The 134019-nt window shown below is 43.3% G+C and overlaps 3 protein-coding genes across 4 annotated transcripts in view; 1 reads left to right on the plus strand and 2 right to left on the minus strand.

The window, feature by feature from the left end:
- LOC311230136 (meiotic recombination protein DMC1/LIM15 homolog) overlaps positions 1-12528 on the minus strand; it is a gene marked incomplete at both ends in the record, with an annotated part of 13789 nt that extends 1261 nt beyond the window's left edge. Inside the window, 10 exons of the mRNA XM_084316312.1 lie at positions 2461-2575; positions 7862-7935; positions 8485-8576; positions 9772-9844; positions 10306-10347; positions 10436-10488; positions 10673-10755; positions 11893-12039; positions 12308-12352; positions 12469-12528. Coding sequence (XP_084172438.1) covers positions 2461-2575; positions 7862-7935; positions 8485-8576; positions 9772-9844; positions 10306-10347; positions 10436-10488; positions 10673-10755; positions 11893-12039; positions 12308-12352; positions 12469-12528 — 784 coding nt within the window. The remainder of the gene's footprint in view (positions 1-2460; positions 2576-7861; positions 7936-8484; positions 8577-9771; positions 9845-10305; positions 10348-10435; positions 10489-10672; positions 10756-11892; positions 12040-12307; positions 12353-12468) is intronic.
- A 9738-nt stretch (positions 12529-22266) lies between these two features.
- exosc6 (exosome component 6) lies at positions 22267-34069 on the minus strand. Its single transcript, XM_084316692.1, has 3 exons — positions 33944-34069; positions 23487-23683; positions 22267-23219 (listed from the first exon to the last, which is right to left on the minus strand). The coding sequence occupies exons 1-3, from the start codon at positions 34028-34030 to the stop codon at positions 22658-22660; spliced, it is 846 nt and encodes a 281-aa protein (XP_084172818.1). The 5' UTR covers positions 34031-34069; the 3' UTR covers positions 22267-22657.
- Positions 34070-35055: 986 nt separating this feature from the next.
- LOC311230114 (alanine--tRNA ligase, cytoplasmic-like) lies at positions 35056-121466 on the plus strand. 2 transcript variants are annotated; one of them, XM_084316281.1, is made up of 20 exons: positions 35056-35133; positions 46838-46995; positions 47681-47869; positions 50646-50791; positions 57216-57407; positions 57997-58141; positions 59097-59242; positions 60192-60300; positions 60616-60766; positions 62728-62852; positions 63343-63487; positions 82628-82806; positions 83326-83439; positions 86150-86356; positions 88248-88432; positions 98478-98586; positions 100971-101084; positions 101837-102043; positions 103072-103185; positions 120319-121466. In XM_084316281.1, exons 2-20 carry the CDS (start codon positions 46852-46854, stop codon positions 120496-120498), a joined length of 2901 nt encoding a protein of 966 aa, XP_084172407.1. In that variant the 5' UTR covers positions 35056-35133; positions 46838-46851; the 3' UTR covers positions 120499-121466. The 2 variants fall into 2 exon arrangements, with proteins under 2 accessions (XP_084172407.1, XP_084172408.1); XM_084316282.1 differs by having other exon boundaries at positions 35057-35133; positions 46842-46995.
- Positions 121467-134019: the final 12553 nt, after the last annotated feature.

Raw genomic sequence — 134019 nt, forward strand, 5'->3', positions numbered from 1 at the left:
ATAGTCCTTAAAAGTAGTGAGGGCAGTCAATTTGTCCAAGTCTTTTGCATCTCGTTTCAACTGCTGGAAGCAGCAAATTGGAAGGAGGATTGACCAACTAGCGAGATATGGTGAGCAGCTCTGGTGTTATAGGGAGTAGATGACAATTCTAACAGGTGTATCAAATAAGGAGGGGTCAGACCAAGGAGGGTTTTGTAAATGAGTGTAAGCCAATTAATTTATCGCCGAGTGTAATGATGGCCAATTTACAGATGTGTAATACAGACTGTATTTCACCTTGACATTAGGGCGCGGCATAATCTACCTTCATCAGAAAGCTCTACAGGTGTTATTGGGATGCATGTTGTTGGTCATATGGCTCTCGCCAGGAGAGGAAAGACAAAGACTTCCACCGTTCCCCCAACAGCTTCTTCAGAACATCTACATTTACATTTAGTAATTTAGCTAAACGCTTTCATCCAAAGCGACTTACAAATTGTAAACAAGTCAGCAGGAGGGGTCAGCCTCTCTGGCAGCCAAGGGTCAGTGGCATTGTTGGTCAAATAGTGTCAAACTTGAGTGTTACACTCTGAGTGCATACTAGTATATTAGCATGATAGGTAGTAGTATAAGTATAGTAGCATAGCAGTAAGATACAGTAAGAAGGTTAAGTCTTTTTTAAATTTAATTTAAGATATTGATTGAAGAAGTGTGTTTTTATAGTAAAACGGCTGAAAATTGGGCGGGTTTCATCTGTCCTGAATGTGGTGGGGAGTTCGTTCCACCACTGTGGAGCGAGGACAGAGAATAGCCGGCTTCTCTTTGATGACCCCCGCGGAGCTCGGATAGGAGTGGATCTCAGGCGGCCAGAAGATGCAGAGCGTAGGGGTCCTGAGGGTGTGTAGTTACTAGAGACCATTGACTGGAGGTAGGAGGGAGCCGTTCCCCTCGCTGCACAGTATGCCAGGTCAAGGGCCTTGGCCCTTGATGCTCTCCAGGTAAATGGTAAATTAACTGCATTTACAGTATATAGCGCTTTTATCCAAAGAATTTTACATTTTGTTCCTCACATTCACTCACTCACACATTCACACACAGACGAGAGGCAACCATGCATACTCATCGGGAGCAGCTAGGGGTTAAGTGTCTTGCTCAAGGATACTTCGACATGCTGCTCTGGAGGAGTGGGAAATGGGAATCGAACCAGGAACCTTGCGATTACCAGACGACTGCTCTACCTCCTCTACCTCCTGAGCCACAGTCGCCCCCAGGTGTGGGATAGTCTGTAGGCTCCTCGTCCCGGTTCACCGCCCACAGGGCCTGTCTCCCCCGAAGAACGGTGGACATCACTGTCTTTCCACTTCCTGACAGCGTGTGTCACAATAACACCTGCGGTGCCTCCGATGGTGTGGTAGAGTTCACCGCTGAAATGTCACTGTAACCTTTTCCAAACCTTTGAAATATGATACCTTTTATGGCATCAATACAATTTCTTCAATACTATTGAGTATCGAAAAATGCTGTGGTACCGAAATTTGGTATCGAATGAGACTGTGAGCCAATAAGCATTTTGTTCCAAGATATAACGTTTTTTTCTCTTCAACCACAATACAAAATCATCCAAAATGTAACGCGATGCACGTAACTCTGCACAGTTGGGTATCGAGGGGGGGGGTTCCGCTTTTGGTATCTGTATCGAATCCCAGGCATCGGTATTGGCACCGGTATCGAACATTTTTAAATGATACCCAGCCCTAATTAAAGGGGATCTACTGTATTGTGAAAATGGCATTTTCCTGTGTTCTGCATTGTGAAATGTTAACTATGTGCAATGCATTGTGCCTTTTCTGCAGTTCCGCTGTGACAGGAACCCTCCCTCTTGAAATGAGCCATTTGCAGCCAGTAAATATATCTTGATAAAATGTGTACAAGATGGCGGCTCACGCATAAATCTTCTTTTCTACCTAAAGTTTAACCTAAAATATGTTTCCGACAAAAAATGTTGCGACAACATTGCAATGCTATTGCTGGATCTTGAGACATATTTGATCTGCAACGTCTGGTCTGAAAGTTGGATCTGAATTTCGGTACAGGCTCACGCACCGCTGCTAGATGTGCAATAACTATCGTATTTGTACGATGAAAGCAGCTCACTCGTTGCAGGCACAGAAACAGCCCATTGAGAACAGGACTGGAACATAGGGGTATAGAGGCTGCTAGAATGCAGAATCTGTGTGATATTTTCATGAAAGAAATACATGTTTAACCCTTTCACTGCCGCACGACAAAGGGTTAACCCTTTCACTACCACACTACAGAAGGTTAACCCTTTACTATCACACTACCGTCTGTAGTGTGATAGTAAAGGGTTAACCTTCTGTAGTGTGGTAGTGAAAGGGTTAAGGGACCTCAAAGACTTATATTAACTTGTTAAAAATTACAAAAAAATATGTGCTCTTTAAACCAAGTTGTGGCTCAGACCTTCGGAGATCTTCTGTAGCCTGGAGAGCATCTGGGCCAGTTTCTGCTGCCGCTCTGCCAGCTCGCCTCGGCCAGAGAAGTCCACACGAAACAGAGCCATGATGGAGTCAATGATCTGACGGGGGAGAACAGAGGTGGTGAACAGCAACGTCTGGGCTGGATCCCTTTTTTATATGTAGAAAATATGACCTTAATGCCAAGAGAGATCATTAGTGAATATAAGGAAGTGGACCCAGAGCAGTTTTAGTATTTTTTTGCCATATATGTATACAGTATAAAAAAAATTGTTGTACTCATCTAGCAGGCTGTATTCTTATATTTTGTAATATAACAAATGTTATAACATTGAACTTGCAGCGCAACATTTGTAGTAGTTAGTTAGTAGTATTAGTTTTATTCAGTCATCACACACAATACAATATTCACAATCATTCAAGACTGTCTTTGATGTTGGCAGTGACTGAAAAGGTACAGGCTGAAGCATAATGCTTATACATGCCTATCCTATATTATTATGTGTGCTTTTGTGTTCAACGTCAAACAATTGTGCAACTTTATACACCATTTATTTTAATAAATAACTTATTTGGAACTTACCCTTGTGTTTGCTATTGTATTGAAATTATGTTTTTAAGTTGCAGGAAATTACAGCAAATGGCTTTCTTTTCTTTATTGCAAATTCTTTGGACCACCCCCTTGCGCCTCGGCACCATCTTGTTTGAAAGCCCTGTGACTACAACCATTTCAAGCATCTTTATCATTTATTTTTCCAAACTACGTCTAAATGAGACTGAGACTGGTCCACGTGCTGATATTCAGTCTCTATCACACTTTTACATGGAAGAGAAGAAGAAAAATATAGGAATGTAAATTTTAATCGTATTTTGACTGAGTGATTCTAATAATTGTGGGAGATTTTGCATTTCAAAATGACTGTGATAAGCGTCAACTACATGTCCCTTAGTCAATTAACTTGGCGTACCCTGGGAAGCAACCGTTGTGATTGGAGGATCAAGAAAAGAGAGCAGGTTTGAGATGGGTCAATTTAGCTGTTTTTGGATACTCTAAATTGAGTCCTATAGAGCCAAATACTACATGGCTTTTTTTTTTTTTTCCTCCATTTTCCTCCGATTTTCTCCCATCCCAATGTTAGTCGTATGCCAATTCCCAATCCCTTCCTGGTCGCTGCGCACTTACCCCCCACAGTCAGATCATCTGGGAGAGTGGAGGCTACCACGTGCTTCCTCCGACACACGTCCAGCCAATCACCGCTTCTTTTCACCTGGCAGCGCGGATTCTCATTGAGAGGGCGTAGCGTGTGGGAGGATCACACTATCCCCCTCAGGTCCTATCCGCGCTTAGCAGGCGCCCCAACCGAACTGTAGGAGTCGCTGTTTACAACGACCCGGACCCACCCCGCCAGCTTCTCCCACCCTCTAATACAGCCAATTGTATTAGTGTGAGCGGCCAGCCAAGCTGGTGACAGCCCCGGAGCTGTGAGCTGGATGGGTTGGTGACGAACGCAATCTCCGCTCGGCCACCTAACCGCCCACATGGCTTTTCTTTTAATGAAATAATATAGATATTATCGTAGCATGCCTGTATAAATTACACCACTGCTTCGACAACTCTCTTCCTACTACCATATACACTGAACAAAAATATAAACGCAACACTTTTGTTTTTGCTCCGATTTTTCACGAGTTGAAATCACTTCTCCTTTGCCAAGATAATCCATCCACCTGACAGGTGGCATATCAAGATGCTGATTAGACAGCGTGATTATTGCACAGGTGTGCCTTAGGCTGGTCACAATAAGGGCGCGTTCACACCTACCCTGTTTGGTCCACTTTAAGTGGACCATGGTCCCTTTAGATCGATAGTCCGTTTGGTTTGTACAGGTATGAACGCAAACCGAACTATAATGAGGACCAAACAACCGAACCATGGTCCTCTTGAAAAGTTAGGACTCGGTTAGTTTCAAAGTGGACCATGGTTCGTTTGCTGTTGGTGTGAACGCGATCGAACTTTATATAGTATCTAATCTAGAGCAAATGAGTGACATAAGTGTTGCGTAAGTGTTGCGTTTATTTATTTTTTACTATATATATATAATTTATGTTATGACCAATGTTCCCTCTAATTATTTTTTGGTCTGAGCAAACACTCAAACCTCCTGAGCAGACATCAGCAACTACTGAGCAACATACGTCACCTGCCGATTAACCGGTTAGTTGATATGCGGCGGTTTGTAAAAAATCTGAGAATCTTAATTTCCCTTAATGTCTAACATAAAAATATATACATTTAGCTGATACACAGAGAAATAATACAAAAAGGCATATTATATTCCTTAATCAAATATTTATTTGACCATTGATTGACGATACAGAGCATAGTCCTTACTTTGGCGGCGGCGGTGTGAGTTGTGTCACTAACTTTTGTCTTTTTAGGAGGCTGACTAGTCATTATTTTATTAAGTGAATTATAATGCGACTCCAAGGGTGACCATATTGTGATTTTTTTTTAAAGAGGACACTCTGCCTTACGCCTCAAGATACTTAATCAAAGTTTACTCAAAGATGCCTTATCATATTTAAAGTATACCTCCTCTGTATGGATATAAAATTATTGTTTATATTATTTTATATAACAAAATAATATCTCTCTATAACCAAAGTTACTCAACATGTATTATGTTTTACTGTATTATGCCTAAAGTAATCTATCTGACAAATCGCAAGAAAATAACTAAATCAACCTATGACAAAATAATATATATTTTCAAGTCTTACTGGACTAAATAAATAACAAGAAAAATATGATGTAATGTTTTAAATAATACCTCTTCTGTATTAGAAAATCCAGCTTTAAAAAATATATCTTTATCTTTTCAATGTAATGTAAATTATAAAACAGTAACCTCACAAAGATACTAATTTAAAAGTGCACTATGCAGTTTCAGATTTGTTGCAATTAGTGTACTAAACTCATTTATTACACACATAATCCTTAGAATGATTGTATCATAAGCATCTTATCAAACCAAAACATAATTTTGAGGCATCAAAATAGTTTTAAATGATTTTCTTTCTCTCTCTGTATAGCTGCATTCTTCAATCAATTTGGTCAACTTTGCCATCAAACTCTCGCCTCGCACTGCTTTGTTTGTAATGTTTTGCTGTGTCCATGTGAGCTTTGAGATCGCCAGCACCTTTATTAGACACATAAACATATGGTCAAGCTTTGCACGCGTTGCACTCCGCTTCCAATTAGTCTCGACCGGGATGATAAATTGGAAGTTTTCTCTGCAGTTCATCTGTAATGTACATTTTCGCGTTTGCATTGTGAGGAGCCAGCAATGCTGGTCGGATCTGTCCACTTCCTCATCTGTTGTGTGTGTCTGTGTGAGCGTGCAGTAGCGCTGCCCACAAAGCACTGAAAGCGGGGCTTCTCTTGGTAACGTCACACGCAACAGGGTTAGGGATGGTTAGGGATGTCCCGATCACATTTTTTTGCTCCCGATCCAATCCCGATCATGTGATTTTGAGTATCTACCGATACCGATCTTTCCCAATCCGATCAAAAAAAAATATATATATATATATATATATATTTTATTTTTATTTTTTTATCCCAATTTCTCACATTACATTCACCCTGAATGTTGACGTTATCCAGGTGAAAAGTTAACTTCATTCAAGCGAGGCATTGCAATCCTTGACATAAATCATTTGATGTATAATTAAATCAAAGGAAATTAACACTTTGAGTGCCAGCGACGAGATTTCTCGTTAGTTCATGCCAACAGTTGAGTGTCAGCCGACGAGAGATCTCGTTTTGAATCGTTTTTTTTTATTGGCGATTTCCATTAATATTTCATCAATCTAGCCTCCCGTTAGCACTGCAAACTCTCTCTGAGCTCCATTGGGAAAATACCGCCCCCTATCGTCTCTCCCTGTGGTACTGCACCCCTTTGGATTGGATTGAATGAAACGCATGGGGGGAAAAGAATCCTGCTTCCACATTTTACTTCTCAGGCATGTAACTCGAGCCGATCGGATTCATTGTGGACCATCAGAACAGCGTGGAATCTGTGTTTCGACCACCCAGCGTTGGATCAATAAACGCAATTGATATTTGGAATGGCGATCAGGAATTGGAATAATCTTTTTGGAGAACATCTGATCTGAGGTAAGGAATCTATTTTTACCAGTCTTGGGATAATCAGAGCTTTTTTCACAGAGATATCAACGTGGGCCCTATGTGTGTATGTGCGTGCGTGTGTGTGTGTGTGCTGATCAGGAAATGGATAATCGATTTTTCAGCCCGCTTCTATAGCGTGCATAAGTACACATATACTATCGATAATCTAGTGTTTATTTGAAAACGATTCATAAATAGGCAGAAAAATTTCAACGTTTTTTGTGTATTCCAGTATATTCCAGATCACAGAATCTTCTGAAATGTTCTGGAACTTTCATAAAACGAGCGTTTTTCAAAATGGTATAAAACGGAAATGAACCGATTAAAAAAGAATCTGTTTCGACAATGTTGACTGCAAACAAGTCATTGATAAGCGACGGCGATATTATACACATAGCCATAATTTAAGATATAGTTTATGCGTTCGCAAATATGAGAGCTCTATCATTGAAGTGGGTGGTGGCACGCAACGGGGTTCCGGGGCACCGGACCCATGTCACGGAAAGTGTTAATGAGCCACAGAAATAGTGTTGGTCCATGGTTCGTTTCTACGTCGTTTCTCTCTTGGACGTTGGTTCAATTAAGATGAGCTGACTATCGATTCTATGGTCAACAAGTACGTCACTCAGCGATTAATCGACCCGTCATTTAATCATTCCCATCCCTAGCCAATTGACCTATCTCAAAAACCTGCCCTCTTTTCTTGATCCTCCAATCACAACTGTTGCAGTTTGAGAACTATAACTAGACGGTGCAAGGCGGAGTCTCCAGCGTAGTTCACCAGCGGCCATCTTGCCCCAGGCAGCACACCCACTCATAACATGAATGTCTATGGTGCATGTACTATTGAAATAACCATAGCTTGCTAAATTTTCAACCGATTTACAAACAGTTTGGTTTATTAACGTGGCTATGATTCAGGATGCTTGGACATGTTGAAATTATTTTCATATGAAAGTCCATTATAAGTATGCAGTATGATAACTACATCTCTGACGTTTATAACAAACCAAACCATTTGAAAATGTTGCAAGCTATGGTTATTTCAATAATACATGCACCATAGACATTCATGTTATGAGTGGGTGTGCTGCCTGTGGCAAGATGGCCACCATGTGGCAACGTCGGTCTCAATTGGCCAGCAGCGCGGGTGAGTCATCTAGCCTTTATATCTATGGAGATAACAGGTCCATACCAGAAGTTTGAAGACCCCTCCTTCTTCATGGAACTTGGCTGCTACAAAGTCCAACAGCTCCATCTGGTGTTCACCTGGGGGAAGAGCAGTAGTAGAGCATGGCTTCACATCCGGAACTACAGGTGTAACTATACACACATTTTTCAGATTTTACACACGTTTCAATATTTGGCTCAGAATTTATTTTTTAATTAATTTTATTTCAAAGTTGTAAATAATGAAAATGCGCTTTAAACATTATGCTAATAGCAGTAACCATACCATAACACCAGTTAAACTGAGGTTTTTGATTCTGTATCGAGATTGAGATTGTTACAACCCAAATTAAAAAGATAATTCTCACTGTGGGACCCAGGCTCATTGAATGATATCACAAACTACTAGTGTTGTCATGTTTTTAGATTCAGAGTTAATTATATTGTTTACACTGTTTATTATTATTATTATTATTTTCCCATCATATTTTTATACTTTTTATACCATACCTGTACCTCCCCTCCCCCCTCCCCCATGCTGCTATGACGCCCGAGTTAACCCTTTCCCGCCTCTGTACCCTTCAACTGAGCCAAGACTCAGACCACCTCTCTTCACACTGGTCTAAATGAGCGGCTGTGTATTGGTACTGGTATAGGCCCGAGCATACAGCACGTTGTGCAGGACGGCGCCGTGGTCCACATTAAACCTGTCCGCGATGTCTTTCAGCCTGTCTGGGCGACTGGCGAGGACAGGGGCCAGTTAACCCTTTCACTGCCACACGACAGCCGGTTAACCCTTTCACTGTGACAATACAGAAGGTTAATCCTTTACTATCACACAACCGACGGCGATGCTCCATCATTAGCATCATTAGCTCCGCATTAGCGGAGCTAATGATGCTAATGATGGAGCATCGCCGTCGGTTGTGTGATAGTAAAGGACTAACCGTCTGTCGTGTGGCAGTGAAAGGGTTAAGGACAACATGGGATGCAAAAAAAAAGGCTTTACACATTTCACATACATTGGAATTCTGGATAGTATCAAACTCTCTTAAATGCCTTGCTTATGCTTAAGGTTGCTTACCTGTTAAGCCCTAGCCCTATTTTCCGAAAATCTGCCTAGAAATACATACCTAAGTAAATGGAAGATTGCTCCACTTCTACAAGGTCCATTTGCATGTTCTTGGTATCTAGGGACATCTATGGATATCATGGAATGTATTCCCAGTGTCAGAAATATTTTGTCTGTTACTAGGCTTGAGTAAATTGTGATGAAACAAAGGAGAATATAAATTATGATTTTTTCTTTGCATTTTTGCCAGTGAATAACACCATGTTAAAATTGTGCAACCTCCGACCTCGCTCACTGAGCTCATTCAGCACCTTCTTGAGATCATGTGTACATAGAATCTAAGCAAATTAATAAAGGGAAGATGATTAAACAGAAGGATTTGTAGATACAGTAATAATTATAATCCATTTGAATTATACATAATACATTTATTTATGAACTATAAATGACATTATTATGACATATCATACATCTATGGATAGGGGAAAAGCTCCTCTTTCCAATGGCAGTGTTAAATCTGGATTTTACTGTAAAAGAGAGATAGAATTTGCATTCTTCCAATAAATTCTTATTTTCGGAACATTTTAAAAACATCGGTAAACAAACGTAGTGCTGAAAATATACACTTTGACTGCTGTTTTGATAGGGTTAGGGTCTTTACTCTTGGCTACATTTGAAAAAGAAAACCAACATTAATTAATACGGTCGATTTATGATAAAACAGCAGGGTCCCCCAATTGTATACTCTAAGTCACTGTAAATGAGGGAAACCTTGGTGTTATATGAATGATTTTTCAGAGCAAATACTGTGCAAAGTTGTAGGTATGCGTCCACGGTGGAGCAGTGTGACTTGAGGAGGATACAAAGTGTGCTCCGTGTCGATGAAGATGACCTTCCCTCCCGTGTAGCCGTCCTCGCCTGGGAGCTGAGCTGTGACTGGACGACAGACACACGGAGACTCGGTGTGAACACGGACAAAGAAACTATAAAAGGAAGGGTCATCACGTCAGAATACCAGCGTTCTACGCTCTGCTTGGTGCCAGTTCAAAATAGACCAGCTATCTGAGGAAATATACATCAAGCAATATATGAAACATTATGCCACAAATTGACAATGATTCTGACATTCGTTTAACCTGATAATTGAGGAGATGGCGATCCCGTTCAACGCAATGTCGACCGAACTGAGCGTTTCCACACTTGTGCGTTCACGTGCTACACAGTGACGTGATGACCCTTCCTTCTTTTATAGTTTCCGTGACATAGACGGGAAGCCACGTTCGTGATTGGAGGATCAAGAAAAGGTTTGAGCTAGGCCAGGGTTTGAGCTAGGACTAGGTCAATTCATTTTCCACAGGGTGTGTGTGTGTGGAGGTGGGCTTTCCTAAATCACTTACCACAAAGGGTGTGAGAGAGCTGGGTCTTCCCTGTCCGAAACTCTGTAGAATAACATATTGTGCTTGAAACCACAGGAGGATATCAGGGTCAGAGGAACGGAGTATACACTGTAGCAGGAAGACTACTTACCTCCAAACGCCTCTGTGATAGCCATACTCTCCATACCTCCACCCATAAGTTTACTGTAGAGAGGAAGAATTTCGGGATTATGAAGACTTTGTTATGATTATATTTTATATGTTCAGTAGTGGTAGATACTGATCAAGTTAGGTTAAGACTTGTTTAAAAAAGATTACGGTGATCCAAGAATCCCCTACACCTAATTTGTGTATGAGTATTTGTGCATGTTGGGGGATAAATCTTAACTCGAACTCTTGGCTCCCGGTGGTGATGTGGAACACTTGTTTCCTCTTCGTGCTGCACTCAAAGGCTGTTTGGAAACCACTGGTCTACAATGGGACAAGCAAATGTGCATAAGACATTATCCAAGATATTAAACTGTCATTTCCTTGTTCTCTATGTCAATTTTCACCTCAAAGTCTCATCTAAAGCCAGATACGGTATAGTGCTCAGAACTGGTGATGTGGTTTAGACCGTTGGTTTTTAAAGTGGGATCCGGTCGATTTCACTAATATTCCATTCCACATGTAAATGGTATAATGGACTGCATTTATACATCTCTTTTATCCAAAGCGCTTTACAACTCGTGCCTCACATTCACCCGTTCACTCACACATTCACACACCGACGGCGGAGGTAACCAAGCAAGGACCGGTGCCGACCTGCTCATCAGGAGCAGTTAGGGGTTAAGTGTCTTGCTCAAGGACACTTCGACACGCTGCTGGGAGGAGCCGCAATTTTACCAGGAACCTTCCAATTACCTCCTGAGTCACTATGGCCCCATGTACATAGATTCAAATTACAGTACAATGTAAAGAAGTTCGGCATCCAACCAGAGTGCAAATGTACAGTAATATACAAGTGCAATAGTAATATTACAATATACAGGTGATTAAACTGGGTATAAAATATATAAATGAGTGTAGTGCTAATCAGATGTATGTACAGAGTTGTAATATGATATGTACAGTGATACATGTATAAAGACAGTACGGTAGTAGTCATACTGGCCAGCAGTGTAGCTACTATAAATGTAGGTAAGGGATATGTACAGATATAGATATAGTATCTACAGATATGTAAAAGGATTATGTGCAGGTAAGTACAGACAGGTGTGAATAAATATATATACGGTATATACAGCATTGTACACACTATCATACAGAGCTATGGGTTATATGCATTGCAGATGTATAAGTAAGTATATAGAAGCATTATATGCAGGTATACTCAGACAAATATGTATATACCGGTATATATATGCTGTATATACACTGTTGTACAAGCTATCATACAGAGTATATAGTATGTACCCCATGCCGGCCTGGGATTAAATTCCACCAGAGCATTCTCTCCTGTGTCGCCCCTATTCTGTCTCCCTCTCTGCATTCCAACTGTCTCAATAATAAAAGTTAATAAAAAAAACACAACAGAATGACTTTAAGTTCCCAACGCTCTCCTCTCACCAGCATTTTCCCAGCAGCCTCCTTGATCTTTTCCACCTTGGCCTCTGACAGGCCTTTGATGTTACACAGAGCTCTCCGAGTGGTCATCTGGATCCCCTTCACTGTGCAGATGCCCACCAACTTCATCTTTTTGATGTCTGCCATGTTCTATGGATGTGGCGGGGAGAGAGAGAAGTGGACAATTCAAGCGTCAAGTCAAGTGTTCCTTGATTAATCCCTTTGGGGAAATTCATAGTGTCATAGCAGCTTGGGGGGGGGGGGTACAGGTAGGACAGGTAGTAATAATAATAGTACATAGAACGTAATAATGATAATGATAATAGTGATAACATTAGTAGTGATTAGTGAATGAGAGACCTGCACCATGTTTGTATGCAAAGATATGACATTGACTTAATTCAGCTCTACCACTCACAATTCCATGTTTCTGTAGGAGGTCAATGTCTTGGAAGAAGGACTCCTGTTGAGAAGTAAAAATAGGCTTTATCTGAGAGATAGAGAGCATTGATTGAAGTAAAATCGGCACATGGCAACACAATGTAGATTATTCTCAGGCTTGCTTTGTAATCAGTTCACCTCATCATCCTGCATCACAGAGTCATCTTCCACAACTTGGTCTTCTGCAGCAGCTTTCATGTTGATTGGAGGTCTCTATCTAGGCTAGTTACTTCCTTTACTGTAACTGAGTTGACAACTTTTGTTAGCTTGACTTGACGTTTTAACCTTCAAACTGTGAAAGTATTTCCTAAAAGTTAGCTTAATAGAAGTAACATTAGCTAGCTGACGACAACATGAGTTAGCTAATTTACCGCTCTCTAAACTTCCAATAGCTGTCGAAATATAAGTATAGGAAATGATAATGCGAGGTCACCAATCAAAACTGACTAGTCAAAAAAAACAATATATATTTTCCGTTGTCCTATGCAAATAAGATAAATAATGTTGGTTAAAGTTGGTAAAGTGAGCTCGGAAGCTTGCTCTCCCCCTTCATACGGCGGGAATCTTTGACAACTCTCTCTCGTGCGGGTCTTCAAACACACGCCTATGCAGAGCTGTGTCTACTGTACGTCTTTACGTCTTTACGTCACAGCCTGCACGTCACAGCCTGCTCTGCGTCTTCACTCAGCTCAGTAGCAGGCTTGTTCAAGATGGATTTCGGTTTGCCTCGACTAGTAGACGAGAGTAGCCGAGTGAAGCCGGGGGGCGTGTACCGGTTCCGCAACAGTAAGTGACTTCCGGGTAGGCCTGATTGGCCCCGACAGGCACGTGACGCGGCAAACTCAGGACGCGCAACGAGGCTGCTGAGAGCTGTCGCGCGGAAATAGGCTGTCTATTGCCATTCTCTAACACAAACTCTAACCTTAACCAGCTCCTTAACAGCGCCTAAACTTAACCGTTCTAACCTTAACCAACTCCGAAACAATGCCTAACCTTAACCTTAACCTTAACCATGCCTAACCTTAACCATAGAAAGAATATTGCCATTCTCTAACACAAACTCTAACCTTAACCAGCTCCTTAACAGCGCCTAAACTTAACCGTTCTAACCTTAACCAACTCCGAAACAATGCCTAACCTTAACCTTAACCATGCCTAACCTTAACCGGCGAAAGAATACACGTTAAAAAAAAATCACGTTAAAAAAAATAAATTCGATGGGATTCGAACTCGTCAACAACGGACCGCAGGATCGCAGGACCGCTGCTCTGCGAGGTGAGCTAAAGCGCTGAATGATAGTCATAGCGGATTTGGACGGTTACATCATTCCGCAAGCTCTGCCGCGCGGCAGAGAAAGTTGCGCGTCACGTGCCTGTCGGGGCCAATCAGGCCTACCCCGGAAGTCACTTACTGTTGCGGAACAGCTACACGCAGCCGGCGTAGGAGTTAAGAGGGCGGACACTGCCGATTTCACGAGAGCCTCTCGCCTAGTCTCGCGCGGCAGATACGCGTTCACGTCACCACACACACATTACACACCTGTCCAGCTCATTATAATGCGATGGCCGTGTGCAAAATTAGATCAGATTCAAATGTACAGCACACCATATACTGCTACAGTGGAATATACTATTCATATACCATAATGTATACCATCTTGTTGCGCGCTCCTGGCCGCACGCACACACAACACACTGCTGTGTGTGTGTGTGTGTCTGACAGCTTGAAGTTTATCATGATGATATGATGATAAGTTGATAACGCATAACATAATAAAGTTTTCAATCAATCAAACGTCTCATAACTCCCTGGCTGTCACATGGCTGGTGACTGACAACTTTTCTGAGCCAATAGGCGCTTTGCGCGACCGTAGCAAGTCGCTTCCCAGCCGGGAGCAGCCGGCTGAACAGGTACTGTGGAGCCTCGCTCTGAATGCTGCGCGCGGCTCGCTCCCGCGGGAGTTCCGCGCCTCGCCTCGTCAGATTTTCAGAGCAAATCGGACAACATTCTAACCGTCATGCAACGCGCTTGGCGAGGCCGTAGTAAAACCTGCGCAGATCTGCGTCCGCCTATCCCATCTCGAACAAGTCTAACGTTAGATAGAGTCCGCCTATTTTCAATAGGGTCCAGCTGCAGCGCCGGAGAATCCTCTCACTGGCATCCTGTGGCTGCCACAGGACGCGCGCTGATTAGCGGAAAGTACGGAAGTATCTCGAAGTACGTCTGCGCTGATTGGCGGCGAGGGACGTCACTCTACATTGGGCCTAGCCCCTCCCCCTTGACCAAGCTCGGTTGAGACGTGCAGATGTAGAGACTGAGAGGGTCTTGAATGAATGAATGAATGAATGAATGAATGAATGAATGAATGAAAACTTTATTTAACAGATTGCAGAATGGGTACAATACAGTACGGCTCAATACATACAATTGTTAAGGGGATGCAGACCTGAGAAAGACGTTTGTCTTGTTTCCATCAGGGTCCCCCATTTTCATTTCATATAGACATTTATGACATACACAACATACATGACATTTATGGCATAGGGACATATAGGTATTTAGTACTGATACATTTGTGACATAAACGGTATTCAAATATACAGTACTGTTACCCCTAGATCCTGACAGAGTATATACATATGATGGGGAGGGGACTGTACATTAGGAGGGGGTGGGTGGGTGGGAGAGAAATATACATACGGCGGGGAGGGAATATATACATGCGGTGGGGAGGAGACTGTCTATTAGGAGGTGGTGGGGGTTTTGGGCATTTACGGTGGCCAGTTTCAAATTGCAGCCTCCCGTAGGTGCTCTTTAAGAGCGGTTTTGAAAGTGGGTAGTGATTCACAATCCTTTACAGCTTTGGGTAGGGCATTCCACATTGTTGTGGCATAATTGCGAAACGTGTTTAGTCCCTTGTTTGAGCCGAATCTGGGTTTAACATGATTTGTTGAGCTTCCTCTGGTGTAGTGGTTGTGGTATTCACTGACCTTTGGGAAGTATTTTGACATGTACATGGGCACCCCGGTCGTATAGTGTATCTTGTAGACCAGGCCCATTGCAAGTTGCTGTACTCTGTCGTCTACTCTAAGCCATCCTAGGTTGTCAAAGTGGGCAGGGGTGAGGTGGGTTCTGGGGTTCAGGTCGTGGCCATAGATATCTATATAGATCTATGGTCGTGGCCTGGAATTGATTGATTGAAAACTTTATTAACAGATTGCAGAATGGGTACAATACGGTTGGAGAGAGGGTCGCGGCCTGGAATTGATTGAAAACTTTATTAACAGATTGCAGAATGGGTAACATATGGTTGGAGAGAGGGTCGCAGCCTGGAATTGATTGAAAAATGTATTAACAGATTGCAGAATGGGTACAATACAGTAAAATACTTTCATCATCTCTTTTAGGCCTTTTGTAGTCTATAAGAGTGACTCTATTATGAGTTGGAATTTAGAAAGTGTTGTGGGCCTGCAGCAGTGGTCTAATGGTTAGCCATGTTAAATTACACTATATACGGTATATATATTTTTTTATACTTGTATCACTGTACATAATACTGTAAATACATCAGATTAGCATATTTACTCAGTAGCTTTGTTATATATATTCCATTTAATAATTTGTTACACTATCTAGAGACAGTGGCTCGGTAGGTAGAGCAGTTGTCTGGTTATCCGAAGGTTCCTGGTTCGATTCCCGCTCCTCCCGGGCAGCGTGTCGAAGTGTCCTTGAGCGAGACACTTAACCCCTAATTGCGCTCGATGAGCAGGTTGGCACCTAGCATTGGTTGCCTCTGCCATCGGTGTGTGTGAATGGGTAAAATGTGAGAAACAAATAGTAAAGCGCTTTGGATAAAAGCGCTACAGGTATATAAATACAGCCATTTACCATTAATTATATATTGTTAGGGATGTCCACTCTCCCCCTCTCTTTTTGCCCTTTTTATTGAACCTCTCGCAGCAGCAATCAGACAAGATGATGATATCAAAGGAATCATTACACACAATACTCACCATAAGCTCAGCCTCTATGCAGACGATGTGTTGTTATACCTACAGGAACCAACCAATTCACTACAAGCAACTATACCAAACTCATAGACTCCTTCTCTAAAATATCTGACTACGCTATAAATTGGTCGAAGTCAATCATCTTGCCATTGTGGGGGGGTGATAGGAGTCCTGCAGCTCAGAGCCCATCCTTCCCCTTCCCCTCAGGGAATATCAGATTCCCTGAGATCAGGAAAGAAGATATTACCTACCTGGGTTCAATCCTAGAGGCAAATCTTTCCTGTGACAAAATGGCATCCAATGTAATAAAAAAAGTCAACCAACGAACTCGATTCTTGTACCGGATCTCCTCACTGGTAAACAAGAATACCCTGAAGACTCTGGCAGGAGCACTCATTCAAGGGTACTACGACTATGCTTGCACCTCATGGTACCAAAGCACCTCAAAGGCGCTAAAAACAAAATTACAAACATCTCAAAACAAACTGGTCAGACTACTGCTTGACCTTACTCCTAGAACCCACCTCACCCCTGCCCACTTTGACAACCTAGGATGGCTTAGAGTAGACGACAGAGTACAGCAACTTGCAATGGGCCTGGTCTACAAGATACACTACACGACCAAGGTACCCATGTACATGTCAAAATACTTCCCAAAGGTCAGTGAATACCACGATCACAACACCAGAGGGAGCTCCACAAATCATGTTAAATCCAGATTCGGCTCAAACAAGGGACTAAACACGTTTTGCAATTATGCCACATCAATGTGGAATGCACTACCCAAAGCTGTAAAGGAATGTGAATCACTACCCACTTTCAAAAACACCCTCAAAAAACACATACGGGAGACTGCAATTCGAAACTGGCCCCTGTAATGTCCTAACACAACCCCCTCCAATGTACAGTAAAAATGACCAAGTATGGTCTTGTCAATATTCCAATGTACAGTGTTGCTTGTACAGTTGTACAGTGTCCCCCACCCACCCCTCCCCCCCACTCCTACCCAACCTCCCCCCACCCACCCAACCACCTCCAATGTACAGTCCCCCCCCCCTACCCAACCTCCTCCAATGTACAGTTTCTACGTCAAATGTATATACTTCTTTTCTGGACTCTTTTCGTATCACAAACAGTACTGTATTTGCAAATCTGGTATGTCATAAATGTATAGATGTAGCAGTACTGTCTATCTGTATGTCATATATGTTACGATGAATTGAAAATGGGGGAAAGTCTTTCTCTGGTCTGCATCCCCTTAACAATTGTATGTATTGAGCTGTACTGTACTGTACCCATTCTGCAATATGTTAATAAATAGGTAGAATAGCAACTGTCAAAATGTCAATTCTCCCAAAAATAAATGATCTATTCACTATGATCCCAACCCAGCCTACCACCAACTGGTTCAACTCCCTGGACTCCACCATTATTACTAAGTTTTACTGGAAGAATAAAAAAGCAAGAATTAATTTAACCACCCTTCAAAAAAACAAAAACCAAGGAGGACTTGAAGCACCTAACTTTCTCAACTACTATCTGGCCAACCAATTAATATACATCTACAAATGGATTCACCCTACCCAACAATACAACCCCTGGGAAGACATTGAGAAGGACTTGTGCATGGAAATCTCACGACAAGATCTGCCATTTCTTAGCCATTCCTTAGCACAAGCATAAAACATCACTGTTGTTTTAGGAATACAGTAATTTCCACAACTCTGACAGCCTGGTGGAAAGCCAACAAAATCACTGGTAACACACTAACCCCCTGTAAATACACCCCAATCTGGCACAACCCTGACTTTCAACTCGGCAAATCACCCATATACTTCCCAGCTTGGAAACAAAAAGGCATTACTCATCTTCACACGGACAACAGCCTAATCACTTATCAAGATTTGACTGAAGGATACGCCATTGGGACAGACCAACACTTCCAATTTCTACAGCTGAAATCAATTTTGAAATCGAGAATTAACACTAGTACACAGAATGATCTTGAACCACCTCCAATTATATTAGCAATGAATAAAATAACATCACAGAAGAAAATATTTTCTAAAATATACAAAATACTGGCAAGCGCAGACACTACATTCCATCTCCCCTTCAACAAATGGGAACAGGACTTGGCTTTCTCTCCCAATGCCGTATCCTGGCCTGGGAACAAATTTGCACCAACACATGACTAACAACACTAACCTTCATTAATCCAATATAAGGTGTTACACAGAGTACATATCACACAGCACAGGATGTTTCAAATGGGATTTGCAAGCACAGATGTATGCTCCCATTGCACCCTCAACACCCCAGACAACTATTTCCATGCCACCTGGCTCTGCCCACCTGTTCAAGACTTCTGGAATTCCGTCAGCAATACACTATCCCGGGTCATGAGCTGCAGCATTCCTCTCTCCCCCTCCCTCGGTCTACTAGGAGATACTACTGCTATCCATTTATTAGTCCAGAACACCAAACCCCTACTCGTTTCCCTAGCTGTCGTCAAGAAAACTATCCTCTTAAACTGGAAGACAAGAAAAAATTTGAATACTGGGGAAATGGTTGGGCCTTCTCTCAAATTACATATCACAGGAAACAATCTCAACCGTGGATCACATCGAAGTCTCACAATTTAATAACATCTGGGAATTGCTTGTGGATAATCTAGGCTCCTAATCACAGGAGATTGACCTGTGAGCCATCCACCCCATAACCCACCCTTATCTCAATCCCCCTCCTCACCCCCTACTTTACTCTCTGCCCCCCCCCTTTCCCTTGTCATGTGTATTCGTTGTTGTCCTTAGTTGTAATTTGTTCGTCAATGTCTAGTCTTGAGTTCCCCCCCCTCCGAGGGCAATGAAATGTCACATTTTTATTTTATTTTACTACACTTTTTATTTAAATTTTGCACTGTAAATAGTTAAAACGTATAATAAATAATAAAGTTGTCCCCCGAAGAGGGAAAAAAGCTAAAAATAATAATTAAAGAAAATAAAACTATATATTGTTACCTACATATTACTGTTACCTTGCACTCTGGTTAGATGCCAACTTCTTTTCGTTGTATTGTACTTGTGCTGTACGATGACAATGCATTTGAATCTAATCTAAGAAAGGTTAAATGCTAGGTGAATCTACCCTGGAGTAAATAAAGGTTAATGCTAGGTGAATCTACCCTGGAGTAAATAAAGGTTAATGCTAGGTGAATCTACCCTGGAGTAAATAAAGGTTAATGTTAGGTGAACCTACCCTGGGTAATTAAAGATTAAATGCGAGGTGAACCTACTGGATAAGGTACAGTAGGCCTAGATCAGATTTTTAAATAGAAAAGCAGATATGGATCCGGGGTTGTGTCTGAATCATCATACTAAGATTAACACGTGGGTACCAAGTCATTCTTGCCTAAAGGAAATTAGCTTATTTGCCATCTACCCTGGAGTTAGACAAGAAGATACATACCTTTTTCTTATCTCAACATTTTGGGAACCCTGGAGTTAGACAAGAAGATACACAGTAAATTTCGCAGAGTAAATTTTACTCAAACTGAGTAAAATTTTACTCAGTTTGAGTAAAATCTACCCTGCGAAATGTACTGTGTACATACCTTTTTCTTCTCTGTGCATGGAGTAGGAGTAGGAAGACGTTGGGAACTAGGCTAATGGAGGAACCTACTTCCAGTGACTGGCGCTAAGCTAGGCTAACGGTGCGTGTCTTCCTACTCCTACTGCATGCAGAGAAGAAAAAGGGTATGCATCTTCATGTCTAACTCCAGGGTAGATGGCAAATAAGCAAATTTCCCAAAATGTTGGAGTTGTCCTTTAATAGAAAAAGTCATACATTACTTTTTATAATCTTTTACCATTACTGAAAAAAATGTGGTAGTTATTTTTTGCCTATTCACCACAGCCATAGGTTTGCAATGTATCTGAAAAAGTAGCCCCCCCACACAAACCCATTAAAGTCACAATTGATTAAAATACCATGCTAACCTCTTGTATTAATCTGGTGACACATTTTCAGACACAGTGGAAGCCATGGGCGTGCCGCCGTATCGGCCAAAAAGATAACTAGCTAAATGTTTTCCCCTGCATCCAAAACGCATGCGCCATAGCACTCAAAATGTGAAGAAAAAGAATGCATGTAATTTAGTGTGTGTCGTCTCTGGCTTTCATTCTCTGCTGCAGTGAGCATCACAGCTGGGTCAGGGTCTCTGGTGTTTAACGTCCTTGCATACCTGCAGACTAGAATACTAGTACTTCATAGGTGGTTCGTTTCCTATAATGCCCGTCTTCCATAATGTCATGGCGATACTGGTTGTTTTTGGAAGTTGTAAAGCTTCAGCACTCAAATAAATGTGTCTGTATTTAGATGAATTTAACATGCTGTTCATTGTTCCAAGTTAAAACGGGTATCTGTACAACTTTCAATAAAACATTACATGTCAAATATAAAAAAGATAGATTCCATTGTCAGAGGAAGGCTTTAAACTAGGAAACTGAGAAATGATATGAAACAAAGTAACCAGTGTCATCCGTCTCAACTCTTGTGATGCTAGAGGGGATCTCCCGAGTACAGTCTTGGACGGGGCTTTCCGAGTGACCAGATTATATGGTCCTGGATCAGCCCTCCACCCTAAATAACCAGATAGAACTGGTCCTGGATCAGCCCGGTCCTGGATCAGCCCTCCACCCTAAATAACCAGATATAACTGGTCCTGGATCAGCCCCCCACCCTAAATAACCAGATATAACTGGTCCTGAATCAGCCCCCCACCCTAAATAACCAGATATAACGTCCTGAATCAGCCCCCCACCCTAAATAACCAGATATAACTGGTCCTGGATCAGCCCTCCACCCTAAATAACTGGTCCTGGATCAGGCCTCCACCCTAAATAACCAGATAGAACTGGTCCTGGATCAGCCCTCCACCATAAATAACTGGTCCTGGATCAGCCCTCCACCCTAAATAACCAGATATAACTGGTCCTGGATCAGCCCTCCACCCTAAATAACCAGATATAACTGGTCCTGGATCAGCCCTCCACCCTAAACAACCAGATAGAACTGGTCCAGGACCAGATCAGCTGTCCTCCATGAGGAGGAGTCTCATATATCCGGGCCAGGGCTGGATTCAATTCAAGTCCATTTTCTCTTGAACATTCAAATATTTCAAACACTTTTGCTATGACGACTATGAAGAAATAATTGAGAATGAATGCTCCGTCATTTGCATTTTATTGTAATTGACTAAATGCCATGTTCTGATGAAGGTTGCTTAAGAAAGACTGAAGGCTGTGTGAACCTAAGAGAAGATAAGTTATATATCGGCTTGTGGTCATTATTACCGTTACATCCAACATCTTAGCACAGTGTAGCTGGGCGCGTGGTCCCCCCTCTACTGAATGAATGGAAGTTAAAGTGAATTCACGTCAGCCTGGAAGGGCCTCCCTGGGTTAGACACTGCTTCCTGTTTTCAACATGTGATGCGTTTGGCCACAGAGCAGTCGGAGAACCAGGGGAGTCTGGGTAATGCCTGGGCAGTCGGAGAACCAGGGGAGTCTGGGTAATGCCTGGGCAGTCGGAGAACCAGGAGAGTCTGGGTAATGCCTGGGCAGTCGGAGAACCAGGAGAGTCTGGGTAATGCCTGGGTTGATTATCTGAATATCTGCTAAACACCACAAATAGCTAAATCTAGCCCCAGCTAAATTCTAAATTAATGGGAGTCATGGGGGGGGGGGGGGCAAGCATGACATGTTTAACCCTTTCACTGCCACACGACAGCCGGTTAACCCTTTCACTGTGACAATACAGAAGGTTAGCCCTTTACTATCACACAACCGACGGCGATGCTCCATCAATAGCATCATTAGCTCCGCATCCGCGGAGCTAATGATGCTATTGATGGAGCATCGCCGTCGGTTGTGTGATAGTAAAGGGCTAACCTTCTGTCGTGTGGCAGTGAAAGGGTTAAAATGTTCTGTAAAAAATACTAGCTTGATAACAAGAGAAGCGTTGTTGATTTAAGTTGATTTTGGGCGATTTAACCAAGTGATGCAACATGTCACGCGTGCCTCTCTATGCCTTCAGTCTGCATAGGCAGTGCCACTTACATTTAATTGCCGTTTTGTCTTGTGATGCGATTGATTACCAGAGTTAGCAAATCATGCAATTCAGTTCCACCTGGTTCTCAAGACTCCTCTCAGGCCAAAGAACCACCTGCTGAAGGTGACATGTAAAAAACAAACAAACTGGAAATGGTCCTTCGAGTTGTGTAGACTGAATAAGGCGACAACCGTCCCTCCAGCTCCTCAGCTCTCTGGCGCCGGAGGGGCTTTCCTACGTACGGCCTTGGACAGGGCCTGCTGGACCACCGGGTAGAGTTTATAACATCCCTCGATGCAGATCCGAACGCCCGCCGTCAGCGTCTCTTCGCTCATCTCCCCGTCCGACTGCAGCCCGGAGATCTGATTCAAGCTCGGGAGGAATGCGACCGTCAGACCCCCCTGGTTCTCCCTGGCGGAGGAGGAGAGAGTCGAGCCGAGGTCGCTCTCCTCCTCCAGGTACGTGGGGTCGATCAGGTACGACCCGCCGTCCTGCCGGATGGAGCAGCCGAGGACCAGGTCGTACATTTCGATCCCGGCGTCCGCCAGGGCGAGGGAGGCGCAGGTGACAGCCTGGGCCAGGACGGAGCCGTTGTTCTCCAGCACCATCACGTTGACCTCGATCTGGGAGCGAGGGTACTTGTGGAGGCAGACGCTGGGGCGCAGGCTCTCCAGCAGCATCAGGGACAGGTCCTTCTCCTCGCTGCCCTGGATCCATGACCCCCTCTCGGGGCACGAGAACGGGGCAAACCGCATGTCTGTCATCAACCTAGATGGAGATGATTGGCAAGATTAGATTGATACAGACAGATAGATCTCTACCGTCTTCGTGGATAGACTAGTAGTACAGGCTACATCATCATCAGCATCATTACCGTTGTCCATGCTCAATAATGCTGGGGGGGCAAACAGGGGCCGCCCAACACAGATTAAGTCCAATAAATGACAGATAGCTTCGTGCTCTAACTGCATGCATGTATTACAATAAATAAGAGAGGACATTCTCAGCAGGGTATCAGTGTGGGTGGGCCCATACCTTCCGCATTTCATATTGGTCTCATCTTTGCGCTCCATCTCTCGTGGACCGTACACGCAGCACATCAGCTTGGTGTTCCCCGCCTCTATGTAGGCTGACCCCTTGGCTTGGCTGACCAGTCCACACCGGACAAACACAGGTCTGATCTCCACCTGGTCCCGCTGCCTGCCGTCGGCTCTGGGACCGGACGAGGGGAGCTTGAATGAATGAAAACTTTATTTAACAGAATGGGTACAATACAGTACGGCTCAATACACACAATTGTTAAGGGGATGCAGACTAGAGGATGAAATTTTTTCGGGATTCCCGCGGGATGAGAGTCAAATTCACTTTGAATCACGTGATTGGGCAGGACCGGGAGTAAACGTCAATGGGAGCAGAAGGGAGTGGGAACTATGACAACAAAATCAATGGGATTCGGGCGGGAGTGGGATCAGTTTTTTTTAAACTCTCACTCGGGATTGGGATGGGATTATTTCTGTGGGAGTGGGAAGGAGCGGGAGTCAAAATCCACTCACATGTCAGCCTCTAATGCAGACCAGAGAAAGACGTTTGTCTTGTTTACATCAGGGTCCCCCATTTTCAATTCATAGTGATATTTATGACATACACAACATATATGACATATAGGGATGGGTACCGAATTCGGTACTTTTGAGGTACCGAACCGAAACACGTCGGTACTACCGAGTATCGAATCAAGTGAGAAACCGAAAAAAAAAAAAATAAAAAAAAATATATATATATTTTTTTTATGAATGTCTTTTTTTACTTTTTTCTTTTCATGTCAACGTTCACACGCACAATATATGCTTACCTAGGATTTGACTTGATTCAACAACAAAGCAGTCGGAGCAATGACAAGCCGAAAACTGTCAAAATTGTAGTTATTTGAAGTTTGGATTTTTTTTTTTTACAACTGAGGTAGGTAAATAAAATTTCTTGAGACTAAAGTACCGAAAAAAGGTACCGTTGGGTACCGGTATCGATTCACAGGTACCCATCCCTAATGACATACATGACATACAGGTATATAGTACTGATACATTTGTGACATATATGATTATGCAAATATACAGTACTGTTAGTTACCCAAGGCTTGGGCGGTATCACTTTTTTCATACCGTTATACCCTGATTATATAATACCCCGGTGTACGGTATGACTTTCATTTTCATCAGCGGGGGGGGGTGGCAACCTGTGTTACCAAGTAAACAAATCGCGGAGATGGCCAGTTAGCCCGCAGCATCCGAGTGCTACTATCATTAGCTCTCAGAATGGAGCCACTAGCCAGAAGCCCGCAGCATCCTAGTAATACTAACGTTAACTCTCAGAATGGTAGCCAGTAGTGATGTGACGTTTGAAGCGAGGCTTCGGAGCTTGTGTCGGGTAATTCAGTTTTTTTTATGTGGAGCCTGTATCGAGGCGTGCATCAGGTGACGACAGTCTGATCATCATCTCCTGCAGGGGAACAATGTTTTCAATGTCCAAAATTTGCTATGGGATCATCATGTTATGATGTTGTCTGGAACTCTGAGAAGCCACTCTCACAAAGATAGGTAGTGCACACAAAAAAAAAAAAAAATATATATATATATTTTTTTTATGACTAATCGACGCAACAATTTCTCGTCGACGATTTTTTATAATCGACATCGTCGATTATGTCGACTAATCGTTGCAGCCCTAATAGCAAGCATTGTCGTTCATATCTCAGCCCGTGCTGACTCAGTTGTGCCCATTCTGCGGTCTGTTAATAACGTTTTCAATCAGACAGATGTATGGAAAGGCTTTTATTATAACATCCGTTGCAGTAAAATCATTATGCCTCCAGTCGTTTAGTCTTCCTGCGGAGCTAAAAGCTAAACGTCGGCCGCGGCGAGCTACCGCTGCCATTGTTGTTATCATTGAGCTCTCCAATGGCGGAAGTAAAAAATGAATACGCGCTTGCCGATTGGTGCTAAGAACAGCAGGGCGGGTGCAAGCGATGTGACGTAATTGGCAGACGCGACTGTCAATCAAAATGATTCTGTTTGCCGACTGAATGAAAAACTTTATTAACAGATTGCAGCATGGGTACAATACAGTACAGCTCAATACAACAACAGTCAACAGTGGACTGGAGGATGCAGACCAGAGAAAGACTTTCGTCTTGTTTACATCAGGGTCCCCCATTTTCAATTCATCATATTCATTCATTCATCATCTAAATCATATAATATCTCATTGCTAAATATATGCAATATATAATCTAATAATCCAATAATCTAAATCTAATATAAAAATGCTAAATGCATGGGTATTTTATTTTGTCTTTAAAGGGGAACTATCTTATAAATGGCCTTTTTGAGTGTTTAGCATTGTTTCCTAGCTATGTGAACTTATATTAATATGATCTATGTCTCAAAATTCTCATATTGGCGCATTCTTCCAATTCTCCTCTCACAATATTCACCCTCACTGAACTGAGTCGTTTGAAAATGTGCCTATATGTGATGTCATATAGTCACTGCTGCATGTTAATGTTGAGATAGACGACGACGCGCCGCAGTGGTTTAGGAGCCCAGGCTCAAAACAGCTCGAGATCTTGAGGTAGAAAAATGCTGTTTTTGAGGACTTGATTAGAAATACAAAACAATGAATAAAAAAAATATATATATTACAGAGGTGTTCCATAGACTCACAGGAATTGTGTAAAAGTGCCCAAATAGTGAAAGAAATAGTAAAATAGTTCCCCTTTAATGTTAGCTTGCAAACTCAAATACTGTCTTGGTAAGCCTCATAATGAATTGTTTGGGGAAAAAAAGAAAAACATCGTGATGCGTATCGTGTATCGCCGAAAGGTCAGAAAATATCGTGATATCATATTTAGGCCATATCGCCCAGCCCTACTTTACGGTAATGTTGCGACAGTGCTGTGAAAATACTGTAAAGCGTTGTGGTAAGTTAGAGTGTGTGTTGTTGTGGACTGGTGGAACAAGCAAATAAACGGTAAAACGCTACGTCGCAGTCTGTGTGTTTTTGAATACACAATACTAACGTTACTAGTACTAGGGTGCTGCGGGGCTCCTGGCTACTAGTGATGGCGAGATGAAGCTTCATGAAGCATTGAGGCTTTCCATCCAATAGTACCACACATGTGTTGAAGCTTCATGTTTTGCTCTACTGTGCCATCAAGTGGACAATAAATGTAGAACAGGCTGCGTGATTATAATGATTTGGTGTGTGAAGCTTTGGATGTGATGATGATGATGCCATTCAATAAACAAATAATATTGTGTCTGTTTTTCTGACAGCATGATAGCAGGGACAGAGGAGAAGTGCTTGTGTTACTACAACATTCTATTCTTTAATATAGTGTGTTTTTCTATGATTGCAGGGACAAGTGCTTGCTTCATTCATTTTTATTCAGAAAAAGCAACTCAAAATCGACATGCCATCTTGCATTTGGATCATACAGATGTGATCAGATTAGGCACAGCAAGTTAGACATTACAGCAAGTTTATATGTAACGGAGATGATATGGTTTAACTTTCTTCGATGCCCCGAGGGAATTTAGAACCCGGGTCTGCCGCGACACGGGCGACAGGTGACAGCACAGACCGCTACACCAAGGTGAATTCACACTTAACACTTTAAGTGCCGAAAACGTGTTTAGGCGTCTTTCCTAGCCATGCTCAAGTTGCCGAGGACGCCGTAACTCGTCTTTGATATCAATATTTCAAAAATCTGTGATCGGAATCATATTTTCCATCCGCAGCCTTCACACACAGTTCTGAGCTCATCTCAATCCTCTAGCGGTTCAAGAGCGCCATCTGGTGGCCGATCGGCAGAAGCGCCAAACAGGAAGTGATGTGGATGAAGTGCTGATCACTAGGGATGTCCGATATTATCGGCCGACCCATATTTTCGGCCGATATCGGCAGTAAAATGTGATATCGGAAAATATCGGTATCGATTTTTTTTTTTTTTTACATTTATTTAACCTTTATTTACCCAGGCAAGCAAGTAAGAACCAATTCTTATTTTATTTATTGTCAAAAGTATGCATGTTGGTTTAATTCAACAACAAGAGATATGTAATGTTAATTTTTACTTTTTTAATTATCATATTTTGCACAGATAATGCTTACATTTAGAAAGCCTTTTGAATGCATCCAGTGAAATTATTAATTACCTGAAATTATTCCGTTTTTTTGGGGGGAAACCCTGCATATATCGGTATCGGTTGATATCGGTATCGGTATCGAAATTAAGAGTTGGACAATATCGGAATATCGGTATCGGTAAAAAAGCCAATATCGAGCATCCCTACTGATCACCCATATTACTTCCGGCCACTCTCTATAGCTCCCGCGACTCCATCTTGACACAATACATAGCGATCCGTTGCCAATAACTCGATAAACATGATTTGGACGTATATACCATTATACAACCTGGAAATGGACCGGGTATTTTTACATCCCATAATGGATAACTGTCTACCCCACGCTGATCGCCCAACGGCCCGCGGAGACTGGGGTGAGTTTTAGTAGGGATGCACGATATTGATTTTTTGACACCGATACCGATAACTTTATGCTCCTCAAGCCGATAACCGATTTTTTTTTTTTTTTTTAGTATTTATAAGCTCCGACGTCATCGGTACTGCTATCGGTACTCGAGAAATTATGGAGTTTTTTTTTTTTGAGGAATTTAAACGTTGCAAACTAATCTTGTTGGCCGTTTTCTATCTCTCCTCCCTCGGTCTCTCTCTGCCTGCGCGAGCGGGCTGTGCTCTTACACACACACTCACTCACACACACTCACTCACTCACACACACAGGGAGCGAAATTAACTTTTTGACTCACCGGCCAGTGGCGGGTAGATGGGAAGAGTCTACCCGCCAAGCATATTTCTTACCTGCCAAATTTTTTTTGATTAAAAAAATATATATATATTTTATATACAATTTTTTTTTTTAAATAAAATATATATTATATAATCATACTTGTAGTTGTATTATCTGCGAGACATCGCCACCACGCAATAAGTCAAAATGCTTGCTATCTGCAAACAGCTCCACTGTCTGTGTGTATACTTGAGTAGCCTCCAGCTCCAGCAAGGATTCTCCGGCCCTGCAGCTAGACCCTATATTCAGCTAGACCCTACATTCAGCATGCAAGGATTCTCCGGCGATGCAGCTGGACCCTATTTAACGTTACGGTTCTTTTGTCAAATCACATTCAACATGCCCTCAGCTAGAATACGCATTCAATCAATGTTATAAGACATTGATATCAGGAGCTATCTGTAGCTACTGCTAGCCCGGTAGATAACGTTAAGACAATTTAGTTTACTGGGACAGGTGGATCTAACGTGAGCTAGCTAACGAGGGAACGGAGGTATTATGCACTCGAGTAGACTATTGCTGGAGCATTTGTTGATATCAGCAGCTATCAGTAGCTAGCCAGCTAGATACCGTTAGACAATGCCTCGTCATGTATTAAACTAAAAGTGAATAGTTGACTGGGTCATTGTTTAAACAGTAACGTTAGCTCATGGAGGTCCGATATAGACTAGAGCAGACGGAAGTAAACAAGCCAAATGGGAGCTTCCGATTGGTCATTTGCTTTTTTTTCTCATGAAACCAGTCACGTCACTCTACTGTGATTGGACCGTTGACTTGAGTGCAATGTGGGACTTGTAGTTTTTTAACGATCTCGCGGCGGAGAAAAAAAAGACGAGCGGCTATAATCTGTACTCGCACAAGAGTATCGTTATGAACTACACGTCTACACGCCACACGGCGGGCAGCCCTCTAAGTGTCATGCGCCAAAGGTAAAAACAGACCGCCCCTGGCGGGCGGCGGGCTTTAGTTTCTGTCCCTGCACACACACAGGTGCTGCCGAGTACAAACAGCTCTGCTCTCGACAGCACCCGTGTGTGCGTGCGCGTGTGTGTGTGTGAGTGAGTGTGTGTAAGAGCACAGCCGGCTCGCGCAGGCAGAGAGAGACCGAGGGAGGAGAGATAGAAAACGGCCAACAAGATTAGTTTGCGACGTTTAAATTCCTCAAAAAAAGTCTGGGTCTATTTTACTAAACTCGATGCTGACAACGCTTGTTGCCACAAGTGCAACAAGACATTTGCCAGTAATGTATAAGCGCTGGTACTTGTCAATGTGGCTGGCGGGAACAGCTAACGTTATAGCTCAGAGTAGAATAATGGCCGACAATCCGGAGGTAAATAAACGAACGAGAGCTTCTGATTGGTGGTAAGAATAAGAGGTGGGTGCAAGCGGAGGGACGTAATTGGCAGATCGACTGTCTGTCTCCGAATGTAACGTGACTACGTCACAGCCAAGAAAGGGAGCGCTGGATTTGTGTAAAACTCCCTGTTCCTAAACCACACGCTGTCAGTCATACCACAGTACTGGCAAAACGGGAGGAGGCTATAATAAAAACAAGCGCCCTTCATCCAAATCCACCCACAACGGATTTATTTTAACCAAAAAATTTATTATATATTATCGGAGCTATTAATAACGTTATCGGGTTTATCGGGATGACGTCATAATTGCTGATATCGGCCCGATAATTATCGTGCATCCCTAAGTTTTAGCCTGTAATATTTCCGTGTTCGATACTAACTGATCTGATGAGCATATGACCCACATTAGATGAATGGTATAACGCTGCCCACGGAATTATAAACGCCCCCTCGCCCATCCGGTCAACATCAGATGACGTGTAGTAACTTCCAGAAGTACTTCCAGTTGGAATTTTTTATATCACGCTGATTGCTATCAAACTGTATTTCATCATCAATATAATGCATTTGGGGCTATAAATCACGTTCTTTAGACCATATTTTAGTATGAATATGTGAATGAAAAAGTTTAACGTTGCTACACCATGAACAATACATATAGGCCCATTCCTTGAATGGGCCCTAATAATGGCAATCTAGCAATAGAATTTAAAAAGTTATAGCCCTGCAAAGAAGGGGAACTTCTCCATAGACAAATAGAGCTGGCAAGGGATGGTATATCATGAATTTAACCTTAGGCAATCAAAGTGTTAATGATGTGTAAAGTGTCTTTTTAAGTGGAGTGAGTTTAACTCACAGTACCGCTACTCGCCAGTCACTTCACAACGCTTGAGTCCATCGTGACTGACAGTGCCTCGCGCTACCATCCGTTATATATATGTTGGGATTATTAGGATACACATTTATTTGTCTTTCCCAGTACTCAACGGGATTCTCCAACGCAAAGAAACTCGTAATGAATTCCTATGTCGACACATTGTGTTGCGCACCAACCTCGAAGCCATTTCCTGAATCAGTGACACGGACCGAGGCTTCGGACATCATCAGTACGTCACCTAGGGGTGGACGGTATAAACGGTATACGGTATAAACGGTATGAATTTGCTCTACGGTATGGATTTTGACTATACCGTGTAACCGGTAGTGCAGCTCTAAAATAGCAATGACGTCATGTAACCACAGCGCGACTATTTCACTCGCATTTGCCCCTAAAAATAGATGGAATTAGTCATAGATAATAGATATGTGCGAACTGGAAAAAGTTATTTAGGAGGCTTCGCGCAGTGGGCGTGCCAGCCCCTACCGCACGCATGTAAACACGGGTCTAGTAGTCTAGTGGGACGGGACACGGGAGGACGGCGGCGTCTCCCTGAGCTAACGTTAGCTTAGCTACCGTTACAAAATGACCAAGTAAACTATTCACTTTTAGTTTAATACATGATGAGGCATTGTCTAACCGAACGGTATCTAGTCGGCCAGCTACCGATAGCTCCTGACATCAACCAAACGCTCCACAAAGTCTAGTAGAGACGTGTGTGCTACCTGTTAGCTGTTAGCTCACGTTAACACAAGTTAGTTCACCGTTCAAAACGAAATGTCCCATTGAACTAAATAATTCACTGAGGCGTTGTATTAACGTTATATATCCGGCTAGCAGTAGCTACAGATAGCTCCTGATATCAATGTCTTATAACACTGATTCGATGCGTATTCGAGCTGAGGGCTTGCTGAGCACAGTTAAGTAACGTTATACCAATACAATAGGGTCCAGGTGCAGCGCCGGAGAATCCTGGCCGTAGCTCTGCTCGAGGCTACTCGAGTATAGGTCCAGGTGCAGCTCCGGAGAATCCTGGCCGTAGCTGGAGGCTACTAGAGTACACACAGACAGTGGAGCTTGTTGCGTGATGGCGATGTCTCGCAGATAATACAAGTACAAGTCTAATTATATAATATATATATTTTATAAAAAAAAAAATTATATAAAATTAAATGTATCAAAAACGATGATACCGTGATATATACCGTTACAGTCTATGCTTCAAATTATACCGTGATATAAATTTTAGACCATACCGTCCACCCCTACTAGACACACAATACATTACACACGCACTCCTCTCACTCACACACAGCGATCAGAGTAAGACACACACATACACACTCCTCTCACTCACACACAGCGATCAGAGTAAGACACACACACATACACACTCCTCTCACTCACACACAGCGATCAGAGTAAGACACACACACATTCACACTCCTCTCTCTCACACACAGCGATCAGAGTAAGACACACACACATTCACACTCCTCTCACTCACACACAGCGATCAGAGTAAGACACACACACATACACACTCCTCTCACTCACACACAGCGATCAGAGTAAGACACACACACATACACACTCCTCTCACTCACACACAGCGATCAGAGTAAGACACACACACATTCACACTCCTCTCACTCACACACAGCGATCAGAGTAAGACACACACACATACACACTCCTCTCACTCACACACAGCGATCAGAGTAAGACACACACACATTCACACTCCTCTCTCTCACACACAGCGATCAGAGTAAGACACACACATTCACACTCCTCTCACTCACACACAGCGATCAGAGTAAGACACACACACAAATTACACAGTACACACCTCTCACTCACACAGCGATCAGAGTAAGACACACACACAAATTACACAGTACACACACTCCTCTCACTCACAGCGATCAGAGTAAGACACACACAAATTACACAGTACACACACTCCTCTCACTCACACAGCGATCAGAGTAAGACACACACACAAATTACACAGTACACACACTCCTCTCTCACACAGCGATCAGAGTAAGACACACACACATACACACACACGGACTCCTCTCACACACAGCAAACAAAAGTTATTTAAAGTACACTTCCACTTTAATTTGTATTATTTAATTTATTTATCTTGTTATGAGTGATTGCTGTATTGTTCTTCAAATACATTTTCATTTAAAGTGGCTTAAAGATCCAAATTCAAATGTTTCATGAGTCATTATTTTAATTTGCTATGGGATCATCATGTTATGATGTTGTAGTTTGGTCCTGACAAGAGTCTCAAAGTCTGGGGTGATGGTAGACAAGCAACTCTGAGGTCATGCTCAATGTCCAATCTGTTCCTCTGCTCTGTCTTCAGCTGGACCAGAGCTGAGAAGCCACTTTCACAAAGATAGGTAATTATATATTATAAAAAAAAAAAAAAAAAAAAAAAAAAATTACATTGGTTTTCGATTAGTCGACTAATCGAAAAAAATAATCTGCAGATTAGTCGACTACCAAATTAGTCATTAGTTGCAGCCCTACTTGCTATATCTAGGTCGACCTCGGTCGTTGCTATGTAAATACGCTGATGTTATTGAAAGTGTAACTATATAACGTTAATGCCACAAAACGAATGCCTTTGTTATCATAAGTAGTAACTTTTGATGCAGTAGTGTGTGTGTGGGGCGGCGCTGTTCAAAAGTGTCAACGTGTGGACCAGATTGACGCGACACAAGCCTCTTGGGCAAAACATCACGATATCCACGATACGTTTAAAAAGTGTATCGTTAATGAACTGTACCCGATATTTATATAATATAGTCATATCGCCCAGCCCTACCGTAAAGCGTGACCACCACCGTTGTGATACACATACACAACAGTTAGCTCTCAGAACAGCCAGTTAGCCCACAGCACCAGGCAGCAACGGTAAGCGTGTCTCGACTCATTTAATTTCCAGTGAAGCGGGGTTTTCCCTCCTCCTCCTGTGTATAGAGAATCAGCTGCCTCGCTCCACTAGTGACTCGAGGACTGGTCTCGCCCTCTGCTGGCGCGTGTGTGCAGTGCACTACAACCAACCACTGTTAAAACTCCGTTTCACTGTAATATAAACTGAAATGGATCTGTGATTGGATCTGTGATTTTCAATACCGTCGGTATCTCTAAATACCCCGGTATACCTTAATACCGTCATACCGCCCATGCCTAATACCCATAGATCCTAACAGAGTATATACATGTGATGGGGAGGAGACTGTACATTAAGAGGAGGTGGGAGAGAAATATATACGGTGGGGAGAGAATATAAAAATACATACATTGAGCTTGGTCGGTGGTTTGACAAACAGAGACGGACTTTGAGACAGTTCTGGACCCCGTACTCTTTTAGTATCAGTCGGCGGCATCGTAGACGAGATGAAGTTGAAGTCGGTGCAGGTTTTCTCCTCCGCGTGTGTAGAGACTGGTGATTGACATCCGGTTTTAACCAATAGAAATGGCTGTTAAGTGACGTACAAGTGCTACTGGACCAATAGCATTGTCCTCTGGGTTTGCCCCTCCTTTACTTTTTTCCCCGGTGACAAGTTACAGTCCAGTCCGTCAAATGAGTTCGTACTGAAACAGCGCAGAGTGATATTAGTTCCACAGTGGTTGTCTATGGTTGTGGCGCTCATAGATATAATGGTGGCGCTGGCGTTGATACACGTGACCTGACCTGCAGATTATTAAGTATTATACAATGCGAAATGTGCTTCGTGGAGATGTAGCTTCTATCACACAATAAATACCAGGTTTAATGTTTGACACCACCAATGTAACAAACAAACCTAATGCTACAAGTTATGATTGGGCCAAATTGGCCAAACCAAGACACAAACGAACATAAGAGAGAGGAGCTTGAACAGTAATGTGACTGCCTATTATTTGTTCTCATTTGGATATATAAAAAACTGTACTTTTATTTTTATTTTTTTATTTGTTATAATGTCAAATATTGCAAGGAAGGGGCAGGGCTTGATAGGTTGTTTTACTTCCCCCTGTTCCTTCTCTTATTGTATGGAAATAGTCCTTGACTATTTGCCTTTTGTTTTTTTAAACTTGTTTTATGTTCGAGACAAATTATACTAGCTAATAAACCACAGGGACAATTTATTTTACATGATGATAATATGGTTATAAACATAAACATTATAAACAATAATTGTCCAGTAATCAAGAATCATCATCACACTCAATTATGTCATCATCAGACACAATAATAAATGCAGTGGCACCTCTATCTTTTTCGTTGCATCAGCCAAAGCACCACATCCCCAAGTGAGGTGATTGACAGCCGGTTTTAACCAATAGAAATGGCTGTGTTAAGTGGCGTGCGAGTACTACTGGACCAATAGCATTGTCCTCTGGGTTTGCCCCTCCTCCTTGACTGCAGCAGCGTGGGGAGAGACAGCAGTGTGTCGAACCGGCGAGTCGCGACCGAATCACTCTGAAAACAACAACAGCTACTTCTGTGAGTATTATTACAACGAACCAATGTACTGTTAAACCAAATAGTATTTGGTCTGTTTAACTAGTGGAGTAAGAACATATTAGGCAGCTTTACTATAGAACAGACCCACATACATTGCTGCTATAGCGCCACAACCCGTGAGCCATTTTTACAACCAGACACTCCTCAGTCGACTTGTTAGTTAATTAATTACACTTCACTTACGTTTTGTCGATAAAGAGCTACGTTACCCTCCTCATCAATATATAAATATCGTATATTTGCATATCGTATATGTCACAAATGTAAAAGTACTATATACCAGTATGTCATGTATGTCCCTATGCCATAAATGTCATGATGTCATGTATGTTGTGTATGTCATATGTCATTATGAAATTGAAAATGGGGGACCCTGATGTAAACAAGACGAAAGTCTTTCTCTGGTCTGCATCCCCTTAACAATTGTGTGTATTGAGCCGTACTATATTGTACCCATTCTGCAATCTGTTAAATACAGTTTTCATTCATTCATTCATTCATTCATTCATTCATTCATTCATTCATTCATGTGTGTGTATGACATTCATCACAGGACAAGTGTAATATGTGTGTCGGCTTGCTGCAGAGTTACAATGCAGATGTGGCAATAAGTTCAATCAAGACGAATCACAGCAAGGGTGTAGCGATAAGTGGCAATTATAACTTTAATTTCACTCCAAAGCAATATTATTCATATGATCTTTAAGTTGTTATATTTGACAAAATGGGTATAACGGTATGCAGGTTTTCTCCCCAAAGCTAGAAAGAGATGAATCATCTGTCATCACGCCAGCAAAACACATTTGCAGGCTGCTAGTATTATTGATAATAATAACAATATAATAATACAAGTTTTTAGATTCATGGAATGTTTGTTTCAGCTGTCATGTCGACGGACTGGCTTATTTACATTGTAGTGCTGATTCATTGACTTGACTAGCTAATAGTTCTGAACCAGACGAGATTCTAGTGGAATCACATTGGGTTTGTTTGATTGATTGATTGAAAACTTTATTAACAGATTGCAGAATGGGTACAATACAGTACGGCTCAATACACACAATTGTTAAGGGGATGCAGACCAGAGAAAGACTTTCGTCTTGTTTACATCAGGGTCCCCCATTTTCAATTCATAATGAAATTGAATTGTTATGTCGCCATGTCACATTTCTCTGTTGGTGTGGTACCTCGAGTCTAGGACTAGTCATGTTGGCTCTTTTGTTTCAAGATTTAGGAGGGACTTATTCATTCATTCTAGTCCAAAGATCTAATTCAGTTCTGTGTCAAGATTATGGTAATTGGGATGCACAATCTCTACTAAGTAAGTAGTAGCCTAATATTAGGGGTGCACCGATATATCGGTCGGGTATCGGTATCGGCCGATAAGTGCCTTGTTGACTGCTATCGGACTATCGGCCGATAAGCTCAAATGTGCCGATAGCAGTCGCCGATAAATACCCATCAATTTGTGTAGCGTCAAAAGGCAAAAAAAAAAAAGTTCACTTGCGACCTACCTGCACAACGCCCGCTGTCCCCCACACACACACACAAGCTATTGCATTTGCATCAAAGTAACTACTTATGATTAACAAGGCATTCGTTTTGTGGCATTAGCATTATATAGTTAGTGTTACACGGACAATAACATCAGCATATTATTATTACCCATAGCAGCAAGGCATTACTCCGAGTCCGTTCATTAGCTACCGGGAGATGCAAGACTAACGTTACTGGTGAAAATGTGATTTGCGTTGGAATACTCCTTTGTCAACTTGCTGTACTTTGCTTGCAGGTCTGCAGCCATTATTGCTGCATTATGAATAGCCAAGGTAACGTTATGGCTAAACCTTTAACAATAGTTAACGCTAGCTTTCGGTTAGCTGTTCAATGCTATTAATAACACAACTCCCCGTCAACACCCTCTCTCGGGAAGATGGCATTTAAGAAAGTATCTGCTGTTAAAATGAAGTGTTACACGTTCAATAACAAGCATATTATTTACCCGAAGATAGCAGTAAACAAGGCATTACTCCGTTAGTCCGTTCATAGCTCGGTTCCATTCCGTTGCTCATTCCGTACCCAACTACACATTCTGCAATCTGTTAATAAAGTTTTCAACCAGACAAATGTATAGAAAGGCTTTGTTTTATTATAACATTTGTTGCAGTAAAATCATTATGTCTCATTTGGTCATGCGTGGAGCGCCGGTCGGCGGGCCGGGCAGCTAACGTAGCTACGTTAACGTTACATTAAGTGTGTTCTGCTCTCGCAAACAGAACAATGGCGGCATGCCCGGAAGTAGAAAAATTAATAAACGCTTGCCGATTGGTGGTAAGGACAGCAGGAGGTGGGTGCTAGCGGTGTGGCGTAATTGGCCGAATCGACTGTCAATCAAAATGGTTCCATTGCATTGGTTGAAAGCTCTGGTTGAGAGAATAGTATCCCGCTGCAGGCCGCAAGAATGGTTCCATTGCATTGGTTGAAAGCTCTGGTTGAGAAAATAGTATCCCTCTGCAGGCCGCAAGACGATACTGGGAGAGAGATAGTGATACCATAAACATATTTCTTGATGTTTCCTTTTTTTAAGTAAGTAAAGAGGCCTACAAATACAAACATACACATACAAATATACAGTAGTTTCATTAAAAAAAAAAAAAAAAAAAAAAAAAAATTACAAATACTTATATACAAATATCGGTATCGGCCGATAGTGTTAGTTGAACAATCGGTATCGGTATCGGCGGCCAATTTTCATATCGGTGCATCCCTACCTAATATATGTATATCTTTTGATTACCTTACCATATATTGTGATTGCCATATAACTTAAGGTTGGCTCTTACTTTTGGTATCTACATTTTATTTTAATATAGTTTTAAAGTATTTCAGTAGTATATTGTGGGAGTGGGAATACATGTACCTGCTAGGGCTGGACGGTATGGTCTAAAATGTATATCACAGTATAATTTGAACTGAAGCATAGACGGTAACGGTATATATCGCGGTATATACATTTATCTTAAAATGGCTAACGTTAGCCCGTTGCTGCGCTAAAGCAAGTCTCCTCTCAGCCTCCTTAGCCAAATTGAAATGCCCAAACTATATGACAAGGTCCGTGAGCAAGTGGAGAAAAACTCGGTACAATTAAACACTATGCATTGCAACGACCACTGCAAACGTTGAGTGAATCGTCAAGTAACGTTAACGTCATTGCTACTGCTGTTGTTCTGAAGGGCCAGATTAACACTGAGAATCTGCGTTTATTATTTTGTATAACTTGTATATTGTTTATATATATAAGCTATATACCTTTAAGCTTCCGTTTGCATCATAGTATTATTCGCTCGCCTCATTGGGCACCGCCCTTGACATTGGAGGCGCCAGCAGACGCGCCCCTCAGACAAGTTCAAAGACGTGTCCGGGCAAGTTCAGACATGCCCATAGCAGGCGCATTGATTCCGGACAGGTAATTCGGCTGCGCTCTAGAAATCAGTCTGAGTATATATATTGTAGATGGCGCAAGCAGCAGTAACCTAACGAGCAGAGAAACGAGAACACAGTAACGAGTGTGCAGAACGAGTGAACATGTGAGCAGTGGAAGTAATGAGTCGGCAGTAGCAGAACAGGAGAAGCAGCCGAGCGAGATTGTAATACGTTCGGTACCGTTGTACACAGACCTACCCGCGGTGTATCGTTACGGATAGCTAGTAGCTACTTAGATACGACCATAATATTGTAGAGCCATTATTGGCGCAGTATAGTGACTTGTGTAAGCGAAGTAACGCCGAGAAGCGTATAGTTAAGACCATCGACGTTTGGATCTAACTACTCCCTGAAGACCGTCATCGGGCTAGCTTCCAGTACAAACGAAGCTAGCTAGCTACCATCTCTGCCATCGGGCGTTGGATTAAGAGCTATTAACCCTGCCATCGGGCACTTGGATTACAAGGACTGGATCCGTACGAGACCCCCTTTTCTTCAGTGACCACAGGATTATCCGACTATTCTTCAATTCCTCCGGAGCTTACAACTCCACAGGGGAAATCATCGTCTCCAGCTACCCACCATGCTTTGCCCTGTATCGCCTTCTCTCACTCCCTGCAGAGCTCTGGTCTAGTATTCTTAACCTAGGAAATATTCATTCCCCCTGACTTTGATACTCTGACATTCTACTATTAAAAGAGCAACGTAATAATTCAGTTGTATATTGATATGACTATTAAAATACTGTAAACTTGATATCCTTGTCCCCGTGCCGTCAATTGAGTGTCTGCCATATTTATCTAACTGTACTGTCTGGCAAGTAATAATATTTAGTAGTGGTTTAATCTAAACAATCTTTAATACAGTCCGGGTTGTGTAGCCCCTCAGCTACAGCTGTGATTGATTGATTGATTGAAAAGTTTATTAACAGATTGCAGAATGGGTACAGTACAGTACAGCTCAATACATACAATTGTTAAGGGGATGCAGACCAGAGAAAGACTTTCGTCTTGTTTACATCAGGGTCCCCCATTTTCAATTCATCATAGTGTGACTAGCTGCTCTAGTCTACCGGTCACAAGGTATGAAGAAGGTATAATCAAAATCCATACCGTAGCGCAAATTTATACCGTATACCGTTTATACCGTCCACCCCTAGTACCTGCTATGTAAATGTAACTGACTTCATTCAGGAATAGGGATGTGCATAACGATTATTTTGAGAGCCGGCTGTCCGCTGCCATTAACCAGTTAGTCGTGTTTTCTTTTTTTCTTTACATAACGTGGTTCCAAGTGAGGTAGACCTAACCCCCCTTGTCAAATATATTCCTGTAGTGTCCACACCAACAGTGTTTTAGAAAACCTCTGTCCACACAAAAGCGCACATATGAACTGACCTGGTGTCAGGCTGTACATATGAACTGACCTGGTGTCAGGCTGTACATATGAACTGACCTGGTGTCAGGCTGTCCATATGAACTGACCTGGTGTCAGGCTGTACATATGAACTGACCTGGTGTCAGGCTGCACATATGAACTGACCTGGTGTCAGGCTGTACATATGAACTGACCTGGTGTCAGGCTGTACATATGAACTGACCTGGTGTCAGGCTGTACATATGAACTGACCTGGTGTCAGGCTGTACATATGAACTGACCTGGTGTCAGGCTGTACATATGAACTGACCTGGTGTCAGGCTGTACATATGAACTGACCTGGTGTCAGGCTGCACATATGAACTGACCTGGTGTCAGGCTGCACATATGAACTGACCTGGTGTCAGGCTGTACATATGAACTGACCTGGTGTCAGGCTGTACATATGAACTGACCTGGTGTCAGGCTGCACATATGAACTGACCTGGTGTCAGGCTGCACATATGAACTGACCTGGTGTCAGGCTGCACATATGAACTGACCTGCTGTCAGGCTACAGGGAGCTCTCCATGGGCCTGATTGACCTGGTGTCAGGCTGCAGGGAGCTCTCTCCATGGTCCTGATTGACCTGATGGCAGGCTGCAGGGATCTCTCTCCATGGTCCTGATTGACCTGATGGCAGGCTGCAGGGATCTCTCTCCATGGGCCTGATTGACCTGATGTCAGGCTGCAGGGATCTCTCTCCATGGGCCTGATTGACCTGATGTCAGGCTGCAGGGATCTCTCTCCATGGTCCTGATTGACCTGATGTCAGGCTGCAGGGATCTCTCTCCATGGGCCTGATTGACCTGATGTCAGGCTGCAGGGATCTCTCTCCATGGGCCTGATTGCAGAGAAAATACTCAGGGCTAGATCTACAAAGAATGGATTGCACGGAGCAAGTTGCACCCTTACTTAAAATTCCTGATGAATTGAAAATGGGGGACCCTGATGTAAACAAGACAAAAGTCTTTCTCTGGTCTGCATCCCCTTAACAATTGTGTGTATTGAGCCGTACTGTACTGTATTGTACCCATTCTGCAATCTGTTAATAAAGTTTTCATTCAATGAATCAATCTGCACGGTGATTGATTGAATGAACATTTGGAAATGATCTAGACCTTGTTCATTAGCTTATTACTATCTCATGTGTTAATTTTATTTAACATTTTTACACATTCACCCAATAAAAAGGTTACAGGTATTACTACTACTAGCCTACTACTACTACTACTACTACTACTAATACTACTTTGGGTTGCCACGTGATGTGGAATTTCCTATGACATTACCGGTGACACCGGACATTTTACAAAATTATTTTGTAGAGCGATTACTTTGATCTTTAACGTTATGCGGCTAGATTGCTCCGCTGTGTCTGTCTGGCGCCTACATCTGTTTTTTAATAAATTTTTAATGATTACTTAGTATCCATTTGTTGGACAGATAGTTATATAGTTATCGCTAGCCATATCACTGAAGAAGGACATAGTTCCGAAACATGTCTGTTTCCAATTCAGGCTGCCATTAAAAACATTGAACCTGAGAGTGCTGGTCCGGCTACCCTGCTTTTGATATACTCAACTTTATGGGATTACAGCACCCAGTGTCAGACTATATTGGACAGATAGTTCACATTAGGTTCTAATTAAAAAATAATACCTTCCGTCACTTTTCTATCTGTTCTATCATTGACGAACGGATCAATGTAGTCCATTGTCGTGTCACATAACCTGTCACATAACGTGTCGTGTCACATAACGTGTTATGTCACATAACGTGTTGTTGCATAACGTGTCGTGTTGCATAATGTGTCGTGTTGCATAGCGCGTCGTGTCACTAGGGTTGGGTACCGTTCACATTTGAACCAGTACCGGTACCTGGGAATCAATACTGGTACCCGGTGGTACCTTTTTTCAGTACTTTCATTTTAACAAAAAAAAAGGTTTTGTTGTAAAACTAAACTGAAGTCTAAACATCTCAATTTCAACATTGTTATTATCACACCACAGAAACTAAAACCCCTCCCCACCTCCCTCTCCCAATCAGTTCCTAACATGCAAAGCATGTTAGACACATTGGACCTGTTGCTCGTACTGGTCTGTGTCTATTATGAAATTACAATTGTGTGTTATTTTCTAACTGGGTGGGTCTTAGGTACCAAAATGTGGCACCAATTTATCTAACGTGAATCGCTACTTGGTAGTACTGACGTAATTCGGTCACTACCCTTAAAAGTACCGAGTTCGGTACCCAACCCTACGTGTCGCATAACATGTCGTCTCTGAGAGCCTTCTTTATTTCCTTCACGCAAAGTTAAAAATACTATAAGTGAAAGTGAAACCTATAAATAGCTGCTGTCCATACAGACACGTTTAGTTTATAATGTTGTCTGATTTACATGCTTGACAACATGTTTAGTATTTTACAAATTAGCATTTCTAATTTGAATGTGGGCACTGATATCCGGTGGGCAAGTAATGTACTCAGTGGATGCCTGAACACAGAGTAACTGGTATCACAGACTACTATGGCAAACGTACTAGTACTGATATTACTACTACTACTGCCACTACAACTACTACTACTACTATTTACTACTGTTACCACTACTACCACTATTAGTACTACTACTATTGTTACTACTGCTACTGCTTTTACCACAGCTACTACTACTAATATTAGTTCTACTACTACGTCTATGACTTCATTCAGGAATAGTAATCTGAAGTTTCCCGGTTCCATTGGTCTTTGTTTGGCAAACTAGTTTTTTCCACCTCAGACTCCTGGCTAAGACCAAAGCATATCGCTCCCAGAAGGATCTGGATAGGGTATGCCTTCATTTCAACCCGGCTAGATTACTGTAATGCGCTGTATGTTGGCATTGACCAGTCGCTGCTCCGTCGCCTACAATTCGTCCAAATTGCGGCTGCCCGTCTTCCCACTGGTACCAAAAAACGTGACCATATATTATTACACCAGTCCTGGCTTCACTCCACACTGGGTCCCCATCCGTTTCCGCATTGATTTTAAATTACCACTGACTGTTTTTAAAGCACTAAATGGGCTGGCTGGCTCCATTATACCTTGCTGAGCTCCTGCGCCACCACACCCCATCCAGACCCCTAAGGTCTCAGGCTCAAAACCAGGGGAGACAGAGCCTTCGCTGCTGCTGCCCCTCTGCTCTGGAACAGCCTCCCCCACATTAGATCTGCCCAGAGCCTAGAGGCCTTTAAAACGCACCTCTTTTCCCTGGCCTTTGACCAGAGTTAGCCTGCCACCTGTACATTACGTTTGCTGTTACTCAGGACTTTTAATTTTTTTTTACCTTGTCTCTTTTATATTGCACCTTGCTCTTGTTTTCTTAGTGTACTATACCTTTTTCTGTAATTTTTGTGTATTTTACTTGTTACTGCATTGTATGTGTTTTTTTTATCGTGTCCTACCTGTAAAGCACTTTGGTTGGCTTTTAGTCATTGTACATGTGCTATATAAATAAAGCTGACTTGACTTGAACCATTGGAAGGTTCCCTTGTGCCTGCTACATTATTTTCCAGTACAACTCTCCTAGCTCTCTGGTTGCTAGCGAGGTGTTTCCATAGCCAGGCGAGGGTTAGGCTGTTTACCAGTACTTGGACCCCCAGGGAACTCCACCCGCAGCGTTGGGCTTTACTGCCCCATTCAGACTCCGTAGGGCTCCACTGCTGGGACATATTGGAGCATTTTGGAGGGCTTAAGCCAAGTTCAGAGTTCAGACTACATGATTCATAGACCGTCAAGTACTTTACTACGTTTTTCTTTTTTGTACCCCTCCCATGACACCTGGGATTTCACCTGGAACAAGGAGACTTGACTTGACTTGACTTGACTTGAAGAGTGGGCCCATTACTTTACATTCTGAACGTGTTAACCCAGCCTGTAAAACGACAGCCAGACAGCCTGGTTATTCAATGTATATAGTTTTAGACTGTGACATTTGCGAGTGCTTAAAATATATCTTATATTATATAGGGATGGGCATTTTAAAGAAAAATCCAGATCGGTTGATCGCATGGATACTCGATTGATCGTGTATTACTCGAAAAGGGGGAAAAAACATACAAAAAAATATTAGAATATTTTTTTTAATAGTTTTTTACTTATTTTTGTTCATTCACGTATATATGTTTAAGGAAACCAACCAACCGTTATAATCTTACACATACATGTGAAAAGATATGTAAAAAATTAAAAAAAAAATTAAAAAAAATCATAAACATTTATAATTTCGATTTTTTTTTGTTTTTTCGATTTTTCTCGATCGATTACTCACGCCCATCCCTAATATTATATCTATGGGTCTAATAACGCCGTCGGGTCTCAGTGAGCTGCTTCTAGTCAACATTGCCGAGACAGATTGTTTTTTCATCCGTACATTTCCGTTTTATACCGTTTTGAATAGAGTATGGTTTGGGTGTTTTTCAGTAATTCCAGGAAAAGGCGAGAAAAATGCATTTTACTGTAATCCAGTCATCACGTTGTAATTTTTCGGCTGACTATCTAATCCTGAAATCAACGCTAGATTATCACTATTATGTCTCCTCGTCCATACATGAAATGACCGTCGTAGCGGGGCGCTCCCCCGCCCACCCCCACCGCAGCCAACGGTAATAAGCACATACACCTACACACAGATCGCTTTGATCGCGGTAGAAATAAATGTCAGATCAACGATCAAATTCATATATGATGTTCTTACCTTGTATCTGATGTAATGCAAAAGAGATAATCCAAATATCTTATCGCAATTCCAAATAATGCTCATGGAGGTCCGCACCACACTACCGACCGTTTCACAATGACCGCCTGGCTCAGATCGCCTCCTAAAAGACACAAGCCCATTTTCAATGAGATGCAATATCTCCGCCTGGCAGTAGAGGGCGGTGTTGACCGTCTGCCAGCTCAGACAGGGTCTGAAGACTATACCAGAGGCTGCGGCTATGAATTATGAATAGATATAGCGAATAAACGATTATATAACGATCCCAAAAACGAGTAAACTCGTTATTGGCACTATTCGATTGGCGGCCAATAATGAGTAAACTCGTTGTTTGCGACCACTGTGTTAAGGGTTAGGCTCGTAATTGTTAAGGAAGGGTCAGGCTTGTAGTTGTTATAGTTAAGGTTAAGGGTAACATGTTACCACATTGAATGAAAACAGAGGTGTGTGTGTGTGTGCAGAACAGACCCTGGGGGTTTTAGACGGAATGACTAAGCTGGTTTAACCGGTGGGGACGGACCTGCCCTCTGTATTCTGTTCTGTTACCTTCTTATTCAGAGTCATAGACCTATTGAAGGTAGAATCTGCAATGTTGTCAAACGGCGACATCTAGGGAAAAAAGTCCTGTTTGTATTCACTTTGTTTATATGTACTTTGCTTATATGCACTTTGTTTATATGCACGGTCTTTGTTTATATATATTTTTTCCCTTCCTTCCTTCCTTCTTTTGGTCTTTGGTCTTCTTTTGGTAAGGCCTAAAAAAAATAATGGTTTGGTTAAAAAAATATATACAATAAAGATTTTTACAATAAAGTTTCATAAAAATCTTAGTCAAACTTTTAGTATTATGGATATTAAACATGCTGGCAGAGTACATGCATCCATGTTGTTGTGAACATTTTAATTAAATAAAGAAATTCCCTATCCATAGTCGCCGTGGGAAAGAATAAAAAAATAAATAAAAAAATCCCTACCTACCCATGGCCTTAACTGACAACCAACAGGAACCAAACAATATTTTCTTTTATGCCTAATTTATCTTTAATGACACAATACTGCTATTAATTAGATATTGTCTCTTCCATCTCGTTGTTTGTTCCATCCATCAACTCAATCCATCTTTAATATTTTGATCACAGCCCGGCAGCAGGACACAACTAACTAACATTATATGTACTCTGTCTAACTCTCAACCTAAAACACAGGGTGGCGCTGCGCCACTATAGGGAGGTGTAGTCTGACGTCACTTTGGACCGCCCGCAAGGTCCACCCGTATAGGGATTATTTATCATTGGGAAAATGGATTATCGGCTATTGTAACAATTCTGCCGCATGAACATTGGCAAGCTTTCCATTTTTGCACAAAATGAGTTCCCTTCTATTACTGACATTATTGTTTAAGCATTTTTGTTTGAAATAAAATTCAACAAATTATTTTACGATTAATTGCGAATATTTTCATGTTGAGCTATAGATTGTGGATGAATACGCACAGAAAGGTACACCGTGCCAATGTCCATGCTTTATTTGTTTTAAATGAGACGATTTGGAAATGGGCAATGGGGGAAATACATTGTGATTTTGCGAGGTGGACCGGCCGGAAACAGCAATGACATAACCATTACGCCTCCCTCTATACCATTGTTTAGGCAAAGCCCTGTGTCTGTAGCGCTAGTGACATGTTAGCCAGGCAGGCTAATGCTTGTGTGTTTACTGAAGTCCGGTACCAAGAGTTCAGAACCACCTGCTACCCAGCTGTTCATTACCTGTTCATTTACTTATCATGAGGTTGATAATATAACGTGTTCAATTCATGTCGAAGGTTTTCTTTCAGTATTTGAAATTTGGAAAAAAAATCCACTGAAATCACCATAATTGAAATTCAATGTTTTATAGTTTAGTCCATCAGGCACTACCTTGTGACTCAGGTTGATTTCCCACCCTGTGTGTGTGTGTGTGTGTGTGTGTGGTGTGTGTGTGTGTGCGTGTGTGTGTGCGTGTGTATGCGCGTGTGTGTGTGCCCAGGCAGCCCATTCAGAATGGACTCTTCGCTGACGGCATCTCAGGTCCGTGAAAAGTTCATCGACTTCTTCCGTCGCCATGAGCACCAGTATGTCCACTCCTCTGCCACCGTCCCGCTGGACGACCCCACGCTGCTGTTCGCCAATGCTGGCATGAACCAGGTCTGTCCTCCATCACTCTCTGGTTCCTTTCACTCATCCATCCTTACATACCTCCTTCCTTCCTTTCTTCCCTACTTCTGTCCTTCCTTCCCTCCTTCTATCCTTTCTTCCTTCCTCCCCTCCTTCCTTCCTTACTTCTTTCCCTCCTATCCTTCCTTCCCTCCTTATATCCTTTATTCATTCCTTCTATCCTTCCTTCCCTCCTATCCTTTATTCCCTCCTCCCCTCCTTCCCTCCTTTCTTCCCTCCTTCTATCCTTTATTTCCTCCTTCTATCCTTCCCTCCTTCTATACTTTCTTCCTTGCTTCCTTCCATCCTTCCTTCTATCCTTCCTTCCTTCCTTTGGTCTGTTCATCTTTCTTTAATGACACAATGCTGCTATTAATTAGATATGGTCTCTTCCATCTCGTTGGTTGTTCCATCCATCCATCAACTCAATCCATCTTTAATATTTTGATCACAGCCCGGCAGCAGGACACAACTAACTAACATTATATGTATTATGTACTCTGTCTAACTCGCATAACCTCTCCCCTTCCTTTAAACAATAAACATCCACTTGTATCCCTCAGCTCCGTGTTCTGAACCAAGTTGAGACACAAAGGCATTTTTTTCACTAAAGAACAATTCATCCTTTCATCTTTCTCGTCCTACATTCTGTCTCTCTCCCTCCTTCCCTCCACAGTTCAAGCCCATCTTCCTGAACACCATTGACCCGTCTCACCCCATGGCCCGGCTGCGTCGTGCTGCCAACACCCAGAAGTGCATCCGCGCCGGAGGGAAACACAACGACCTGGACGACGTGGGGAAAGACGTTTACCACCACACCTTCTTTGAGATGCTGGGGTCCTGGTCCTTTGGAGACTACTTTAAGGTATGGAGGCTGGGAGGTTGTTTGAGCAGGGAGATAAGGTATAGGGATTGTGAGAGAAGGTACAGAGGCTGGGAGAGAAGGTACAGAGGCTGAGAGAAGGTACAGAGGCTGGGAGAGAAGGTATAGAGGCTGGGAGAGAAGGTACAGATGCTGGGAGAGAAGGTATAGGGGCTGGGAGAGAACATATAGGGGCTGGGAGAGAAGATATAGGGGCTGTGAGAAGGTACAGATGCTGGGAGAGAAGGTACAGAGGCTGGGAGAGAAGGTATAGGGGGTGTGAGAGAAGGTATAGGGGCTGTGAGAGAAGGTATAGGGGCTGTGAGAGAAGGTATAGAGGCTGTGAGAGAAGGTATAGAGGCTGTGAGAGAAGGTATAGGGGCTGGGAGAGAAGGTATAGAGGCTGGGAGAGAAGGTATAGAGGCTGGGAAAGAAGGTATAGGGTCTGGGAGAGAAGGTATAGAGGCTGGGAGAGAAGGTATAGAGGCTGGGAGAGAAGGTATAGAGGCTGGGAGAGAAGATATAGATGCTGGGAGAGAAGGTATAGGGGCTGGGAGAGAAGGTATAGAGGCTGGGAGAGAAGGTATAGAGGCTGGGAGAGAAGGTATAGAGGCTGGGAGAAGATATAGAGGCTGGGAGAGAAGGTATAGATGCTGAGAGAGAAGGTATAGGGGCTGGGAGAGAAGGTATAGAGGCTGGGAGAGAAGGTATAGAGGCTGGGAGAGAAGGTATAGAGGCTGGGAGAGAAGATATAGATGCTGGGAGAGAAGGTATAGGGGCTGGGAGAGAAGGTATAGAGGCTGGGAGAGAAGGTATAGAGGCTGGGAGAGAAGGTATAGAGGCTGGGAGAAGATATAGAGGCTGGGAGAGAAGGTATAGATGCTGAGAGAGAAGGTATAGGGGCTGGGAGAGAAGGTATAGAGGCTGGGAGAGAAGGTATAGGGGCTGGGAGAGAAGGTATAGATGCTGAGAGAGAAGGTATAGAGGCTGGGAGAGAAGATATAGAGGCTGGGAGAGAAGGTATAGAGGCTGGGAGAGAAGGTATAGATGCTGGGAGAGAAGATATAGAGGCTGGGAGAGAAGGTATAGAGGCTGGGAGAGAAGGTATAGAGGCTGGGAGAGAAGGTATATAGGCTGGGAGAGAAGATATAGATGCTGGGAGAGAAGGTATAGAGGCTGGGAGAGAAGGTATAGAGGCTGGGAGAGAAGGTATAGGGGCTGGGAGAGAAGGTATAGATGCTGAGAGAGAAGGTATAGAGGCTGTGAGAGAAGGTATAGAGGCTGGGAGAGAAGGTATAGAGGCTGGGAGAGAAGGTATAGAGGCTGGGAGAGAAGGTATAGATGCTGGGAGAGAAGATATAGATGCTGGGAGAGAAGGTATAGAGGCTGGGAGAGGAGGTATAGGGGCTGGGAGAGAAGATATAGAGGCTGGGAGAGAAGGTATAGAGGCTGGGAGAGAAGGTATAGGGGCTGGGAGAGAAGGTATAGCATTGCGTAGCGCACAGTCTGTGACGTCACGCTCGCTGTGACGATCCCATCTAGAAAGAAACGTATCTGTATTTTTGACTGTATTGAAAATCAAACCGTCAGGATTTTAAAATACCCTGGTATACCGTAATACCGTCATACCGCCCAAGCCTTAAAGGCCAACTTGCAGGTTGTATTTTTGTTCAATAAACAATGTGACTAGGCCAACGCTGACTTTCATGAAGAGGGGGAAAAAATTCTCGAAATTGACCCAGTTTTAGCGTTTTTATCAAACATTTTGTCGACCAAACCACAACTTCACGCACATGCATATTTTAATCCATGGTTCATAGCGTGCGTGTGTCATCTTAATGATGATGTCACATCAGGTGCAGGGCAGCGAGGGGCTCTGAGAGTCACAGGCAGGTAGTGGCAGGAAGCAGAGAGCCTTGCTACTACTAGCCGAGGAGCTAGTAACTGTTTCACCTAACACTATTGCTCCGTGATCATAGCCATTCATCTTTAAAGCTAACCACTATTTGTAAAAGCCACAACCACGTTACCATATTTGTAATAATATAAATCATTGTGTCGTTGTACACAAACCCAGCCACATCGTTTCAAATGGAGTGTAATATCGGCCGCAAGGCGTTAGGTGGCGGTATTGTACTTTTGCGATCTCAGACCCATCCCCAGTGATTTCACACAGCTGCCTGCATTTTTATGAATGGAAATATCTAATAAAAGAAATAACGATCCAATAACGTATATATACGTGGTTGGCGTTCAACGATTGGCGGGCTAACACATATTAAATCATTGTTGGCGGCCATTGAGTTAATGGTCAATTGCAGGGACATAACAACTGTATAAGACATCAATATGTTACACTTTGTTTGGGGTTTGGCTAGTTTCTTTACTTTGATTTAAGACTTGAAAATACCTCTTCAACATTTTGTCCCGGTGTCCCATAAACATGGTTAGTTCGCTCGACTCACCAAGAAAAATGGCATTGTTTGCTAATAATTGTGGGATTTGGTGGCTGATATACGTACTCTACACAGATGGGAACATGCTTTTTAATTGAACAATAGACTATGACTACCAAGTAGAAGGCAAGCAAGGCGCATTGATTCACAAGCCCTCACTTCACATGCAAAAGAAAACGTTTTTTCACACATGGGCTGTCGCACAGGTGCTACCTACCTCAGTAAATTAATTAATCGCACAGACTGCATCTGTCATAGCATGTGCAACATATATGTCACACTGCGTTTCACTCCTCTGTCTCTCCTCCGCTGTCTCTCTGCAGCATCTGGCCTGTGAGATGGCCTTGGAGTTGCTGACCAAGGAGTTTGGGATTCCCATCGAGCGTCTGTACGTCACCTACTTTGGTGGTCACCCTGATGCTGGACTGGAACCTGACCTGGAGTGCAAACAGATCTGGATGGACCTGGGGTTAGTCCACGTTTTCTACATTTAATGGGGTGTCTTTTCTTTTTTACCTGTTTATTAATACAGGGTCGTAAGGGCTCTTTCAGCAACACCCTGCTTCACACAGTTCCTCACGTTCACCCCTGCTGCCCAGTCTAACCATAGGCTTGCAGTAGCTGCGTTTACATGGACCCTAATTATCTGAATAATAGCCCGATCAGTAGGGAAATAGTCATTTCATGATAGACACAGACCAGCGGACCTTCAATGACACGCAATTATTATTATTACTATTATTATTATTATTATTATTATTATTATTATTATTATTATTATTATTATTGTTATTGTTATTGTTATTGTTATTGTTATTGTTATTATTATTATTATTAATTTTTTTCTCCCCTCCCAATGTTAGTCGTTATGCCAATTCCCAATCCCCTTCCTGGTCGTTGCGCACATTCTACCCCCTACCGTCGGTCTGGGAGGGCGGAGACTATCACATGCTTCCTCCGACACATGTGTAGGCAGCCCGCGTGAATATTTTAGGCAACCAACTTGTGTTTAGCGTTTCTCTGATTGGCCACTACGCCCATGTGACCGCGAGAGAGCTGCAGCGCGGAAATAGGCTGTCTATTGCCATTCTCTAAGACAAACTCTAACCATAACCAGCTCCTTAACAGCGCCTAAACTTAACCCTTCTAACCTTAACCAACTCCGAAACAATGCCTAACCTTAACCAACTCCGAAACAATGCCTAACCTTAACCTTAACCATAACCAACTCCGAAAGAATATTGCCATTCTCTAAGACAAACTCTAACCTTAACCAGCTCCTTAACAGTGCCTAAACTTAACCCTTCTAACCTTAACCAACTCCGAAACAATGCCTAACCTTAACCAACTCCGAAACAATGCTTAAAGTTAACATGCCTAAACTTAACCGCCGAAAGAATGCATGTTAAAAAAAAGAAAATTGAAGGGAATCGAACTTGTCACCAACGGACCGCAGAATCCACAGCAAGGCAGCACTACCAGTTGAGCTAGTTCTCGATGTTAAAAAAGGGGGGATTACTGCTACATAATGCTGCCGCGGGGGCGTGGCTAGACGCAAGTTGGGCGTGGCTAGACACAAGTTGGTTGCCTTTAATATTTAGGCAGCCAGCCCACCGCTTCTTTTCATCTGGCAGCACGGACTCTCACTGAGAGAGTGTAACGTGTGGAAGGTAGGGCTGACCCCTATTAGTCGACTAATCGGTCGAAAGGAGCCGTAGTCAACTGCCAACCTCTTTCTTTATTTTTTAATTTTTTTAATACATTTCTTTTTTATTTAAATTTTTTGTATCATTCTTTCCGAAAGAAAAGAGGCCTAGAAGCGTGGCTAACGCTAATGGCACGCATACCAGAGGCTAACTGCCTACGAAAACAGGCACAGAGGCACTGAAAGAGGATTTCACCCATCTAATGAACACACTAGACTAGACAAATATCAAGATGTATCCATCAGTGGACCAATTGCATGCTTTTGCAGAGGACAAGAAGCCTTCAGTCGACTCCTTCAGACATTAAGCACCCCCCACAGCCCAAATGGAATGATAAAAAATAAATATTATACTTTTTTTTTGTCGACTAATAGTCGACTAACGGCAAATTTTGGCCAATCATAGTCGACTATCCAAATCCTTAGTCGGGGACAGCCCTAGTGGAAGGTCACACTACCTCTCTTAGATATTTTCCTTGCTGTGCAGGCGCCCCGACCGAACTGTAGACCCACCCAGACCCACCCACGCCGGCTTCCCACCCGCTAACACTGCCAATTGTGTTAGTATGACGGCCGGCCAAGCCGGGAGCAACGCTGACAGCTGGGTTCGATACCAGTGTCTCTTGCGTTGGTGACGAGCGCCTTGTCCGCTGTGCCACCCAGCCGCTGTAATTATCATTTCTTAATGGACACAGACCAGCGGACCTTAAATGACGCGGAATTGTAATTTCATAATAGACACAGACCAGCGTGGACCTTCAATTTGAATAGCTATGACATCTCTCTCTCTCTCTCTCTCTCTCTCTCTCTCTCTCTCTCTCTCTCTCTCTCTCTCTCTCTCTCTCTCTCTCTCTCTCTCTCTCTCTCTCGTTTTAATGTTACACTATAAAAACTAACTAGATAGTTGATGATATTAAACATTTAACTTCATTAGCTGAAATATTCTAAAATCATTAAGTCTGCTATAAGCCATTGTCCCTTTCTGTGTGTGTGCGCGCGCAAGTCCCATCTCTGGTCTTTGGAAAGACCAGATGAGGTCAGAGGAGTTTGATAGTATTTACTGAGGATGGCCAGATAATGTTGATATTTAAACTTAAAAAATTATAATATATAATAAATGTATACATGGTCATGCAACATAAAAAAAAATTGTTGTAGGAACGGTTTGGGAGAGGGGCATAGGGAGGGGTTTTAGTTTGTGTGGTGTGATAACAATGTTGAAATTGAGAAGTTTAGACTTTAGTTTAGTTTTACAACTGAAATAACATTTGTTATTACGAAAGTACAGGAAAAAAGCTACCATCGGGTACCGGTATCGATTCCCAGGTTCCAGTAATGGTTCAAATGTGAACGGTACCCAACCCTACAGATCAGAAAAAAAGGCCTCATGTAACCACCTCAATTGGAAGAGACTGGCCCGATCGGAGGGACATTTCAATTGGGTTGAGAGGTGTGGTGTAAACATTATATAATAGGAACATATTAGTGCCTGTAATAGGGCTGGGCGATATGGCCAAAAATAAAAATAATAAGATAATTATCGATATTATTATAAGTACAATATTTTTTTTATAATATGTATGTTTATTTTGCAGCAATTCTTTGTCGTCGTCATCTTTAGTGTTACAGCCCCTCACACTCCAGTTCTCAGGCTGCAGCTGGTTTGAAAGCGAAAGTAAACAGGCTTTTCTGCTGGCTGTGGCTCCAGGGGAGTTGAATAGTTCTGGCTCTGCTAGTTTCTTTTCTATCTTTTGGCGCTTTTTTGGTGGACAAACCACCGCACATGTGCACCGTGACTCGCAACTGGGGACTAGCTCTGCTAGCACACATAGCCTACAGTGTACAGATGGTTTCAAACTGTATTTTAAATTAGAAAGCAAACTAGGGAGCTCCAGTAGCTCACCACGTACCTCGGACGCTATTTCGGCGTCGGGGACAACCGTGCGCGTCACGGATCTGGGGTACACGAGTTCGACTCCCGGACTCGCCGTATTTTCTCAGAGTGTCTTTCCCCCGATCTATACCCCATTCAACCTGTTTCTGTCGGTCGTGCTTGACCAGAAAAAGCGATAAACGCTAAAAGAACCAGCTGACTGGTCAAAGTTTAAAAAAAAAAGAAAGCAAACTAAATAAATGGACAAGAGAAAAAAAAAGTATTGTCATTTGGACAAGCAAAGCCATTACTTTAAGTTGCAGGCAAGAAAGACAAGTCTGTCCACTGTCTCTGGTTTTAAAACTGCCCTGTTGCAGGTCACAAAAAAACAAAACTATCGATATCGATATTTATATTATTATCGATCGATATCGATTATTAAAATATATCGCGATAATTATCGTTTTATCGCCCAGCCCTAGCCTGTAAACGCTCAGTCCGATTGTTCTGGTTGAAATATATCTATTCTTTCTGCGCATGTTTGCCCTACAGTACGTGTAAAAGGATCGTTGCATGCCTCGATGGTCAGTCCATGTAGTGAATGTCCAACTTATTCTTATCACGTTCTCCAACTTTTTGACAATTTTTATAGGTAGGTAAAAAAGAAAAGTGAAACACAAAACTGCATCGTTTCAACCCTTTCCCAGTGACTTAGCATGATATGGCTGGTGTGTCAGGATTCCTCAAAGTCTCTTATTTCGGGATGTGATTTTTCCGTTTTTAACCGGATGAAAAAATATTCATATACATTTTTTAAATATTGAGCTTTATGTATGTTTGGATTATTTTTCCACCTGGTCTAAGCGAAACGTGAAAGCAACATTTATCAGACCTGCTATTCTTGCATAACATATTTTCATTGGCTATCGATAATGTTAACAGTTTTGTTGAGTGGTGCGAGATGCTGTAAAGACGTCAACACACTAGGAAACACACTGGATTGCTTTTGTAAAACTGACCAACCAGGGAAGGTTACTTGCAAGCAGTGCAGCAGTCTGCCACTCAACACTACTCAAGGGAGAGCAAGCATTGTCCAGTTAATGTGAAGCTCTGTAGAAACATCAAACTCTCAAGCATGAGGTACAGAAGCCAACCTAGACATAACCAAGAAGCTGAGATGGAGAAATGTCACCACCTTCATTCTCAAAATCGACCTGAGAGCAAAAGAAAAGCAAGAGTCCATTAGTCCAATTGCACCCCTTCACAGTAGGCAAGACTTCCAGAGGAGGCGGTTCCAGGCGTTGCACAATGTGGTTGCAAAGAAGAAAAGATAAGATCCTAACGTTAGTGTTTGAGCCAGGATGACTTGGGAGGGGTCAAGATGACCCCCTTTAAATTTGTTTAGGGGGACACTGAGATATTTGATTAATTTTCTTTGTCCCTTTTCTCTCCCACCTTCCTCTTCCCTGTGAACAGTTCAATCTATATAAATAAAATGTGTTCATTCATTCAAATGGAGTGTTTATAAAAAATAAAATAAAAGATTGTTTCGAAAAAAAATTAAGAGAATCTCAAATACATTATTTTATTTAAGTGTAGGCTATAGTTAATTAAATTTGTTTACAGTTTTTGTATTTTTCTGACATGGGGGCTCAACAATAAATGACAATCAGAAATGTCAAGTTGTATGTTGTTATTCTAACCAGCTTAGTTCTGTTGCATTTTCAATTTATTTATTTAAATTATAAATTCATCAGGGATCGATAAGGGAATCGATAAAGAATCGGATCGATAAGCAGAATCGATAATGGAATCGTATCGATAAAATCTTATCAATTCCCATCACTACACATGAGTGTGGGGGGGGGGGGGGGGGATATCAACAAGCAAGCAATTAAAATTATTAACACTTTAATCGCCGAAAACGCTGAAACACGTCTTTCCCCGCCATGCTCATTCTGCCGAAGACGCTGGACAGCGTCTTTGATATCAATATTTCAAAAATCTGTGATCGAAATCATATTTCTCCCCCGGAGACATGAGATGTACTGTTGAGCCCCTCTCAACTCTCCAACGGTTCAAGAGCGCCATCTGGTGGCCGATCGGCGGATCGCCCAGGGCAGAAACAGGAAGTGGAAGCTGGTGCTCATTTCAATTCGGTCCGATCACTCGCTAATAGTCCCAGGACTCGAGCTGATCACAACGGATAGCAATCCGTTACCAATAACTCGATAAACAACCTGATTTGGACATATATACTACTATACAACCTGGAAATGGATCGGATATTTCTACATCCCATAATAGAAAAAATTCTGTTCCACGCTCATCTCCCAACGGCGCGAGGAAGCTACGTGAGTTTCAGCGTTATTTTTTAACATCTTCGATACTAACTGCTCTAATGATCATATCACCCACACTAGATGAATCATCTAACGTTGGCCACGGAATTATAAACGACCCCCCCCCCCCATCCGGTCATCATCAGATCATACGTAGTAACTCCTAGAAGCACGTCCAGTTGACATTTTTTATCTCGCACAGATTCCTACCAAACTGTATTTCATCATCAATATAATGCATTTGGGGCTATAAATCAAGTTCTGGAGAAAGCTGCAGAAAACGATAAAAACATACTTTAGACCGTATTTTAGTATGAATATGTGAATGAAAAAGTATAACGTTGCTACACCCTGAACAATATATATAGGACGTTGAATGGGCCATAGTAATGTCAATTTAGCAATACAATTTAAAAAGTTATAGCCCTGCAAAGAAGGGGAACTTCTCCATGTTAAATAGGGCTGGCGAGGGATGGTAAATTATGAATTTAACCCCGGCGATCAAAGTGTTAATATGTGTCAAGATTTTGTATGGTGGTTGAAAGATTGCAGGCTCCTTCAAAAATGTGTCTCAAAGTCCCTGTAGTGGGTATATAACAGGGTAATATTGGCGGGTATATTTAATCCTCTCCTATCCTTTCCTCTCCTCATCTCCTATCCTCCTCCCATTCTCTTCTCTTTTTCTCTCCACACCTCTCTTCTTTTCTCTCCTCTCCTATCCTTTCCTCTCCTATCCTCTCCTCCCATTCTCTTTTTCTCTCCACACCTCTCTTCTCTCCTCTCCTCTCCTCTCCTATCCTCTCCTCCCATTCCCTTCTCTTTTTCTCTCCACACCTCTCTTCTCCTCTCCTCTCCTCTCCTCTCCTCTCCTCTCCTCTCCTCTCCTCTCCTCTCCTCTCCTCTCCTCTCCTCTCCTCTCCCCTCCCCTCCCCTCTCCTCTCCTCTCCCCTCCTCTCTCCTCTCCTCTCCTCAGGATGGATGAGGGTCGTATCCTGCCCGGCAGTATGAAGGATAACTTCTGGGAGATGGGGGACACCGGGCCATGTGGTCCCTGCAGCGAGCTGCACTACGACCGCATCGGAGGAAGAGACGCCGCTCACCTGGTCAACATGGACGACCCCAACGTCCTGGAGATCTGGAACCTGGTCTTCATTCAGTTCAACAGGTTAGAAACACCAACAGGGGGCGCTCTAGCAGCACACCATGTGACTCGCTGCGGCCCCAAACGGCCGACCCGGGTTCGACTCCCGGACCCGGCGTCCTTTGCCGAATGTCTTCCCCTGCTCTGTCTCCCATTTCCTCCTCTCCCTCTCTCTCTACCGGACTGCCCGGTAGTACAAACCAATACAAATCTACAAAAACATATATAAAAAATAAATAAATAAAAGAAACACTAACAAACATGCGCACACACACACACACTATAACACACACTATAACACACATACACACACACACACACACACACACACACACACACTATAACACACACACAAACATTACTTGCTATCCATAATGTTGGCTAGGATACTTCAGGTGCAATAAATATCCATAAAGTACACACACACTGATTCAATGTATTTCTTATCTCTGTCTCTGTCCCTCTCTCTCTCTGTCCCTCTCTCTCTCTCTCTCTCTGTCTCTCTGTCTCTGTCCCTCTCTCTGTCTCTCTCTCTCTCTCTCTCTCTCTCTCTCTCTCTCTCTCTCTCTCTCTCTCTCTCTGTCCCTCTCTCTGTCCCTCTCTCTCTCCACAGGGAGTCGGAGACAGAGTTGAAGCCCCTCCCTAAGAAGAGTATAGATACAGGCCTGGGTTTGGAGCGTCTGGTGTCGATCCTTCAGAACAAGATGTCAAACTACGACACTGACCTCTTCATGCCGTACTTCGCCGCCATTCAGAAGGTAAAGACTCTTCATCGCCCCCTCACTGGTAGGGCTGGGAAAAGATATAAAAAGAAAATATATCCAATTGTTTCATTTTTTTTCTTTTTTTTTCTTATCTTTCCCCCCCTCTTTTTTCCTCCGTTTTTCTCCCATCCCAATGTTAGTCGTTATGCCAATTCCCAATCCCCTTCCTGGTCGCTGCGCACCTACCCCCCACAGTCGGTCTGGGAGAGTGGAGGCTATCACGTGCTTCCTCCGACACACGTCCAGCCAATCAACCGCTTCTTTTCACCTGGCAGCGCGGACTCTCACTGAGAGGGTGTAACGTGTGGAAGGATCACACTACCCTCCTTAGATCCTATCCTCGCTGAGCAGGCGCCCCGACCGAACTGTAGGAGTCGCTGTTTACAACGACCCGGACCCACCCACCAGCTTTCCCACCCCTAACACTGCCAATTGTGTTAGTATGAACGACCAGCCAAGCTGGTAGCAATGCCGAGAGCTGGGCTCGAACCCAGCGTCTCCTGCATTGGACAATTGTTTCATTTTAATCAAATCAAATTGATTCTTAAAATCGCAAGATCCATCTTTTAATCTATGCCCTTTTTCAGTGGATGTGTGAAGATTTTTACTAAATGTTATTTCTATCATGCCTTCTCATCCTGCAGATGTCTAGTTGTCCTTGCGCTGAACTGCTACAGAAACTCAGTTGACCAAATTACATCTTTGGACAATAATTATAGGTGTTGTCCTTCCTGAAACCAGCACCATCAAGCCTAATTGAATCAATATCAAATCTAAATCAATCAGCCTTGTGAATCGCAATCAAATCTGGGAAATCAGTGCTGAAACCTAGTAATTTTATATTAAATTTAAATGGTTTCTGGTGCCTATAGATGGTGTTGGAAAGGTGCTTCACAGAACAGAACAAAACAGAACATTGTGTGTGTGTGTGTGTGTGTGTGTGTTGTAGGGTACAGGTGCCAGACCCTACACCGGTATGGTTGGTGCTGAAGATACCGATGGTATTGACATGGCCTACCGCGTCATGGCAGACCACGCACGGACCATCACCATCGCCCTATCAGATGGAGGCAGACCAGACAACACAGGAAGAGGGTGAGGCATCATGTAGACCTGTGGGAATTAATGCATATAAGCTAGTCTGTTTTATCTCTTGTCTGTTCATCCCTCTGTCTGCATATCTCTTTGTCTGTTCATCCCTCTGTCTGTTAATTTATCTGTCTGTTCATCTCTCTGTCTGTTCTTTTATCCCGTTGTCTGTTAATTTATCTGTCTGTTCATCTCTGTCTGTTCTTTTATCCCGTTGTCTGTTAATTTATCTGTCTGTTCATCTCTCTGTCTGTTCTTTTATGTCTGTCCTTCTGTCTGTAGCCCTCTATATTTCTGACTGTTCTTCCCTCTGTTCATCCCTTAGTTTATTCATCCTTCTGGCTTTTCATCCCTCAGTCTGTTCATCCTCTTATCTTTGCCTTTTGTAATCTCTGCATCATTGAAAATAATAATAATAACTTTATTTGTGTAGCACTTTTCATACAGAAGTTGCAGTTCAAAGTGCTTCACAACAGTAAAAAAAATACAGGCATAAGCGAGCATAAAAAAGATGGAGAGGTAGCAAGGTAAATCAGTGTTTCACATTAGGATCTAGCATCCCAATAGGCCTCTGTGTTTACGGTTTAATTCAGTAATAGACAGAGTAAAAAAGTGCGGTTTGATTCAGTAAAAAAATAGGCAAAAAATAATAAAATAGAACGGACAGTAAAAAGTGTGATAAAATAGTTCAATAAAAATATAACAATGTTCCAACATACAACAGAGCATCGCTCTTAACACTTTGAGTTTCTTTACAAAGTACAGTTCTAAATTACCTTATAGAACAACAGCAGCGCATCGCTCACAACTTAACAACAGAGCAGTGCATCACTCTCAACTTTGAGTTTCTTTACAATGTTCAGTTTTGAATTACATCAAAACTCTCTTCCTTCTCTCTCTCTTCCTTCTCTCTCTCTCTCTCTCTCTCTCTCTCTCTCTCTCTCTCTCTCTCTAGTTATGTACTGAGGAGGATTCTCCGTCGTGCAGTGCGTTACTCTCATGAGAAGCTCGGAGCTCAGAAAGGATTCTTTGCGTCTCTGGTTGACGTGGTGGTGGAGTCACTGGTAAGAACTCACTCTGCCCTTTATAGGGAGACTCTTACCTATTCTATTACATGACAGATTACCAACCATACGGTACTGATTCTGAAATATGCTGTAGGATATATTGATTTATCACTCCACTTGATTCCAGTTTAGTTTATCTGGTGGAATTTAAATAAAGGTGGAATGAATGACTGAATGAATGCATCTCTCTCTCCCTCCCTCCCTCCCTCTCTCTCTCCATCCCTCTCTCTCCCTCCCTCTCTCTCCCTCCCTCTCTCTCCCTATCTCTCTCCCTCCCTCCCTCTCTCTCCCTCTCTCTCTCCCTCTCTCTAGGGTGATGCGTTCCCAGAGTTGAAGAAGGATCCAGACATGGTGAAGGACATTATAAACGAGGAGGAGATTCAGTTCCTTAAAACACTCAGCAGGGGGCGCCGCATCCTCGACCGGAAGATACAGAGCCTGGGAGATGGCAAGACCATCCCTGGTACTGATGCACATATACACACACACACAATTTCACGGGCTGACCCAAATCTCAGATCTCAAGTGTTGTGATATTTAGGCTGTAGTGTGGAAGAGGGCTGTTAAAACCACTAGAAGTCATCTTTTTTTATTATACAGAATTAAGTTCCGAATATGTCAGTGATCCTCAACTAGATAATATCTTAGTGATCCTCGACTAGATAATATCTTAGTGATCCTCAACTAGATAATATCTTAGTGGTCCTCAACTAGATAATATCTTAGTGATCCTCAACTAGATAATATTTTAGTGATCCTCGACTAGATAATATCTTAGTGATCCTCAACTAGATAATATCTTAGTGATCCTCAACTAGATAATATCTTAGTGATCCTCAACTAGATAATATCTTAGTGATCCTCAACTAGATAATATCTTAGTGATCCTCAACTAGATAATATCTTAGTGGTCCTCAACTAGATAATATCTTAGTGGTCCTCAACTAGATAATATCTTAGTGGTCAACTAGATAATATCTTAGTGGTCCTCAACTAGATAATATCTTAGTGATCCTCGACTAGATAATATCTTAGTGATCCTCAACTAGATAATATCTTAGTGGTCCTCAACTAGATAATATCTTAGTGGTCCTCAACTAGATAATATCTTAGTGGTCAACTAGATAATATCTTAGTGATCCTCAACTAGATAATATTTTAGTGATCCTCAACTAGATAATATCTTAGTGATCCTCAACTAGATAATATCTTAGTGATCCTCAACTAGATAATATTTTAGTGATCCTCAACTAGATAATATCTTAGTGATCCTCAACTAGATAATATCTTAGTGGTCCTCAACTAGATAATATCTTAGTGATCCTCAACTAGATAATATCTTAGTGATCCTCAACTAGATAATATCTTAGTGATCCTCAACTAGATAATATCTTAGTGATCCTCAACTAGATAATATTTTAGTGATCCTCAACTAGATAATATCTTAGTGATCCTCAACTAGATAATATCTTAGTGATCCTCAACTAGATAATATCTTAGTGGTCCTCAACTAGATAATATCTTAGTGATCCTCAACTAGATAATATCTTAGTGGTCCTCAACTAGATAATATCTTAGTGATCCTCAACTAGATAATATCTTAGTGATCCTCAACTAGATAATATCTTAGTGATCCTCAACTAGATAATATCTTAGTGATCCCCAACTAGATAATATCTTAGTGATCCTCAACTAGATAATATCTTAGTGGTCAACTAGATAATATCTTAGTGATCCTCAACTAGATAATATGTCAGTGATCCTCAACTAGATAATATCTTAGTGATCCTCAACTAGATAATATCTTAGTGGTCCTCAACTAGATAATATCTTAGTGATCCTCAACTAGATAATATCTTAGTGATCCTATCTTAGTGATCCTCAACTAGATAATATCTTAGTGGTCAACTAGATAATATCTTAGTGGTCAACTAGATAATATCTTAGTGGTCCTCAACTAGATAATATCTTAGTGATCATAGGTTTCACTTTCTCCACTTGTATCTCCCCACCTACGTACATTATAGACGGTTATGTTACTTTGTACTATATCACTAAGATAATGGATATCTTCTCAGATAGGTGTGCCTGAGACAACCTTAAAACCTGACCGGTCAATTTGCGGGTCCTTGACATGAACAAGTTTGAGAACCACTGTTCTAAATTATATTAGTCTTCTAATGGAATAGTTTTATAGTTTTCTCCTTTAAAATAAATAAATAAATAAACTCCCCCATTCATCCCTCACTCCCTCTCTCTCTCTATACCTCATTATCTTCTTCCAGCACTTTCTCTGTGTATCCTTCCCTATCTCTCCCTTTCTCACCTCCCCTCCCTCTATCCCCTCTCCACACACTTTTCTAGACACATATCCTTTGTCACAGACAAAATAACCTGTATAAAACTCTCTCTCTCTCTCTCTAGGTGACACAGCATGGTTGCTGTACGACACCTACGGTTTCCCTCTGGACCTGACTGCTCTGATTGCTGAGGAGAGAGGGATGGGAGTAGACCTGGAGGCCTTTGAGGAGGTGAAGAAAGCTGCTCAGGTAAGGATGGAGGGATAGAGGGAAGGAGAGAGGGATGGGACTAGACCTGGATACCTTTTGAGGAGGAGAAGATAGCTGTTGCGGTAAAAAATGGGATCGGAGGAGAGAGTAAAGGCTTCAAATGCCCAACTGTTCACCAACTCCCTGTGCACCGTCATCAAAGGTCTAGCGATACCGTAAAAGGCGGCACTTACAACAAGTAAAAGCCCTCACACAGTCTGGAAGTACAGGGCACAGACACGTATATGTTCCGTGATACCTATGGGGACATATGCTGGGGTCCGCTATTGCACCATTTCAGTCCCTGCGAAGTCTGGTCTGCGTTTGCGACGTCTGGACTATGAAACGGCCTTAATGCTTAGACCCTGGTCCCCGGAGTGGAGTCCCTCAAAATGCCCCAGGTCCGGTAGAAAGTTCATGCCGTCACAAAGGGGCTTTAGTTTAATGGTATGTCCTCACAGTATAGTAATACAAACGTGTGTGTTTACAGTTGAAGTCTCAGGGGAAAGGGTCTGGAGACCAGGACCACATCATGTTGGACATCTACGCCATCGAAGAGCTGAGGGACAACAGCACTCCTGCTACTGACGACTCCCCGAAATATAAATACAACTCTGAACCCAACGGCAACTATGGTATACACACACAATACAACATATAAATACAACGTCGACTATGGTATACACACACAATACAACATATAAATACAACGTCAACTATGGTATACACACACAATACAACATATAAATACAACAGCAACTATGGTATACACACAATATAAATACACCTCAGAACACAATGCCAACTATGGTATATACACACAATACAAAATATAAATACAACTCTGAACCCAACGGCAACTATGGTATACACACACAATACAACATATAAATACAACGGCAACTATGGTATACACACGCCGGCTGGGTGGCACAGTGGACATTGCGCTCGTCACCAACGCAAGAGTAGAGCCATATGAAATCCGTTTTATTATTTTCCAAATTCCATTTTATTTTTTCCCAAATTCCGTTTTTTCCGTTTTAATATTTCAGAATTCTGTATTTTGCTTTTTATGCTCATTTTACCATCAAAAATAGTGTCTAATAAGTGGGAATGAATAAATGTCTACAATTGAATATGATATAACAGTCCATTTAATGTTTTTAAGTGCTGCAACTCAGAAATACAGTTACATTTTACACAATACTTTTCAAATAATATTGTGACAAAATAAAAATACACATTTCAAGTGTAAACAATAGATACAGCTAGCTACTACTGACATTATCACAATGTCAGTAGCCTAGCTATATCTTATTTTATTGTGATGAAATATAGTAATGCATAATTTAGGCACCTTTAGTTTAGTTTATTTCGTTTATAAAGGACAGTGTATAATGACAATCGTTTGCATTAAACAAATGGATTGCACCAGATTTAGCAAGAAGCTATCATTTCCATCTATAGTCCTATGTACTGTAAAACGTTTCATAGCTATTTAAGTTTATTTCGATTATAAAGGGCAGTGTATAATGACTCGTTTGCATTAAACAAATGGATGGGTGCACTAGATTTAGCAAGAAGCGATCATGTCCTAACGTTAAATAGTGTCGCAAGTGTTTTTGTGGCTCCAGTCCACGGAACGTTGACAGCATTAGCAAAACACCTTAGCGCCGGAGGCATAAAAGTCATTAGGATACTGCTCTGCTCTGAATTGAGGGCTTATTGGGGAATTTATTAGCTTCTTGACGATGTAAACACCGAAGCAGCGAGACGCTTGGGAGACTGCCTGTGTTGTGTGTAACCCGCTCTAGCGTCCGCCTCCCCGGTCGCGTGTGCACCAAGCGTTCCACCCAAAAACGGAATTTCAATCCAGATTAGGCCAAATTCTGCAATATTCCACGTTTTGCAGTCGATTCCATTTTTATTGGTCAATTCCGCGATTCCGTCCGCGATTCCGTGAACGCGGATTTCATATGGCTCTACGCAAGAGACACCGGGTTCGACTCCGGCTGTCGGCGTTGCCTCCGGCTTGGGCCGGCCGTCATACTAACTGATTGATTGATTGAAAAGTTTATTAACAGATTGCAGAATGGGTACAGTACAGTACATCTCAATACATACAATTGTTAAGGGGATGCAGACCAGAGAAAGACTTTCGTCTTGTTTACATCAGGGTCCCCCATTTTCAATTCATCATAACATATATGACATACATGACATACAGATAGACAGTACTGCTACATCTATACATTTATGACATATCAGATTTGCAAATACAGTACTGTTTGTGATACAAAAGTGTCCAGAAAAGGAGTGTATATACATTTGGCGTAGAAACTGTACATTGGAGGAGGTTGGTGGGGTGGGGTTGGGTGGGTTGGGTGAGGGCTGTACATTGGAGGTGGGGGGGGGGTTGGGTAGGGGACACACACACATTTTACACTGTACATTGGAATATTGACAAAGCCTTACTTGGTCATTAACTGTACAACTAGGTTAGGACATTTGTAGGGGCCAGTTTCGAATTGCAGTCTCACGTAGGTGTTTTTTGAGAGTGTTTTTGAAGGTGGGTAGTGATTCACATTCCTTTACAGCTTTAGGCAGGGCGTTCCACATTGATGTGGCATAATTGCGAAACGTGTTTAGTCCCTTGTTTGAGCCGAATCTGGGTTTTACATGATTTGTGGAGCTCCCTCTGGTGTTGTGATCGTGGTATTCACTGACCTTTGGGAAGTATTTTGACATGTACATGGGTACCTTGGTCGCGTAGTGTATCTTGTAGACCAGGCCCATTGCAAGTTGCTGTACTCTGTCGTCTACTCTAAGCCATCCTAGGTTGTCAAAGTGGGCAGGGGTGAGGTGGGTTCTAGGAGTCAGGTCAAGTAGTAGTCTGACTAGCTTGTTTTGAGATGTTTGTAATTTGTTTTTTAGTGCCTTTGAGGTGCTTTGGTACCATGAGGTGCAAGCATAGTCGTAGTACCCTTGAATGAGTGCTCCTGCTAGAGTCTTCAGGGTATTCTTGTTTACCAGAGAGGAGATCCGGTACAAGAATCGCGTTCGTTGGTTGACTTTTTTTATTACATTGGATGCCATTTTGTCACAGGAAAGATTAGCCTCTAGGATGGAACCCAGGTAGGTAATTTCATCTTTCCTTGTGATAATATTGTCACCCACTGTAACCGAGAAGCCGTCGGTCTTGCTGAGTTTGTTATTTGAACCGAAGAGAATGGACTCTGTTTTGCCCATGTGTAATGATAGTTTGTTGTCGGCGAGCCATATGCAGATTTTGCCTAGTTCCGAGCTGAGGGCTTTTTCAACCTGTAACTTGTTCTTGTCAGAGACCAGCAGGGCTGAGTCGTCCGCAAACAGGAACAAGTTGCAGTCACAAGCTGACGACATGTCATTTGCATAAATTAGGAATAGTAGCGGTCCTAGTATGCTTCCTTGTGGAACACCACAGCTCACTGTGAGGGGGGGGGATAGGGTACCGTTTACTTCCACCATCTGTTCCCTCCCCTCCAGGTAGGATTGTATCCAGCTCACTGATAAACTATCAAAACCAATTGCTTTTAGCTTGTCAATCAGAATGGTGTGATTGACAGTGTCGAAGGCCTTTTGTAGGTCCAGCATGACCATGCCGCAGTATTTGCCCGCGTCCACCTCTTGTTTGATGTGGTCGTTCAAGTAGAGAAGGCATGTGTCAGTGGAGTGGGATGTTCTGAAGCCAGATTGGAATTCGTAGATTAGATTTTTTTCCGCAAGGTACTTTTCGATCTGTTCGTATACTATTTTTTCCATGACTTTCGAGATGGATGTAAGGATAGAAACAGGGCGGTAGTTACCCGGGTCTAATTTGCTGCCCTTTTTGTGCAGGGGTGTTACTCTCGCAATTTTGAAGTCCTTGGGGACGTGTCCCTGTTTTATGGAGAGGTTTATTATGTGTGTGATGACTGGGGTGATGGCTGCTGCTGAGTCTCTGAGGAATTTGGAGGGGATGTTGTCATGGCCAGTGGCCTTGTTTGGTTGGAGGGCGCTCAGTTTTTTGAGTACCTCATCTGTAGTTACTATTTCCAGTTTGAAGTCGTCTTTGTGGACGCCTAGGTTCATGTAGTATGCTACTATGTGTTCTACCCCATACTGCCCTGAGTGGGAGGGTAGTTTGTTTACCAGTGTTGTGGCTATGTTTGTGAAGAAAGTGTTTAAGTAATTGGCTACATCCAGCTTGTCTGTGATGAGCGTGTTGTCCGTCTTTATGTTTATGTTTGAGAACCTGGTTTTGAGTTTTTTACTGCAGCCTAGTTGGTTATTGAGTAATTTCCAAAGTTCACATGGTTTATTTTTGTTTTCCTCAGTTTTGTCATTGATGATTTTTTTTTAGCAGTTTTGATCATGGAGTTTACGTCATTTCTTAGTCTGTTTCTTTCTAGTTTGAGTTCAGTCACGTGGTCTTGGAGTTCACTGCTCGTGCTTTTGGTAAGCTTTGACTGACTTTTACGAAAAAATTTTTGTCTCTGGCTTTCATAGCGGTCAGTATTTCAGTGTGCATCCATGGCTCAGCGCGATTTTTTACCCTGGTGGTTCTTAGGGGGGCCATTTTGTTTAGTATTGATGAAAATTTGGTTTTGAAGCCAAGCCAAGTTTCTTCAACCAGTGTACCATTGAGTTCATCTGACCAGTCCAGACTCTCCAGTTCAAGGTTAAAGGCCTCGCTAGAGTAGGTTTTGAGGTCTCTAGATGTGACTGTTTTGTGACAGCCAGCCTTTAGTTTTAGCTTTTTGCGGGTACAGAATATCATGTAATGATCACTTAACCCGCATGCTATAACCCCTTTACTGGAGATCTTGGACTTGTCAGAGGTCAGTATGAGGTCAATGGTAGTCTGAGTTGATTCACATATCCTTGTGGGTTGGGTGATTAGTTGGCTGAGGCCGTGCAGATCACAAAACCTATTGAAGGATTTGAAGACGGGTGCATTTTTTTGTTGCATATCCGTGTTCCAATCCCCAATAAGAATTTTTTCCGCATCCTCAGCTCCAGCTAAGCACACATCCAGAGTATCATAAAAGCCAGTTTGATCTGGCGGTCTGTATATTGTGCCGACTAGAACAGATTTTGCCCTTTCAAATAAAATTTCCACCCATACGGTTTCAATTGTCTCATGATGAAGGTCAGTACGGGTAATGAATTTGGTGTCCTTATGTATGTACATACAAACACCACCTCCATACTGGTTTCTGTCATTACGGACTATAGTATAGTTCTCTATTTCTATTTCAGGGTCTGTTACAGATGGATCAAGTTTAGTTTCAGTAAAGCATATTATGTCTACCTTACCGCTCATAAACAGGTTTCTTAATTCGTCCAGCTTATGCTTAATGCTGTTTACATTAAGGTGAAAGATGTGCAGTCCGTTTTTATTAGCTGTGTTATTGATGTCTTCGAGTTCCAGGTAATGGTCTTCTGGTGCTGCTGTGGGGGAGGGAGGGGGGGGGCTTTGTTGTTGTCTCCGTGAGGTCTGTGTGTTGGTGTGTGGGGAGGGGGAGTCCTTTGTCCTGTCTTTTCTGGCGGCAACCTTTTGTTCTCCTGGGCTGGTAAACATAGCCAGCCTGGCTAGGTTGGCTAGTTTATCAGGCGATTTGTCCGTGGGGTTGCCGGTTGGGGGGGCTTTGTTGACGTGGGTGGGAAGGGGGGAGGGGGGGGTCGGGACCCGCGCCGTGCTGGTACAACAAAGGACTCGGTCCAGAGTCCTTTGTTCCTGGATGTTTTCGCCGTTAGCTCCGCTGGCTAGCCGGCTATCGGGCGTCGAGATGTTTAAATCCCGCGTCGGGATGGTCGTCATGGTTTCGACCCTCGGTTCACCTCCTCTCGTCTCTGCCTCACGTGTGCTCGTCTGCTGCGGCGTCATTTGGGAAGAGTTGCCGTCCGCGCAGTGGATGTAGCCACAGGTTGAGTTGTTGATATTGGTTGCGATGGTAACCTCCCTCGCTTCTTGCGCTGCCAGACCAAGTCTTCTCGCCTGAGTTCTGGTCAAGACCGGGCCTGGGTTTAGATGAATGTCTCCCGAGACATGTAATGGTCAGGTAATGGTCTTCTGGTGCTGCTGTGGGGGAGGGAGGGGGGGGGCTTTGTTGTTGTCTCCGTGCGGTCTGTGTGTTGGTGTGTGGGGAGGGGGAGTCCTTTGTCCTGTCTTTTCTTGGGCAACCTTTTGTTCTCCTGGGCTGGTAAACATAGCCAGCCTGGCTAGGTTGGCTAGTTTATCAGGCGATTTGTCCGTGGGGTTGCCGGTTGGGGGGGCTTTGTTGACGTTGGTGGGAAGGGGGGAGGGGGGGGTCGGGACCCGCGCCGTGCTGGTACAACAAAGGACTCGGTCCAGAGTCCTTTGTTCCTGGATGTTTTCGCCGTTAGCTCCGCTGGCTAGCCGGCTATCGGGCGTCGAGATGTTTAAATCCCGCGTCGGGATGGTCGTCATGGTTTCGACCCTCGGTTCACCTCCTCTCGTCTCTGCCTCACGTGTGCTCGTCTGCTGCGGCGTCATTTGGGAAGAGTTGCCGTCCGCGCAGTGGATGTAGCCACAGGTTGAGTTGTTGATATTGGTTGCGATGGTAACCTCCCTCGCTTCTTGCGCTGCCAGACCAAGTCTTCTCGCCTGAGTTCTGGTCAAGACCGGGCCTGGGTTTAGATGAATGTCTCCCGAGAGTAGCAGGATAAGGGACAAAAAGGTCTTTCGGCCATTCTGCCATTCGGGGGTCTGTTCTTTCTTTCAGGATTGGCCGTTAATGTTGCGTGAACGGTCGCTGTCCCCACGGCCAGGTGCTTATGCTCCGTGCCGTTTTGGAAATAAAAGTCGCTGTGTACCTCCTTTTCTATTTTTGCTCTTCTCTCCTCTTCTGTCTGGTTATGCTTCATCGTTGAGTAGAGGTACGAATCCGTTATCCAAAACATAACGAGGAGAAAATGTGCGCAAAATCTCTTTTGTTTGCTGTATTGACGAGGGCTCCGGTAGCTCAGGAATTTGCGACCGCTCATGGCTGTGTCCTGTTATGAGCTCAACTCAATTGGCAGAGTTAGCGGGTGGAAGTCGATGGGTGGTAATCTGGACGTTGTGGACAGCGACTCCTACAGGTTGGTTGGGGGACGCCTGCACAGCAGAGACAGGAAATGGCGGGGGTAGTGTGTGAGCCTCCCACACGTTACACCTCGCCAATGAGAGTCCGCGCTGGCAGGTGAAAAGATGTGACGGGCTGCCTCCTCGTGTACCGGAGGGGACATGTGATGCAAGGCTTCTATCCTCCCTACAACCGGACAGTGGGGGGCATATGCGAGCAACGTTCAAGACAGGGGAGGGGAGAATTGGCACAGTGAAATTGGGATGGGAGAAAAAATAGAAAAAGAGGAGAAAAAGTGGATCAAAAAAAGAAAATATATATGGTATACACACAATATAAACACACCTCAGAACACAATGCCAACTATGGTATACACACAATATAAATACACCTCAGAACACAATGCCAACTATGGTATACACAATATAAATACACCTCAGAACACAATGCCAACTATGGTATACACCAGAGGTGTGGACTCGAGTCACATGACTTGGACTCGAGTCACGAATTTGATGACTTTGGACTTGACTTGACCAAATAAAAAAAGTCTCTGACTTCGACTTTGACTTTAACACCAATGACTCGTGACTTCACTTGGACTTGAGCCTTTTGACTTGAGAAGACTTGATACATTCCCCCATGCCCAACGATAAAAAATTATGTTATTAAATGTGCCGTGAATTCATAAATTTCCAGCGAATACACTTCATTCGTGCAGCCGGCTCCAGTGTCACCTGCAGAGATAGTGGGCGTGTTTTGTTTACACCAGTCTAGACTGTCATGGCGGCGCCCAGTAATCGAGTTTTTACACATGGATATCCTCACTATTTGTCTTTTGGACCGGTGGTCGTCCGTTTATTAAGATCGAATGGACCATGGGTCAACCTCCAGACATCGGATGATTGTGGATTCGGGTATCGAAACGTTTTTCTAAAGTTTTGAGAGTACGGATTTGTGCGTGAATGTGGACCCGGGAACAAGTTGTTTGGGTAAGTCACTTATGTTATGGTTAAGGGTATGTAAGATGAACGTATGAGTGTCCGGATATCTTTTCTTCGAATGCGGGACGTTAATAATAATATAATTGTCCGAGTTATGAATGCCGGGAGTGTATGTTTGGTAAACCTTTCCAGTTAGACTGTGTGTGTGCGTATTTGGCTTTGGTGATTCGGTACAGGGGTTTAACGGCTTAAGCTGAGTTTTGATTATCAGTTAATCGATGCAGATTAAATTTTGTGCGTCTGTATGTGTAGTTGTGTACTACTGTCGTGAGTTTGAGTCACATTGGTCTAATTTAAGCCTCCGTTATACGTTCCGTATGACTCGTTTCATAATTGTGTATCTCTAATGTGCGCGCTGTGCAGTCTGTTTACGTTGGCAACACGGGTCGCTAAGGAATTTAACTTGCTTACGTAGAAACAATGCAAGATAACGAGACCTTTCATTATAACGTCTTGTTATGACTAAGATATCAAGTATTTACTCCCGGAAAATCTTTATGTATGGTGATAACGAGTACCGTAATTCCTCTAATAGTAACCCCGGCTTGTATTTGTTTCAACTGTAGCGGGTACCAGGCTTGTATTAGGAGGAGGCCTGTATAAGAGTGAGGCCTATATTTCAAATTTTCAAACGGATCATAATGAATAAATCAACATTTTGTGTCAGTTTGAACCCAGTAAAATGTACTGGGTTCATTTATTGAAACCAAGTACTGTATGAAATAGTAAACAGTGCAATTACAGGTGGTCACTGGTCATTTCAACGTTTTCAAAGTGAAATCAAGTAACTAGCTCAGTATGCAGCTCAGTATATTAGTAACCCGGCTTGTATTAGGAGGCCGGCTTATAATTGCTTAGCTCAAGAGCGCACCCGGCCATTAATAGAGACCCGGCTTGTATTTGAGACCCGGTTACTATTAGAGGAATTACGGTATATTGTTAACTTAGCTCCTGTACTCTGTCGTCTACTCTAAGCCATCCTAGGTTGTCAAAGTGGGCAGGGGTGAGGTGGGTTCTAGGAGTAAGGTCAAGTAGTAGTCTGACCAGTTTGTTTTGGGATGTTTGTAATCTTGTTTTTAGAGCCTTTGAGGTGCTTTGGTACCATGAGGTGCAAGCATAGTTGTTACAAAGGATCAGATTAAACCGAATATATATATTTATTGATTGATATATATTGCATAATATTTGTATATCGTTTGATATCCCTTGTATATTCCTTGTACATATACACAGAATATCCCTTTAGCCTAGTACAGACCATAATATTTCATTCTCCTATTGGACAGCGGTCCACAGGCGCCAAGGCCATGCCTCCAAAGTCAGGTTCAAAGTCACCGCCGGGGACATGCCTGGACATGAATGGTATTGCGCAAGGATATGAGACAGGAATAAAGCTGGTACTAGTTTATTCATCTAAGCGTATAAATACGGCGCAGGTGAATACAGAAGTATGTTACCCAATAAGTTGAAGCCTCACCCACGATACTACGTGCGGTGAAGTATGGCCTGTTTGGCCCCAAATAGAGCATTGAGACCGCGTGCGAATTAATAACTGAAGTGTCAGAGTTTGGCGCTATACCGTCGAGTGCGACATATTCTATTAAGTCAGTAATAGTCTATTTGTGTATAGTGTATTGTGCGGCTAAAGTTCTACAGTGACCAGCATCACCAACGTTTTCCTCGTATCAGCTAGAGTGCTTATCCAGGCTGGGCTGCTTTCATGGCGCTTTCACCCGAGGAGCCCTAGACGAGGACCGTGTGGACATGTACACTGGATTATCTACCCGACGACTGCATAGCCCTTTTCGGCTGGATTATATTTGCTTTTGGTCCTGTGATTAATGGAGCGGAGAATCGCCGACGCCCACCAGTGTGTGGGATTTACCCTGTGAGGAGCCACGTCGAGTCTGCCCCTCAGAAGCCTGAGGCAGGCTAGCTTTCTTCCCTGTGGAGCTACAGGCTACGGAGAACAGCTGTATTCGTCTGTGGATCAAGATCTTATTGCACCGTCTCCCGTACTCGGAGTCTCCTTATCATCGTTGACCCAGACTCTATTACCGACAGATCCTCTACCCTTGCTGGCTTACAACCGGGGGGACCCTTCCAGTATCTCCCGCTATATTACTAGTGTACCATAGATATAATTCCCTAAGATTCAGGTTGTATAATTACCTCCTGCGTAACCAGAGAATGGACATTCGTTATTGATTTGCCTACGCACATTCCTTTGCCTTATAAGCGCATTCAAAGTGAAATAGAGAAGTATATTATGTACCTTTTGCTGCAATAAATACTTAATTACAACTTTGTGTGGAACCGATTTCATTGTGGGAAGTGTTCATCATTATATATATCATGTACTGTATGGCCAGTAATTAAAGTGCATAAGACGGTAGTGGTTTAATGATACCATACTTATCAATACAGTCAGGGAATTGTACCCCTCAGTTACAATTGGTCCTTCGAGCCGGAGGGTAACTAGCGTAATATTAATATAGTGGTATTAATATTGACATGGCCAATGATGAACACTCCACAAAACGGTTCTCCTAAAATAGATCGCCCGCAGCGTAGACGGCAGACACTTCAGTACTTAGAGGATTACGTTGCCAATATACTACCTAGCTTTCTACAGACGGTAAACGCGGAAAAAGTAGATAGTAAAATTATGTCCGACCCTATCGACATGGCTACCCCGCCAATAGAGGCCCTAGTGGGTTCTAACGTAACTGACCAAGCTCACGGAGGGGACCAGGAGGGACCAGACATGACTTTACCCCCCGCCAAGACCGAAGAAGTAGTCCCCGGAGAGCTCCAGGATAAAGACAGCCCTCCAGGGATGGAACTCGACCCACTACAAGAAGAGGCGAGCACCCCGGAGATGGATCTCCTCGACTCGCCACAGGAGAACGGATCTCCAACGAGTACCACCAGGAGCGGATCACCTCAACCAGCGTCTTCCCCCAGCGAGGCGGACAAGATGCTGGCATAAGCCTTCCTCGCCAGCCTGGCAGCCTCAACAGAGCGCGATCGACTCCAAGCACAGACGCTTAGTGAGCGCGAACATTCTTCCATGGAAAGAGAACGCCTTCAAGCGCAGCAACGGAGCGACGAAGATCGTACACGTCTAGAGATTAGACGCCTTCAGACGGAAGAGAATATGGGAAGAGACCGGGCCGAAGCCCAGCGCGCCGCTGCCGGTGCCCAAAGAGAAGCAGAGCGCGACCTCGCTCTCACCAAGCGCGAAGCCGAGCGCGACCGATTACAAGCGCAGATAATGGAGCAGCTGATCACCAGGGCAACACCCCCTCCCTCCGCACGGGGCTCCAGGGCCTCGTCAAGACAAGGGTCACGGGCACCCTCCCCTACCCGATCAAGCGACCCTGAGCCCGACCACCAGAGAGAGCCTATACCCCCCCTCCGAACCCCTTCCCCGTCCGGTCCAAGTGAGACCCAGCTACAAGGAAGAAACGGTCTACACCGCGGAGAGGCTAAATAGACGACTACAGGATCTAGATGACCTGCCAGAGGAAGAAGAAGAGGGAGAGGAGGAGAGCCAAGCCCAACAGCAGCACAGTACTCCACAGGACCAGGAGGTCCAGTACAGCCCAGGCTTTACCCCCGCGGCTCTGCGCTACAGACCCCCGACTCAATTCACGGGTGAGCTTGACGCACGACCAGCCCCGAGGAACAGCACCTGGATACGCGGGCCATGGTATCCAGCAGGTACCAGCCCACCAAGAGGCGTAAGAGGAGACTCGCCTAGGAGGCCTCTCTTCCAACGCTCACCGATGTGCCAGCCATCCATGGCATCATACATTGGCACACCGACGTTCCCGGACTTCACACACGAGAACAGAGCACAGTACACAGAGCTACGAATGTGCTTAGAGACAATGATGTCCGATGTAGCTGATGAACCGTACAAATATGCTATCCTACTGAAGCACCTCAAGGTGCCCCGAGCGCACAATATAGCGCTGGCCTATGCCACCTCTACTACCCCATACACCGCGGCTCTAGCAGCACTCGACCAAAGATATGGACGCATATGGGACTACGTAATACAAGAGATAAGGCATATTGACCGCCTACCCCCAGCCACAGACAATCGCTCACTAGATGACCTGTCTATCAAGGTACAATCCCTGGTAGGGATGCTGGGGGCGCAAAGAGAAAAGGGTATGCACGAACTGTACGCAAACTCTAATGTCGAGAGGATTTTAGAGAAGCTTCCGCCCGCCCGACAAGAGCGCTTCAGGCGGCAAAGAGACCACCGTGATCCTAACGGTCCCGAGCCATCCCTCCTAGACCTAGCTGACTTCCTGGCGAGAGAAGTCAACAGCCTACGGTTGGATACGTTCATGCGGAGCACACCAAGCTCCAGAGAGGGACCTAGGAGAGCAAACGATGGCCGCAGATTGGTGACCGTCATGCACCAATCAGAATCAGTACCGAGCAGCAAGAACCACAGCACCCCCTCGATGAAAGAGAAGTGGAAGATGGTGTGCCCGTACTGCGAAAATGAACACTGGCTGTCACAATGTGACACGTTCAAGAAGATGACCGCCGACGAGGTGAGTCAATGGATAAAGGCCAACCGACGCTGTTACCGATGTGCGCGCAGTCACATGGCAGCCGATTGCCGCTTAAAGAAGAGGTGTAGTCGGTGTGACGGAGCCCACTTAGACATCCTACACGAAAGTAACAGAAGAAAGCCTGCACCCTCAAGCAGCACAAAGGCAAGTGTTATGTACATTGACCCCGCCAGCAGCGGGGGCGCCCGGGTGCTCTTAAAGGTGGTCCGCGTAACATTGAGTTACCAAGACAAGGTCATGGACACTTACGCCGTCCTTAACGACGGGTCAGAGAAGACCCTTCTCCTCGCGTCCGCTGCGGCCCAGCTGGGGCTGCGGGGGAGCGAAAACCAGATGACGATTCGGACAATAAGAAGAGATCTAAAGACGATAAAGGGCGAGAATGTCTCCTTCACTATCGCAGCAAGCGGGCAGCCAGAGAGACGTATAGGATTACTAACGCTTTCACCAGCCAAGAAATAGGCCTGTCGCAGTACACCTACCCCATCGCCAAGCTGATGGATAAATATGTGCACCTGCGTCAACTACCTATACCGCTCATAGACGGTGCCACCCCGACCCTGCTGATAGGCTCCGACCATGCAGACCTCATCGTCCCGATGGACCGGGTCCACACAGGGCCCAGAGGCTGTCCTGCAGCAGTCGAGACCCGCCTAGGATGGACACTACAAGGCCCCTTCGCTAGGTCCCTTAACCGAACAGCAGCCACTAGCTGCCTCCACTCCAGAGTGACAGAAGAAGACCCCACCCTCCTACAGCATGTCGAGAGGCTATGGACACTAGAGACAATGCCCTTTAAGAACGAAAAGAAAGACATTCGTTCCAAGGAAGACATTTACGCTATAGCCCTCCTCGAGCAGGGGACAAAGAGAGTCAAAGTCAACGGAGTGATGAGATACGCAACTCCACTCCTGAGGCGAGAGGGTATGCCTACCTTCCACGCCCCAAAATAAGCGACGGAGCGGTATCTATTGAACACAGAGCGGCGCCTAGCCAGAGACCCCGCTCAAGAGACTGTGTACCGCGCTGAGATTAACAAGCTAATCACAGCGGGACACATAAAGAAAATTGACATTAAAGAGGCCGATCAGACGACCGGATCATGGTACGTGCCGCACCACAAAGTCCACCACAACGGCAAGGATCGTATTGTGTTCAACTGCAGCTACCAGATCGGATCACAAAATCTGAATAAAGAGCTCTTGCCCGGCCCAACACTAGGCCCCTCTCTACTAGGCGTGTTACTACGTTTCCGCCAAGACAAGGTGGCCATCAGCGGCGACATCAAAGGGATGTTCCTGCAGGTGAGACTAGTGGAGGAGGACAAGCCCCTGCTGCGGTTCCTATGGAGAGAGAGGATCGGGGACGAGCAACCAGCCATCTATCAATGGGAAGTCCTCCCTTTCGGAACCACATGCAGCCCATGCTGTGCTACGTTTGCACTGCAAAAACACGTCGCAGAGGACCCAGCAGCTGATGAAGAGGTCCGACAAAGTGTAGGAAATAGTTTCTACGTGGACAACTGTCTGCAAAGCGTCTCGACGCCAGAAGAAGCCGAGGCCCTTCTACTCAAGCTCCGCGCCTCCCTGATCAAAGGCGGCTTTGATCTCAGGCAGTGGGCCAGCAGCGACCCGCAAGTATTGCGCAGCCTCTCCCCCGAGGACAAGGCAGCAAGCAGCGAGACCTGGATGGCGACCATCCCAGGAGAAGCCCAAGAAATGACATTAGGACTAGTCTAGCGCTTCAAAACAGACTCGCTCCATTATAAACACACACCCCTGACCAAGGAGCAGGGAAGGTCGACTGCACTACCGACCACCAGACGGAGTGTATACAGAACACTCGCCAGACAATATGACCCGTTGGGATGTATTCTACCTTACACCACCAGGGCAAAGATGATTGTAAGAGCGTTATGGGACAAGGACCAGGGCTGGGACGACCCCATACCCGAACACCTTGCATCCACATGGAGAGAGTGGGAGACAGAACTCAGCTCACTCCCAGGTGTCAACATACGCCGCAGCTACTTCCCACCCACAGTGAGGCCGGAGACGTGCCAGATGGACCTGCACGTCTTCAGCGACGCCTCCGAAGTAGCCTACGGTTCGGTGGCCTACTTGCGTGCCCGAGAGGAGAGAGGAGAAATACATACTGCTTTCATCCTGGCTCGCTCAAGAATAGCCCCACGCAAGCAACAATCTATCCCGCGTCTAGAGCTCTGCGCAGCCCTAGCAGGAGCGCAACTCGCTACGTTGATCCAACGTGAACTCACCATCCCGGTGCAAAGAACAATCTTGTGGTCAGACTCCACGACAGTACTCACATGGATCCGGTCTGATTCGTGCAGATACAAGGTCTTCGTGGGAGTCAGAGTCACAGAGATTCAAGATTTGACAGAAGTAGCAAGCTGGAGGTATGTGGACACAAAACACAACCCAGCTGACGTCATCACCCGGGGAATGTCCCTGGATGACCTCACCCGTCACAACCTATACAGTGACGGGCCAGAGTTCCTCAAGCTCCCGGAAGAAGAGTGGCCTACACCCACCCCACGGGCAGCGAGTAAAGAGGAGGCCGAGAACAAGAAATCTATGTTCTGTGGATTGACCACACTCGTCTCCACAGACCCCGACATAGACGATTGCCTCACCCTAGAGAGTGCGCAGCTAAAGACATTCCTGTGGCACCACCCAGAGGTTCAGCTCACTACTGACATTACTGCAGCTGACTACGAAGAAGCAGAACTTCTTCTCCTACAACGAGCCCAGAGAGACTCGTTTCCCGATGAGCTAGACTGTCTACAGGGAGCCAAGCCCGTCCCATCAGACAGCAGATTGCTCCACCTAGCCCCCGAGAGCGACGCCCATGGTCTCATCAAAGTGGGTGGTCGTCTGCGGAGAGCTCCAGACTTACCGGATGACGTCAAGTACCCGATAGTCTTAAACAGCCGACACAAGGTCACAGAGCTGATCATAAAGAAATACGACGAGGATGTGCATCACGCCGGGGCAGAGAGAGTCTTCGCGGAGATCAGACGTCGTTATTGGATACTGCAAGGGAGAGAAGCAGTGCGGCGCTTCCAGCGAACCTGTCTAGACTGTCGTAAATGGCGAGTGCAGCCCAGTATACCCCGGATGGCTGACCTACCTCCCTGTCGCCTCCGACTCGGCGACAAGCCTTTTCACTCCACCGGTATCACTGTTTCGGCCCGCTGTATGTAAAGAAAGGAAGAGGAACCGAGAAGCGGTGGGGTATTGTATTCAAATGCATGACCACCCGAGCGATGCATATAGAACTCCTTCCAACCATGAGCACAGACTCATTCCTTATGGCCTTCCGAAGATTCACATCGCGGAAAGGCAAACCGTCTATATTATTGTCTGATCACGGGACAAACTTCAAAGGCGGAGAAAGAGAGCTGAGAGAGAGCTTCCAAGCTATGGGCCCAGAACTTAAGACCCACCTCGCTCCATCCCAGATTGACTTCCAGTTTAATCCCCCGAATGCACCTCACTTCGGTGGAACTTGGGAACGAGAAGTACGTTCAATAAAGACAGCCCTGTACGCCGTGCTTGGGGCCCAGACCGTGGCGGAAGAAGTCCTAATGACAGTCCTCACGGAGATCGAGGGAGTATTGAACTCAAAGCCCCTCGGTTACGTCTCAAGTGATGTAGCAGATGTCGACCCAGTCACCCCCAACACACTCTTGATGGGGCGGCTGGACCCCGCGCTACCACAGACAATGTACAGGCCTGAAGAAGCGAACGGCCGAAGAATGTGGAGGTACAGTCAAGTATTGGCTGACAAGTTTTGGAACAGCTTCCTACTCCACTATCTACCGTCTCTACAGACCCGCCAGAAATGGGTGAAAGAGAGAGACAATTTGACAGAAGGAACAGTCGTCATGATTATCGACCAGTCACTACCCCGAGCTATGTGGCCGGCTGGCCGCGTAAGCAAAGTGATCACCGGTGCCGACGGAAAGGTCAGAGCAGCCGAAGTGCTCGTCCAAGGGCGGATCTACACCCGACCCGTGGCGAGGCTAATAGAGTTGCCAAGGCTCCCCGAGACTATTGATGACGACCATGACCCCATGACTTTGTGAACTGCCCTACCCCTCACAGCAGACATTGAGTAGTGGACAGTGCGGTTAATCTGTCTCTGCTTAGCTAATTAGGTGGGACTAATTAGGAGGCGGCTGTTACAAAGGATCAGATTAAACCGAATATATATATTTATTGATTGATATATATTGCATAATATTTGTATATCGTTTGATATCCCTTGTATATTCCTTGTACATATACACGGAATATCCCTTTAGCCTAGTACAGACCATAATATTTCATTCTCCTATTGGACAGCGGTCCACAGGCGCCAAGGCCATGCCTCCAAAGTCAGGTTCAAAGTCACCGCCGGGGACATGCCTGGACATGAATGGTATTGCGCAAGGATATGAGACAGGAATAAAGCTGGTACTAGTTTATTCATCTAAGCGTATAAATACGGCGCAGGTGAATACAGAAGTATGTTACCCAATAAGTTGAAGCCTCACCCACGATACTACGTGCGGTGAAGTATGGCCTGTTTGGCCCCAAATAGAGCATTGAGACCGCGTGCGAATTAATAACTGAAGTGTCAGAGTTTGGCGCTATACCGTCGAGTGCGACATATTCTATTAAGTCAGTAATAGTCTATTTGTGTATAGTGTATCGTGCGGCTAAAGTTCTACAGTGACCAGCATCACCAACGTTTTCCTCGTATCAGCTAGAGTGCTTATCCAGGCTGGGCTGCTTTCATGGCGCTTTCACCCGAGGAGCCCTAGACGAGGACCGTGTGGACATGTACACTGGATTATCTACCCGACGACTGCATAGCCCTTTTCGGCTGGATTATATTTGCTTTTGGTCCTGTGATTAATGGAGCGGAGAATCGCCGACGCCCACCAGTGTGTGGGATTTACCCTGTGAGGAGCCACGTCGAGTCTGCCCCTCAGAAGCCTGAGGCAGGCTAGCTTTCTTCCCTGTGGAGCTACAGGCTACGGAGAACAGCTGTATTCGTCTGTGGATCAAGATCTTATTGCACCGTCTCCCGTACTCAGAGTCTCCTTATCATCGTTGACCCAGACTCTATTACCGACAGATCCTCTACCCTTGCTGGCTTACAACCGGGGGGACCCTTCCAGTATCTCCCGCTATATTACTAGTGTACCATAGATATAATTCCCTAAGATTCAGGTTGTATAATTACCTCCTGCGTAACCAGAGAATGGACATTCGTTATTGATTTGCCTACGCACATTCCTTTGCCTTATAAGCGCATTCAAAGTGAAATAGAGAAGTATATTATGTACCTTTTGCTGCAATAAATACTTAATTACAACTTTGTGTGGAACCGATTTCATTGTGGGAAGTGTTCATCATTATATATATCATGTACTGTATGGCCAGTAATTAAAGTGCATAAGACGGTAGTGGTTTAATGATACCATACTTATCAATACAGTCAGGGAATTGTACCCCTCAGTTACAATAGTCGTAGTACCCTTGAATGAGTGCTCCTGCCAGAGTCTTCAGGGTATGTCTTGTTTACCAGAGAGGAGATCCGGTACAAGAATCTAGTTTGTTGGTTGACTTATTTTGTCACAGGAAAGATTTGCCTCTAGGATGGAACCCAGGTAGGTAATTTCATCTTTCCTTGTGACAATATTGTCACCCACTGTAACTGAGAAGCTGTTGGCCTTGCTGAGTTTATTTGATCCGAGAGAGAGAGAGAGAACTCGCACACGAATTAGGCCCTACCTAATTCTAATACCTAATAAACTACCTAATATACGAAATGCAGAGATGCCTTGTCATTTCAGTACAGATTTTTTATACCCCAAAATTGATAAAGGGTTAAGGTAGACTAGTTAGTTGAACCGAGGTCTGCTATTATGGATCATGTGCCATAGACGCATTAGACTGTATATACAGGGCAGGCAGACGTTAAATAAATGATTGGTCCAAGTGGGTAGACAATATCTTGGTTATTGTTATCCTACCTTTAAAATGGATATGGTGATCCTTATTCTTTTGTTTCTCAATATACTCCTGAACTGGTTTTCTCAAGCAGCTCTTGTGCAAATGTATCTAGTTGTAAGACTAACCCTGATTCTGAATATTATTACATTTATAGTAATTAGATTATGTTTTGCCAACAAGTTGATAATGAATTTTTTTGGTGAAGCGCGTATTATGACTTGTTTAGGACTCGAAACTCAAAGGTTAGGACTTGGGACTTGAGTACCAAGACTTGAGACTGACTTGTGACTTGCAAAACAATGACTTTGTCCCACCTCTGGTTATACACACAATACAACATATAAATACAACTCAACGGCACCTGTGGTATACATACGCAATACAAAATATAAATATACCTATGAACACAGCGGCAGATATCATATACACACACAATACAACATATAAATATACACCTCCCTGCCTCTCCTCTCCTGCGTTACTGCACTTGTCACACACTGATGCACCGATTCCAGGAATATCCATGGCTGAAACACAAAACCTCCTATCTGAAAATGTCACTTTTTTGAGAAAACAAAAGAAACTTGCTGTTTTCTTGCAGAATGCAATTATTTTAAGGATACTCAATACAATACACTGCTTTTGGCTTTTGGAAAATATCTTGCAGACAGACTGAATAGGTGCAGACGGGAGGTTTCTCATCATCCAAATTTAAATCAGAAATGTTGCAGATAGGCGGTTTTGCGTTTCAGTCATCGATATATGATTTATAGATATTTTATAGAACAATTGCGTTGTGAATGAATATTAGAAAATGTGACTTTTAATCTAATGTGCATGTGTTCATTTAATTATATCTGTTCCCATCTTGCAAAAAGAAAAGCTTTCGGTATGAACCACGCCCAGATACAGGTACTTTTGTACAGATGCAGGTCATTTTGTTGGTTGAACAGATACAGATAATGACGTCTCTGCACACCCTTAGTAGGGACCATGTGTTCTTCTGTTTATCTAACCCCCCCCCCTCTCTCTCCCCAGTCTTTGAGCGGACCATATCCACTATTCTGGCCCTGCGTAGAGACCGTGCGTTCTGTGAGGAGGTGACTACAGGTCAGGAGTGTGGTGTGGTTCTGGACCAGACGTCTTTCTACGCTGAGCAGGGAGGTCAGAGCTTCGACGAGGGCTACATGCTGCGAGAGGACGACAACATGGAGGATGTAAGGTCCAGGAAGACTGGCTTCTCTTTCTTCTTTTTCTCTCCTTTTCCTTTCTTTTCTTTTCAGAACACAAGCAGAGGTAGAATAACACATATTGTATTATTTTATTCTTGAGTTCTCATCGCCGTTTTGTATACCCACCCTGCTCTCCTCTCTCTCGTTGTCTCTCTCTCTCTCCCCTCTCTACCTCATCTATCTCTTGCTCTCTCACTCCCTCTTTGTCTCTCTCTTTCTCTCTCCGTTCCTGGTTTCTCTCTTTCTTCATTCCTGGTTTGTTTCTCTCTGTTTTTCTCTCTTCATTCCTGGTTTCTCTGTCTCTCTCTCTGTTTTTCTCTCTTCATTCCTGGTTTCTCTCCCTTTGTCTTTACCTCCTTCCCTTGCTCTCTGTCCTCAACTGGTATTCCTTTCTTTCTCCTTCTCTTTCTTTCAGCCCCATCTTCAGCGAGTCTACACTTAAATACAAGTTTTGTGTGTGTGTGTGTGTGTGTGTGTGTGTGTGTGTGTGTGTGTGTCTGTCAGAGGATGGAGTTCACAGTGAAGAACACTCAGGTCAGAGGAGGATATGTTCTCCATATAGGAACAGTCTACGGAACTCTGCGGGTGGGAGACCGTGTTTCCCTTCATGTAGACGAGGTGAGAGACATTAACCCTAACCCTGCCTGTAGACCAGGTGACACACATTAACCCTAACCCTGCCTGTAGACCAGGTGAGACACATTAACCCTAACCCTGCTGTAGACCAGGTGACACATTAACCCTAACCCTGCTGTAGACCAGGTGACACACATTAACCCTAACCCTGCCTGTAGACCAGGTGACACACATTAACCCTAACCCTGCCTGTAGACCAGGTGAGAGACATTAACCCTAACCCTGCTGTAGACCAGGTGACACACATTAACCCTAACCCTGCCTGTAGACCAGGTGACACACATTAACCCTAACCCTGCCTGTAGACCAGGTGACACACGTTAACCCTAACCCTGCCTGTAGACCAGGTGAGAGACATTAACCCTAACCCTGCCTGTAGACCAGGTGACACATTAACCCTAACCCTGCTGTAGACCAGGTGACACACATTAACCCTAACCCTGCCTGTAGACCAGGTGACACACATTAACCCTAACCCTGCCTGTAGACCAGGTGACACACATTAACCCTAACCCTGCCTGTAGACCAGGTGACACACATTAACCCTAACCCTGCCTGTAGACCAGGTGAGACACAATTTTTTTAGTTTTGCCAATTCGAATTTTTTTTAAACAGGCTACCGTCATATACAAGACCCTGCATGGTCTGTGGCCTGCCCCCTCTGAGGGAATTCATAGAAAGGAACCCCGATAGAGGAATCAGCACTAGAGCAACCACTAGAGGGGATTGCGAAGTGCCCGGCCGGCAAACCGCCTTCGGTAAAAACACCCTCTCAGTACTAAGGGCTGTTTAATCTGGAATGATCTACCACTGACCATAGGAGATTGTACATCATTTCCATCTTTTAAATTCAATCTAAAAAAAATGGTTACTCGACAACCAAACCTGTGACCATGTATAGTCAAATTATATATTGTAGTGCACCATTTTATACCTTGTACTTTTCTGTATGTGTGTTTTTATGCCTTGTCTCGTAGCATGTTATGCTTCACTGCCTGCATGTTTAGTTTTTATGCTTTGTGTGGGGACTGCGGATGAAAACTAGCATCCTTGCTAAATCCGGTGTATTTACACTGCATTTATTTGTAGTGTCCAGTAATATGCTCTGTCTGTCCCGTCTAAATAAACAAATAAATTAAAATAAATATATAGACACACACACACACACATACACACACACACACACACACACACACACACACACACACTACATTCAACTCTCCGTCCCAACATTCTATGACACATACTCTATGTTCAACTTTCTGCCACAACACCCTCATTATAGTGCTCACCAGAGATGTGCTTAGCATTTTTCATAACTGATTCAATTTTTTTTAAAGACCTAAAAAGGGACTCATTTACAAATGAAACTAAAGAACAAATGGATTAAGAAACTAAAGGACTAATGGACTAATGGAATAATAGACTAATAAACGAATAGACTAATAGTCGAATGGACTAATATAGTAATAGACTAAGGTCGCTTTCACACAGGGGCTGTTTGGTCCGGACTATCGGACCAGAATTCGATAGTCCGGTTTTTCGGGTTTGTGTGAATGCGCGTCGAACTCGGTCCGCGGACCAAACACACAAACTCTGGTCCGCCTGAAAACGTAGGTCTCGGTTCGCTTCATCGAACCAAACGCGGACCAAATATAGGAAGTGCTTATTATTACCACTGCGCACGGCATTCACTGCAAAACAAGCACACTGCATCTATCTATCTATCTATCTATCTATCTATCTATCTATCTATCTATCTATCTATCTATCTATCTATCTATCTATCTATCTATCTATCTATCTATCTATCTATCTATCTATCTATCTATCTATCTATATATCTAACTGTGCATCTTGGATAGAAGGAAGAAAAAACGCTGCTTATTATATTATTACCGAGGCGCTCGGCATTCACTGCAAAACAAGCACACTGTACACATATGGGCAGAAGACCAAATAAAACAGCTACTTGTGGGCACTCATAAAAACAACGCGGTGTACAAGTTGTTTAGCGAGAGGATGGTGGTAATGGGCTTCAATAGAACAATGGATCAATGTCACGTCAAAATAAACAACTCCGCCTCCGCTGATCTGGAGGGCTCGCAGTCCACACACAGACACACGCGCGCGCGCGCACACACACGGGCTCGCAGCCACACACACATTTCCGTCCAATAGACGAGCGCCCTTTTCGACCACGTGACATTGTTCAGAAAGTTCGGTGCGCCTGACAAATTGCTATGTGAACGCTGACGAACCAAATGAAGAATGCAACAATGTTGCAACTTCACCACCAGAACCGCACCGAGTCCACCAAAACTATATGTGAAAGCGACCTAATATACTAAATTACGAATAGACTAATGAACTAAAGGACTAATAGCCTAATGATGACATAATAGACTAATGAACTAAAGGACTAATAGCCTAATGACATAATGGACTAATAAACGAAAGGACTAATAGAATAATGAACGAATGGAATAATGGACTAATAAACTAAATTACTAATATAGTAATAAACTCAAGGACTATACTAATAAACTCAATTACTAATAAACTAAAGGACTAATAGACTAATGGACCAATAAACCAAAGGACTAATGGACTACTTTATTTACACGAATGAAATAAAATGCTGTCTAGCACATCTCTCCATGTTTCAGTCCTAATGCACCGTCTCCTCCAGGCCCGCCGTACGCCCATCATGAGCAACCACACAGCCACCCACATCCTGAACTTTGCCCTGCGGGGAGTCCTGGGCGAGGCGGATCAGAGGGGGTCCCTTGTGGCCCCTGATCGCCTGCGCTTCGACTTCACCGCCAAGGGAGCCCTGAGCACGGGGGAGGTCCGCCGCACAGAGGAGATCGCCTGCGCCATGATCCGAGACGCCAAGGTGAGGCGACGCCAGGAATACACTGAGGAATCGGGGCCCATAGTTCTAACTAGGGATGTCCCGATCACATTTTTTTGCTCCCGATCCGATCCCGATCATGTGATTTTGAGTATCTACCGATACCGATCTTTCCCGATCCGAAAAAATAAAAAAGTATTAATAAAAAAAATATATATATACCGTATATATATATATATATATATATATATATATATATTTTTTTTTTTCTTTTTTTCTCCCATCCCAATTTCTCACATTACATTCACCCTGAATGTTGACGTTATCCAGGTGAAAAGTTTACTTCATTCAAGTGATGAGATCATGAGAGCAATGGCGCTATCGTCTGTAGAAATCAGGTGACTGCAAGTTCTGCAACTAGTGGATGTCCCTCATCCTTGACATAAATCATTTGATGTATTTTTCAAGTCAAGAGTTTTATTTGTCACGGCATACAAGTATACAATGAAATGCGGATGTATAATTAAATCAAACGAAATGCGTTTGTTTTGGCAAAATTCTTCTGCTCTGTGTGACAATAAATAAATGAATGATGATATGCAATTTAAAACCAAAACTAAGGCCTCAGTATGAGTTTAAGACGTGAACATGGTCATGTTTGTTGAATAAAAAAAATAAATAAAAAAAATTTTAATAAAAAAAAATCCTGATTTTTTATTTTATTTTTTCGATCCCGATCTTCTGAAAATCACGTGATCGGATCGGGACATCCCTAGTTCTAACCATATGACCATATACACCTCACTAATTGATTTTATTTTATTGAAGTGTATTTCAAATATGCAACAACAACAAACAAACAAGTACATAATAGCCTTAAGCCATTCAAATAATAAATGTATACAACTAACAAAAAACAAACGTCAAACAAATATATATATATATATATTTTTTTTATCCACTTTTTCTCCTGTTTTTTTCTGTTTTTCTCCCATCCCAATTTAGTCGTCATGCCAATTCCCCCCTCCCCTTCCTGGTCGTTGCTCGCATGTGCCCCCCACTGGTCGGTCTAGGGAGGGTCGATAGATACTATCACATGTCCCCTCCGATACATGCAGAGTCAGCCAGCCACTTCTTTTCACCTGCCAGCGCGGACTCTCATTGGCGAAGTGTAACGTGTGGGAGGCTCACACTACCCTCACCATCTCCCTTCCTCGCTGTGCAGGCGCCCTGACCGACCTGTAGGAGTCGCTGTTTACAACGACCAGATTACCACCCACCGGCTTCCCTCCCGCTGACTCTGCCAATTGAGCCAGTATGACGGCCGGCCAAGCCGGAGGCAACGCTGACAGCCGGATTCGATACCAGTGTCTCTCGCGTTGGTGACGAGCGCTTAGTCCGCTGCGCCACCCAGCCGCTTAAATAAATTTCTTTTTGTGGTAATTTACATATTTGATAAGGAGTGGGAAGAAGCATACACTTATTTAATCCCACCCCTTTTTACTCATCATCAGATCATACTATATTAACTTTACTAATTCATACTTTACTAACTGCTCGTTTTGTTGTCACAGTTTTATAATGAACCAACGGAAAAATTTAATACAATTTTTTATTTTTATTTTTATTTAAAAAAATATTTAATATAAAGTTTGCCAATAGGGATGTATCAGTAGTATAATTGACAGTGGTAGTAGTCGTAATAGTAATCCAGTATATATATTTTTTTTTTCTAAAAAATAAACCAGTTCAACACAGGTAACCACTTTTGCTTCATTTCTTTGATGGCTCAAATGTTTGCTCTAGTAGTCTAGTCGATTTTGTGTTTTGAGCACAAAGTTCATCATAGATCTATCCTCTTTATTTTGCTCTCAAAGTTCACCAGATTGATGCATTTAACTTTAAAATGTACAAAAAATACCTCCTCCTCCAGCCTGTGTACGCCATGGATACTCCGCTTGCTGAAGCCAAGGCCATCCAGGGTCTGAGGGCCGTGTTCGACGAGACCTACCCTGACCCGGTCCGAGTGGTGTCCATCGGTATCCCCGTCCAGGATCTACTGGCTGACCCAAACAGCGCCGCCGGGTCGCTCACCTCCATCGAGTTCTGCGGTGGAACGTGAGTCTTCCGACTGATGTTGGTTCTGTAGTCATTCAGCAGCGATGGGTCACTACAGTGGGATAATAGCGTAGATCCAGGGGTTGACACTTAAGGTCTCAAAAGCACCTGTCCAATAAATCTGAATCGAATCTAATCTTCTAACATTATTAACATTATATGTTTCATCCCTCTGCCTCAAGAGGGCACCGACACATTATTTTTCGGCGCCTTCTCTCTCTTTCTGGATTCACCCACGTCATGTGATATGGGTCGATAGAGTCTGGACATACTCAAGATATATATACATTTACATTTTGTCATTTAGCTGACGCTTTTATCCAAAGCGACTTACAGGTTTTGTACGACAAGTCAGTAGGAAGGGTACAACTCTTATCAGCTGAGTAACAATGTTCAAGTGTTGAGTGCTACAGTGTAGGTTAGTATATTAGGACATAAGGACAAGTGCATGAGTGTAACATTATTTAAAAAAATATATATATAAAATTATAATAATACTTAATATTTCATTTCAGATATTGATTGAAGAAGTGTGTCTTATATATATACTAGAGCTGGGCCGTTAACGCCGTTAACGGGCTGCGTTAACGCCGGACTATTATCGCGCGATAATACAATTGACGCCATTAGTCTATTTCTCAAAGTTGGGTCTGGGAGCCACACATTAGTGTGATGTATTGTCCTTAAATACTTGCCGTAGTTCCCAGCGTGACGTTGTGGTACCCGGAAGTGATTGCACAGTATGTACCTGAGCTGTAGTCGGAATAATGTGTCAAACTAAAGTAGTGGTCTGGTAATCATTGTTATACAGGTGAGGTTAAGAAGTCCTCAGGATATAACGCAATTAGGCGATGAGGACGTCTGAATCTGCGCAATGCAAGAAAGAAGAAGTCCGTCGGGACGTTTGTTTACCTTATTAACGTTAGCTTAGCGAGTTAGCATGTTAGCTCAAGTTGCCCGGCACTTGGAAACATCTACAAGAAGAATCCACTTGACACACTAAAGGAAGGATCGACTGGACTATCGTGAGTGTTTACAACAGAAATGGCTTGGGTTATTAGAAATATTGGACCGTTTGATGACAGTGTGGAGCAATGGAACTGTTACACTGAGCTTGAGCTACACTGAATTTGTTGAGAAACCTGCTTCTGCAGCAGTCTGTGTGTGAGCAACCGGTCAGCAGCATTGTGAATTTAGAGATTCACTAAAAGACAGATTGAGAGACAGGCTTGTGTGTGGATTAAGAAATGAAGGTGCACAGAAGAAACTACTGACAGAGTGATTTGACACTGGAGAGAGCTGTCAATATCAGTGTAACAATGGAAATGGCATCGAAGGAAGCCCAGCAGTTACACGCAACGACCAGTAGAGGGCACAAGGTCAGTGACGGGCAAAGTGGCCAGGGTCCGTGTTCTCGTTGTGGAAAAACAGGACATCTTGCACCAACATGTTGGTGTAAAGAAATGGATTGTTGTAATTGTGGAAAAAAATTAGAAGGGCACAGAAAATTTAGATAAGTCTGGTTTTAAAAGAAACACTGGAAATTACAAAAAGAAGAGACATGTTCATGCTGTTGAACAAGGAGATAGAACAGCTAGTGACTCCTCAGATGAAGAGGAGAGGATAAATCTCCTCTGGTCATTATTTGGGTAGAACACACATATTTTGAACTTATTTTTTTTTATTATTTTTTTTTGGGTCATTTTAATCTAGATTAACTCCAGGATTGCAGATAGATTAATCTAGATTAAAAAAGAAAATCTATGCCCACCTCTAATATATACACACACTAACAAGCTAATGATGGCTAACAAATCTTGGCGATCAACAGATGCTTATGTGATCACTTAGGCGTCTATGATCAAAACAACCATGGCGATTGCAAAACATTAATCTTAAACTATACGATCAGAAGGCGGCTGGGTGGCGCAGCGGAGATTGCGCTTGTCACCAATGCAAGAGACTCCGGTCTCGACTCCCCAAGTCAGCGTTGCCTCCGGCTTGGGCCAGTCGTCATACTATCTCAATTGGCAGAGGTAGCGGGTGGAAAGTCGATGGGTGGGGATTGGACGTTGTGGACAGCGACTCCTACAGGTCGGTTGGGTGATGCCTGTACAGCAGAAACAGGAAGTATCGGGGGCAGCGTGAGCCTCCCACGCGTTACTCCTCGCCACTGAGAGTCCGCACTGTCTGGTGAAAAGATGCGACAGGCTGCCTCCTCGTGTACCGGAGGGGACACGTGATGCAAGGCTTCTATCCTCACTACAGCCGACCAGTGGGGGGCATAGTGTAGCAACGTTCAAGACAGGGGAGGGGAGAATTGGCAATATGAAAATTGGGATCTACAGCAAGAATTCTGGGTCTCAATGAATCCAAAATGACAATGTGGTTAGAAGTGGTGGAGAGAATAAAAGCTAGCATATAATGGTAGTGTCTGGTTAGGAGCGAGGGAAAATGGATGGATTATCCAATGGGGGGTCCGTGAGGGGGGGTACGAGCTGGAGCATATGTGTGTAAGGTATTAGATAGCAGGTATTAGGGGTATATCCTGTATAACAGCGGTTCTCAACAGGGGTTCCCCGGCACACAGGGGTTCCGCGGAGAGCTGCCAGGGGTTCCGCGAGATGCCTGGCAATGTTCTTTAAAAATATAGAATGACAACAGTCTTATTTTGAAAATCCTATAGCGGGTCTCATTTCTGCCCACGCGCAGCTCCAGCTAAATAACTAGGCTCCGAAAGCTAGCAACATTTAGGTCATTATGATACTCTTATTTTGAAACTCCGTGGTGTCGTGACTCATATCCGCTCTACAGCACACAGCCAATAAGGATGCATCTCAACACAGCAGGCTGAGCAGTGAGCTGCGTCTCTCAGCTCAGCAGTAGTAGCGTACTCTGGATCTGGAACGCGGACATTGAAACACAGCAAGGATAGTGTTTTTGCGACCCAAAACAAATCCCTGCTGTTTTATTCCGCAACGGGTCAAATGCATATAACATGCTTTGCAATCCTTGCCATTCCTTTGTGGCCACGTTGTGTTTAAGACCGGAATTAATGTCCCTTTAGCATAAGCTAACAACAAGCCCTGTTCAGAGCGACAGAGAACAGCAGGGTGGGGACTTGGAAGGAGGACTGGGAAGGAGGGGGGGGGGCATTCTCCCTCTATGTGTGTGCGTTTGAAAATATATGATGAAGTCAGACTACTATATTATATTGATAGTAAATGTACTGAGGGTGGACAGACAGATTATGTTGATATTTAAACATAAAAAATACCATACATAATAAATGTATCCATGATCATCATGCAACATAAAACAATTGCAGGAACGGTTTGGGAGAGGAAGGTGTTTTAGGTTGCGTGTTCCAAAAAATGTACTTAAAGTTTAAAGCTCAATATATCAAAACGTGGCACTTTATAGTGAACAGGCACTTTATAGTGAATCCAAATTATTTTTTGGATTACAGAAAATTATCCCTAAAGTGCTATCTGATGCAGCTGCACTGTTTTCCATGAAAATACCATATTTGGATAAGTTTGACCATTTCTAAAAATCTGAAAATCATTAAGTCACTCTGGATAAAAAAAGACTTTACAGACAACATTGAGACAAAGCTTCCTGACACATCTCCATCCAAACTCTTGGAAGAACTCATTGAAATCTCATCTGATACCACCTGGAGAGCTAGTTTCAGAGTGTGGTGCTGAGTACCAAGTATCTCATGATGCTGCAGTTAAGGTGTTGATACCATTCAGCCCCACATATCTGTGTGAAGCTGGCTTTTCATCCATGACAGCTCTGAAAACAAAATATAGGGCCAAGTTGAGCCTTGATGATGACATGCGTGTTGCCTTGTCAAAGATCTCCCCACGTATTGACCGTATTATTAGCCAGCAGCAGCGGACCTCGCATTGAGCTAGAAATGTCCACTGAGTGAACGAGTGCTTATTTTCTGTATTTATTTATATTTTTTGAGAAATGGTAACTTGGTGATCCTTTTCTGTATTTAAAAAAAATACATGATTTTCTGTTTTTGAGAAATTGTCAAACGTATCCAAATATGCTATTTTTATGGAGAACAGTGCAGCTGCAACAGATAGCACTTTAGTGATCCTCTTCTGTATTAAAAAAAAAATACATGATTTTCAGTTTTTTCTTAAATAAACATTATTTTGAAAGCAAGCACTTTTGTCATCAGATTCAGACAACTTTATTGATCCCGCGTGGGGCAATTCATATTTGCAGATTCACCAACAAGCAACAAAGATAAACAAACAACAAAACATCTCAACGACAGCACGGCAAATAAAGAATCATTGTATCATCATTGTAGCAAAAAAGACAGGACCGAAAAAGTCTTTATCGTATGTAGGGGTGCCCTGGAATATTTTATTGAACACAGGGGTGCCTTGGCAGCAGAAAGGTTGAGAACCCCTGCTGTATAAGACATTTAACTAATTGGTGACTTCATTGGATGTGCACTGTTAATTAATGCTTGTATATAGAGCAGGCAACTGCACCTCCTCATCCATCACCCTCAACATAGGGGCCCCCCAGGGCTGTGTTCTGAGTCCCCTCCTCTACTCCCTGTACACACACGACTGTGTGGCTCAGCGGAGTAGCAATACAATCATCAAATTTGCTGACGACACAGTGGTGGTGGGCCTGATCTCTGCCAACGACGAGAGGGCCTACCTGGAAGAGGTCAAGGTCCTGGCGGGATGGTGCCAGGAAAACAGCCTCTCCCTGAACGTCAGCAAAACAAAGGAGATGATTGTGGACTTCAGGAGGTCGGGGGTCAAGGACTACAGCCCCCTCAGCATCGACGGGGCACCGGTTGAGAGAGTCAACAGCTTTAAGTACCTCGGAGCCTACATATCCGAGGACTTGACATGGACCACACACATTGACAGTGTTGTGAAGAAGGCACGACAACGCCTCTACTTCCTCAGGCGCCTAAGGAAGTTCCAAGTCAGTCAGAAGATCCTTAAGAACTTCTACTCATGTACAATAGAGAGCATCTTGACCGGCAACATCACCTCCTGGTTTGGGAATAGCACTGCACAAGACCGAAGCAGACTACAAAGAGTGACACGTTCAGCCGAACGCACAATTGGAGGGGGGCTCCCCACCCTCCAGAACATTTACAACAAGCGTTGCAAGGGCAAGGCTAAGAGAATCATTAAAGACTCCAGTCACCCGAACAACTGCCTCTTTGAACTGCTGCGGTCAGGCAAGCGATACCGGAGTCTCAAGGCGAGCACAGAAAGACTCAGAAGAAGCTTCTATCCCCAGGCCATCAGGCTGCTAAACGAACAATGAACACTACACAACAACAACCACCAAACGCACATAGCACACACATCCACACGCACACACTCACTTTAAACAAACACACTGTAGCACCCACTCCACACACTTTATAGCACACACCCACTTTAAACAAACACACTGTAGCACCCACTCCCCACACTTTATATTTATTGATGAAGGATTGCACTACAACTCGTACACCTTACTGTAAATTGTACCTAAATTGTACCTCATCCCATTTCTGCTTTGCACTATATAGTACTGTACATTAGTACACTGCATAGTATTGTATATTATATGGTAACTCAGAACATTGTACATATGTCTATACCGAACACTGTGACCTCATTTTCTTCTTCTAAATTACATGCTATACTATGTTATTTGATACTATCTTGTCTAGCACAGTCTCTGGAGCATAACAGTAAGAAGCATTTTGTATGAAAGTATTCTGTACTTCTGTATGACAACTATTAAAGAAACTTGAAACTTGAAAACTATATCTTATCTTGTGTTGTCATGTTTGTTTATGTGTTTGTTTAAAAAAAAAAATACAAAAAAATAAAATTGGGATGGGAGAAAAATAAGGAGAAAAGTGGATAAAAAAATTAAAACTATACGATCAGAATTGCAATAGGTGGGGCGGTTAGGTGGCCGAGCGGAGATTGCGTTCGTCACCAGCCCCGGAGCTGTGAGCTGGATTCGCCTGTTCGAATCCAGCTCACAGCTCCGGGGTTGTCACCAGCTTGGCTGGCCGTCTGCACTAATACAATTGGCTGTATTAGAGGGTGGGAGAAGCTGGCGGGGTGGGTCCGGGTCGTTGTAAACAGCGACTCCTACAGTTCGGTCGGGGCGCCTGCTAAGCGCGGATAGGACTCGAGGGGGATAGTGTGGTCCTCCCACACGCTACGCCCTCTCGATGAGAATCCGCGCTGCCAGGTGAAAAGAAGCGGTGATTGGCTGGACGTGTGTCGGAGGAAGCACGTGGTAGCCTCCACTCTCCCAGATGATCTGACTGTGGGGGGTAAGTGCGCAGCGACCAGGAAGGGACTGGGAATTGGCATACGACTAACATTGGGATGGGAGAAAATCGGAGGAAAATGGAGGGGGAAAAAAGACCAAAAAAAAAAAAAAAAAAAAAATTGCAATAGTCCCAGTGTATTAGTCCATACACTGGGATTGCTGGGGTCTGCGTTTGAGCCTTGTATTAACAATATAACGTTAGATGTAACATTAACTCGTTTTGATATCACTGTCAGAATGAAAGATGAATTATTTACAGCTAACATCACAACATTACTCGTGCTATAACGGGGGCTCAGTAATGGAAGTACATTATGTGTATTTTGAGTTTTCAGTAAAGCAGGGCTGTACGTTAACTTTTTTTGCACATAGCACTGGTGCTACAGAGGTTGATAGTTTTGTAGCACAGGCCAAAATCTTGTAGCACAAGTATAAAACGTGTTATATTTGTAACAGTCACAAATGTGCCTATTGTATTTGTGTTATTTAGTTGCAGTGCCATGTTTGGCTGTCATTTAGTATATCGCCATGTGTTATTATTACTATGATACTCTCATATGCTATTTTCAATTAATATCATAAACAACATAAGGAATATTAGCATAATTTTGAGTGGACTGAAGGAATGAGTCAGCGTTAATAGTTTTAAATGCAAATAATTTATTGAAACATAGAAGTGGGGTCGGTTGGGACACACACACACACACACAATGGGGGACCCTGATGTAAACAAGACAAACTTCTTTCTCTGGTCTGCATCCCCTTAACAATTGTGTGTATTGAGCCGTACTGTACTGTACCCATTCTGCAATCTGTTAAATAAAGTTTTCATTCATTCACACACACAAGTTTCAACTCACCACCCCCGCATCATATTGTAGTCTAGTCTGTCTTCAAACTTCCACTCCTCTCGAAACTTGTTTATATTTGAATATCAACATTATCTGTCCATCCTCAGTTTACTATAATATACTCCTGTCCTGAGTCCTGACTAGTGACTTCATCGTCTTTCCAAACGCACGCACGCACACACACACAGGGAAGGGGAGAGAGTGCCCCCCCCATTTCCCTTTCCCCAGTCCACACTGTGTCTGCTGGCTCTGCCTCTGATCAGGATTAGCTTGTTAGCTTGCTAACGTTGTAGTGATTGTAATGGTACATAAACGTTAATTTCGGGCGATGTGCGCATAAAGGAATGGCGACGGTGCAAAGCATGTAGATGCATTTGACCCGTTGCGAGAAAAAAAAAACACCACAGACTTATTTCGGGACGTGTAGGCGCACTGCTGTGTTAACGCAGCAGTGCGCACCAACCGACCAACGCGCTGCTCTGCTTGCAAAAGCACGGATAGGGCGGATATGACTCGTCGAGTTGTCACAAGAGTTTTTTCAAAATAAGAGTATCATATGCACCTGAACGTTGCTAGCTTTCGGAGCCTAGCTGGAGCTGCGCGTGGGCAGAAATGAGACCCGCTACAGGATTTTCAAAATAAGAGTATCTATATGAACCGAATCCCTATCGCACCAGTGCTATTGAAGTAAATCCATCCATCGCACAGACCGCTGTTGCTGTAGCACGTGCGATATATATGTCGCACTGTACTGCCCTGCAGTAAAGAGATAGGAACGTAGACGGGAAAGAGCTGCTACAGCACAGCATGAGTCCAGATCTGAACCCATGATATATTATAAGTACATGGTTTAGCCCCACAGTTTTCTACCACTACCATTCAATATGTAGAGACTGAGAGGGTTGCCACAATAAGAGTTTCATTTATATACCTTTTATAAAAAAAAACATCCACAGAGCTTTTAGAAAAGTGCAAAATAAGGTCGCTTTCACATATAGTTTTGGAGGACTCGGTGCGGTTCTGGGGGTGAAGTTGCAACATTGTTGCATTCTTCATTTGGTTCGTCTGCGTTCACATAGAGAAATCTGTCAGCGGACCGAGACCTTCTGAACAATGTCACGCGGTCGAAAAGGGCGCTTGTCTATTGGACAGTGGAAATGTGTGTGTGGCTGCAAGCCTGTGTGTGCGCGCGTGTGTGTGTCTGTGTGTGCTGTCTGCGAGTCCTCCAGATCAGCGGAGCGAGTTTTGACATGGCATTGATCCATTGTTCTATTGAAGCACATTACCACCATCCTCTCGCTAAACAACTTGTAGACCAATAATAATAATATAATAATAATAATAGTATTGACGTGGCATTGATCCATTATTAATGCCGTGCGCCTCGGTAATAATAATAAGCCGCGTGTTTCTTCCTTCTTCCCAAGATGCACAGTTAGATATATAGATAGATAGATAGATAGATAGATAGATAGATAGATAGATAGATAGATAGATAGATAGATAGATAGATAGATAGATAGATAGATAGAAAGATTAGATGCAGTGTGCTTGTTTTGCAGTGAGTGCTGCGAGCAGTGGTAATAATAATCACTTCCTATATTTGGTTCGCGTTTGGTCCGCTGAAGCCGAACCGAGACCTACGTTTTCAGGCGGACTAGAGTTCGCCTGTTTGGTCCGCGGACCGAGTTCGACGCGCATTCACACAGACCCGAAAAACCGGACTATCGAATTCTGGTCCGAAAGTCCGGACCAAACAGCCCCTGTGTGAAAGCGACCTAAAAGTATTGCTTTTCCCCCAAAATAAATTATTGATTAATTTATAATTAAAAGAATGTCCCATCTCCCCACATGGGCTGCACCTGATTGGATAAATGGCATGCTGGTACTCTAATAATAATAATTCATTGCATTTATATATAGCGCTTTTCTAGACACTCAAAGCGCTTTATAATGCAGGGTGGAAATGGCCTCCTTCACCACCACTGGTAGCAGGCGCAGCACCCAACCTCGGGCTACAGAATGGCTGCCATACACTGGCACCCGGCACACATCACACTACACAATGGCTGAACGGCTCAGGAGACAGGGATTGATATCAGTGAATATCAGTGAAGTGCGTCGACTAAAGACGCACTTCTTCAACCATTATCTGAAATAATAATAAAAAATATATATATATAATAATAATAATAATTCAATTCTAACCCTAATTAACCTTACTGTCATGCACTTGTCCTAATAAACGAACCTACACTGTAGCACTCAACACTTTGATGAACATTGTTACTCAGCTGATAGAGTTGTGCCCTTCCTGATGACTTGTCGTACAGAACTTGTAAGTCGCTTTGTATAAAAGCGTCAGCTAAATGACTAAATGTAAATGTAATGGGAAGGGATGATTAGGTGGCCTTGATGTCAGAGACCTGATTGGGAACAGAGTGCCCCCTGCTGGACAACAACACCACTTTCCGACAGCACCCTTGACCGGGGCTCGAACCGGTGATCTTCCGATCATGAGTCCGGAGCTCTACTCAACTCATGTAGCCACTCTGCCGGACAAGTGCAACATCTAGTGGCTGAGTGTTATCATTCTATAGCACCTTTTTACAGTATAAATTATTATTAATTATTATTTACTATGAGAACTTTAGTGTCATAAGGTCTAAATGCTGTTAAGAGGCCAGTTTCATCCCACGAGAAAACCTTTTCATAGAGAAATCGAATGTTGTTGTCTTTCTTTATCTTCAATCACCTGCAGAACTCGGGCCATGCTCCGTTTGTCATGGTTTCAGACTCTGTGGAGTAACCTGATTTAATTGATATTATGTTTATTGTTTATTGTTTATATTCAGTCACCTTCGGAACTCTGCCCATGCTGCTCCGTTTGTCATCGTGTCCGAGGAGGCCATCGCTAAGGGCATCCGTCGCATCGTTGCCGTGACGGGAGGAGAGGCCCAGAAGGTCAGACACACACATACACTTCATACCACAGGGATAGCAGGGCCGGGGATCAATGTATTTCTAGTCATAGAACATATACTCGATAAATACACTAGTAGTTGAACTCATTTACAGTGCTGTTGAGATGCATAGTGCATTGGTAAATACAGAAACATCAGACAATCAAAATAATAATTTATATTTTTAATTATTAATACAAATAATTTTAAAACAATTACATAGTGTGGTGATGTGATTGGTCATTAAGGTTCTAAAACGACCCATAGACACACTATAGAATGTTTAGTTCCAGAGTTTCCTGCAGGGTATTCCATGATGTAGGGGCAAGTCATATAATTTGGACAGTCTCTAATTATGGTAAATGATATAATGGCTGCTTTTTTATATAGCGCTTTTATCCAAAGCGCTTTACAATTTGTTACTCACATATTACCCATTCACTCACACATTCACACACCGACGGCGGAGGCAACCATGCAAGGTGCCGACCTGCTCATCGGGAGCAATTAGGGGTTAAGTGTCTTGCTCAAGGACACATCGACACGCTGCCCGGGAGGAGCGGGAATCGAACCGGGAACCTCCGGATTGCCAGACGACTGCTCTACCTCCTGAGCCACTGTGGCCCCCTATTATGGCTTTATAAAGAAACAGATTCTGATGCAACTTAGGTCTCTCTGCCAGAGAGGCCCACCCAACCTTATTATATAGGATACAATACACCATAAATAAATAAATAAATAAATAAATAAATAAATAAATCTAATCTAATGGCTGAATGATAAACTGAGTCTTAAGGGCTTAAGAGTGAAAGCTGCTGCATGTCTATAAATCACATCTCTGTAAGCCAAAACAGATACAGTAGGAACACTGCTTCAACTACTCTCTTTCTGCTAATCATAGGGAAGCTGGCTCTGTTTCTATACAAAAAGCCAATCTTTTGCCGCAATCTACTGGCGAGAACGCCTGCATGATATTTAAATGTAAATCCCTCATCAATCCAAATACCATGTAGTATTCTGAAACTCTCCATAGCAGAAGCATTCACACAAGTCACTATAAACAATATATTTTTTCTCTGGAAAACATTAATTTAGTTTGACTAGCATTAACCTTCTGTGTATTGTCGCAGTGAAAGGGTTAACCGTTTTGGTAGTGCAGCAGTGGAAGGGTTAATGGCTCGGAGTGCTTCAAGAACAGAATTGACAGACAAGGGTTGTAAATTAAAAGCATTCCCTACCTGCACAGGGCTCCCCTCCACCAGCCCGATTCCCCGTTCAGAAGGGCCCTTAAAGGAGCCTCTTTTATTGATATGTACTGCTCTATATCGAACGATTATCATGCGATTAATCATTAGCTGCATATGTTATTTATTTGCTATCAACCTCATTAAAACAGACTAGTATCACATAGAGACCCACTAGAATCGACCAGCCTCAACCTGTTAGCAAGCGCCTCCAAAATTGGCCATTTTAGTTTTCATTTTTGAGGACTGCATACTTTCTTTGCAAACCAAAACAACATACTTTATTCTTATAGCACATGCATGAGCCTGGTCTCTTTTGAAAGATGACATTCAGAAGTTTCTGATTCCAGAAGAAAATTCACTTTTAGTGCTAACGTAATAGTTACATAGGTCTGAACTTGAGTTGTAAAAAAAACGTGTTACTCAAGTTTTTCTGTAGTAGTTAGTAGTCCAGAGGTAGTATTTCCCCAGAAGGTGGTATGGCTTACAAATCCAGACGGAGCCATAGTCTGAAGCCTTATGTAGTACTTAATTTCATGAAGATCCATTCAGAAATGAGTGATTAGGAGTGATTCTGGTAAACTGTGTACAAAGAAAAACTCAGTTTTCTCATAGACTTCAATTCATTTGGCTTCCTGTTAAATAATTTAGTTGTTCACCTAGATCCCTGATTCACATATCCCCACATGGGGTATCATTGGAAGCCACACTCATTGGCTACAACGATCCACAATCATTTTCGAGATCGGATCCAGATTGAAGGAACTACTGCAGCCTGAGTCGGGAGTGGTATTTTGCGCAATACCGTGTACTTTGCACAAGCCTCAAATACCGGCATGTAACTCGAGAACCGCTGAACGGATTTTGTCGCTATCGACAGGCAACATATTTTATTGATCTGTACTGCTCTACGTGACTAACATTACTTAATTAATCATTAACTTCGGATGTTATTTACTGTCTTTTACTTATTCTTCATATTTATAACTCCCTCTCTCCGTGGATCTCTCATCTCTCCCTCCTTTCGTCCTACTCCTCTGTCCTCTCCATCTCCTATACCTCTGCCTGTCTCTTTTATCTCGTCCTGTCACCTTCTCATCCCATCTCCTCTCTCCTTCTAACCCCCCCTCTCCCTCTTTAGGCCCAGAGGAAGGCTGATGCTCTACGTCAGTCTCTATCAGTTCTGGGAGACCAGGTCAAGTCTCAGACTGCCCCCAACAAGGACGTACAGAAAGGGATTGCAGACCTCACTGAGGTATGGGAGAGAACACAGAGAGAGTATGTGTGTGTGAGACGGAGAGAGACACACACACCAACAAAGACATCCAGAAAGAGATAATGGAACTCAAGTTTATTTCAGTGCTGTATACATGTACTTATGAAGTATGTGGTCAGTTGACTGTACTGGGAGAGAGAGGAAAGAACTGCCCTTCATTTGTCCTGCAATAGTTCTTCCTCCTATAAAACCCCCTGCAACGCCGACAATGTTACTGTCTGACATTAGTGTCTTTCTGAGGCTGTATCAATGTGTAGCATGATCAGTTCTACAGCTAGAGCAAAGATTTACAACCAGAGACATCGAAGAACCCATAGATGCTGTGTCATGCCAACTTACAGGGGAAGTGATGCTATTGTGAAATACAGCTGAATGGGCATCCAGTTTACTGCAACACAATGCACTCTTCTCTCAAACAGATGCTGTAGTTCTTTCCTCTGTTGCACCTGCTCAAGATCTGCCACAATATGGCTGATCCTGAATAGTATTATTACTACTACTACTAGTAGTACTGTATATGTAATTACAGTAACATGAATATACTGTGTGTAGTCCATCAGGTACATCAGTGATAGTAGTAGTAGCAGCAGCGGTAGTGGTCGTAATACTGTATATATTAACATGTATAAATTGTGTGTAGTCCATAGATACAGCAGTAGTAGTAATACTGTATATATTATCTGAATGTTATTAGTAGTAGTGTATATATTATTAGTATATACTGTGTGTAGTCGATAGGTACAGCAGTGATCTCCCAGTGGCAGAAGGATGAGATGAGGGAGAGTCTGAAGGGTCTGAAGAAGATGATGGATGATCTGGACCGTGCCAGCAAGGCCGATGTCCAGAAGAGAGTTTTGGAGAAGACCAAGGAGATGATTGACGGCAGTCCCAACCAACCACTGTTAGTTATGGAGATGGAGACCGGGGCCTCTGCCAAGGTGAGCCAACCATGGAATTGCAGTGTTCCCATGAGCCATGGAATTTCTGGATTTCCCTTTCCAGGTCTTAATCAGCCACTTAATTGAAAAAGAATACAGATTTATTAAGCACATAATCTCACACATATCCCAGAAGTATAAACAGTTCTGCACACATTATTTTAGTCTGACAATTATTGAGAGGTAATTAGTTTGAATATATCCTCCAGTGATGACTCAGTGGAGGAAACAGAATCCATGTGTCAATTACAGCTCAATTAAATGATGTCCCTTCAGAGAGCTATTTTGCTATTTTTTGCTACATGATTTCATTCAGCATTAATAATCACAACGCAAGGGTTTAATGTCCTCCAGTGACCTCATCGGGAGGACATATTCAAACTTCAACTCGCTGGTTTGATCCCCTGGACCAGCAGGAAGAAACAGCTGTAGTGCCCTTGAGCAAGGCACTTAACCCCCAAGTTGTACTGAGCAGCTCCTAGTGGTCAACAGTGTCAGACTGTGGTTGTACTGGGCAGCTCCTAGTGGTCAACAGTGTCAGACTGTGGTTGTACTGGGCAGCTCCTAGTGGTCACCAGTATCAGACTGTGGTTGTACTGGGCAGCTCCTACTGGTCAACAGTGTCAGACTGTGGTTGTACTGGGCAGCTCCTAGTGGTCAACAGTGTCAGACTGTGGTTGTACTGGGCAGCTCCTAGTGGTCAACAGTGTCAGACTGTGGTTGTACTGGGCAGCTCCTAGTGGTCAACAGTGTCAGACTGTGGTTGTACTGGGCAGCTCCTAGTGGTCAACAGTGTCAGACTGTGGTTGTACTGGGCAGCTCCTAGTGGTCAACAGTGTCAGACTGTGGTTGTACTGGGCAGCTCCTAGTGGTCAACAGGGTCAGACTGTGGATGTAGAGCAGTCTGATGATGTAGAGCAATCTTATGTAAATCAGTCTGTGATGTAGAGCGGTCTGATGATGTAGAGCAACCTGAGGATATAGACCAGAGCCTGAAATGATTAGATCTCTGTTTTTCCTCTCTCTAGGCTCTGAATGAGTCATTGAAGCTGTTGAAGACTAACTCTCCTAAAACGGCAGCAATGCTCTTTACTGTCGACCCTGACGCTGGCAAGATCATCTGCTTGTGTCAAGTACCAAAGGTAGGACACACACACACACTAGAGCTGTCCCCGAAGCCTGTTTTTGTGCTTTGAACTTCGTAAAAACCTTCGTTTTTAATTACAAAAAAAAAGAAATAAAAAGAAAATTCTTTAAAAAATAAATATTTTATATATATACATATCCTCAAACTAAATCCTCAATTTGAATAAAGTGATTAATCTGATTAAATGAGTCTTTTTATTAAATCAACTTTCTTATCATATGTTTCTTCAACATAAATAATCCAATAAGGTCACGGTTGGTACGAAAGTGATGGTGACGTCTTGATGGAGTGCCGAGCGGATGCAGATAGGCTACATAATTTATGATAAATGTTTTATTTAAATCTTTATAACGAGTCATATACTATAATAGTATAATACTATAATATTAGTGTAGCCTAATCTTTATCTGCAACTGTGAAGAAAACCCCCATGGGTTTAAACAGAATGAATAGACACATATATATAAAAATATATATACCGTAATTTCTGGACTATAAGCCGCTCGATTTTTCCACGCTTTGAACCTCGCGGCTTATACAATGACACGGCAAATTTTTTTTTGATCCACTTTTTCTCCCATTTTTCTATATTTTCTCCCATCCCAATTTCGTATCATCCAATTCAACCCTCCCCTGTCACGAACGCTGTTTCTTGCCTCCCACAAGCCGGCTGCAATGTGGACTAAAGGCCTCTACATGCTACAGAAACTTCAGAGCAACTGCAACACAACATCGACAAAGCAACGGTGTTGCAGACACATTACCTTTATGCTTCTGCAAAATCAACGCGCAGCCTATGATGCAACAAAATGTACCCCGGATGTGCGGCTCGAGCGCGCCCAGCCCGCCTGAATACTTTGGGCAGCCGAAGGTGCGCACTCTAGCAATTACAAACGGATTTCCCTTCTCAACCATACATAGTTAGTATAATAATAGCCCTGTTTATGTTTGTTTTCGCTTGTGTTCTTGTATATAGTGTAATATAGTTATATCGCCACATCAACCCAGTCCATCCCCATTGTTTCCCCAATCTCCTTCCACGGATTCATCGTCATAATGCTATCCTTGTAGTCTTTAGACCCGCTATTATATAAATGTTGGTACTTTCGGACCTCCTCTGCAATACGTTCCTGCATTTGATTCATTTTAAACAAACAATTAAACAAGTGTAATGAAACAATACACTAGCTATCGAGCTCCTGTCAGAAAGTTTTCTTTTGGTCTCGAGCTCCTGTCAGAAAGTTTTCTTTTGGTCTCGAGCCAGGAAAACACTAGAAGTGACAGACAGCCCCGCCCCCATTCACTACCAACCAATCACTGCTACGCAATACCAACGCAACGGGTCTTTAGATTAGATTTTGGAGACAGGTACGCAACGTCCTCGCAACACAGTCTACAAGACTGTCTGCAACAAGCGCGCTGAAATCGCGCCGATGTTGTGTTGAAGTTGCTTTGAATTTGCTGTAGCATGTAGAGGCCTTAAGTCATACATAGCACAAGTCCCCTCCGGTACTTGAGGTAACAGCAGTCGCATCTTTTCACCTGCGCAGCTCGATCTCTCAGTGGCGAGGAGTAACGCGTGGGAGGCTCACGCTGCCCCCGACACTTCCTGATTCTACTGCGCAGGCGCACCAACCGACCTGTAGGAGTCGCTGTCCACAACGCCCGATCCCCACCCATCAGTTTCCCACCCCCTAATACGGCCAATGTGTATTAGTACGGACGGCCAGCTAAACTGAAAGCAATGTGGAGCGCTGGGCTCGAACAGGCAAGCCCAGCGTCTCCGTAATTCGTGGCGAGCGCCTTGCCCACTACGCCACGTAGCCGCCCCATAATGACACGGCTAATTTATGTGAAAACTACTCCAATGCTTTGCAACCTACCGTAGTCATTCATTTAATTCGGGGGAAACTAGCGTTAGCCGCGGAGCTAACGCTAGCTTTAACACATTGGACGCCAAAAACGAGTATACTCGTTATTGCCCGCCATGCGTTGTGCACCAGAAACGAGTTAACTCGTTTTTGGGATCAATATTTCATTTCTTCGCCATGGCATTCATAATTCATCCAGCCTCCCTCCGGGACTGCAGCGGGACCCTGTCTGATATTGCAACTAGTGATGCACCGATGTGAAAATTGTGGCCGATACCGATAACCGATATTAATATTGCTGTTCTGGCCGATACCGATGTCGATATCTCTGTATAGAAAACACTTTTTTATGATAATCAAATAAAGAGCCTTTTTTTTTTTTTTTTTTTTTTTATACTTTTGTAACTTATTTTATTTTGAAACTATTTAAGGCCAAAACATGTAAAAAGAAAAAAAATATATAATTTTTTATTTTTTAATATCGGCCCTATCTTGATATCGGACCGATACCGATGTGTAAAAAAACTGCCATATCGGCCGATATATCGTGCATCACTAATTGCAACGCCTCAATACCGCCGCCTGGTGGATGATCTGGCGAGTTACACTCCAAGCCAAACCGGAAGTGGCGCTGGTGCATCGAGGAAATCCCTCCGGCAGTAATATCTTGTTACGTGGATCCAGACAAACACTCGAGTGCATCGGATCGCTTTCGAAACGCAATAATCAATATGATTTCGGCGTTTATTGCGTCATACAAACGGGAAATGGATCTAGCAGATCGACGTCAAATAATTGGAATATTTTTCCTCCAGTCTCATCGGCGAACGGTAAGATGAATATAACGTTATTTTCAGCCCGATTGTTTATTCATTTCACGGCAATCCATCTGCTCAACATATCAACCCATACTAAATAAAGCCGTTACTGACGATCAAGGAATTATAAACGACCCCCCCCCCTTTTCCTTCACGCATGATAAAGCATAATGTATACCGATCATATACATTTGAATTTTTTAATATAGCGTGTATAGGAAAGAAATGCCAATCGATAATCTATCATATACTTCAGGGCCTATAACTCGCGTTTTTGGAATTACAGCCGAAAACCTTAAAAACATACTTATATTCTCGACGGTATTAACACATCGTTCCCACATCCGGAACGATAGATACCCGATGTTGAATGGGCCATAGTAATGTCGATATAGCTATAATATTTAAAAAGTTATAGCCCTGCAAAGAAGGTAAACATCTCCATAGGGTTACAGCACTGGCAGACTGGGCATAAGGATGGGCATACTGCGTGGCAATCAAGGTGTTAAGGGCTCGAAATTGCCTGGGTTTTGGTTACACATGCTCCCGAAATGCTCCCGCTGTTTGACTGTTTCTATGTGCACTGAAAACTACTCCAATGCTTTGCAACCTAGTCATTAATTTAATTCGGGGGTAAACTAGCATTAGCCGCGGAGCTAACGCTAGCTAACCTTGCTCATACTGTACACTAGGGCTGACCTTCAAAGCTTTTTTTGGCAATCGAAGCTTCGGGGCCGAGCTTCGATATTAATTCGAAGCTTTTTTTTTGTATCTTATGTTGTGGGACTTGTACAGCACTTTGGTAAACGTTGTTGTTTTTAAATGTGCTCTATAAATAAATTGGATTAATTAATTAAGTAGCCCCTTTCGTGACTGTGACGCAGCCAACAAGGTATCACTCGGCTGCGCTGCCTGGGTGCAGTGGGGCTGCTCTCACAGCCAACGACATGACATTACATAATTATGTTGCAACCTTCGTCTATCAAGCAAACAATTATATAAATATTTATATGTAGTTGATAGAGACAAAGGCAGAATTCGACTTAATTTTTTTTTTGATCACATTTTTTTTATTATTAATCACATGAAACAAGACAACACATTAACCACAATCACAATACACAGAACTTCACAGGAAAATAACAAAAACAATAATAATACAGAATAACAATTTATAAATTATAAAGACAAAAAGAAAAGAAAATAGAGTTCAACCTTTTTAAATTTCAAGGTTTCAAGGGGGCTATCTAATAAATGACCAAATAGTGAAGAAATAGCTAAATAGCTGCCCCCCAATAAATCCCCAGTTAAATTCAGGACATAACAAAAAACAAGACAGACAAGACATTTCCTCCTCCCCCTCCCATGAGACCGCCGGACTCCCCCGAACAAGCACCCCAACCCCGTTCAGCCGCACACGGCGGTCCTGACCTTCTCAGCTGCTGCGAACCACAGGTCAATCCCAGCCTGCCCTACCCCAATCATCCGCGCCGTGGATATCTCAAGATAAATCACATCCAACAGTGTTAGGGACCAGTTAATCACTGTGAGCTTCTCCGGCTCCTTCCATCTCATTGCTATTAGCTTCTTCGCCGCTGTGACGCCCGCTAGGACAACCCTTTTCAGTTGTACGGACGCGGGTAGTGTTGTTATATCGTTCAGGAGTAGCGTAACAGCTGTGAATGGGATAGTTAAGCCACACAGATCAGAAAGTTTGTCCGCTATTGACCTCCAGAAGCGGGCCACTGGTGGGCAATCCCAATACATATGCATATAAGTGCCAGTGGCCTTTTGAGAGCACAAAGTGCACCGAGAGTCGGTTATCAGTCCCATAGCAAATAGCTTCCTAGGTGTAAGATAGGTCCTATGAATATAATTAAAATTAATTTGCTGGTGATTGGGGTTGCTGGAAGATAATGCCACATTTGCCCAAACATCATCCCAGTCAAACTCTGGGTCCAACTCCGGGATATCCACACGCCAGATTGTATCCAATGATACATTTTTATACGTGGATTGAATTAAGAGCGTATAAAAGTCTGAGACAAACCCTCTGGAGGTCGTCCTGTCCACTATGAGCCTGAGGAAGGGGTGTGGGTGCAAAGCTTGAGCCCACGGCACGCCATGCGCCCTCAGCGCTGACCTTAGTTGAAGGTAAAGAAAGAAGGACTCGCCGGGAAGATCATAAAATTCTCTTAAGTCCTGAAACGCACGGAGGCCGTTCTTATCATAAATATCCTCCAGAGTATGAACTCCCCTCCTCTGCCATTGAGGAATATTAACCGGCTTGTGCCCAACAAGTAATTGCTGGTTATTAAAAATTGGAGAGTCCAGGTGCCATGGGCATTTAACCCCACACGACCTCTGTACATTACGCCACGTTTGGATCACGTGAGTTATGATCGGTCCATACCTCAGCCGGCATTTCGAAATAGAGACAGTGGAGTACACCACATCCTGCAATCTTAGCGGTGAGACCGCCGCCGCTTCTAAGGAGCGCCAAGATACAGCATCTCTACAGGGTCTAGCCAGCACATCAGAGGTCTCAGTGAGAAGGACCAGAAATAAAGCTTAAAATCAGGGATTGCGAGGCCCCCATCTTGTTTCCTACGTTGAGTAGTAGCTCTTTTGATTCTCGGGCGTTTGTTATTCCAGATGAACTTAGATACCATCGATTGTACCTTGCGCCAGTGGTCTATTGGAGGGGGCAGGGGGAGCATTGAGATAACAAAATTTATCCTAGGCAGAACGTTCATTTTGATTATGGAAGCTCGGGCGTATTTTATCATAAGTACCCGTGAAGTTGTACTTAGTAGTTTGACTCAGCGTGGGGAATATCTCTATACCTAAGTATTTAAAATGTTCCACTATGGGGATATCAGCTGGTAGTCGCACCGCCTTGGCCAGCTCATTAAGAGGTAGGCAGGCTGATTTGTTCCAGTTAATCTTAAAGCCTGACAATTTACCAAAGTCGTCGATTATTCCCAATAATTTTGTGGCCGACCGGGAAGGGTCATCCATAAAAATCAGTAGGTCAGCCGCATAGAGAGCAATTTTGTGTGGTGTATTATTGATCATTATGGGGACGATGTCCTCCGATTGCCTAATAAATTGGGCCAATGGTTCGAGGGAAAGCGCAAATAGTCCTGGGCTCAGAGGACAACCCTGTCTAGAAGATCTGGAGACTGGGAAAAGTGTGGAACAGTTTTTGCCTGTCAGTATCATTGCCGACGGCGAGGCATACAGGACTTTAATCATATGAATAAAATTCTTTCCAAGACCCATGACCTCAAGTACCTTCCACAGGTATGACCATTCTAGTCTGTCAAACGCCTTCATGGCATCCAAAGACAGAACAGTGGACGGAGCTGTATTGTCTTTACTGTTATCGACTACATGCAACAGCCTCCTAAGATTATCTGCAGCCAGGCGCCCCGGGATAAAACCAGTTTGATCGCAGTGTACCAATACCGTCATAAATCTCTGCAGGCGGCGGGCCAGCACCTTGGCAAACACTTTTAAATCGCCCCCGAGAAGACTCAAGGGCCTATAGCTACCACAATCATTGGGATCTTTGTCCTTCTTGAGAAGTAAAGAAATCAGTGCCATGTTGACATCTCTTGAGAACTCCCCTTGTTCGATAGCGTAATTGATCATATCGAGCATCAATGGGCCCAGTTGGTCCCAGAAAGCTAAATACACCTCGGGTGGAATACCATCCCAGCATGGTGCCTTACCCCTCTGCATTTCAGCAATCGTCTCCCTTAGTTCCATAAGAGTGATCGGTTTCCCCAGTTCCTTAGCCTCTTCCTCAGAAATGTGGGGTATCTCAAGCCCGCCAATGAACGATTCAAATTTAGAGTCGTCGAGATTAACCTCTGAGCTATATAACTGTGAGTAAAACTCTTTAAAAGTGTCGTTGATCTTTTTCGAATCAGTAGTGATTGTACCCTGTCGCGTCTTGATCGAGGGGATATCCGAGAAATGATCATTCAAGCGTATTTTCATTGCCAATAGATGGCTAGGCCTGGAGCCGTGAAAGTAGTAATTTTGCCTTGTCCTATGTATCAAGAACTCAGACTGTTGTTTAAGTATGGAGTTTATTTCCTTCTTGACTATCTTACGTTGTGTGTTTAGTCGTTCACTATAGTTAGTTTGCAAAGATGCGTATAGATCCGCATATAATGTTTCCAGTCCTTCTAGTTTTTTTGACCGGGATTTACGTAAGTTGGAGGCAAAGTGTGACATGACCCCTGATAAATCCTTTCAATGCGTTACATAGGACCCTGGGGTCATCGACCGTGCCAACATTGATCTGCAAGAATTCAGCTAGTTTACTCCTGAACTCAGAGCAGAAATCATCGTTCTTTAATAAGGTTGAGTTAAAACGCCACCTGGGAGCTCTCGTGGAGAGCTTGCCAAAGGTTGCCACAAGGAAAATCCCCTTGTGGTCCGAGAGAGCCAGGGGAACCAATGAGACGTCGAAACTATTAAACAAATTAGGGGATGCGAATGCATAGTCTATTCGAGAGAAGGTTTTGTGTCTGGCAGACAAGGTGAGAGTAATCCTTGAGGGTGGGATTGGATAAGCGCCATAGGTCTGCAAGCCCAGTGTCCTGGGCCCACATCCTGAGGGCCTTAGAGGACCGTTTTTGGTCGCTTGTTTCAGAGGACCCGGACCTATCCATCTCCGCATCCCAGCATGCATTAAAATCGCCACCCACAATGAGAGCGTATCCAGTAAGTTCCAACATATTCTTCGTGATTGTATTATAGAACGCTGAATCAAATGTGTTGGGGGCATACAATGCTATTATTGCCATCTTCCTATGAGAGAACTCAACTTTTGCTATAGTAATCCTTCCCTCCGTGTCTGACCACACATCCAGGACTTTGATATCAAGGTTACGTCTTGTAACTATGACGACTCCTTTCGTCTTATCATCGGCTGAGGATGAGGAGATAACGTGATATTGTCGATTTGCTAGCCATGACACATCACCCACCAATAAATGCGTCTCACTAAGGAGAGCAATGTCAATATTTCTTCTCTTCAATAACCAAAGGACACTGGCACGCTTGTGTGGGGTGTTAAGACCCCCCGCGTTCCAAATTAAAATATTCAATTTAGCCATGGTCGAGTTTGTCTAAATGCGTAGAGAACATACCAGTGCAGCCAGGCTGAGTACAGAGGCGCTGATCCAGGCGGGCCCAGACGGTCAATCCCAGGAGTTCAGAGGAGGAACAATTACACACATATAAGACAACAGTACATAAAACACATAAAAATACCACCCCAGTTACAACCCCCCCTCATTCCACTCTAAACCCTAACCCACCCGTCCTATTATAAACCCTCCTATACCCACTCTCCAATCCCCTCCCTATGCCCCAACCACTAAGGATGGTCATCTTCCTATAATTTCCCACTGGAGTCATGGATCCAATAAGACGCTCTCCACTCCGACCCCCCTCTAGATAAACCCCTGATTAAACCCCCACTAGTCCAATAAACACAAATAATAATACAAATTAAATTCAATAAAGATATCGGTCGAAAACCACCGTGAGCCTTGGCCCTAACATGAGATAACTATAATGGAAAAAATAGCCATTATTATATAATAACTCAACATCAACCCTGCAACCATCTACTTCCGAGTCTGCGCATCAACGTCGCAATGTTATAGCACAAATGGATAAAGGAAAATTCAAAACAAAATTAAATTAAAGCATACCAGCAGATAGTCTAAGGCAGGATCGGATCACAGGTAAATTGCGCAAACAGATCTCATTTAAACAACGACAATAATAAGAAAGGGAAAAAAGGGGGTTATGGTCAAAGTGCACACCTGTAACAGCCCCTCTGATCAGGCACACCGGCTGGAATGACATAACCTATGTAAGAATAGAATTAAACACCTTCATTAACCCGGGGATGGTAATAAGCAATACCTGACACAACCTGTTATCATATATTGTATATATATATTAGTGCTGTCAGGCGATTAAAAAAATTAATCTAATTAATTACAGGATTTGTAATTAATTAATCGCATTTTAATCGCATAACCATTTTATGCCTGATATTCTATATTCTATAATCATATTTCAAATTGCATGTGTCCGGATGGCAGAATTCAGTACTGTATCTACAAAACCTTCTGTTTAACACTTTGACTGCCATGAAACGTCTTTTCACGTCATTGCTGGCCATGCTCAAGTTGCCGGGGGACGCTGTACAGCGTCCTTATATCAATATTTCAAAAATCTGCGATCGGATTCATATGTCCCCTCTGCTGGCCTGAGATCCACCAGCAGGACCCACTGAGCTCTCTGGCGGTTCAGGAGCGCCATCTGGTGGCCGATCGGCGCAATCGCCAAACAGGATGTTGAATAGAGGTTGTCATGACGACCGTAGTACTTCCGGGCGCTCGCTATAGTTCATGGGACTCTGGCTCGTCACGCTACACGGTGATCGATTGGCAATAACTCGATAAACAACATGATTTGGACGTATATACCATTATACAAGCTGGAGATGGACCGGGTAAAAATATATCCCATAATGATAAGATTTCTACTCGACGATGATCGCCCAACGGCGCGCGGAGACTGGGGTGAGTTTCAGCGTGTAACGTTACCGTCTTCGATACTAACTGCTATTATCAACATTTGACCCACATTAGATGATTGGTATAACGCTGCCCACGGAATTATAAACGCCCCCTCGCCCATCCGGTCAACATCAGATGACGTGTAGTAACTTCTAGAAGTACGTCTAGTTGGAATTTTTTATATCGCGCTGATTGCCATCAAACTGTATTTCATCATCAATATAATGCATTTGGGGCTATATATCACGTTCTGGAGAAAGCTGCAGAAAGAGATGAAAACATACTTATACATTAGACCATACTTTACTATGAATATGTGAATGAAAAAGTTTAACGTTGCTACACAATGAACAATACATATAGGACTTTGAATGGGCCCTAATAATGGCAATGTAGCAATAGAATTTAAAAAGTTATAGCCCTGCAAAGAAGGGGACTTTCTCCATAGACAAATAGCGCTGGCAATCTATGGTATATCATGAATTTAACCTTAGGCAACCAAAGTGTTAATCATCTTCCATCTATTAATTTGCTTAGATTTTTCAGGTCTGGTCAATTTGAGCATGGTGTTATTCACAGTCAAAGATAAAAAAAAATGTATTGATATTCTCATTTGGTTCATTACAATTTACTCAAAATAAAACTTTCATTCAATCAATCACTGCGCAGATTGATTGATTGAATGAAAATGTTATTAACAGATTGCAGAATGGGTACAATACAGTACGGCTCAATACACACAATTGTTAAGGGGATGCAGACCAGAGAAATACTTTCGTCTTGTTTACATCAGGGTCCCCCATTTTCAATTCATAATGAATTGTAAGTAAGGGTGCAACTAGCACCGTGCAATCCATTCTTTGTGGATCTAGCCCACAGTATTTCTGACACTGGGAATACATTCCCTGAGATTCATAGATGTCCCTAGAATCAGATACCAAGAACATGCAAAAAAAGTCTGTAAATGTGTATTCTACATTCTTATGGAATGAATGAGATACAAAAAAAAATTATTATAAAAATAAAATAAAAATTTAATTAATTTTGAGTTAATTTTCATACCGCAATAATTTGCTGTGTAATTAATTAATCTAATTAACGCGATAAACTGACAGCCCTAATATATATATTCAACCGATCTTCTCCTACCGGAGCCCAAAGCTCAAAACAGCCTGGATATAAAAATAAAAGCATACAAGAAGTTAGTTAAGGACCCGATCACCGTTGAATTGTGCAAACCGATGACACTTAAACAGCAACAACCACCAAAGTACATAAATATTAACGGGTCTCGAATGCCTCGGCGCAGACGATAGACGCAGCCCGCTAGCTAGCCCGAGGCTAGCGCGTAAGCTAGTGATGAATCCGGATAGCACGTTAGAGTCTGTTATGTACATTGTTCAGCTAGCTCGCTAGCTTTCATTGAGGCGATACACAAGTACGACCATGAGGACAGCATTAGCAAGTAACAGAAGTCATTGGGAAGCCCCGCTAGTTGGATGGGCAGTGGACAGTTAGCATGTCTGGGCATGACAGCAAGTATTTGTGAATAGTCGGCCCTATCAATGTATTTAGGCCCACATCGCCAAGTCACTCACCCGACATAGATATCAAGCTACAGTCTCGGGTATCCCCTCGAGATATTCCTTCGCTTTAGCCAACGACCAAAAAGAACGCCGACCATCGTCCTTATCCAGCACAGATAATTTCGCGGGAGCGAATAGCGTGGGCCTCAGGCCTAGTTTCCATAGCCTGGACAGGACCACTTTGTATTCGCCTCTCTGTGCTTGAACCTCCGGCGTAAAATCTTCGAAAATGGCCACTTTGTGATCGCCAAGCCTTAGATTACCCCTTCTGGCACGGGCCGGCCGCATGATGAGTTCCCTCTGCTGAAGCCTGTTCAGCTTGACAATAATGGGCCTCGGCTCCTTGTTCACTCCTGGAGTGGTCCTGCCCGCTCTGTAGGCCGACTCACAAACGGGAGGGGTGGGGAGGACATCATTCCCCAGTATTTCTTGCAGCAATTCCGGCATGGTCTCAGAGAGACGGCCTCCCCCGTTGTCCTCCGGTACTCCAACAATCCTGACGTTGTAGCGTCTCTCCCGGGACTGTATTTCCACAATTACCGACTGTAGCTTGGCAACTTCAGCCTGCCTAGCCAGCAGGGAGGACTCCAGATCCGCCATCTTCTCGCCTTGTAATGAGACCTCCGTCGTTAGCGTGGCTAGTTCGTTAGCATTAGCCGAGGAGATAACGTGCAGCGACTCCATCTTGTCTTTCTACGGGACGACCGCCAACCTTATTTCCTCTGATATCTCTCGATGAAGGTTATCACAAAAATCCGCCAGCACTTTTCTTTGTGTTTCAGCGAAGCGTGTCTCAGATTCTGCATGGAGCTTGGTCATGACCGAGAGCACAGCTTCGCTTATCTCACCGATGGCGCGGCCAGGCCCGGTGGCAGTTTGCTGGCTGGAGCGCTCATGGATCTGGTTTCCACCACCGACATCGCAGAAAGTCGACGACAGTAGTTGAAACTCGACGACTTAACAAGCAGACAAAAAACAAATAAAAATAAAATAAAGACTAATGGGGAGAAACGTATATTCCGCACGGTAGAAGGGAGCTCACGTGAAACACGTCTACTCCATGATCGCCTAGCTTTAAAAAAGCAGCACAATGAACACAAATCTGTCCGACATAGTCTTAAATAACAAACGGCATTGCTTCGCTTCTTCGTCGACATGTCTGCTGCACATGTCCTTGTTGTTTTCAACACAGATAATCTCCACGTGCTTGTTGTAGAGAGGTGGAGTCGAGGCGCCGCTTACTTTCGTTTCATTGGAATGGAGGCGGGAAGGCGCCGCTTACTTTCGTTTCATTGGAATGGAGGCGGGAAGGCGCGGCTTACTTTTGTTTCATTGGAATGGAGGCGCAAGATTTTGGAGGGGGAAAAAACAAATTTTTTTATTTTTATTTTTTTTACTTTTTTTTTATGTTCGAAGCTCGTGCCATCGAACGAAGCTTCGAAGTATTTAAGACAGCCCTACTGTACACACACAGAGAGAGAGAACAGCTGATCTGACTAGCAGGGCTCCAGACTAACTTTTTTCACCACCGTCCCAGAACCGTCCCGAAATACAATTTTAACCGTCCCAAAGTGAATGTAACCGTCCCAAAAATCAAATGTAGTTTCTTTACTTTGGTTTTGTCGTCTATAGTTGTTATTGCCATAAGAAACACCATTCAGAGAAGGGGAGAATAAATTGATTTAGTCAAAAGGCTCCCATGGTGGAAAGATTTCACAAGAATAATTATGATTAAAAATAAATGTAAAAAAAAAAAGTGTTTAACAAGGTGCTAGTATAGGGATATTTGGTCATGGTGCTGTTATAGTCAACCAATTGGAGCCATCTTGATTATTCCTTCCATAGGAAAATATATTTAAATGTATTTGTATTTTATTTCGTTTTAGTTTTTTTTGTTATTACAAATGTCTGTTTATGGTTGAAAATGTTAGAGATAAATAAAGATCAAATCAAATCTAACTGAATAAGTTATCCCTCTTCTAACCAGAAAGAAAAACGTAGTTTAGCTTTAAACTATATAATGTCATTGCGTCCAGAGATTCCACCTTTGATAACTAAAGTAATGACACTTGACTAGTAATGAAACATGTCCCTTAGATCGCGCTGTCCTCCTGAGTCCTGGTCGATATTGATAACTGCTGCAAAATTCCAGCGGGCCCTCCTCACTGAATATGGATTCATTGTGTAGCTGAAGTGAAGTTTGCCTATAGCCTGTCGTCTATTTCTCCGCGTTCGTTTAGATAAATGTAACGTTATGCCAATTCACTCGCAATGACTAACATTACGTGTTAGTATAGAATCGAATAGAAATCCTTTAATAATCAGTGGCAGTCTGCACGTTAGTCAGTAACGTTAGCTAGCAATAAGCAGCTATAACTAGAACGCGTCGATAACTGTATACAGTTCCAATAGACTAACATTACACTTCTGTGATTTAAATGTGTCCTCACCTTAGACTCAGGGGTTGTATTGCTGGATGCAGTTCCCTGTTGGTCATTTTGGGTCTGTGTTTATCCTCTTCAAATAGCGCAGCATGTTTGCGGTGCTCTCGTCACCGAGAGGATGCCACAGTATAGCGTGCGTTTTTTTTTTATATATAACATTCTGATCTTTCCGCGGTTCTTGTACAGTGGTCTCGTGCCGTGCGACTGTCAATTACCAGCTGTCATTCACTGTCAACCAGGGTTAAATACCAGTGGAGAAAGCCTAGGTAAGAGAGATTTCCCTCACCTGTTAACACGTTTTTCTTTTTTGATGCGAGATTCATTTGGGGTGTGACGCTGCTGCAGCGCGAGTGGCTGAGGAGCGTCTATACAAATAGTAGCTCTAGTTCTGCAGACCCCTCTCTGATTGGTTGAGCTCCATTTCTGCAGCCCCTCTGCTGGGAGCTGTCGCGTGGAAATAGGCTGTCTATTGCCATTCTCTAAGACAAACTCTAACCTTAACCAGCTCCTTAACAGCGCCTAAACTTAACCGTTCTAACCTTAACCAACTCCGAAACAATGCCTAACCTTAACCTTAACCATGCCTAACCTTAACCATAGAAAGAATATTGCCATTCTCTAAGACAAACTCTAACCTTAACCAGCTCCTTAACAGCGCCTAAACTTAACCGTTCTAACCTTAACCAACTCCGAAACAATGCCTAACCTTAACCTTAACATTAACCATGCCTAACCTTAACCGGCGAAAGAATACACGTTAAAAAAAAATCACGTTAAAAAAAAAATAATTTGATGGGATTCGAACTCGTCAACAACGGACCGCAGGACCGCTGCTCTGCCAGGTGAGCTGAAGCGCTGAATGAAAATCATGGCGGATTCCGCGATAAGCACCTCAAAGCACCGCGATAACCTTACGCGCGAGGGGCTTCGCTCAACCAATCAGAGAGGGGGCTGCAGAAATGGAGCTCAACCAATCAGAGAGGGGGCTGCAGAAATGGAGCTCAACCAATCAGAGAGGGGTCTGCAGAACTAGAGCTACTATTTGTATAGACGCGGCTGGCGTGAGGTGGGTAGGAGTTTGATGCTGGATTAGTGTATCGCTGCGTTGGGAGGCGGAGATAGTCATTGGATTTGGCAAATCACGCTACGTTTAGACTTCAGTGAACTTAGTCAGCACGAGACATTCACCATTTGACAGCAATATATGCGCGCACTGACAGTCGGCCAATTGACATTTCATGTGAAAAAAAAAATCCTCTCCGTCCCGGTTGCGTCCCAGCAAAGATTTCTGTTCGTCCCAAATCAATATTTGATCGTCCCCGGGACGACGGGACATTGTTAGTCTCGAGCCCTGCTGACTAGAAAGGGTGGGGGCGAGCGGGGAGGGAGCCGTTTAGTTTAAAAGCCTATTTATTTTTGTTACAAGCCATGTTTCGTTAAAGCCTGTGTAAAGTTCATTTGTTTCAATGTACCGGTAGGCACCTGCGGCTTATTTATGTACATAATAAAAAAAAAAATATTCAGTGGGTGCCGCTTATATTCAGGTGCGCTTAATAGTCCGGAAATTACGGTATATATAATTTTTTTTTAAATAAATCTTATTAAAAATAAAAAATTCTGGGGAGCTCCCGTAGCTCACCGCATATCTCGGCGCTATTTCTGCGTCGGGGAAAACTGTGCTCGTCACGGATCTGGGGGACACGAGTTCGATTCCCGGACCCGCCGTCATTTCTCAGAATGTCTTCCCCTGCTCTACATCCCATTTCAACCTGTTTCTGTCGGTCATGCTTGACCAGAAAAGCGATAAACGCTAAAAAATAAAATTTAAAAAAAAATAAAAAAAAAATAATTCTACCGGAGTCTCATGGCCAGTACAGAAAGACTCAAAAGGAGCTTCTCTCCCCAGGCCATCAGGATGCTCAATGACTCTATGCAACATTAACCCATCCATCTACCGGTACATTCATTGCACACACATCCACATGCACACACTCACTTTAACCCCTTAAGCCAGAGCGGTCCGCTACCGGTACCAGATTGATATCATGCCATGAATGGATGGATACAGAACGTATTAATTAATGGTAGCCAAGAGTAAAAGACCCTAACCCTGTCAAAACAGCAGTCAACGATTGTTTACCAATGATTTTAAGTGTTATTAGCGAAATATAAGTTTATAAAATATCTCTGCGCATCCAGACAAAACCCGGATTTATTAGACGAAAATAAAGGAACCTGTCATACGTGTGTGTAGTCCTATGAACGAGGAGACCCAGGGCTTTCGAATTTCATAAAATTACACTTCCGAGCTCACGCCAGCCCCTTTCAATCATCTGATTCCAGCGTGAACTTTTTTTTTCTTTACATTATTTTCATATCTCACAGGTCGAACAAACCTGAACATTATTGCCATAAAATAGAACGTAGTTAGTTTCTTTACCTTTCTGTGAACGGCTAGCAAAAAAGAATTTGGCCGATCCATAGATGTGTGACTTGGCCATAATAAGGTCATTTATAGGCCTGATATTCTATATTCATATTTCATGTGTCTGGATGGCAAAATTCAGTACTGTATCTACAAAACCCCTTGTAAATCATCTGCCCTTTATTCATTTGCTTAGATTTTTTGTACACTTGATCTCAAGAAGGTGCTGAATGAGCTCAGTGGCCATTTTTTACATCCGGTCACATCAATGTTAGCATGGTGTTATTCACCGTCAAAGATGGAAAGAAATTTATAAAGAAGATTTATATTCTCCTTTGGTTCATTACAATTGACTCAAGCCTAGTGACAGACACAATATTTTTGACACAGGAATACATTCCCTGAGATCCATAGATGTCGCTAGATACCAAGAACATGCAAATGGAACTTGTAGAAGTGGAGCAATCTTCCATTTACTTGTATGTATTTTTAGGCGAATATTCAGAAAATATGGCTTGGGCTTAACACATTGATTGCCAAAAACGTAGATATACGGTTCTGTCGCCCGATCACGTAGATCGCCGGTCTAAATCACATTGCATGCGTGCACGACGAAGGATAATAATGATGATCTTTCGTTGATTTCAGGAAGATCCGATAATCAGGCGAAAAATGACAACGTGTTTATTGAATTACACAAAAATGCTGTTTTCATGTCTTTTCCCTGGAATTGTTCAGAAGCGGCCGGACTGTGTTCATATTCAAAACGGTATAAAACTGAAATGTACGGATGAAAAAATTATCTGTTTTTTGCACGTTGACCAGAAGCAGCTCACTGAGACTCGCAGGCGTTATTAGACCCCATAGCGATACTATAAAATATAGGTTTAGCTCTACAAACTACAACTACGTTTACATGGGTTTAATGAGCGGCACAGAAGGGGTCACTTCCCGGAAGGGCCGTGGCACTCAATGTGTTAAGAGGTTAAACAAACACTCACCTTTAACATTCACTTTAGACACTTAAAACATGTTTTAACACTACACCATAATTTATCTATTTATTACAAAATGATTTGCATTAAGTTACATCCATACCTCATTTTTCCATTTAAAAAATAGATTTTCATTTTGTAACTTATTGTTTGCATTCTGTACTTTAGTTTGGATATTGTTTATTTGTATAGTGTTTTACTGTATGAAGCTCATACAGAACCAAGCATTTCACTGTAATTATTTCACTAACTATACCCTTTCTTCTCCTCCCTCCCTCCCTCTCTTTCTTTCTTTTCCTTCCTCCCCGTCATCGCCATCCCTCTCATTTATTCTCTTTTCTCCTCCTCCTCCTTCATCTTATCCCCCTCCAGGAGGTGGCCAGTCGGGGTCTGAAAGCCAGTGAGTGGGTCCAGGAGCTCTGCCCCCTGCTGGACGGCAAGGGAGGCGGCAAGGACATGTCGGCACAGGCCACCGGTCGCAACACACACTGCCTGCAGGAGGCGCTAAAGATGGCCAACGAGTTTGCACTCCTCAAACTGGGAGAGAACTAGAAGGGCAAGGAGAATTGGCGGGGGGGGGGGTAAATGAGGAGGAGAGGAGGTGAAGAAAATATGTATCTGTAAGGAGACAGGCATCCTGAGGAGGACACACATGTCTCAGTTCAGGACAGCATGGATGGAGCTCGGATAGTGACTTACATACCAACAATAACATTAAAGCTGGAACATGAGCGATAGGTTGGACTGCATTAACTAATGTTTCCCCATAATATGAGAACCACATCAACCCAAGATTGAATCAAACCTATTTGTTAAGTTTCCAAAAGATCAAGGGAAGAAAGAGGGAGGATGAGCTGAGGGGACAAGGAGCTAAAATGACAGGAGAAGAGGGAGAGAGAGAGTACAATGGTGTGGGTTGGGTTGTGGTGGGTTTAAAAATGGCAGCCATCCATTCTCCCTTCATTCCTTATCTTTTTTTAATGGCATCACTGATCCTTTAATTATTTGATTAAAGAATCACTAGTACTGTATGTATATGGGGGGAGGGTTAAGTATTCAGTATTGTTCTCTGATTGGCTGGTTTAATGATTGACAGGTTTATAACAAATTGCATTCAACACGCAGACTCTCGTCCATCCTGTGCTGTTATGCTGGGGGGGGGGGGGATACTTTTCTCAACCTCAAACTTCTCTCTCTATCTCTATCTCTCTCTCTCTCTCTCTCTCAGTAGCTGTATCATAGTCGTATCGTCCAAACAACAAGCCATTATCTGTCATAATGTAATGTTGACATTATTAAATTAGTAAATGACTAATTAACTAAATAAATTGATGAACATGAACTTGTTCAGAATTTATCATTTTGTGGAATTCCATTGTACTGGCACTTGATATCAATGCAAATGAGGGGGGGGGGGGGAAACCCCAATTTACCTTGGAAGCTCCTCATCATCTAAGGAATTTCATATTGTAGAATAAAGACCACTGGTAAATATGGAATAAAGACTACTGGTATAAATACTTTATTGTGTCTCATATATGTTCAATACATACTGTATACATCCCCAATAAGTGTTTAAACTGTTAATAACTACTTATATATTGTGTAAGTGTATTTCCTTAACACGTTGAGTGCCACGCCCCTTCCGGGAAGTGACCACTTCCGTGCCGCCCATTAACCCCATGTAAACGTAGTTGTAGTTTGTAGAACTAAACCTATATTTTATAGTATCGCTATGGGTCTAATAACGCCCTTGAGTCTTATTGAGCTACTTCTGGTCAACGTGCAAAAAACAGATTCTTTTTTTCATCCGTACATTTCCGTTTGATACCGTTTTGAATATGAACACAGTCCGGCCGCTTCTGAGCAATTCCAGGGAAAAGACATGAAAACAGCGTTTTTGTGTAATTCAATAAACACGTTGTCATTTTTCGCCTGATTATCGGATCTTCCTGAAATCAACGCTAGATCATCACTATTATCCTTTGTGGTGCACGCATGCAATGTGGTTTAGACGGGGCCCCCCCCCCCTCCTGCATCGGCAGAACAGCCAGACACATAAACACATACAGCTTCAATCGCAGTAGAAATAAATATCAGATCAACGCAAGCTTTCATATATAGTGTCCTTACCTGGTCTCTGAAGTAATGGAAAAAAAAGAATCCAATAATCTCATCGCCATTCCAGTTATCCACAGCGATCGTGCCTCCGACGTTATTGGGCATTGCTCTTCAACGGGCGGGCGGGGTCAGTTGTCCAAGCCATCCCTATAAGCGTGTGTTTTGCCGAAGTGTTTAGGACCCGCCCCCACGCCGCAGCTCGGTATAGAAAATAAACTAACCCGTTTCTAACTGGGTGCATTACTGGCCGAGGGCGGTATAATACCGTCTGCCAGCTCAGACACACTCAGAACAGTATGCACAAGGTGCCCCGCTGAATTATGAATGGATATAGATAATAAAAGAAATACCGTGACAGAAACGTAGATCTATGTTTCCGGCACTCAACGATCGGACGACAGAAACGTAGTTCTACGTGAACGGCACTGAAAGTGCTAAGGCCGGTGTAATTGAATTTTTTTTATCCACTTTTTCTCCTTATTTTTTCTACATTTCTCCCATCCCAATTTCGCCTCGCCAATTCTCGCTTCAATTCTCCCCTCCTCTGTCTCGAACATTGCTAGACTATGCCTCCCACTGGTCGGCTGCAGTGAGGACCAAGCCTGCATCACGTGTCCCCTCCGGTAAACGAGGAGGCAGCTGTCGCATCTTTTTACCTGTACAGCGCAATCTCTGTGGCGAGGAGTAACGTGTGGGGCCGTGGGAGGCTCACGCTGCCCCCGATGCTTCCTGATTCGGCTGTACAGGTGCACCAACCGACCTGTAGGAGTCGCTGTCCACAACGTCCGATCCCCACCCTCCAGCTTTCCCACCCCTAATACTGCCAATTGTGTTAGTATGAACGACCAGCCAAGCTGGTAGCAACGCCGAGAGCTGGGCTCGAACCCAGCATCTCCTGCGTTAGTGGCGAGTGCCTTGCCCACTGCGCCACTTAGCCGCTCAGGCCGGTGTCATTTTATAACTTATGAAAAGACCAATATTTACTATGCAGTTCTTCTACTTCATGTATGGTCCATCCAGCCAACACCAGATTATAGTTCATATTCATATTGAGTAGTCACAGAACTCCATTGTTGTCCAAAAACTGTTAAAACAAACCACAGAGGCATACTGTTTGGTTTTGGTCAATGTAATTCTTCTTGGGAAGTAGTTCCTTAACTCAGTGGTTCTCAAACTGTGGTACGCGTACCACTAGTGGTACTTGGTGGTACTGCTGGTGGTACTTGAAAACATTTACAAAAAAGCACACTTTTTTTTTTTCAGTCAGGCCACTGAACTTAGGGCCAGGCCAGTGTTTCTGGTTGCGGCGGCGCGATAGTTAGATAACCTAAGTGGGGAACAACCAGGAGATCACTGTGACAGAGAGTAATTCAGTCTAAACAGTCATAAATCTTTAATTCAACTTCAGCCCTGATCATAATTTTTTTTTTTTTTTTTTGTAATGTCAGATAAAAAATGAAATACTCCCACTTTTCTGAAAAGAGTTGGTGTTAAATCTGACATTACAAAAAATCCATCAAAATCTGTGTTGCTGCTAATCATTGACACATGCCTAGCCTGTAATAATCCCCCCCAGAAAAATGTACTTTGCATTTGAGATATTGAAAATATTTTACTTTGTGTGTTTTTTTTAACAATAATTTGTGATGCCATCACACAAACTGGCATTTAAAGGGTAACAATTCAAAAATGTATTGAATATGTGTTTTCTTTTCTTTTTTACAATAATTTGTGATGCCCATCACAAACACTGGCATTTAAAGGGTAAAAATTCAAAAAGTCCTGCACCAGAATGCAGGAAATTAAGTTTTTGTAACAAAATAATTGTGTGTGAGAGAGAGAGAGAGAGAGAATGATGGACAATTGCTTGCTGTGTGAGAGAGAGATAGAGATAGAGAGAATTAAGTACATTTGCTGAAATACAGTTGTTCTTGAGAATGTTAGTTATTATGTTCTCAATGCCCCTTGCATTGTATGAGTTGTGTGGAAGCGTTTGCTAGTTCTAGTGCTATCCCTTTGTACATTGTGGCTGTGTCTGACAAAAGTTAACAAAAAATAATGGTATTAGGAATACATTTGCCTACTGCGTGAACTGTGCATAGCTGAATAGACTGTATTTTAACGCCGGTCATATGGTGGTACTTGGAGAGCCAGCTACATTCTCAGGTGGTACTTGGTGTAAAAAGTTTGAGAACCACTGCCTTAACTCATCCTGCGCCACGGGTCGGGGCGCCAGAGGGCGCTAGAACGCCAGTGCTGTAAGTCAATGGGGCGCTTTGTTCACTTGCGAGTGCTTAAAATATATCTTATATTATAGCTATGGGTCTAATACACCCGTCGATTGTCAGTGAGTTGCTTCCAGTCAACATGCACGAAACAGATGGTTTTTCATCTGTACATTTCAATTTATACCGTTTTGAATATGAGTATAGTTTTGGTGATTCTTAGTAATCCCAGGAAAAGACGCGATAATAGCCCTTTAGTGGAATACACTAAACACGTAATTTTTCGCCTGATTATCGAATCTTCCTGAAATCAACGCTAGATTATCATTATTATCCTTCCTCATGCATACATGAAATGGCCCTCGTGCGTGTAGCTTATTCCCAGCGGAAGAGTGCGTCGCGTGCTTCCGCGTTTTCCCTGATTGGCTGCGATGCCCATGTGACCGCGGCAGCGCGAGAGAGCGGCAGTGCGGAAATAGGCTGTCTATTGCCATTCTCTAAGACAAACTCTAACCATAACCAGCTCCTTAACGGCGCCTAAACTTAACCCTTCTAACCTTAACCAACTCCGAAACAATGCCTAACCTTAACCATAACCAACTCCGAAAGAATATTGCCATTCTCTAAGACAAACTCTAACCTTAACCAGCTCCTTAACAGCGCCTAAACTTAACCCTTCTAACCTTAACCAACTCCGAAACAATGCCTAACCTTAACCATAACCAACTCCGAAACAATGCTTAAAGTTAACATGCCTAAACTTAACCGGCGAAAGAATGCACGTAAAAAAAAAAAATGAAGGGAATCAAACTTGTCACCAACGGACCGCAGGATCCACAGCACGGCGGCATACCAGTTGAGCTAAGCGTCGAATGAAAAACATCTGGGATTACGGCTACATAATGCCGCAAGCTCTGCCGCTCCGCTCTGCGGCTGCCGCGGGGCGTGTCGCAGCCAATCAGGGAAAACGCGGAAGCACTCGGCAGCACTCTTCCGCTGGGAATAAAGAATAGGCGGCCCTCGTAGCGCGGCGCTCCCCCCGCCACCTCCCACTCAACGGTAAACAGCCACACACACAGCATCGATCGGGGTAGAAAGAAATATCAGATCAACACAAGATTTTATATATAGAGTCCTTACCAGGTATCTTATGTAATGAAAAAGAAATAATCCAATTATCTGATTGCCATTCCAAATACTGCTCGTGGAGGTCCGTCCCACATTGCCCGGCATTGCATATGAAGTGGGGGGGGGGGGGGGGGGCAGAAGCATCACAGATGTAACGTTGTAAACACTAGTCCTGCCGGAGTATTTAAACCCCGCCCGTACAGCTCAGATCGTCAGAAAATAAACTACACCATTTCTAATTGAGTGCAATACCAGCTGGAAGGCGTAGGCGGCGGTATTTGCCATTTTGCGAGCTCAGACCCATTCCCAATGATAACATCAGGCTGGATGGATGAAAATGAATGGATATAGCTAATACAATAAATAACGATTAAAACCCGAGTTTTCTCGTGATTGGCGCTGAGTGGTTGGCGAGTTAACCCGACTTTTCTCATGACTGGCATTGAATGAGTTAAGGGTTCCGGCAGTCTCAAAATGGTCCCTGTCACATGATCAGATAGTTCCAGGAAAAGCTATGCCAGTGTTCATCACGATGAATCATACTGACCAAAACATACCATACAGCGAAGTCTTCTTCTTGATCACTGGACAGGAGCGTTGGAGAGGACCAATCGTCAAGCAGTGAGTTATCAATAGGGAGGTGTAGTCTGACGTCACTTAGGACCGCCCGCGCGGTCCACCCGTTTAGGGATTTATCATTGGGAAAATGGATTATTGGCTATTGTAATAATTATGCCTCATGAACATTGGCAAGCTTTCCATTTTTGCACAAAATGAGTTCCCTTCTATCACTAACATTATTGCTTAAGCATTTTTGGTTGAAATACACATTTATTTTACGATTAATTGCGAATATTTTCATGTTGAGCTATAGATTGTGGATGAATACGCACAGAAAGGTACACCATGCAAATGTTCATGCTTTATTTGTTTTAAACGAGACGATTTAGAAATGGGGAAAAATACATTGCGATTTCAAGCGAGGTGGACTGGCCGGAAACAATGACGTAACCACTACACCTCCCTATAGAGCAGGGGTTCTCAACCTTTCTGCTGCCAAGGCACCCCTGTGTTCAATAGAAATATTCCAGGGCACCCCTACATACGATAAAGACTTTTCCGGTCCTGTCTTTTTTGCTACAATGATGACAAAAGTGCTTGCTTTCAAAATAATGTTTATTTAAGAAACCGGGAAACACATTTGTGTGTATATGCAGGCTATATAATGCATTATTAACAGGTGTTTCAGGTCTAAATGGCTTAGTACTGTTGACATTACACTGCTTGTAGTAGTAAATCAAATAGCATATTTCTTTAAATAAAATTACAGAAAATTATCACTAAAGTGCTATCTGTTGCAGCTGCACACATTTCCATAAAAATAGCATATTTGGATAAGTTTGACCATTTCTCAAAAACAGAAAATCATGTATTTTTTTAAATACAGAAAAGGATCACCAATTTACCATTTCTCAAAAAATATAAATAAATACAGAAAATAAGCACTCGTTCACTCAGTGGACATTTCTAGCTCAATGCGAGGTCTGCTGCTGCTGGCTAATAATATGGTCAATACGTAGGCAGATCTTTGACAAGGCAACACGCATGTCATCCTCAAGGCTCAACTTGGCCCTACATTTTGTTTTCAGAGCTGTCATGGATGAAAAGCCAGCTTCACACAGATATGTGGTGCTGAATGGTATCAACACCTTAACTGCAGCATCATGAGATACTTGGTACTCAGCACCACACTCTGAAACTAGCTCTCCAGGTGGTATCAGATGAGATTTCAATGAGTTCTTCCAAGAGTTTGGATGGAGATGTGTCAGGAAGCTTTGTCTCAATGTTGTCTGTAAAGCTTTTTTTTATCCAGAGTAACTTGGTGATCCTTTTCTGTCTTTTATTAAATAATGATTTTCAGATTTTGAGAAATGGTCAAACTTATCCAAATATGGTATTTTCATGGAAAACCGTGCAGCTGCAACAGATGGCACTTTAGTGATAATTTTCTGTAATCCAAAAAATCTCAAGGCACCCCTGGCAGCTCTCTGCGGCACCCTAGGCTGCCGCGGCACCCCTGTTGAGAACCGCTGCTATAGAGTACAGTCGGGACCATAAATATTTGGACATTGACACAGCTTAAGCAATTTTGGCTCTGTACACCACCACAATGGACTTGAAATGAAACAATCAAGATATGCTTTGAGTGCAGCGGTTCAGCTTTAATTTGAGGGTATTTACATCCAAATCAGGTGAACAGTAGGAACAGTTTATATATGTGACCCGCTCTTTTTTAAGGGACCAAAAAGTAATTGGACAAACTTAACAATCATGAATCAAATTGTCACTTTTAATACTTTGTTGCAAGTCATTTTCAGTCAATGACAGCCTGCAGTTTGTAACCCATAGACATCGACAGATCCTGGGTCCCTGGTGATGCTCTGCCAGGCCTCTACTGCAACAGTCTTCAGTTCCTGCTTGTTCTTGGGGCATTTTCCCTTCAATTTTGTGGGAAAAGTGAAATGCATGCTCAATTGGATTCAGGTCAGGTGATTGACTTGGTTATTGCATACTGTAGTTTCGACATTATTTGAAATGAGACAAAATGTTTGAGAGTCAGTTCCATTCCCACCGACACCTTTATTTTTAAAACACCTTGTGTTCAACATACAGTATGCATCATGTTCAACACCATCAATGGGGGATGGGGATTACAAGAATTTGTGACAAGAAATCTTGTACAGTATATCATTTATTACTTAATTCTGAACTTTTACATCCAAATGAACGTCCGGTACATTTAAGCCCTTGCCACAGGTTTAAACAATGCTGATTAGGCCTCTCACCACCAGGGTTTGATTGATTGATTGAAAACTTTATTAACATTGCAGAATGGGTACAATACAGTACGGCTCAATACACACAATTGTTAAGGGGATGCAGACCAGAGAAAGACTTTCGTCTTGTTTACATCAGGGTCCCCCATTTTCAATTCATCATAACGTATACAGATAGACAGTACTGCTACATCTATACATTTATGACATTGTAATTCCCTCTTATGCAATGATGACGGCAACATACATCTCCCCCCCCCCCCCCACCTCCAATGTAAATTACCCAGTATGGTTGTCAATATCCCAATGTACCCAACCCCCCCCCACCCAACCTCCTCCAATGTAAAGTTTCTACGTCAAATGTATATACTCCCTTTTCTTGACTCCTTCTGTATCACAAACAGTACTGTATTTGCACATCTGGTATGTCATAAATGTATAGATGTAGCAGTACTGACTATCTGTATGTCATGTATGTCATAAATGTCCTGATGAATTGAAAATGGGGGACCCTGATGTAAACAAGACGAAAGTATTTCTCTGGTCTGCATCCCCTTAACAATTGTGTGTATTGAGCTGTACTGTATTGTACCCATTCTGCAATCTGTTAATAAAGTTTTCAATCAATCAATTTCAATCAATCAAACACGTTCTTTATATTACTGATTGGATTTATTTCAATCCGGACCGTGATACTGTGAAACACATACATGAAATACAATAAATCACAGATCAAACAATAACAACATACATCCATATTATTTCTACTTGTCTCTTAGTGTCACATGTCTTTGCAATGTTGTTAACCAAATGAACTTAACGTACATACACATTAAGTCCTTCAATAATCATTGATGCTTAGCAAGCCTTTAGTTAGCACCTTAGCTACATGGCATGGGCCTACACATAGCAACATTTACGACACCAAACGTACCTTATTGGCTGCATGCAATAAGAGCGGAAATTATGGACTTTATCATCTTCTTTCTTGATCTTCTTTCTTGATGCTATGAACTCTTTACGAGAAGACTGTCGGTGGCCGGAACTGCCACTTATATAAGGATGTTCAGCTATGACATCATCACGGGGCGGCGTGGCTCAGGGGTAGAGCGGGGCGTCCAATGATCGAAGGGTTGGTGGTTCGAATCCCGCTCAAGCCCATGTCCATCCCATTGCCGTTGTGTCCTTGGGCAAGACACTTAACCTACTTGCCTCGTATGAATGTGTATGCATGTGAATGAATGTTGGTGGTGGTCGGAGGGGCCGTAGGCGTTGATTATTCGCCACGCTTCCGTGAGTCTGCCTCAGGGCAGCTCTGGCTGCAATTGTAGCTTACCACCACCGGTATGACTGTATGAACGAATAATGGACTCTGTGAAGCGCTCTGAGTCAGAGCAACAGTCAGTCAGAGAAGAGCGCTATATAAATCCAATCCATTATTATTATTATTATCACGAACGTTCCAGAATGTTGTGGCATAGCTAATGTTCTAGAATGTTCTAGCATGTTCAGCTATGACATCATCACACACGTGCCAGAATGTTCGGGCGGAACTAATGTTCTAGAATGTTCCTAACAATAGTCCGTTGGTGAATTATGTACCATTACAATCACTACACTAGCAGCCTTTAGGTAGGAACCAAAACTTAAACTGAACACAGAGGCAGTTACAGACCTACCAGATTTACAAATACAGTACTGTTTGTGATACAAAAAGAGTCTAAAAAAGAGAGTATATACATTTGACGAAGAAACTACATTGGAGGGGGGTGGGGGAAACTGTACATTGGAGGTGTGTGTGGGGGGGGGCTGACGACGAAATTACGGATTATCGACGAAACCTTACTTGGTCCCAAGAAGAGGGTCTCGTGTATTATTGGGTTAGGACATTTACTGTACATTGGAGGGGGTTGGGTTAGGTCATTTACAGGGGCCAGTTTCTAATTGCAGTCACCCGTAGATGCCGTAGGAGAGTGGTTTTGAAAGTGGGTAGTGATTCACATTCCTTTACAGCTGTGGGTAGGGCGTTCCACATTGATGTGGCATAATTGCGAAACGTGTTTAGTCCCTTGTTTGAGCCGAATCTGGGTTTAACATGATTTGTGGAGCTCCCTCTGGTGTTGTGGTCATGGTATTCACTGACCTTTGGGAAGTATTTTGACATGTACATGGGTACCTTAGTCGTGTAGTGTATCTTGTAGACCAGGCCCATTGCAAGTTGCTGTACTCTGTCGTCTACTCTAAGCCATCCTAGGTTGTCAAAGTGGGCAGGGGTGAGGTGGGTTCTAGGAGTAAGGTCAAGCAGTAGTCTGACCAGTTTGTTTTGTGATGTCTTCAGGGTATTCTTGTTTACCAGAGAGGAGATCCGGTACAAGAATCTAGTTCGTTGGTTGACTTTTTTTATTACATTGGATGCCATTTTGTCACAGGAAAGATTTGCCTCTAGAATGGAACCTAGGTATGTAATTTCATCTTTCCTTGTGACAATATTGTCACCCACTGTAACTGAGAAGCCGTCGTAATTGGTTCCATAGAACTCCAAAAAAATACTCCTGAACCTGTGTTAAATGATATCCGTCTCGCTGCCTCTCGTGGAGTATTTGTGAGTCTCACTCACCCAACTAAAGTAACTGACCAGATATGCAGGGACTGTAGCATTCCTTATTTTTTTTTTATCCACTTTTTCTCCCATTTTCTATATTTTCTCCCATCCCAATTTCGTATCATCCAATTCAACCCTCCCCTGTCATGAACGCTGTTTCTTGCCTCCCACAAGCCGGCTGCAATGTGGACTAAGTCATACATAGCACAAGTCCCCTCCGGTACTTGAGGTAACAGCAGTCGCATCTTTTCACCTGCGCAGCTCGATCTCTCAGTGGCGAGGAGTAACGCGTGGGAGGCTCACGCTGCCCCCGACACTTCCTGATTCTACTGCGCAGGCGCACCAACCGACCTGTAGGAGTCGCTGTCCACAACGCCCGATCCCCACCCATCAGTTTCCCACCCCCTAATACGGCCAATGTGTATTAGTATGAACGACCAGCTAAACTGAAAGCAATGTGGAGCGCTGGGCTCGAACAGGCAAGCCCAGCGTCTCCGTCATTCGTGGCGAGCGCCTTGCCCACTACGCCACGTAGCCGCCCATAGCATTCCTTATTTTAAAGGTCAGCCCCAACTTAATCTGAGCCACTCTCTTTTCCACTGATAACCAAAGTGTGAGGAATTGAGATGTGTACTCATTATATGTATAACACTGTACAGCAAGACCGCAAGACCGACAGTTACAGTGGGTGACAATATTGTCACAAGGAAAGATGAAATTACCTACCTGGGTTCCATCCTAGAGGCTAATCTTTCCTGTGACAAAATGGCATCCAATGTAATAAAATAAGGTCAACCAACGAACTCGTTTCTTGTACCGGATCTCCTCTCTGGTAAACAAGAATACCCTGAAGACTCTGGCAGGAGCACTCATTCAAGGGTACTACGACTATGTGTAGCGTGATCCAATCTGCGTTGTGTCTGGTGTGAGGTGGAAGTAGACTCCGACAACGGTACTCAATTGATGGTTGTTTTATTGGTGATCTCCTGTTATTGAACCAACACAGCACACACAAAACATGGCGTGAGCTACCATCATCACCGTGTAGTCCACCTCTGCTCTCGTTCATGACAAACTCAAAGAGAGCGTGCGCACATTCAAAACAGCGCGCCATCCACAGTTACAACAATTGTTAGCTACTATTAAATACATGTAGCTCAGTACAAGTCAACTTCAGCAAAAACATATGAAATAATATGAAATGAAAGACAGTGTGTAAGCATTAATTAAACCGAAATACAAAAACAACGGTTCATACCTGTTATTGAACCAACACAGCACACACAAAACATGGCGTGAGCTACCATCATCACCGTGTAGTCCACCTGTGATTGCCAAACAGAATACTAGTTAGCACACAACGGTACTGTGGCTGTTTTACACAGGGTGAATTAATGTCATCACACAACAGGGTATTTCAGTACCAAAACCAAAACATAAATCAATTTTACAAGTTATACATTGTATGACATATACAAGTCATACAATTAAACCAGATATTAGATAACCGAAAGGGCGTACCTCTGCTCTCGTTCATGACAAACTCAAAGAGAGCGATCACTTCCGCCGGCGTGTCTCTCGTCGACAAACCGGCTAAACCATTTTGTACATTGGTTGAAAGTATTTACTATACAACAATTACTCAACTGGAAAGATGACCTATCCTCTCTAAACCCATTATAAAAGACCAAAAGGGATTTCGTTTGGAGAATCAATAACTCAATATGAGGAAATTAATATAAACTAGTAACCAAGGCACCCCTCCAAAAACACTAGAGTGAGCTCGGTCCACTTTGTTCCTTCAAAGTAAGAGTGTTTCCGTCTTGGCCTACTTATTTAAGATGAAAGATAACAGTTTCTGTCCATGATTCTAGCATAACAACTTCACTCTGCTACATTCTCCCCTACTGTTTTATGCCAGATCATGGACAGTGTTCCCTTCAATCAACTCAACAGCGTAAGTATAAACCAAAGAAATAGAAAATAAAAAAAAAAATTACAATGAGTCAACGCGTCACATGTAACTCGGTGTATTCCCTTAATTCCAAACCTAGAAAATAGGTTGACCAGCTCAAAAGCTATCCGGTGAAGGATCAGGAAAAATAAAGGGGTAGCTAATCCCTCATCTAACCATAGAAAAAAACATGCCATGTACATATTTATACCATGGAATACACCAAAATTACCAAATCATGTCTAATGCAATAGACAACCATAACTACCAGTATGACCCAAAGAAAATCACACAGCAAAATCAAAGAAAGAAAAGAAAAAAAATTATAATTAAAAAGAATCACTAAAAAAAATCGAGACATCTTTTAAGATGACAGCAGCGTCCTGACTCTCTGTACAGCCATCGTCTGAATGAGCCTGTTAACTGGCCTGATCAACCTCCCCAGCCTAGTGTAAACCCCTAGAGGTACCCCAACTACACTCGGTTTGACAGTGACAACGGCCGACCCAGGTTCACACACTGGAACAAGTAAGGATGAACTACAGGGGGCCTTCCCCGGAGCCATCATGTCCTCAGTGCCTGACATGGCCGACTCAGGCTCACACACTGGAACAAGTAAGGATGAACTACAGGGGGCCTTCCGCGAAGCCATCATGTCCTCAGTGCCTGATTCCACAGTCGTCGTGTCTGACGACTGATCACTGTCCTGATAAACAATTACAGAGTATGACTCCTCTGATTCAACATCTGCATCTGGTCCCTCCATCCAAAAGTGGCGTGGTTTCTTCAGTTTACACTCCTGCTCCCCACCATTATGTGTCTCAAGTGTAATTCTATGATGTTGATCACTACCCATACTTCCCACCTGCTCCTCTGCCAGCTCTGATACACCCGTCCCTGTCACGGTATCTACTACCCCCTCCACACTGGACTCAGGAAGATGAGCAACCCACCGGGCAGTTCTCAGCTCATCCTGATCAGAATCATCTGTCATTTCCTCACTCGGAACAGTGCCAGGAATAGACACCTCAATCTCTGGCTCATCCCATGACGGCAGGGGCAGGAAATTGACGGGCATAATCAAATTCCTATGAACAGTCTTAATCCTCCCTGTGACAGGATGACGGATACTGTATATGTTCAGCACACTGTTTTTACACACTACAGTATAGACGGCACTCTCCCAGCGGTCAGCTAGCTTTTTCT

Source organism: Notolepis coatsorum (genome assembly GCF_963971535.1).
Source record: "Notolepis coatsorum genome assembly, chromosome: 6".
Classification (NCBI taxonomy): domain Eukaryota; kingdom Metazoa; phylum Chordata; class Actinopteri; order Aulopiformes; family Paralepididae; genus Notolepis; species Notolepis coatsorum.

What these genes read in the sequence shown, in the direction of transcription:
- exosc6 (XM_084316692.1), bottom strand. Translation starts at nt 34,030, where the DNA reads ATGCCGCCGACTGATACTAAAAGAGTACGGGGTCCAGAACTGTCTCAA. An exon ending in AACCACCGACCAAGCTCAAT is followed by an intron (nt 23,684 to 33,943) that starts GTATGTATTTTT and finishes CATTCATTCAAG; the next exon opens with CTCCCCTCGTCCGGTCCCAG. An exon ending in ACCAATATGAAATGCGGAAG is followed by an intron (nt 23,220 to 23,486) that starts GTATGGGCCCAC and finishes ATCTCCATCTAG; the next exon opens with GTTGATGACAGACATGCGGT.
- LOC311230114 (XM_084316281.1), top strand. Translation starts at nt 46,852, where the DNA reads ATGGACTCTTCGCTGACGGCATCTCAGGTCCGTGAAAAGTTCATCGAC. An exon ending in GTCTTCATTCAGTTCAACAG is followed by an intron (nt 57,408 to 57,996) that starts GTTAGAAACACC and finishes CTCTCTCCACAG; the next exon opens with GGAGTCGGAGACAGAGTTGA. An exon ending in AGATGGCAAGACCATCCCTG is followed by an intron (nt 60,767 to 62,727) that starts GTACTGATGCAC and finishes CTCTCTCTCTAG; the next exon opens with GTGACACAGCATGGTTGCTG.